Source organism: Meles meles, chromosome 5 (assembly GCF_922984935.1).
Source record: "Meles meles chromosome 5, mMelMel3.1 paternal haplotype, whole genome shotgun sequence".
Taxonomy (NCBI): Eukaryota; Metazoa; Chordata; class Mammalia; order Carnivora; family Mustelidae; genus Meles; species Meles meles.
The window spans coordinates 14,178,064-14,322,242 of NC_060070.1; the positions used below are offsets into that span (position 1 = coordinate 14,178,064).

Consider the following 144,179-nt stretch of genomic DNA (forward strand, 5'->3'; position numbering starts at 1 on the left):
TCACAGTGTTTGTCATAGACTCTCCTTATCACATTGAGGAAGTACTTTACTTTTCTGCTAAGTGTTTTTGTCATGAACAGGTGTTACATTTTGCAAAATACTTTTTCCCAACTTATTTACATATTATTTGTTTTATTCTTCTTTATTCTGATAATATGGTGAATTATGTTTCTTTTTCTGACGCTAAACCAAACTTGCATTTCTGAAATAAACCTAGTATTTGTGATATACACAATCCTTTTATGTATTGATGGATTAGCTATATCAGTTACATTGTTAAGAATTTTAGTTATGCTTATATTAGTGCTATTGGTATATACTTGTCTTTTTTAACATAATTTTCCTAGTGGGTCAGAAATAGTGTTATTCTAGCCTCATAATATTAGTTAGGAAGTGTTGTCTTCCTCTATTTTCTGATAGCACTCATACACGTTCAGAATAATTTCTTTATAAAATTCACCAATGAAATACCTGGGCAGGGTTTTTCTTGTAGAGAATAATTTAATTACAAATTAAATTTCTTCATATAACATAGGAAGATTCAGATGTTCTATTTCTTCTTATGTATGATTAGATATTTTGTGTCTTTCAATGATTTTGTCCATTTCATCTAAGCTATCAATTTTACTGGAAAAAAATCATCCATAATATCCCCTCATTATCCTTTTAATTGCTGTAGGATCTTAAATGGTGCCCCTGCTGTCCCTCTTAATTTTTGTTATGATGTTTTTTCTCACTTTTCGTTGTTAAGACTTGGTAGTAGAGGTTTATTGATATTACTGATGATTTCAGAACACTTATTCTTGCCTTTGTAGGTCTTTCCTATCTGTTTCCTTTTTCTTAGATTTCCTCACTAAACTTTATTATTCCTTTTCGTCATACTTTTGGTTAATTTTACTCTTCTTTTTCTAGCTTTTAAGGTAGAAGCTTATTTCATTGATTTGACATTATTTTCTTTTTCTTAATGATTTTCTTAACCTGACAATTCTTCCTGACCCTAATTACTAATTTTGTGGAGAAAAGAGAAGGAAAGCTAGGCCTGAAATGCAGAAAGAACACATGCAACTTGCCACTCTCAGAAGGCCTGGGATCTTGAGCCCTGGAGCACAAGAGCATGGCCCAAATGATGCTAGACTAGGACAAAACCAGCGAGGTTGGCCCCTTAATGGAGCTAGAGTTTGGGCTAACTGGGAGATAATCCCATTGTCATTAAAGTCAGCTCTGCCCTCATTTTAGCTGCCAGACATAGGAAACAACTCTCACTGTCTGGAAAAATAATATCCAAAAAAGGTACAGCTTCACCTCCACTATTATTTTATACACTTCTGATATGAAATTAAACATTATGAAAGATACAAATACGCAAAGCAAAAGAACCCGTAATAGAAAGATACTGTATCTAAGAGACAAGGACCTTGAAAATGCTAATACATATAAATTACAGTAAAAGACAAAGAATGGGTAAGCAAATGGTAAATCTCAGCAAACAAATGAAAACTACAAGATAAGATACAATGCAAATTCTGGAGCTGAAAAATACACCAACTGACATCAAAAGTACGTTAAATAGGCTTACTAGCCTAATGAACACTGCAGAAAGAAGTATCTGTGAATTCACAGACATGACAGGCTAACTGATGTAAATTATCCCAAATGATGATAGAGGAAATAAAGGATCAAAGAAACTGAATAGAAAATGTAAGCAATGTTCACTAACTTTTCATATGTGAAATTGAGTTTCCAGGAGACGTGGGGGGAAAAAAATGAAGGGAGAAAAAGTTAAAGAAATAACAGCAGAAATTAATTTGTGTGGCTCAATTGGTTAAGCGTCTGACTTGATTTCTGCTCAGGTCATGAGCTCAGGGTCATGAGATCTAGCCTGGATGAGGGCTCCATGCTGAGCTGAGCAGAGCGTGGAGGCTGCTTGAGTTTCACTCACTCCTCTGCCCCTCACACCTCCCCTCCCCTACCCCACTCCTGTGTGTGTGTGTGTGTGTCCACGCGCACAGAACGTGGGCACTCTCTCTCTCTCTTAAAAAACAAATAAGTAATCTTTTGTGATTTGTTTTGATGTTTCTTTCCTCGTTATTCCTTATTTTGAATATTTGCAGCACTTTTTTCATTTTTATTTATTAATTTTACAGATGGTTTATTGATTTTTATCTGTTGTTCTATTTATCTGTTCTACATTTTTGTTTATTCTGGTTCGATGGATGTGTTCTGCTTACACCTTTAGTAATTTCTTCCTCTGCTTATCTTCAGATTATCTTGTCACTTTTTTCCCCTAACTTTTTGGAGTAAATAATTAACATAATTGATTTTAGTCTTTCTCAATTTCAACAATCCAACAAATTTCAAGCTTGTAAATAAAAAGAAATCACCAACAAAAAGAAGGGCTTAGAAGAATTCAAAGAGAAAAATAGGTAACATAAAAGAAAAATGATTAGCAGAGTGACAATTGACTTCTCAGGAGAAAATATGGAAAATGAAATATATGAAATGCCTTCAATTTCACATCTCAATATAACCTTAAAGAAACATGTGCTCACAAAAATCAGGGGAAATATTTATAAGAATGTTCTTATCAGCAATGTTCTTAATAGCCCAAAACTTGAAACTACTGAAATGTCTATTAACAGATATATAAATGGTACATTTTTCATTATATCCTGGTAGAGTGTATTCACACAATAGAATACTGTGTAGTAATAAAAATAAATACAGCTCATGCAGCAACATAGATAAACCCAAAATCTAATATTAAGTGAAAAAATAAGCCAAAGAAAGAATACATACTATTTAATTCTGTTTATGTAAACTGTGTAAACAAGTAAAACTATACAAAATATTTTTTTAGTAATACATATATGTGGTAGGTAAAATAATGCCCCTTCAAAGATGTTTACCTGTCAATCCTTGGACCCTGAGAATATGTTATCTTAGATGGCAAACACACACACACACACACACACACACACACACACACACACACACACACTTTGAAGACTTGATTAAAGATCTTGAGATGGTAAGATTATCCAGGCGGGTCCAATCTAATTACATGGATCCTTAAAGGCAGAGAGTCTCTTCTAGCTGTGGCCAGAGGGAAATTAATAAAGTCAACTAAAAAGAAACAAAGCGTGATTTTTAAAGGTCAGAGAAATGCACCATCATTGGCTTTAAAGACGGAAGATCAGGAGTGGTGGAATGTGAGTAGCCTCTAGAAACTAGAAAGGCAAGAAATGGGTTCTCTCCTAAAACATCTAGAAAGGAATGCAGCCCTGTCAAGGCCTTGATTTTATAGCCCGGTGAGACCCAAATCGGACTCCACACCCACAAAATTATAAGAGCATTCATTTGTATTATTTTAAGCCACAAGACTGTGGTAATTGATTATGTCAGTAATAGAAAATGAATACAATATACATGTACTAAAATTACGTTTTTTTTAAAAATATGAATGAATTAACACAACATCCAAAGTAAGAGTATACTCAGGGAATTCTGAGGTCCTAGGAAATGCTTTAATTTTCAAAATGATAAGTACATGGTTGTTAGTTTTTAGTGTTTATTAAACTTTTATAATGAATGAAATATGTATTTATAAAATATTTTTAAGACAAAAGCAATAGACTAGGCGTGCTTGCCACAAAAACAGCATTTCCTTCAGCACGCTGAATAGGCATCTGCTTGGGTTGTGAATTTGCCCATCAGCGCAATGACTCGGATGGAGAGACGGATGGCCTGGCAGTGAGGTACCAGGGACAGGATAGTTTCTTGCGTTTTCTACCCTCTAGAATAGCGTGGTTGTATGTATCTCTCATGGCTGTGTGGACATCATGAAATCTGACCTGTTTTTGAACCAGTTTGCTGGAGTCCCAGCCAAGAGGGCTGCCCACTTGGTGAGAAGACTTTAGCAACGAAGTCTATGGGGAGACCGCCAGTGACGGGAACAGTGTGGCCACGGTGCAGGGGCGGCAGCTGGCTCTCAGGTTTAGGGGTGCAGAGCGGGAGCCCCAGCATGGCCCTCCTAAGAACCCGCACACTGTGCTCACAGAGAGCCAGCCTCTGAACACGTGCCATACAAATGAAAACACCAGTAGTCCATTAGTGTTTGTTTCCAAAGCACACACAGCCGACAAGGAGAGAGCCGTGGCCAAGACCAGTTAAATAAAGACACATTTGCCCTTTTCTCTACATCTCTTCTGCCTGGCTCCCTCCGACCCAGTGGAGCTGGGGCCTGGCTAGAGGACGTGGGGGGAAGGAATAAGAGAGCAGAGTGTGCCCAATCTTCATTCCAGCTCCCTTGTGCCAAGAGCCTGTCTCGCAATGGAAAGAAAAAGAGTTTGAAAAAAAACTTCAAATTTTAAACTGGGCTAAAGTGAGTTTAATCATGGAAAGTGACCAGATAATTATGGAATCTGCCCAAGATATCATCAAGGAATAGGAAAAAGACATTTGACACAGAAAGGTTTAAAACTGTAACTGTAAAATGGAAACTATGTAACTTAATGTGCTATCCAATTGATACTGCTAAAAAAAGTTACAGAGATGTGGAAGGGTCACATGACCCTGTTTAAACAGTTAAGGGTAATGCTCAAGTTCAAAGATACTGGGGATTATAGCCCCTATATCAAGTGGCTTAGCTCAGCCAGTCTTTAACCCGAGATAATTTAAGCTTTGGTTTGTATTGAAAAATAACAAAGGAAATCAGTTTGCTCAATTTAAAAAAATGATAATATTACCAATTTTATAGGATTGCTGTAAGAACTATTTCAAATCATAGGTACAAAGTGAACAGGGTGCTTGACCCATCGTGAGCGCTCATTGGATGTGAACTTTAATGACTGGGTGAGCGTTCCAAAATTCAGGTGACTTTCTGGAGCTTGTGACTCTTGGACTACAGAATGAATAATCATTAGGAGACAGAGGCCCAGTGAGGAGTTGTTGGTAATAAGGAGGGATGGGGACATTCCAGGCAGTGAAACAGCATAAGCAAAGAAACAAAGCAAGAACACAGAAGTGCTGGGATGTTGGAGGGGTAGGGGGAGGAGGAGGCACAAATATTCTGGGGCTGCCGGAGTAGACATTGATAGTCAAGGAGAGGAGTCTGGAAAAGGAAGGTAAAGACCAGATCATGAGACGCCTCCAGTGACCTACCTCCTAGCATACTGTCCTCTGCCTCCCAGAGAAAGGTCCGGACTCTTTCATTATTTCGTTATTATACATACAGTGTCCTTTTTGATCTAGCTCCTGCTCACCTTTCAAAATTCAAGTCTCATGCACTGCATAGACAGGGAGGTAGGTGACTCCCACGTGATCTGAGGTTTCCTGAATACATTCAAGGTCTCAGGTCTCGGCACTGCTCACGCTCTCCTAAATGCTGGGAACACTCTTACTCCACCTTAATGTGATGAATTCCTCCTTTCAAATTTTAATTTAATAGGCACCACCACGGGGAAGCCTCGTCATTTTTTCTCATATTTATTGGGCATTTTTTCCTACGTGGCACTGTGGAAGATGCTGGGGCTACAGTGTGAGCAACACCCTATCCTGCCCGCAAGAAGCAAGCCTTAGGAGGGAGATGATCCAATGCACAGGCAATTCCTAAAGAATGCTATGACTCAAATCCTTGCAGGGCTCTCCGAGAGCCCTGGACTCCTGACCTCCCAGGCCCTGGGACTCAGCGAAGGTTCCCCTTGTGCCAAGGATTCTCCTCCCGTGTTCCTGTCACACCCACTTAGACTGCCAGGGAAGAAAGAGGAGGAAGAGAAGAAAATGAAGATGTGCTAAAACATTATGCTTTGGTATGTGTCAGCAGCAATGATAAAGCACTTTGGATGACTATCTTATGTAATCCTCACAACAGCCCTATAAGACATCTTGTTATTATTCCCATTTCAAAGACGAAGAAACGGAAGTAACAGAGGCGAATTAACTTGCCAGTGTCACTCAGCTAGGGAGTGGGAGAGCTGAAACTCCAGCCTCGATCAGATTAGTTCTAATTCCAGTCTGTAAAACACTGTACCAGGCTTTCTGTAGAGCCTTAAAGAGTCTACATTTTTAAAACATGATTAGAGATTGAGAGCAATTATCACAATTCACTGTAAATATTGTTTATGTGTCTGTCTCCCTCATTAGCCTATGCCCTTCTAGATTCCAGGTGCTTCTCTGAGACATAGAGAATAGAGCCTACTTTCACCTTTCTTCTCCAGTCTCAGGCAGACGACTCAAAATTAGCACTCAGTAAATGTTCCTCTGAATGCATTAATGCAGATATGAATGAATGAATCCTTAAGTGAATGAATTCTCTTAAGAACTGGGAAGAACTGCACACATGAGAAAAGCCACAGAGCTATAGGAGGTGATGAGAGCAGGTAAAGGCCAGGATGGCAAGTTGTTAGCATTCGAGAGGTCCAACCTAAGGCAACAGTCGGATGTCCTGGCAGCCAGGCAGATCTCTGTGGCAGGGGATTTGGCCACTAGAAATAGACGGAAGACCCGACGGGCAGGTGGTTGGCATGGAGGATTTGGAAAGCAGGTATCACGTGGTGTGGTACTCAAGCAGGACCCCACTGCACTCAAACACTCGAGTGATAGAGTGACACTCCTATCCCGGACAAGAAAGCGGTTATTCAGAGGCAAAGGGAGCAAAACAAAAGAAAGATGGGAAGTTCAGTTTTCAAGATTCAAAGTTAGAGCTGCATCAGTGAATGAGGCTGGTAGAGCTCTCCGCACTGCCCCTTTCTGGAATCCTCTTGCTTGTTGGACCAAGAGGTCCTACCAAACCTGTCGGTTGAGTCTGTTTATAGTAATTTCTTGGTCTCAGCTGTGGATAGGGCTCTGGAAACAGGAAGTCAAGCACATCATTATTAAAGGAAAGTTTCTGTGATCAGGCCAAAGCCAGTGGAGTCATCCTTGATTTCTCAAATTCTTTCATACCGCACGTCCAAACAGTCAGCAAAGCCTGTAAACTCTCCTTTGAAAATGTATCAAACATTTGCCTTTCTCCTTAATACTCCCAGTGCTGTGACTTCCATCCATACCTCCACCATCCTGCCCCCTGGTCGGCTGCAAGAACGGCCCAGGTGCCCTCCTGGCTTCTGGTCCACCCCTCTCTGTGTGTCCTCAGCCTGGTAGTCAGAGTGATCCTATTCCCATTTTCTCCATTTCTTATTGGAATGTTGTCTTTTCCTTATTGTCCTTGAGCAGTTCTTTATAAGGCTGTGTTATACTCACATTGCAAATAATCTTCTCAAAGGCTGTGGCTTGTTTTCCGTGGAAGTCCATTAGCAACCTTCCAATGGCTCTACAATTTCCTAGAGCGTGTGCCAACATCCTGAGCTACAAGGTGGTGTGTGATTACCTTCTCTTCTCTCTCTAACATCAAGTCTTACAACCCCTCCATTTGCTCACTGTTGTCCTGGGACTATGGTTGACGTCCTCACCTAAAGGCCTTTGCAATAGCTGTTTCCTCTGCTGGAATATTTTTTCCGGAGAGCCACTAACTTAATCTCTTGCTTCGTTCACATCTATTATTATTATTATTATTATTATTATTATTATTATTTTAAGATTCTCTTTATTTGACGGAGTGAGCAGAGAAGTAGGGGAAGGAGCAGAGAGAGAGAGTGACAAGCAGACTCCTCGTTGAGTGGGGAGCCCAACATGGGGCTCAATCCCCACATCTTGACTCATACGTTCCCTGTGAGATCTTCTTTCCTAGACTATGCATAATTTCAGAAGACCTTCCGGCTCACAAGTACATATACTATCCTCTTTTCCTGATCTAGTTTTTCCCCTTCACTCTTAGAATTATCTAGCTTACTATATACTTAATTTACCTCGATTTTTATCTCCATCACTAGAATATAGGCCCCAAGTGGGCAGTATTTTTGTTCATTTTGTTTCTTGATGAATCTCCACTACCTGGAACAGTACCTGCCACATAACCACATAATAGATGTCCGGGATACATTGCCCAAATGAGTTTAAAAAAATAGAATTAGGCGCATTTATGTGTGAAGAAATCCTGTTTATGACTTTATAACCAAATAGAACTAAAGCTAAAGTTAACTTTATTTAAATTTTAGATCACAGAATCAATAAAATTGAGATTCTTGATACCACATATATATGTGCAAATATGTAAATAACATGTGTGTTAGTTCTGCACGTGCGTATGCATGTGTGTGTGTGGTGTGTGTATGGGTGTGTGAAAAAGAAAGAGAATCTTGGGGTACCTGGGTGGCTCAGTGGGCTAAGACGCTGCCTTCAGCTTAGGTCATGATCCCAGGGTTCTGGGATCAAGACCCACATCCGGCTCCTTGCTCAGTGGGGAACCTGCTTCTCTCTGCCTCTCCCTGCCACTCTGCCTGCTTGTGCATGCTCTCTCTCTCTGACAAATAAATAAATAAAATGTTAAAAAAAAAAGAAAGAAAGAAAGAAAGAGAATCTTCTCATGCGTTTAGTAGCCATCTTGGCTTTTTATAATCAAGGAACTTTTCAGAGCCTTTAATATGCTAGTATATTTATCAAACCCCAAGAAAGAAATTTACAGATCAATTTCCATTATCCCAGCTTATTTACCAAGTGAATTCATTGTTCTCAGAATATCAATTTTGGAGAAAAAAAATGAGAGTTTGAGAGTTTCTCAAGAACTATCATCCTGAATATATACAACTCCCCTTTTTCAAAATCATTTGACTCCCTATTGACTAGAATAAAGATTTCAAATACTAGACAAATGTAGAAACAGCATATCAGACATTGTTAATAATCATAGTCATCTTTCTTGCTTACTCTCAGATTTGGCCTCAGAATCCTTTACAACACAGTAGTAGAACATGATGAGACTTGGTATGGAGATGAAACCAATTTGACATACCCAAGACTTTCCCCACATATACACACCACAATGTCGCCTCAGTCTACATTTAGAACTTAAGAACTTTATGTAACTAAACCATACTAATCAGGTTTTACCACACATATCCTGTTTTCTGAACCTACACACCATCAGGATACCACATTGTGATTTCCAACCCAAATGCCCTTTCACACATCTCAGCATGTGCAAATGGTTCCCATTCTTTGTAGACCATCCCAAGGGCCATAGTCAGTTATAACCAATGAGCTGAGTGTGATCTCTCTAGACTACACTATTCGCTACTATATCCCTTATGTTATGACTCATTTTGCAATCTTCCCAGAGTCCTGAACAATGCCTTCCATATTGAAGGTGCTTCATATTTCCTAAGTGGCTGTCAACTTAAAGTTTAACAAATAACTTCCTATTTGAATGTTACATTTTAAATCCCTCCTTCCTTGGATTCCTATTACAAATCTGCAAAGCCATTCAAAACCAGTTCCCTGGAATACAAAGACAGTTCCCAATGTGTACTTCAATGGGGTACTTTTATCATTTGCAATTTCTATGCTGTGCAGTTGAGAGTTCTGATTATAAAACACGCAATTTCCTTTTTCATCATTCTCTGCCCTACCTCCTGGAAGGAAAAAATAATACCACATTATCTCAAGTGTTCTCATTGAGTTCTTCTGGTTACTTCATGTATGTAGAGCCTATCTCAGTTCAATTATAAATTCATGTCAAGGATAGGAACATTATTTTCCATGGTATATCTATTTCCCACAATACCAGGACAGATGCTTCTTAAGAGCTCTTTGAGTGAGTGGGTGAATGAATTAACGGACAGATAAGACTGGATGGGCAATAATGCACAGTATTAGATAAATTCTACTAAAATTCAGATGTGAAGACAGGTGAGACTGTGAAAGACTTGAGGATGCTACTTTAACATAGTCACACTGTGAAACCAGTTCTCAAGAAATCAAGAAACCACAGGACTTTTAGAAAACTTTGACAATGTGGATATAGATTTTCTGATTTGCAAATTAAGTATATTACAACTTTGAACTCAAACATTAGTCGCCAGGCCCTTCTAGATCATATACACAGTACACATAGACATGAAGAGAGTTACTAACTTTATGCATCTCTGAATTTGCTCTGCCATAAACCAAAACATAGTAAAGATGTGAGAAACTACCGTGAAATCAAATCCCTGCTTCTCTCCACCTTCCTTCCATCAAACCTGGGAGGTAGGTCATACAAAGCAAATGTTTCCTCCACCATCCAGCTACTATCATCTAGAAGCCTTCAAAAAGGGCACTTGGGTGGCTCAGTGGGTTAGGCCTCTGCCTTCAGCTCAGGTCATGATCTCAGGGTCCTGGGATCGAGTCCCGCATCGGGCTCTCTGCTCAGCAGGGAGCCTGCTTTCCCCTCTCTCTCTGCCTGCCTCTCTGCCTGCTTGTGATCTCTGTCTGTCTGTCAAATAAAAAAAAAAATTGAAGCCTTCAAAAATCTCAAGATAATATCACATAGACCACTAAATTCTGAAATTTTTCTCCATCCACAAAGAATCTGACTGTAATAATTGAACATCATCATGTTCTCTAGTTGAGATAAACATTTTGCTATTTTTCCATGGAGGAGCAGAGTATTGCCATCCAACCTTACTGACCAAACAGAATGTGAATATGCATAGCCCATCAGAGGAGCACTTTTATAAAGTGCTTGGGGTGACTGAGACTCTAGTTGGTCTTGTCAAGCCACTGCAGGAATTTATGTACAAAACTGAGTATAACTGATAAAAAATCACATAAAGGTCTTTATGTCTGCTTCCATGGACTCATCCAATTATGTTGAAGTATAAATGTACTAATGCCATTCTAATAGAATAATATTGAGCCTTTTAAGTTTAATATCGGTAAGTTAAACAATTAAAGAAACATTAATAACTCATGATTTATAAAAACATACATATAAAATATGAAACTCTAATTATATTTCATTTTATCTGGGAATCAGACTGTTTCCATCTAAATCAGTTCCCTGAGAAGAATCTGTCTCTATGGTTTGATTAAAACCAATTGAAGAAACAATGAAAGTTCTGTTTACCAAGAGTAAAGAAAAATGTGTGTTTAAGCAGTCATATTTTAACTATCTTTCTGGCTCCAGTCCAGAGAAGTTGCCTAGACAGAGGAGTCAGGATTTCTTAGATTGAAAATTTTCTCTTTTTCCCTCTTTTTTTTTCTTTTCTTTTTTTAAGATTTTATTTATTTATTTGAGGGTGATAGAGCACAAGTAAGCAGAGCAGCAGGCAGAGGGAGAGGGAGAATCAGGTTCTCCGCTGAGGAGGGAGCCCAGTGTGGGGCTCAATCCCAGGACCCTGAGTTCATGACCTGAGCCAAAGGCAGACGCTAAGCTGACTGAGCCACCCAGGTGCCCCCCTCTGCTTTTCAAAGGTAAAATAATTGCTTTCATAAAAAAGAGCATGTTGGAAAAGAGAAAATGAAAAGATGCTACATAATTTCTTCCACATAATTTCTTCCTGAAATAACCTTCCAACGTTACCAGACTCACTGAGGTAGACTTCGAGCCTCCTAATGATGAAAAAGACCCCTAATTATGAGTAAATGTACTGTAAACATTTTGATGTTCTGTCCTTTTCCAATATTTTCTGTCTGTAAATATCTTGCTTACAAATCTCCTGTCTGCCTTACTATGAAGTCATTATGCCAAAATCTGCTGTTGTATCCAGATTCTACTTGAAAAATGCATTCGTAATGGTATGGAAATGATCACGATCAAACACTGATTTTCATAGTTACCACACAGCTGCTTGATAATGATAAGCCGAAGGAGCTCCAAAATTCTGTGCAAAGAGAAGGCATCTCCATGGCTAAAATGAACTGAAATCCATTTGTGACTCATATATAATAATTTTGTATAACATTTACATTTTTTGCAAAAAACTTGAAGACATAATTCCAGGCATATGGTAGACATTAATAAAGTTTATTGAATTGACTTATTCACCAAGCCACTATTTGATGGATTGCTGTTGTAAATATTTCTTAAGACCCAGATGTACACATAGATCGCAAGTAATCAAACTCTATGAGGTGACGGTCATTATAACTGTGGTCACTCCCACCCATCTCTTCAATACTCAGTGCAGGCAATACATCCAGTTCCGGCAACATTGCTAATGAAGATTCTAGTTAATGCACAAAGGATTTCACAACAAATTATAACTGTGAAAGAAAGTCACCAGGAAGTTGCATTTGACTTCAGCAAGTAAATCATGGATAGAATATCCAAACGGTCATAGGTGCAAAACACTGCCCATGTATCTGTTATTGCAGTTTAGAGAAGTTCATGGAAGTAAAAGATCTCTTTTTTGCTCATGATGCTTGTCATAAAGTTAGTTCAGGAACAGAACCCTGGAATCTAGTTTAAATGTGTGACATTGCTGGGCACCTGGGTGGCTCAGTCAGTTAAGTGTCTGCCTTCTGTTCAGGTCATGATCCCAGTGTCCTGGGATGGGATTCTGTATTCAACTCCCTGTTCAGTGGGAAGTCTGCTTCTCCCTCTACCCTTCCTCCCTGGTCATGGGCTCTCGGTCACTGTCTCTCACTCTCTTTTTTTTTTTTTTTAAGATTTTTATATTTATTTATTTGACAGAGATCACAAGCAGGCAAAGAGGCAGGCAGAGAGAGAGGAAGGGAAGCAGGCTCCCTGCTGAGCAGAGATCCCATATGGGGCTTGCTCCCAGGACCCTGGGATCATGACCTGAGCTGAAGGTAGAGGCTTTATCCCACTGAGCCACCCAAGTGCCCCTATTGTCTTTCTTTCTTTCAAATAAATAAATAAAATCTTTTTTAAAAATTTAAAAATTAAAAAATCAATGTGTGACATTGCAAGGAGCCATCTTTGAGAGAATGGGCAGAGGAAACAATGTAGTCTATTTGCATTCTTCTGGGAAACAACAGATTCTGATATGCAGCAATGAGGAGCCAGGAAAAAGAAGAAGCATCAGAAAAAATAAAGAATGCTTAAAAAAATAATGTTTTTTCTCATTGTCTTATTTATTCATTCAATCGCAAATTCATCCGCTAAATCCTGAGTGTAGACGGAGTGCCGAATCTTGTTCTGAGCACTAGAGATAAGACAGTGTAAAGTCCAGGCAAAGCTCTCAAGAGACTTTATTCAAGATGGGGAGAAGGAGATAATAAACAAGTAAACAAATGCAAGCTGACTCAGATAGGGAAAAGTATATGGAAGAAAATAAAGCAAGGTGATGCGAGACAGAAGAACTCTGAGGAAGATTACATGGAGGGGTTAGGTAAAGCCTAAGTGGGTGATGCCCTAACAGAGACCTGTAAGATATGAAGGAGCCTCCTCGAAAGATCTGGGGGCAGAAGACTCCAGGCAGAGGACTCAAGTACTGTACGCTAGACTTATTCAGGAAAGTAAAACATATAGGCTGATATGGCAACACTACACATAGCTATGGTCTATGGGAGCATAGTATAAGAGAAGTGGGCTGGGACAAGATTATGGAGAACCTTCTGGGCAGTGGTAAGGATTGGAGGTTGCATTTAAAGTAGAATGAAAACTTGGGGTGCCTGGGTGACTCGGGGGTTAAGCACCTGCCTTCGGCTCAGGTCATGATCCCAGCATCCCGGCTTCAAGCCCTGCATCGAGCTCCACAGGAAGCCTGCTTCTCCCTCTCCCACTTCCCCTGCTTGTATTCCCTCTCTCACTGTCTCTCTCTGTCAAATAACTAAATAAGATCTTTAAAAAAAAGTACAATGAAAACTCATTGGAGAGTTTTAAGTAGGCACATGACATGATGTGATTGTATTTTTAATTTTTTTTTTTTAAGTATGTTCTACACTCAGCATGGAGCCCGACACAGGGCTTGATCTCACAACCCTGAGATGGACACCTGAGCTGAAATCAAGAGTCTGATACCCAATGACTGAGACACCCAGGCCCGCTGATGAAATTATGTTTTTAAAAGATCACTCACCTGTCATTTAGAGAATGTGTTGTTTTGGGGTTGTGGAAGAGAGACTGATTGGTAGCTCTTGTGATAGTTCTTATGAGAGGAGATAGAAGCTTAGGCTATGGTTATAGCAGTGGAGAGGGAAAGATGTGGATGAACTGGGGATACATTGTGGAGGTTGAGACAGGGTGACTTGCTAATTAATTAGATGTAGAGTTAAAAAAAGAGAGACAAAACAAAGATAACTTCTAAATTTCGACTAGAGTAACTGGATGGAACAATTGAAAGAGGAACAGGTTTGGAGGGGGTGGATACCTGCAGTTCTCTTTTGAGATGTCTGTTAAACATAATAATAGCATATACCTTGTAGAGAAAATAAGAAACATATGTAAAACATTTAGATTAGGACCTAACACTCAGTAATGGCTCAATAAATATTAACCAGTATCATTATTCTTCAAATGGAGCCATTAAGGTTGTAGAGAACATAAAAGTGTTCCGTGAGATCAGAACTGAAGATATAAATCCAGGAATGACACACAGTTTGAGGTTGGCCAAACCATAAGACCTAATTTCTTCAACATTTGTTTGCTTTAAAAAAAATTTTTTTTTGTAACATGGACCAATACTTCTATAAAATCCAACAAAAATCAATTACTTTACAAATAAAATAAGACATACAAGTGCAACTGACTAATGTGCTTGGATAGCAAGGCATGCTAGGGAAGTTTCTAAATGTTACTCTCAATTTCTGTCCTTATCTCTCATTACAGACCGGGAGGAAACAATTTACAGACCAACACCAGAGGATAGGCATTGAAGAACACTGGTACCCAAAGCCACGCTGCAGCTAGAGAAAGAAGGCCCTGGAGCAAATCCTGAAACATACATTTAACTGAAATAAATAGAGAGGGGCGGGGGGGGGGGGAGGCCAGGAGTGTGTTCAGTAAGGGAGCCTGACATAAGGGTAACACTTTGAAAGTAGGGGCGCACACAAGCTATGGGAAATCATATATATTTACGAGTAAACAGTTTTAAGTAGGTATAAGAAAAAAGCCTAATCATTCCAGCCAGGAACTCGCTCCTCTTCCCACAGATGTCACATCTGAAGAAGACACCAGCTCCCCTAATTCGCCCTCACAAACACTTCAATTTAATCACGGGAGATGCAATCTAGCGCTCATGATGCATTAAGCATCCAAAGCTTCTTCACCATCAAGCTGGGCTCCGCTAGCGAATGGAACAATTATCAGTCCTGAGAGCTACCGAGCTGTCCCCAAAGGATGCTCCAGGCCCCCAGCATCAACAGCTCTGTTAGTAATTCACGGCTCTTGCCTTGTCATCGACTTTTCTCGCTCGGAACTCTGGTTCCAGCGGTCCAGACACCTGGGACGGAATATACGCCCCCAGACCTGATCTGAAATAATTCTTTAGGGTAAAGGGTCAGATTTCTGGGTGAGGACGTCAATAAAGTTAAGAACTCCTCATACGGTCGAGTCCTTCGGGGAGCAAAACTTGCTCGACTCCACAGTTTCTCGAAGCCGCACGCAGGGACGGCTTCCCCGGGGACCGCGCTTCTGCAGCTCCTCCCTCGAAAGACGAGCTCCGGGTTCCCAGCGGTCTCCTACGGAGCACGAGAAACAGCGCGGACTGCGGGCGGACGGGAAGTTGACGGCGCCCAGGAGCCAGAGCCTCTCCGATCCAGGAAGGCTCCCGGGTGCCCGAAGCTCCCGTGGAGCCGCGGCCAGACCCCCGCTCCGTGGGCGCGGAGCCGAGGCGAGCGCGCGGGGGCCCGGCCGCCGGGAGGGGCGGGGCCGTGACTCACGCGGCCGCGCGCCGGGGGAAGAAGCGGCACCTCGGGCTGAGCCGGGCGAGGGGCTGCGCCCGCCGCGGGGCGCATGCGCGCTGCCAAGCGGCTCCGGCTCGCTCCCCGCCCACCCTCCCTCCTCCCCTTCCCCTCTCCCCTCCATCCTCGCCTCTCTCCCTCTCTTCTCGCCCGCTGGGTGCTGAAGTTGGGCGGATGGCAGCAAACCCGCTCCGCTAGAGGACCGAGCAGCCGAGCCTCGCGCCCCCGGACCCATCGGTGCGCTGCCCACACCTCCAGGCACTGGGTAAGATGCTGCCTCCGAAACCGAGCGGTGCTAAGTAAATGACATCAAAATGTCTGCTTTGCACCGATGCATGAATTTTGAAAAGGTGGTGGCTGGGGGAGGTGAAGGAAAGAGGGGGCGGAGAGTGCAACTGCCGGAGCCCAAGCGGGGGCGGCTGCGGGCGCGGGGGGCTCGGCGCCGGCCGCGGCGCCGCGGGAGGGAGCGGGGTCCGCGCCGCAGGTTTGGGAAGTTGAATCCCGCGTTGCTGCCACCGCGCGGTCCTCTCGCCTCCCTCCAGCTGCCGCGGAGGGGCTGGGCGAGTGTCCTGCCCGCCCGGGGAGCCGTCGGTCGGGTCCGCAGCGGCGAGCTGGGCGCCCTCGCGGAACCCGCAGAGAGGGCCGGGGGCAGCGGGGACCCCGCGGGGGCGCGAGGTCCTGCGGGATTTTCGTGGTGGTTTGTTAGAAAACCGAATGTGAAATTAACGGTGACCCATCGGCAGATCACCTCGGGGTGGTGTTTTTTTCCTTCTTTATCTTCAGGTGAATGCACTGAGCAGGTGGGGAAGGTGTAAGCCACTGGGGTTGCAGAAATGCACACCTAGAGCGTCGGTGAGCTGAGTGTGCGCGCGTGTGCGTGTGTGTGTGTGTGTATGTAGGGCGTGCGGGTCTCTTTTGTTCCTCCCCTCCCGTTAGTCGTAGGAAAGGGAGTTCTCGTGTGCTCGGTTTAGGGTAGATTTCCCAGCCACGGGGGCACCAGGAGGAGGAACGCCCACCAACCCCCGAGCCGCTGCCCGGGTGGGTGTATCCGAGCCTCCCCTGCCCGGGGGGGGGGGGGGGGGGGGATGAGGATTCTTCTTATTGTCGACGGATTCGGTTTAATCGCCGCCTCTTCGCTAGCCTCCTTCCTCCTCTTCTTGTGCTGCGGCAGAGTCTGCCTGCAGACGTTCGGCCGTTTCCCCTTCTCCCTACCTCCCTGTCTCCGCGAAAAATGTCGGAGGACCTGAGGATGGCGGAGGGACCGAGCTGGCCTCGGAAGCCGCCGGCTGGGGAGATGCTTCTCGCGAGCGGGAGGCTGTTGGCAGCGCGTCCCGGGCAGCCCGCGCCAGCCTCGGGTGTCGCGGGGCTTCTGGAGACCGAGAGGAGGTCGCCCGGCCAAAAAGATGCCCGCCGTTCGGGGACCCGCCCTGCGTCCGCAGCCTCCATCCGGAGCCCGGGGCACTGCTCACCTGGGACAATCTGGGTCGCTCCGGGGAAGACTGACCCTGGCTCCTGGCATAGTTTTCCTAACCTCCCTGACCCTTCGATAAATGCCTCCTTCTTTAAAAGAGTCTCTGGAAGGTTTGTCCAGAGAACTTTGCAAGCTTCCCATAGTTTGTTTCTTTCTTCCTTGTTAGATTATTTTACAGGGAGATTATTTCCATCATGGGAAGGCTACCACAAATAATAGGGAGAAATCTTATAGTTTGGTTCCCATTTAGAATAAACATTTCTAAGCTGGATGTCATCTGAATTTCCGGCGTTCATACATACCGGTTTTCCGGGTAATGAATCCTTCTGAAGTCATTTAATTGGAGATATAAGAAACAGTTTTTAATTGTTGTAGAGGAAAATAAAGTTTTCCTGCTACTCACATATCTCCTAGACACTGTGTATATTAAATAATTTTGAAAATCAAAACACTCTGAATTGTATCTGTTTCTAAACCTTTTGTACAAAGTAACAGTAGCAGGTACCCGTGAAATATACATTATAGCCCCTAATATCAAGTGCAAAGGTGATTTGTACTCAGTAGTTTAAATGAATGAGCAGTTTGATCTCCTCCAGTTAAGTTACTGTTATTAAGCCATTTCTTCTGTTAGCATGAACTAAAACAGTAATTAGCACACTCATAGGAGAGTAGATTTACTGAGTATTTTTATAATCTTAAAAAACTATTTAGAGAAACCATGGGAGGGTAATATATGATTTTTGAAGATGACAAAACAAGTGTTCATTACTATTAAAAGATTGGATGGTATCATTTATTAAATAAGACGAATCTCCATGGCAGTGACAGCTGATCCCAGAACTAAGGGCACTCATCCTTCCTCCTAGATTTGTAGTCTGAAAGATAAAGAAAACCACCTAGTTTACAAACAACTTAAGTTGTACATACTTAGATCTTTTCTGCTCTGGTTTCTCAGTGATTCCTTGGTGTTTAGTCCCCCTGGAAGCGAATTAACAAGGAGAGTTAATTTGCTGTCCATGTCCAATTCTAAGGCATCTCAGCTTTTCCTTCTCAAATAGATAACTCTTTGCTTTTTGGGATCTCCCTGAGATCCAAATTTATTTGAACTCAATATTGAAAGTCTAAGTCATTGTCATTCATATGGACTTCTTATAATTTTTCTTAATAATAATATTCTTAACATTTTCTGTCACTAGGGCCTGGGACTTTGTAGACAAGGAAAAATATACACTTATTTATAATATATGTATTCTGACTTCTTTGATCTTATTAAAACAGCCAAGTAAAAGTAAATGATCTAGGTCTAAATTGATAAAAATTTTGGTTGACTCGTAAATTAAAAAGTAAAAAAGCATTTACCTGTTAATCTACAGCTGTGAAGACAATAGCCTTCATGTTAGAAGACATTTGCTGAAAGACATGAGGTTTTCTAGAAAAGTGGAAGGTGGGCACAGACAAAGAGGTATGGAGTCAAGAGGAATGGAATTCCCTCCAACTGCACTTCTGCTAAGAATCCTTCTTCTGATAGTCCAGTTCTGCTTACTTAACAATAAAAATATTGTACCACCCAGGAAAGCAAACATATAGCCTGTGCAGGAGAGTAATACTATATGATGTGTTGAGTTCATCTGACTAGTATAATTAGAGTAAAATATGAATGCATTGTAGAGGCTTCAAATTGTATGACATTTGCAGAGGGGTGTCCTGGATCCTCAGAAATATTATAAGTTTTTATGGAAATTAAAAAAAAAAAATCATTCCTTAGATGTATGTAGCCAGGACTTTCAGTGTTAGTCTGACAGTCTCATCTTCCCTATCTCTTTTCCCTCTCTCCTTATCCCCCAAAGACTTTCCTCATATCCAAAGAAAGTATTTTAGACTGGTTGTCCTGCTGTTGTACCAACACCTAGTACAATATCTGGCAAAAGGCAGTGTTAAATAAGTATTTCCTAGATGAATAAATGTTGCAGAATTGACGTGGCTCATGAAAGCCTTTGGGATTACATTTATTAAAAGGAGTGCTCATGATCATTACTAAGTACACTAGTTTGAGATCATAAAGATCCGTTCGTGGTCCAACATCTTTGAAGGAAGCAATTTTTAGAATTGTCACTTTGTGAATATGCCTACTTTAATATAACATTTATATTCTTGATTTGTTTACAAATTATAAAGGCACTAAATGTTTATTTTAGAACCTCTAGAGCCCATAAAAATATGTGAAACGGAAAATTTTAAATTGCATGGGCAGACATGGATATGATGAATAGAAACTTTAGGTCAAGCTGACCTTAGCTTTTCCATGTAAGAGCTTTCTCAGCGTGATCAAGTTATTTACCTGTTCTGTGTCTCAGTTTCTTCAACAGGGATAAAGACCCACATTCTAAGATATTTATAAGCATAAATGTAATGCAGTGTATATAAGGTGCTGAACATGTGCTTGGCATATACTAAGAATTATCTCAGTGCCTAAGGAATTGCTATTGAAGTTACAGGGTAGTTTATCATTACACATAACACATACTATTTTTTAAAGAATTAGAATTATATTGTAGAATTTCATACTTTTTAAAAAATTAACATTACTTTCTTGGTGTTTCCCAAAAAATTAAAACTGGTATTTAATGCCAGTTTTGGTATTTTTAATACAATTAGTGACTGGAAAATAATTCAATGTATGGACGTCTTAATTTATGCAGCCATTGTTTTATTTTTAGATTTTTATGTTATTCCCCATATTTTACTATTGTAACTGATGTACATCCTTATGCCTGGCTTTTGTCTGCCTATCTGTTTAGCGTGTGTGTGTGTGTGTGTGTGTGTGTGTGTGTGTGTGTATGCTTGATGCTTGGCCAGAACCCCTGCTTCTCACCAACATAATATCACCTTTTGAAAAATCTTTGCTAACTTGATAGACGAAAATAGTATTTTTCAAACTTTTATTTCTTTTGTTACTAAAAATGCTAGTAACTTTTTTGACATGTACATTTTTTTTTCTTTTTTCCTCTTTAAGGATGGATTGTTCAAGTCTCTTGCCTATTTTTTCTATTGGTATTCTGGTGTATTTTTCTTATTTATTTAAGGGCTAATGTGAATTTTTAAAAATGGCAGGAGCAAACAAAGAAAGGAAATGCTTAGTGACAGAGAGGACATGTGGCAGAGACTTCAGAGATCCTTGTGGCTGAACCAGACTCCAACTCAGCTGGAGAGGAGCAAACAGCAAAGTCTGGAGATGGATCAGCCACAGGATTAGGGCCGCTGTGCTGTCCAGAACATAGTCCCACCTCCTAGTGTACCTGGGCTTTCCAAAGTGTCCATTTCCTTTCAGAAGCCCAGGGTCACTTCGTAGTTAGGGTCTGCTGTTTTTTTCTTTCCACACTGTGCACACACACGTCACACCTTACTATATGATCAGTTCCTGGATTTTCATGGATGATTTCTGTCCTTGCCAGTGCTGTAGGAGAAACTTTGGGTTTTCCTGAGATTTAAAAGGAAATACAGGAGTAGCTGGAGGACCTGCAGGGCCTTCATTGAAGTTTCTCATCCGAATGCAGTCAGTTAAGTCGAATTATAAAACCGTATCAGATTGGAATTGTGTCTTATCTGAAATTTTTAGCTGGACGTAAAATTAAATGGTAAAAATTGAATCTAATCTCTTAATGAATTCTGTATCTATAGTGTTTCATGGGATTCAGCATTCTTATAAGCGCCTGGCTTTAACTTTTTAAATTCTATAACTTTTGACAAATTTGGTTTCAAAAGTTTGAATACTTAGCTGAAAAAAAATCTGCAGTCTCTTAGATAAGAAGCTGCCTAGAAAGGGTAAATTGTTATATGACTGCTGGTTCTGGTTTATCAAATATAGTAAAACCTCAGTTATTCAGCATCAGTGAATTTGGAATTTATAATGAATGGGAGACCCCAGTAGGAAAAGCAGTAAGTTGTAATGGAACAGGAAATCTTGTTTCAAAGAGAATCGGACTTGAATTCTTGCTCTACTCTTTACTAGATATGCAGGCTTTTTCTTTAAATTATATAAGTGTTTCATACTTGAAATTCTGGCTTAAGTAATAAATATCTAAAAGCTCTCTGAATTTCATAAACTTTGTGTTTGAGATTGTTTTAAATCTGTGTCAATAAATATAATTTTATTATAGACAATGAATGTGGTTCGCAAAGCAAATATTTACTTCCTTGTATTAGGTCACAGGCTTTTCATGTACTGCTGATTGTCTATTGAAATACAGAGGTTATAATTCAAGAGCTATGACATTACAATAAAACAAACACAACCCAAGGGAAATTATGACATAAATGAAATGAGCAGGTAAGTGTTTATTTCATTTCTTCAATTATCTCAGGTCTTCCCAATGGTATAGTGAGCTAAATCCAGTGGAAATTCTTTGTTAAAGTTGATAACACCATTTCTATTTACTTCTAGTCTCAGTGAAAGGCAGGGGCTCATTTTAGTGTATTATGAAAGGTATCTAATCTAGAGATTTTCTGAGTCAGTTTTGGTTCTAGGAAGACAAACACATGTTTCCATGTCTCCACCCTGTTTCTCTCACCTCCTCTACTTATTCAGGATTCAGCTAATCAAAATCAACAAATATTTGAAAGTCCACTATATAAAAAGTGGCAGTCTGTGTGATTTAATTAGAAAATGTGAAAGAAGCGTGTGGAAAATCACCCTGGAAAGAAAGATGCTTTTTTAGGAGAACGAAAAAAATAAATCAATAAATCCTTTTAAAAATATGTTAAAATAAAAGGACAGCTGGACCATCAATTTACAGCTGATATATAAGGGTGAAGTATCTAGAGAACTTAATTAAATAAATATTGTAGAAAAGTAAAATTCAGATTTACTTTCCACTTTTTCATGACAAAATATGTAAAGAAATCAGTAACTATTGTTTTGAGCAAGTAAGTAAATGGAAATCTTGGGTAGCTGAGAAAAATGGGTGATGAGACATTTCTCTGTGGACTGTGGACATTTCTAAATAATTTTTCATAAAATAAATATTTTGGCTCTGTGGGAAAAAATAATTGTACGGTAGCATTGGAAATCATGTACTTTGCTTCTTAGCCTAAAAAGTCTCCACCTAAAAAAAAAAAAAAAAAGAAAAAGAAAAAAAAGGAAGAAAGAAAGACACTTTTTTAAAGCAAAGCTCATTCCATAGAATGAGCCCAGATTTGGAATTCAAATAACCGGAGATTTAACCTTAACTTTGTTGAGACTTGGTATCATCATCTAGCGAACTGAAGACTTGATAGTGTATACCTCAAAAATATATAAGGATTAAATGAAATTATGTCTGCAAAAATGCTTCAAATACTGACAGTCACTATGCAAGTGTTAGATACTGTATTAGGGTTAAGTAATTTAAATTAATCCAAGAAACATCATGCAGATGGTAGGTGCTTGAAGGGATTTTAATTTCTTGCCAGTATTTGTCTTCAGTAGTGGTCCTTATTAATGTTGAAGTTATTCTCTGCGTGTTTGCTATCTTACCCTTTCCTGACCAGTTTGTTGAACCCACCAGTGAACCAAATATCCATTCACTCATAAACACTCCTGAGCGCCTACTACATGCCATACTCTATGATAAGATTTTGGAATGCAAGAATTCATTCACCATGGCCCCTTTGTGCAAGGACTTCACATATAAAATTCTTCAATTTATGGTTTTGTTTCCATCTAGTGAGCACTGTTCATTCTGTTTACAAATCGTAACTAAATACGAGGTGAACGTCATGAGTAACGATCTCCTTAGGAATCAGCAGTTTTAGGCAGATTGACCTCAAAGTGTAGACTTCACTCCCCCAAATGAGAGCCGCTAAGCAGAGACTCAGATAAGGGGGAAGGGAAAGCAGGAAGTGGTTCTCCCTGGCAGATGATTTAACCACCCACCTCCACATGCAGACGACAAAAGACAGGAGGCTTACTGTTCTTTGTGAATCCACCTCAGCTCCCATTTCTCTCATTAAAGGAAAGAAAATGCCTGTACATATCTGTCCGTGCCCTTCCCCCCCTCACTTAAAAATTACCCTGGCTGATCATTAAAATATACTTTAAGGTCTATTAAAGTGTTGGGGGAGGAGTGAGCACGGGGAATCCAAGAGAGTGATACGCCCACCTTCCTTAGGAGTCACATTTCCTGTAGAACAAAAATACAAAATTGTCTCCTGATTCTATTATAGTTCCTTCTTTGATAATACTTTTTTGGTAATGTAGTACATTGGCCAGAAATCCAGAATGCCCTTTTCAGATCTAAAAAAATAAAATTACGTTTGATTTTGGAGAAAGAAAACCTTCTTCAGTACCTACTTGTTGAAATCAATCATTCGGCTGTTCTCTTAACCTCCCAACTCGATGTATCCTGATCTAGGAAGATTTGATATCATTTATAAAATCAGGGTAAAGACTTCAAATCCTCCCTAGAAAAATCGAATGGATAGTTAATTTACCTATATGTAGTAATGAAAGACATCGACATGATGAATGAAGTAACTTGAAGGTGAGCTACACCCTCATTTCAGCTACTAAATTTAACTTGCTTGTCATTAAGCCTTTAACTGGGCTGTTAATAAGTAACCATAGGTGATAATCTGAGATTTGAACCTATTTCTTTCTCAGTTTATTTCTACTCACCACTACCAGACCATCCAGCATTTTCCTATGCCTTGTGAGTTTAGTATGATCAAGACTTACATGAAAACAAAGAAGAAAGCAATATCTTTTTATGGGGGCACTAAGGCATAGACGTGCTATAAAGCAATATAGTGACCTAGATAACTTACTTATGACTAACTGAATGCTGTAATTTGGAGTATTAAAAACTCTAAACTAGAGTATTAAATATTCCATTGTGAATTGGAGTCTTCACCTACTGTGTGGGTGAAACTTGATATTTGACTGACCTTTTATCTCTTTTTATCAGTAGTAGTATGATTGGTAATATAAGTATTATTTCTAAATAGATAAATTGAAAAGAAAGGAGTAGCAATTCTTTTTGTATATCTAACGTTTTACAGAAAATAGGTGTTTGTTATTTTATATAATTTTTAGAGTAGTTACATAATTTTTGCCTGAAAATTAAAACATATCGAGACCTCAAATATTAAATCTACCAGGAAAAGAAAATAAAACAAAACAACCCAGCTGTTTTATTCTCTTCTGGTAGTTAGGAATAAACTGACTTGATTTTCATATCTCTATTTGTTCATGAGTAAATAATATTGGCCATTTTGATTCAAGCTATCAGAGCCCGTATTTCCCTAATTTGCTTATGTCCAGTCATCGGTTTTTGCTGTTCAAGAAATATTTTAGACTTAATTATCTTTAGTAAGATCATGCCTGTGCTTAACGACCCACCCATATTTATATAAATGCTGGATTTAGTGGAAGGATATACTTATTTATCATGTTTAATGCTAAAAACCAAAAGATAGAGAATCCTTATTCACTGGTATTGTCTTCGAAGTTTAATATTTTGAACAGGTAATTTTATGTGTCAGTGTCTGAGAGTATGGGTGCATTTCCCCTTTTTGTTCATTGGTTGATAGTGAGAAACAGACCTGGTCCCTGTGTAATCATAGCCAAGTGTTTAGGAGGAAAAATGCATGCATTAGAGTACAAGAAGAAGAACCAATGAGATGAGAAGGAAAGTAAGTAAAAGGAAGACGGGGGTCAGCAAACAAGACCATTAGCTAAAAACTCATTATATCTTCAAGTATAATATCATTCAATACATTATTATGTAATTCTGCTATATTATGTAACCACATCCAATTTCATGAATTCATGTGACCTAATCTTAAGAAGGTAATTTTTTTTCATTAATTCAGTAATTTCATTGACTGAACATCTGAGTAATGCAAGTGGTGTTTTATGATGTAGAATTTCATTAAAGAAATGTTAATTCCAGGAAGCAAAAAACGTGAAGCACTTTTCTTGACCTGGCATAGGTTAAGTTGAATAGTTAAAAATACTTATAGGTAATACCAAAATTTACTCACATCTATTAAAAATCGGCTCCAAATTTTTCTTTTTAAATGTAACTACTCCAAAGTCCATCTTACCTCAAATCAGTGTTATTTTCATGATATAAAGAGACCTTTACATTTTGACTTAAAATACCAGCAATGAATAAATACACATGCTAAGATTTGTTTATTGAGCAGTGGGCAGTGCAGTGGCTTAATGGTGAAACTGTTAAGATTTCAGTTGGGGGTCGGGGGACTGACAAGTGTGCTTGGAGAAGATTATCTGCTCATTGCCATTGAGCTTATTTTTAAGGAAATGTGCATTTATGGCTTAGTAGGATCTCTGAACACAGTTACTCAGTGATGCTCTTGGTTACAACCAAAATCAACCTTGGCAGTTGGTGTGCTGACCTCTGACCCCTAGCCCTGGGAGTTCTAGCCTGGTGGATTTCAGGGAAAAAGAAAGAGTTCATGTGCTTGAGGTAGAGCCCACAATCCAAAACATGAAATCAGAGGCAGGCAGAAATAACAGAGAGAGTGATCTTCTGGTGCACCTATAAATATTTTCTGGTTTTCCAAGTATTTACATTATACTGCCAAGTTTTCTTCAGGTTTAGCTTGTCATCACTTTCACCTTGTTTCCTGGCTCCTTACTTGTAATTAATGCAACTAATTAGAGCCCTACTCTAGCTGGGAATAGTAAAATTAAATATGCCAAAGCTAAGATGTAAGGGCCTAGAGACCAGCTGAAGAAAGAAATACTATATACTGTAAATTGCTATCACTCTTCTGTTCTAGGAGGGAAACAAAGTGCTGTGAGAACTCAGGCACTTGTGATTAATTTTTGATGGCCAAACCCAGGATCTGGCAAAAGTCTCATAGAGGTTGTGACATTTTTCTCAAGTTATTGAAAGGTAGAATTTTGACAGGCAAACAGGCAAACAAAGGCCTTCTCGGCTCAAAGACAATGTAAATAAAGGTGCAGAACCAGGAGCATTCGAAAAGCGCTTTGTGGTACAGTTTTCCAGAAGTGCATAGTACATGCAGGGAGTCACAAGATGGTAAGGCCAGAAAGGAGGCAGGCACTGGGGAGCATTGAGATCGGTGTGCGGAGCCAGCCAGGCACAGAGCGCCGTTGTACCACACAAGGAGCAAGCGCAGCATAGGAACTGCCTTCATCAGGTCTGTCCACGGTGGGGAGCTGGAGGGAAGCAGGAACAGGATTTTAGCTGTCCAGGTGAGAGAAGCGGAGCCTGGACTGGGAAACGGAGAAGGGCTCAACCCACGGTCGCAGGCAATGACATTGTGAGAACACGTTCAACTCAGAGCCTGAGGACCTGGTCACCAGTGAGATGTAGAAGATGTGAAAGGCACCTCAGAGCCAAGCTGGAGGGTTTGAGCCTGTGTCTGGATAATTCAGACACCAACGAGATGTGAAAACAACCTGATGAAAAGGCTAGGGAGGACATAAGCTGAGTTTACTTCGAGGATAGTCTCATGTACGCATCAGAGTTAAAAGTCTCATTGATTGCGTAGGAAGCAACAGGTCCGGCCTTGGGCTGTGTCCACGGAGGCACATGGTGTCTAGAGTGAAGCTGAGGACAGATCTGTTCTGCATATTCAAACCACAGCTGGAATGTTGTTATTTTGAATTTCTTTCCTCCCGAACACCGTGGTTGAAGGTTTGCAATACACATGGTAGAATTAACAAAATCCAGTAGTTCATGGAAGAAGTGATTGGAGGACTTTGTCCTTTCTGAACCTGGGATAGAGCGGTTCCTCTTAGAGAACACGTGTATTTCACCATTTGGAGAAGAGTCATGTGAATAATTAGATCAATTAAAAATTGCCGCAATGATCGAAGGGGCATAATATAACCACCTGGAAGACTGGTAAAGAGATAGTGTGCGCGGAGGTCCTGGTACATGTCGGCATTCAGTGCATCTTAGCTCTTAATCTTAGTCTTTTTTTTTTTTTTTTTTTTAAAGATTTTTATTTATTTATTTATTTGACAGATAGAGATCACAAGTAGGGAGAGAGGCAGGCAGAGAGAGAGAGAGAGGAGGAAGCAGGCTCCCCGCCAAGCAGAGAGCCCGATGCGGGACTCGATCCCAGGACCCTGAGATCATGACCTGAGCCGAAGGCAGTAGCTTAAACCACTGAGCCACCCAGGTGCCCCTTAATCTTAGTCTTAAGAAAAGCATTGGGGGCGCCCGGGTGGCTCAGTTGATTAAGCGTCTGACTTGATTTCAGCTCAGGTCATGATCTCAGGAGCCTGAGACCTGCTTTGGGCTCCCTGCTCAGAGAGGTGTCTGCTGGAGATTCTATCCTGCTGCCCCCTCCTGTGCTCAAATAAATAAAGCTTTAAAAAAAAATAGCATTAGAGGGGCACCTGGGTGGCTCAGTGGGTTAAAGCCTCTGCCTTCTGCTCAGGTCATGATCCCAGGGTCCTAGGATTGATCCCGATCCCCGCATCGGGCTCTCTGCTCAGCGGGGAGCCTGCTTCCCTTCCTCTCTCTCTGCCTGCCTCTCTGCCTACTTGTGATCTCTGTCTGTCAAATAAATAAATAAAATCTTTTTAAAAAAATAGCATTAGAACTGGGAGGCCTGTGTCATAGAGACGGATTTTGCCATCCTATTGGAAATAACTTTTTTTAACAGTCAAAACCGGCTACTTAGATGGGCTGCTTTGAAAGGCGGTCAGTTTGCTATCGAATGCGTGGTGGACACGCACTTGGCAAAGACGTTACAGAGGAGATTTAAGGAATGGGCGAGGAAAAGAACTGCAGGACTTCATTCTGACTCTTGAGGTTCAGATGTTCCAGGGGATTTGGAACGTGAACTCGGGAGAGACACCGGGGCTGCAAGTACAGTTCAAAAATCCTTTACTTAAAAGTGACAGTAGTAGGTGATTGCCAAGAATAACAGTGTAGCGAGCAGTGAGAGCTGGGAGTAGAATCCTAAAGTCTGCATGCATTGAATGGGCTTGGGGGGAAAGAGGGAAACTGAAACACACACGTGTGCACACTCGCACACTCACATGTAAAATGGTCAGGATGAAAAAAATAATGTGTGAAAAGGAGAGCAAAGACACTGTAGTTTGCCACGAAGCCAAAGAAGTGGAGTTGCTTTTAACCAACTTGATTTGTATTTCGAGTAGTCTTCCCAAAAGGTTTGGAAAAGGGAGACAGGTTTATGAAGGAGGAGCCGCTGAGTTATGTCATGTGGCAGAGGGGGTAAGACTAGGACCCAGGCAGCACGTGGGACTTTGCATTGAGGAAGTTGCTTGTGATTGTGCGGAAGGCACTTGTGATTAATGATTTATACATCATCTATTTCCGAAAGGTCTGAGGCGGCTTAAATAAAAGCGCTTTCACACAGGGCAATGAAAGTGAAACAAAATAGAGATAAGAGGCTGCAAAGAGAAATAAATGGGGAGAGAAGGTGGACATACCATAAAACCTGGACAGGTTATTGTAACAGGAGCACTAGGTTTTAACTCTGGGGTTCCAGCAGCCAAAAATGAAAGGGTTGCAGGACAGGTTACCTATAACTCATTGTTTAATGAATGAAAACAGTTTTCCAGAAGTTTTATTTCCTGGCACTAAATTCCATGAAGAGTATATCCCATTGATTCTTTTTTTTTTTTTTTAAGATTTTATTTATTTACTTGACACAGAGAGAGAGAGAGAGAGAGAGCGAGCGCCTGCGCAGGAGAGCACAGCAGGGGAGATCAGCAGGCAGAGGGAGAAGCAGGCTCCCCACTGAGCAGGGAGCCCAGATGTAGGGCTTAATCCCAGGACCCTGGGATCATGACCTGAGCTGAAGGCAGTTGCTTAACCCACTGAGTCATCCAGGCGTCCCACATTGATTCTTAAGGAAGGAAAAGTGACATATTAGACAATGAGATCAACGACTCATTTCCGCTTGAAGATGCTTGAAGATGCAGACTTGATTTGAATTGCTGTTTCTTTTTTAAACCCTTGAAGGTCAAGTATGTGGCATTAAGTCTGTGAAAGACTAGCTGGGCATCTGAATACTCCTGAGTCTGAAAAATCAGCATTTAGGACAGCATTAAAGAGGAGCTCATCCTAGAAGGGAGAAAGCAGAGTAGTTCAGGGAACAGGAACATGAGGGAGGAAAGGCTCTAAGCGCCTTACAGCCTCCCTCCCCTCTGCATTTGCTACTTCCTCTGCTTAAGAAACTCCCCCCTGATCCTTATCATTCATATTTCAGTTCAAATGTCAACTTCTTCCAAGAGACCCTTTCTGGACTCTCTGCCCCCTGTTGTTCCTAACAGCAATCTGCTTTGTCAAATTCATAGCATTTACTGCTCTCTTAAATTCCGATCAGTCTCCTTCGTCCTGTAGGGCAGAATGTGCACTAGCACGCTGAGCAATGCCAAGAACAGGATAGGTGTGCAGTGCGTGGAAGGGATGACTGTTTTGTGGATGGGGAACAGCTCAGCTTGCATTGATGCGGTCGCTAATCGGAGGTAGTGCTGAGAACGGTAAGTTCTCCCTAAAACAGTAGCTGAGAAGCGAATAAGGATTATAATAATGACATAGTTGTACTGGGAATTTGAAGGACCCTGAGGTTTAAAAGAAGAGCACAGATGCTGTGTACATTTTCCTTTCTACTCACAAGGAGCCTTGGCACTAATAGTAATAGGAAGTTCATGAATATTCATTGATCATGTTTCTAAGGGGCAGAGTCTAAGTGGGAAAAGCACAAAGGACCCTACGTGGTGGCAAATTCCCTTTCTCTTTCGTTAAGATTATTTAATATCACCCATTTACATTTTGAAGACTATCTTTCAAAAGTATCTTCTACTATTTTAGCATAAATACTTTAGCAGGACTCTTTGTAAGACTGATTAGCTATGAGGTATAATTCCTTTTAGGATCCCTCCTGACAGCGAACAATAAAACCCCTACCGTGTTTAATGTGTGCGTGAGCACATGTGGGTAAGGAATGCATGGTGTGTGTGGCAGAAAATAATGCATCAAAACTGGGGCGCCTGGGTGGCTCAGTGGGTTAAGCCTCTGCCTTCGGCTCAGGTCATGATCTCAGGGTCCTGGGATCGAACCCCGGCATGGGGCTCTCTGCTCAGCAGGGAGCCTGCTTCCCCATCTTTCTCTGCCTGCCTACTTGCGATGTGTCAAATAAATAAATAATCTTTAAAAAAAAGAAAAAGGAATGCATCAAAATTGCCTAAAATGTAAATCAAGTCACCGACATACAAAGAGAAAAGCAGAGGTGCCAGGTGAGGGAAGACCCTTAGTAATGGGGAAATTGGGAAGCAGTTGAGAGACTGGAACCAGAATGGGAGGCCGGCAACAGAGATGAACTTTTTGAAAGAACTAAGGAGAGGACTTGAGTGGAGAAGGGGTAACAGCAGCCTCAGGTGGGGAGTAGAGCCGAGGAAGACCTTTTTCAAGCATTTATTTTGGGTGTAGAGAGGATGAAGTTTTTTGGCAGTGAGAAGCAAAATTATCAATGGAGAAGTTTTGGGGGAAATGCCATAGATTTATCCGGAGCACTCATTTTATTCATTCTTGAAAAATTTAAAATGTTTCCATATCTAAATCAAAACAAATATGTAATATTACTCATTCATTCATTCAAGGTCAGTCCCGGTACTCGGAAGAAATTTTGATTATTTAGCCCTATTTTGAGCTTTGCCTCCAGACTCTGGGGTAAAGTGAGCAGTTCCAAGGTAGTGGAATTTCCCCAAGGTTGTGGGCAGGCAAGGGATTTAGAACCACAGAGCATAATAAACTCAAAAGGCACCTTGAAACCATCTGAGTCCACAGAAATAATAGGTTCTCTTCCCCCTCATCTCCTCATCACTAATATTTTAACTCATAGCCAGAAGAAAGATGTTGTGGGACAACTATTACAAATTGGGTTTTCTCTAATGGCTTTACTGGAGGCATCCAAAATGACAAGAAGCATTTGCAGCTTAGAAGACAGAATAAAACGTTCTCATTCTAGTTTTCCTTGCATGCTGAATGAGAAGCTTTAATCATAATATTAACTGTATTGCTTAGTCAATTGATGAAGTGTTTGGTTGTTAAAACAAAGTAAACAGACTTTCCTAATTATAATTTGTTAAATCATTCCATATAGGGATGTCCGACCTAGTGTTGCCTGTGTTTAATGAGCAAAACTAAATTACCATAGAGTCAACTGAGTAAGAATGTAAGTTTTAAAAATGGAAATTAGTGTTAAAAAGAAAAATAGTCACCTCACAGACTCATTGGGAAGGCAGCTTTTTGAATGCAAAGTGAAGTAAGGAAGATTTTCATACTGTTCACTCTTCTATTTGAAGACAGTTCAGTGACCTGTCATTCAAACGTAGGGAAATAAAAAGGAAACTGAAGTTATATTCATAATCTGTGATATTTTGTTGTTTGTTTCTAACACTGCCCTGCATTTGGCTTTTATAGGGATAATCTGAGAATGAAGAATAAGTGATTTGGGGGAAAAGTTGTAAGTAAAATGGATAGTGAATGATTGAGAGACAGAATTTTTGTGCATCACTCGTCCAGTAAAGTTTCTCTTTTAACAAATTTGCAGGGTCCTGGGATGAGCGGGCTCCTGGCTCAGCGGGAAGCCTGCTTCTCCCTCTCCCACTCCCCCTTTTTGTGTTCCCTCTCTCACTGTGTCTCTCTGTCAAATAAATAAATAAAATCTTTTTTTTTTTTAAGTACTTATTGAGCATTTACTATGTTCCAGGCACTGTTCTGGGAGATTCTGATTTATTAGAGAACAAAATGCACAAAAATGCCTGCCTCCTTGAGCCATACATGTTAGATCTTTGATTTTTTTAGTAGATTCCTAGAGGGAATCATTTGTAAAGCACTTGGGATCCTTATAAAGCAGGACTATAAAATATATATATATGTATATTCTTTATATGTATATATATAATATGTTCCTTATATATGTATATATTCTTTATATATATGTTCTTTCACTCCTTTAATAGGTACAGATAAGTGATGCTGAGTAGGCCTGTACCAAAGACATGGTAGCTGTATCAGATTGGAATGTAATGGGAATTTTCTAGACCTTAATTCTTTTTTTAGAATTATATATTTATTTGACAGAGAGAGAGAGGTAGCAAGAGAGGGAACCCAAGAGGGTACACAAGGGGTGTGGGAGGGGGAGAAGCTGTCTCCCCATTGAGACCCTGGGATCATGGCCTGAGCCAAAGGCAGAGGCTTATTGACTGAGCCCCCCAGGCTCCCCTAGACCTTAATTATTTTAAAAATTGACATGACTGCATATCAGTTCATTTCAAACCAATATGTTGTACTACTAATGTATTAATTGCGAGTCAGAAAATACTGGAACGAGAGGTCAGAGGAAGGAGACTGCATTCCCCTACCTTCTTTCATTCAAAGAAATATAAAGTTTTGGGCACGAGGGGGAGAAGTGAGCTCATTTTTCTTAGGCTACAAATCTGACTTCCCTCCAGGATTTTCCCAGGAAGGAGCTTCCTGTTTTATCTTCATCCCTTAGCTGTTTCTTGCATTTGACTGCCAAACTTGGTTAATAGTGTTCTATGCGCTGAGGTACATTTCAGAGAATTTAGAGCATAATTAACTGAAGTAGAATAATTCCGAGGTATATCAGAAAATACAGATCACATTTAACAGAGGTAGAAAACCAAAAGGAATAAGTTCTTGAAATGCGTATTTAGACAGTAAGATAGGAATGTGGTTTTATCGTGTCTCAGCTCTTGGAAAAATTATGTATGGAAGTTGTATAATGTGCAGAGCCAGCATGGGAGTGAAATGAATAAAAATGAATAAAGCTATAAAAGAGAAGAAGCAGAGGCAGCTTAAAGTTACAAGGAAGGATATGGTGCTCCCCCCCGCCCTTTGGACAGGTGTTTAGCAAATTGCCTTGTAACTGACATGTACTCAGAGTTTCCAATTATATTACAGGAGAAGCAATATTTCCTGGAAGAACTGGTTTGGGGCAATCTGAGTGCCCCTTTTACCTGTGATTTGTCTCAGTTCATAATGGCACATACAGAATCACAGGATGGCTTTGTTTTCAGGGATGGCACTGAAGCAAGAAATGACGAGTTATCAAGAGCTGTTAGGGATTTGATTGTTGCCAAGGGGAAACGAAGGGAAGACATCTGAATGTAGTGATGCTTTGGTTGCTACTTTGTGTTTCAGTAATGGACTTAAGAACACATTACAAATATTCCATCACCACTTGCAATAATTTAAGGCTAAACAGAGCAAGTGTTATTTTTACAGCTGGGACTTTAACATACTTTTTTTTCAAGTGATGTGTTGCTCAGGTGGAATTAAAATTTGATTATTCCCGTGTGTGTTGATAGAAAAGATAGTATAGATTTTAAGAGGCTTATTTTGTAATTGTTGTATACAAATAGCATGAAAAATTCATCATGGAATTTATTTAGTTTAACTTTCAAGAACAATTAAAGCCTTCATGGTGAGATGAGATCAGCTCAAGTGAAGTGTTAAACTTGTTTTTGACACTTCAGACATAACTATAATATTAAGTATTGGGGGAAAACATGGCACCTGGGGCTAGGCATATTGAACGGCCAAAATGTCTGTTTAATCTTGACGGATTCAGGAGGGCCAAGTTCTCATTCTAGCTGCAAAGGGGCCCAGTGAGCTCGTGAATCTTAGCATGACAAAGAATTGTGATACTCAGATAGCATCATCATCAGTATCACTAGGATGTTTCTGGTGGCTTCCATTCATCATCTAGGATTGCTGATCCACAGTGGACCATGATGCCTCACCCAGTGGTGAATCCTCTCCCCGAGAAGGAAGATTCTGAACGCAGACTCCATGTCAGCTGAGGACCAACCTCTTCCTCCCTTTTCTTCCACCACTCTTCTTGCCTGCAAAGACCAATATTCTTGACCTGCAGAAAATGGTTTCTCTGCTGCCAGTTTCGAACCTTTGCTCAGACTTTTTTCTGTCTGGAATGCTCACTTTTCTAAATCCTGACCATCTTTTAAGGTCTAAGCTAAAGTTCTAAGACCTTCATGAATTCTTGTTTGGCCGCCTCAGAGAGACTGCCCCTCCACCGGAACTGCCTGCATCGCACAATGACACTTGTATTCTTGTCTTTTCCATGAGCAAACCCTTTTCCTTCCCACGTTCTTATGAGAGTGTGGTATCTATGCAGTCACTCATGCTGGAACACCAGGAGTTGACCTTGAACTCCCTCTCACTCACATCCGGCTCCTAACTAATCGATCCCTAACCTAGGCTTCATTTATCTCTCAAGTACTTCTTACCTCTGTCCCATTTCTCCATTTCTGTTCTCCCCATTCACCCTCATCATCTTGCCTGGACCACTGCAGTAGCCTCCTGCCCATGTTATCACTTCGTTCCACCTCTTCTGCACGCTGGTGCCAGCATGACCAACGTGTGACTTCTGTTGCTACTTTACACTCAGAAAACATACCATACCTCCCCATCACCAGATGAAATCCAAATGCTCTGCAGGGCTCTCTCCATGATTCCCCTCTGCCTAATTTTCTCCAGTTGCTGTTACTTCTCAGGCACCTTGTACCCCAGTCACACTGAATGAGTGAATGGGTAGACGGATGGATGAATGAATGAATCCTTAAGAAAATAGGCCTTGCTGTTATAAGCCTCCTTGTTTTTGCTCATGCCGTTGCCTCTGGATGAAAGGTTTTAACCTGCCTTTGTCCACTTAGAAAACCTCACCTTCCATTTTACTGTCAGTAAAACCGTCTCTGGCTACTTCCATGCTTGCTCTTTCACAAGTGAACACTCAGTACAGACTTTTGTGAACTCACCACTAAGTGATAAGCTTATCAGAAGTGGGGACTGATTTTTGTTGGGGTTGGGATGGCGGAGGTGAGGAGAACTTTTTTTTAAATGCCCAGCATGGATAATAGGAGTCTAATAAATATCTATGTATTAGTTATGTATTAGCTATCCATACAGCTGAAATCTTGCCTGTCAGCATTCTCTGGAATAGGTAGTGCTTTATAACATAAGGTAGATACAGAGTGCCCTCTGCTTGCCAAGTAACCCGAGATTAAGTTGGACCGATGGAGTAGAATACCTCAGACAGATTCACTGAGGTTGACCAGATTTCAAATTCCTTGAGGCTCCTCTGCCTAAGGTTAATAATCGGCTCTGAGTAGAACCCCGCGTCCTTAAAATGCCCTACAGGCCCTCTGTGATATGCCCACGACCTCCATTCCACCTCCTCTCCCCCATACCCTTCTGCAGTCCTCCCCTCCCCTCCCCCCTTGCCACTCTGCCCCAGCCACACAGCCTCTTAGCTGTTCGTGCAATGGGCCAGAACATTCCTAACTCAAACCCTTTGTTCCTCCTGCCTGGAATGGTCTTCCCACAGATATCCGTGTGGCTCACTTCCTTATCTCCTTTATCTTTGTTCAATGTCACCTTTTCTGGGACTCCTTCCTGGACCACTGTTTAAAATTGCAGGCTCGGGGCGCCTGGGTGGCTCAATGGGTTAAAGCCTCTGCCTTCGGCTCAGGTCATGATCTCAGGGTCCTGGGATGGAGCCCCGCATCGGGCTCTCTGCTCAGCGGGGAGCCTGCTTCCCCCTCTCTCTCTGCCTGCCTCTCTGCCTACTTGTGATCTCTGTCTGTCGAATAAATAAATAAAATCTTTAAAAAAAATAAATAAATAAAGTTGCAGTCTCCCCCTCCCTTCCTACCCTCCACCTCGCTTCTCTTCGTAGCACTTAGAAGTCCTGTGCGATTTTTATGTCTTTTATTCATTTCTGTATTCCAAGTCCTAAAACAGAGCCTAGCTCAAAGTAGCCATTCAGTAGATATTTGTTGAATAAATCAATACATCTATTTGATGTGTGTAACAACTCTTCTTGGATATTTCTCTTTGAATAATCTTTATGTCCATGAACTAATTTCAGGTCCGGTCATTGCTTAATGTCTGATCTTAGTCAAACATGTTCTGGCTTAAGAGTCATTTATCTTAGCTTGGCTAAGCCCCTTACTAATTATGTGACCTTGAGCGAGTCATTCCATCTTTCTGGGTCTGGTTTTTCTCATTTATAAAGCAGGGCTAATGATACCTGGTGAATTACCTAGTGAATTAGTATGACAAATACTTCAACAAGCAAACATGCTGGTTGGTAACTATTTTTATTTATTATCTGTGCGAAGAACCAGAGAGACAACATGGCATAATGAATAGTCAAACAGATGTGAATTTGATGTCTGTCTCCACCGCTTATTATTGTGATTCTGGGAAACTTTACTTCCTTTCCTTGCATAAAGACATTTTATCTCAGAATTGATTAAAATACCAAAACAAGTAATATACCATGTTTCAACAATTCTATATACAGGTAGGGTTTTTTTTTTTTTTCATATTTTAACGTTTTCAGAACTCAGTTTGTACTTTTACTTTACAATCAGTGATGTCTTAGGTTCAGTGAAATGTGGCATCTGCTTCAAAACTTATGTGTTAAACAGGATGGTAATTACAGTTTAGACTCTCTCAGGTCACTCTGACAATTGTAAAATATTTATCTCTCTTCCCTTATTGGGAAAAATTGGCTTTCAGTGAATAATGACAAAGAAGTGAATCTTATAATGTTTAATAGCCATTATTTTGCAGGTCTCCTGAAAATTTGTTACTTTTTTTTTTTATTTTACCCAAAAGAAGAAAAAATATATATTTATCTAACATATTAACCAGAAGGTACTTTGCTCAGCTTAGTTCCTGGTAATAAGAGGAGGGCTCTTTTTTTTTCTGGGTCCCTCTCCCTATATCTTCACCTCGAGTTTGGTTTACATTTTCTCCTCCCTTTGGTTTGGTCATGGAGAACAAGAATAGAAGAATATCCTGGCAACCTCAGCAACCGTACTTTAACATAATACGGTTGCTAGGAGAAGAGGGTAGTAGCCGCACTTGAGAGGACACGTGATTCTGCTGGCCTGGAGGAGCCAGTGGGCTGTGGCAGAAACCACCAGCCAGAGCAGCCCTTCTCCACCCTGCCTTCTGCAGGAAAGCATGGAAATAGAACTCTCTTGCTGTGCCCTGGTCAACGGGTGGTAATATTTTATGGCCTATTTTAAATAAAATATAAACACAAAGGAAATAAAAATGTGATTACTATTAATGATGTCATCATAAAGAAATGGCGTATTTCAGCCCAATAGTCCTAAAACCCTCTTCTGTTACACTGAAACTACTAATGCATTGTTATAATCGACCGTAGGCCGTTTACTCAAATTTTGTATCCTCTTGTATGTTTTGTGATTTGTCATAGTGCCCTGGTTTTTAGTTAACAGAATTGGAGAACACTAACTGATGAGGACTGTGTGTATGACTGCAAGAAATTCGACACTCATTAGCCATACTCTTTGCTCACTGGACTATAACCATTCTGAGATGGATGTATACTTCCATAATGATTTGCAGGGAGAAAGCTCATTGCACAGTTCATTTTATTCATTCGACAATTATGGCTGAGATTCTACCAAGGGCCAGCCGCGGAGTATCAGGGCCACGGCCAGAAATAAATATTTTAAGATAGCAAGCATAAAGCAAGACCCATGCACAATGAAAGTAGAATGCCTAATGTTTGCATTGTACTGTTCCTTTAGTTGAGGAGGGCACCAAAATGTTTCGGGCTTAGTCCTTATTAGCATTTGAAAGGAAGCAATATTCAGACACGTAAACATTTTTGGATCAGTCCACATAGGGCAGCCCTCAGTTGGCAACTGTGATTAGGATCCTCCCCATGCTCACGGGGCCTAAGGGAACCCTGAGTGACCACTGCTGTCTGTTGGATTATGTTACAGCCGTCGGAGTTAGATAGGCCCACAAAAGCCAATGAACGATCCCCTGAAATTTTAAGAAAACTCAAATAGTCATCTGATTCCTACCGGTTTTCATTATCTCCTTGATGGGCCCTGGACAAAGCCTGACTCCAGGATACACCTATTACATTCCGTAGCTGCATTTCTTAGACTGAGGAACGTGTGATTCCGTTCATCCGATTGCAAGGCCTGTATCGTTCAGCTACCCTCCGTTTTCCCTTCTCTGAAGAACTGATTAACCAGAGAGACACGGAAGACATTCTTCGAACTCGTGAGCCTGTGGCAACTAATGCTTTGATTCTTTTTTCCCTTTGATCTGAACATTAAAAAATGAGAATGTTAGCTTCCATTTGGGTATGCTTCAATCCAAAATAAAAATGGAAATAGGTTACAGAGCGATGAGGATATGACTTCAGTATAGAACTTAGAAATAGTTTTTTTTTCCCCTTTTGGAAAAACTAAAGATTTATATCCCAGAAAAAGTTCTAATATGGCGAAATTTATCTGCTCCTTTGTCCCCAGTCACATTTTTGGGAATGTAACAATCTAGAACTAATCTTCCTGTGTTCGCATGTTTTTGTACATGCACACATATTCATGATTTTACTTAACTTGAACGGTGTGTGTTTATACAAGTTGACCCCTCAGGGAAAAAATCAGAGACAAAGTATGGCTCTGGCAGGCTACATTTCCTCTCCTCCCTCCGGGTGTCTCATCTGACTGTCCCAGCGTCCTCTGGTGTCTGCTGGTAGGACTTCTGGAAGGAGCCAGGTGATAAGGCTTATCACGTCCCTTAACAGAAGGCTGTGAAGAAGCAAAAAGGCCTTCGAAGTACCAAAACAGGTCACTGAGTCTGATGGAATGCCAGGCAACGAGTCTGGTGTCTTGCTGGTAGGTAGCACTTCGTAATCATCTAACATAGTCAGTCACCTGGGGTCAACTCTGAGGCCACGCCTTCCAGCTTCCATTTCCCTTTAATGAAGAGATTCTGCCGTAGGTAGAAAAGATGTCTGCCCTCACTTCCAAATCACCAGCATATAATATGGTCACTGATAGATTATGCAGCAGGAGAGTGCACGTGGACCTTGAAGTCTGTCAGATTATGTTCAAATCTCAATTCCAGTGCTTAGAGCATAGGCTGTTGCTTAAATTATTTAAAACTGGGCTTTTCACTTGTAAAGTGGAGAGTATTTAGTCATCAGAATTATAAAGAATAAATTGGGTAAATTAAAACAGCTAGCAATCATGTCTAGAATCTCTTAGTACCTAAAATTCTATTCCCAGAGTTCAGCCATCCTTTGGCCACGCAGAGACCTAAACTCCATTAATGAACTGTCCTTCATCGCCTTGATGTCCTCTAACCCCTGGATGCTAAAACTTTTGTAAAAGTTTGTCTCTGGATTGCTATTGTCTAAATGCTGCTGGGCACATAATAGTAGTTCAATAAATGTTGGATTTAAAGAAGAAATGAATGTAATGAACGTTTGTCATTTTCCTTGCTTTTGCTCGTAAGAAATATTGGACCATTTTCTCAGGCAGTCACAATACATATTTTATCAAGAGTTACTAATAATAGCTGACTAGTTCACTGCTTTTCCATTATTTGTCAAGGAATAAATAAGTCAAGGTGCCCATTAAGCTATTGCATTTCATTCTTAAGTTACAGTCCAACAAGAATTGAAAGAATTGAAAGAACCGCAAAACAAACAGGTTCTGGATGGTTCTGCTAACACCAATGTTCTTGTTAGAGGAAGAGGCCCTGTGACAAAGAAGGGCTGTCTCTACCTTTAGCCATGTTTTTCACATGCTTCCTACCATCTCCCTAAATCCTTCAAAAAACTTCATTTATCTGAAATAAACATGAAAGTCAGAGATTTTCAGGTTTAAAGGAAACATTCAACCTAAAGACATGAAGGCCGGTGCTGTGACCGTTTTGTCCATCAAATTTGACTGCTCAGATTTTGAATTAGGACATTTCCCTCTAGACACACAAAATATCCTATATTGCAGAGGTTAATGGGAGCTATTATTTACATGGCCACGGCCACCATGGCCATAGAGCTATAATAGAATCATCTGTGAGCTGAAAGAGACTTGAGATCGTCATCTAGTTCGACCTTCCTCCTGTTAGGGGAAAGGCAGGGGAAACCCAGTGAGATGAGGTGGCTGACTTCCTATGATCAGGAAGTGAACCCAGCTTGACACCCACGATCTCTATTTTGCAGCTGCTCTTGCTTTGCTGGGCGTTTAAGCATGGAACAAACACTTCGCCAGGCGTTTTCACATGCATCACAAAATCCTCACGCTAAGGTAGTGCCATTTCTCTCATTTCTTTCTTCCTTTATTTATTTTCAAATGAGGAAACAGCTAGAGAGGCTAAGTAACATCTCTATATTACACAGCAAGTAAGGGAGCCTGTCTTCAGGCTCATTGAAGGCATTTTTCCCTCAACAATTTATTTCCTTTCCTACCCTGTGCTTTTGTGTGGGATGTCTCTCCTACCTGGCAGACCTGTTGCTCTCTTCCCTCATTCTTTTTTTTTTTTTTTTTTTAAAGATTGTATTTATTTATGAGACACAGAGAGAGAGAAAGAGAAAAAGGGCAAGGAGAGGAGCAGAGGAAGAGGGACAAGCAGACTCCAGCTGAGCGCCAAGCTGGCATGGGGTTGGATCCCAGGACCCTGAGATCATGACCTGAGCCCAGCCCAAGAGTTGGATGCTTAACCAACTGAGACACTCTGGCACCTCCCACCCCCAGCTTCCCTCATTCTTAAAGCCCAACTGAAACGTCACTACTGTGGGAAGTCACTCCAGCCCTCTCCTCTGGATTCCACTTTGGAAAACGCTTTGTTCATACCTCTATCAAAGCCCATATATTGTGGCCTTATGAATCCTCTGCTTGCGTCTTTCTTTCCCGCAAGATGATTACCTGCCTGAAGACTCTTACTTTTCCCTTACATTTCTTGGACTTAGCCTTCATCTAGGACATAGAAGATGCCTAACCAGTGTAGTTGGATGACTCTCTTATAAGACAAACTCTGTGTTTTCAAGAACTGAAGCTGATACATTCATATTTTCAGAGCTGAAAACAGTTTGGATCCCAAGTATTATTTGTAGTTATTTGCAAACCAATCTACAAATATTTCTTGTAGACTAAATAATCAAATGCCTTCCCATATGGAGAGTTATGCATCCCTTTTATGATTCAGCCAATATGAATAATATATAATTAGATCATTTTTTCATAATCTGCCAAAAATTGGAGAAATGGCATTCTGGTAACCAACTTGACATCCTTCCTCTTAAAATACTTATTTGGGAATCATTTGGAGTAGTTTTAGAAATTGAATTCTGTGTCTCTATAGAATAGCATATATAATTCAAAACCCTGCTGTACTACAGATTCAATTATTAAATGGATAGATTTTCCTAGAGTAAATACATCTGGTATTCAATTTCAGAATAATTTATCAAATTGCAGCATTTTACCAGAACACAAAGTAGAAATATTTAAAATCGTGAACATAACAATGCTGCTTCAGAAATGTTTCTCCTGTTTTATTCATGTTATTCTTTTTGTTGCTTTTGTTTTGTTTTTTTAAGATATCTATCACATGGTGGCCAAGATATACACCCCTTAAATTACTTTTAATAGACTCTCTTTAATATCAAAGTACTCATTATGGAACATACTGATTCTCTCTCTGCTACTCAGCATCTGAATGATTTGCCAGCAACTGAAAAAATCTGAATGTCGAAAATATTGTGCATGTGCCCTCAGAGGATAAGTCATTTACATTTGTATTTTCCACAAGTTATTTGAATTTTTTTCTCAAAAAAAAAAAAAAGAGGGTTACTAGTAGCCAGAATCACTGAGACAGAAGGTGGGATAGTGGTTGTCAGGGTCTAGGCAGAAGGCAAGAATGGGGAGTTGCTATTTAATGGGTTTACAAGGCAGATGTAGTTCTAGAGGTAGACAATGACGAGGGTAGCACATTCTGAATGTACTTAATACTACTGAACTGTATACCCCAAAAATGGTTTAGATGGTAAATTTTATGTTCCTATATTTTACACAATAAAATTTTAGGGAAAAAAGTTAAAATAGTCACTTCAGAGTCTTTTTACCCTGGAAAAAAGCGCTAATGAGAAATGAGCTGGTTAGTGATATTTTACCAAAATTTTTTCAGAGCTCCATTGAAAAGAATTTAAGAGCATGGTGCTCCGATTTTGACACTGGCATCATTAACTCAATATCTTTATTAAATAACTGATCCAGCTTTCTGCTTAGATATTCAGTGACGGTTTAATAAAAAATCATACTATTTATCTCATTATTTTCACACTCCGTGACAGGCATATTAATGCAAATGCAGGAATCCATACACAAAAATTAAAAGCCTATCCATGATGAATTAATAAAAATGATATGCATATTCTAGAAATACATAATGACTCTTTCAGAAATTCCCACAAAAACATACCAAACAAATATTAAACTCTTAGATGGACATGCCTGAGATTTCACATTATTATTAAAATTGTTTTTTTGGAGATAAATGTTTATCTTATTTAATTGATGAAGTTGATGTTAGCCACAACATTATATGTGAATGTGGTAACTATAAAAACTACCTGTTGAGGGGAGCGGGCTATGGACATTGGGGAGGGGAGGCGAACCATAAGAGACTATGGACTCTGAAAAACAACCTGAGGGTTTTGAAGGGTCAGGGGTGGGAGGTTGGGGGAACAGGTGGTGGGTGATGGGGAGGGCACGTTTTGCATGGAGCACTGGGTGTTGTGCAAAAAGAATGAATACTGTTACGCTGAAAAAATAAAAATAAATAAAAAGGGAAAAAAAATAAAAATAAAATGCTTTTCAGCAAAAAAAAAAAAACAAAAAAAAAAAACTACCTGTTGAATGTGGTAATTTAAAAAAATTATTTATTAGAGAGAGAACATGTATGCACATGCCAGAGGATATGGGGTACGGAGGAAAAGCGGGAAAGGGAGAGGGACAAGCAGACTCCATGCAGAATGTGGGGCTAGATCTCATATCGCTGAGATCATGACCTGAGCTGAAACCAAGAATCAGCTGTTTAACTGAGCTATCCGTGTGCCCTTGAATGTGGTAATTATAAAAATGATTGAAAATTTTTTAAACAGAACATCCTGACTCAAAAATGTTTTATGGAGATTTAGCTGACAACAATACTAGATATTCTATTTGGAAGAAGGTATAAACCCCCTGCACTGAAAATATATGCCTGGGGATGGATGCGAAGGGGGAGAAGAAAGAAAAGGGACCGGAAAATTATTTTGAGACTTTTGCCCTTTCCCCACTGATTGCTTGTGCAATTTTCAGTTTATCGATTCATTGAAAACATCTCAAAGAACTACAAAAGGAACAATCTGGTGAAGAATTTAAATTATTGGGGCGCTTGTGGGGGCTCAGTTAAGCGCCTGCCTTCAGCTCAGGTCATGATCTCAGAGTCCTGGAATCAAACCCTATATCAGGGTCTCTGCTCAGTGGGGAGACTTCTTTTCTCTCTAACTCTCCAGCTGTGCTCTCTCTCTCTCCTCCTCTCTCAAATAAATAAATAAAATCTTTAAAAAAATTAAAATTACTAAGTGAAAGCTCATCTGTTTCCTAGTGACACAGAACCAGACTTCCTAAAGTTGCTCAGTGTTCTGAATTTTCTATATTTGATTTTCAAAGAGTAAGCGTCATGATGAAAACATAGAATTTAGGTGGAGACAAGCAGAGGGCTAGAACTTGTTTTCAAGTAAAGGGGATTTTTTTCCTCCAGTCACCAATTTTAAATGCATAGCAGTTGAGGGGCGCCTGGGTGGCTCAGTGGGTTAAATGCTTATCACTTGAATATTACAGTCAGCCTACTTTGAATCATGTAACATAGTGTAGAAGACCACATACAGAAAACCTCATCCCTTGATGATATCAAATAGAACATAAGCGTATGTATATAATGCACTTTCATACTCACTCCAGTATTTGGGCTTGAGGACAGCCCTATAAGTATTAGAAGACTTTATCCCTATTTCACAGAGAAACAGGCTCAGTGAATTTAAGTCACTTGTTAACGTTTACCCGGTGATTCAGTATAGGGAGGGCTGAGGCACAAGTCTTCTGGCTACAAGATCAGTGATCCTTTTCCTGGATTACTTTAAGTTTCTCTCCAGGAAGATAAATGGAAATGTATTATATATTTATCCACTTATCTACTCAGCCAAGATTGTGTTGAGTTGGGCCTCTCTCTGTTCTCCCTACCTCTGTGTCCTCTGTAAAGTATATGTACCATTTATCCTACCCTTTAGTTATCTTACCCAGACATGTCACCGTATCCCCACTTGTCCCCTTGTTTACTCCTCATCCTTGAAGAAAGGTGAGGAATGGTCATAATTAGGAGTTGGGTTCTTTGCACGGTAGTTAAGGGGTTTCTGGAAAATAAAGTGAGATTTTTCCTGGCGGAACAAAGAAAGATGAACCAAACCAATACTGAGGTCACATGTGTGTCATTGCCTTAAAAAATGGTCACCATATTGGGTGACTCACAATAGTGAGTTTCAGCGATACAGAAAGAATCAGGTCAGATTACCCTAATAGTCCAAAATGGAGTTCTTCTCCCTGTAGATAGCAGGAATGTACCATGAACAATATCCGTGTTGAACAGCACCAACCTAAAATCTGGAATCAAAGGAGACACCACATATATGATATGTATTTTTTTATTTCAAATCCATAGTACCTGGTTGTAAGATGAATTAATTACTATTGATAATAGCATTTCCTAAGTAACATCTTAATATTTCTTGGTTTCCTCAAGTTATCTGTAGACTTTGGTAGGACTCTCTGCTATACGAGAGTGAAAATTTAGTATTCTGAAGCTCTGATAATGTCAGGAGTTAGTCAGTCCATGTCCCCCCTTTTACTGGTTTCTAAATGAAAGCAAATCATAGAAGGAAATTGAAACCATAACTGCTTCTGTAACACTTTGTTCCTCAGGGGGTACTTGGACTAAAAGGAATGCACAACAGCAAAACACATTTAAGGTACAAGTTATATGAGTCATCAGATGCTGTTTGTATAATTCCAAAACATTCATAAGCTAAATTGTACTGGGATAATTTGTGAGCAATGTTCTGACCTCTAGCATTTCCAACTTTCCCTTGACTTTGTAGCTTGGAGGTATTTTTTTTTTAAAGTGGACTGTGTCAGTTTAATTTTGTGATTCCCAAGCTCATTCTGCTCCAAGCCATGTATAATTGTACATTCTTTATTCAAAAGGCAGAATGAATAAGGATGGAGTTGGAGGTGCGTGAAGACTAAGAAATACTCTATGACAAAACAACCAAATTAATGTATATTAATTTTTAGAATACTGATACCAAAATACTGTGGGTTCTTAGGGAGATCTTAATAAAACATATTGGTAAAACTTTAGCGTTAAAAACCAAACAAGAACACTTTTGACTGTCCTAAAGAAACAAAGACCTAAGTCTTCAACTGTTGCCATGAAAATCATGAAGTTAAAGTTGCACTTTAGTATGTATGTATGTGATCATTTATTTGAGAGGGGAGGGAGAGAGAGAGAGTGCGCGCGCGCTCGCACACACACACACACACACACACACACACACACACACACATGTGGTGGGGGAGGGGCAGAGGAAAAGAGAGAATCTTAAGCAGGCTCCATGATGCCCAGCATGGAGCCCATAGCAGGGCTGATCTCATAATCCTGAGATCATGACCTGAGCCAAAATCAAGAACGGACACAAACCAACTGAGCCACCAGGGTGCCCCATGCACCTCAGTACTTAGATAGATCAACAGATGAGAATTTTTTTCAGACAAAGAAGACTTTACCCAAAGTAGACAGTCATATACTTGTAAAATTTTAACATAGCCCTTAATCTAAGTGGGTTAAAAGATGAATTATATCTACATTTTTTTAAAAGAAAAGAATACAAAACAGTTCAGTAATGTTTTGAAAATTTTTAAATGATTTTTTTAAACAATTGGCTTAAATCGAGATTTCTTGTAGTTGTGAACATCAGTCTTAGGATATTTCCAGCCAAATCTGGACATCATATTTCCATCAGTTTCCCTAATGCACTCTTTCTTTTTCATGTAAGAAACTCATGGTTTGATCTAAATATGTGTTTGCCAAATACTGATTGAAAACTGATATTCCTTTTTTTAAATCTCGCAAATTTACAGATTATTATTCAATGAAAAAAGTATTTTGAACTCAGCTGTTGGCACTAGAATCTTTATGCTTAAATTATGGATTTTAAATGTTGTATTTTTGAATACTACATACCTCTGGGAACATTAGCTCAACAATCATTAATGACAGTATTTCTTTAAAAATATTCAAGGGCTTACACTTGAGAAAATTATGAGACATTCTCCAAAATAACTATTTTTCAAGAGTGAAATTGAGTATCTCAGGACACCAATGGAAGACATTTTTACAATCAATTGTGCTTTTGGACAATTGTATTGCTAGGCAGCCTCAACCTGTGAATGCCATTTTCTAGTGAGATTAATTAATAGGAATCCATTCTAGATTCATGCTTTTTATAAACCAAACTTCTTTTTCCATGTAACTTCCTGAACTATAGAATTAAGTAATTGTAAATACTCAAATTTCTTTAAAATACCTAAAAATGTTTAAATTATTTAGTCTTCATAAATATGTTCATCCTTACCTAAATCTTGTATTTATTATTGTATTGATGCTTGTTAAATGATGTTATTATAGGCGTTAGCAGTTAGGGGATGAAATGTATATTTTTACCTCAGTTTGTTGTAGAATATCCTTAATAATGAAGTGATCCACATCCCAACAGTTCCTTTTTCATAAGTTGACAATTTTTCTTTAACTAAATTGGTTTCTCTAACACTGTAGAGCAAATAACATTTGTGAAAAGGAAAATTTAAACTGGAAATAATAAATGATTATTCTGGAAGCTTCGTATACTGTTCGGTCCTTAAGTCAATCAAAGAAAAGTAGGTCAACAGTAAGATGGTACTGCCAAGAGATTCCTCGGTTAAAGATTATGTGGCCTGTATGTTGATGTCTGGAAAAGATTTATTAACACTTTATATTTTATCTGGAAAAAAGGTTTCATTACACATTTAATAAACGAAGCCTAGAGCAAAATATAAAAATTATAAAATTATGTAATTATAAGTTCTCTATATTTATATTACATGTATAAAATACTAGGAGATTTTCTTTCTTTAGCAGACTGTAAAATGAGTGGATAAGTGAAAGAAAAGCCAAATTTAAACAGATCATCATTGTGGGTAATTGCCTTGAAAAAAAGATTGTGTAATCATCTGTATCAATTTTTAGAATCACGCTTTTTTGTATACATCTACACAAATTTTCTTAATATGGCTTTTTTTTTTTTTTTTTTACACAAAAGTGCCATACCTCTTTAATGTGTTGATGGCAGAAGCAGCATTCACCAAATGACTGGACCACTTCCAGACTGTTCCTTTCAACCACTTAATCACCAACATTACAGTTAGTTTAGAACCATGGTTTTCGGTTTTATTAAAAATGGACTTTCTGTTTCTAGTTGAAACATTTTTTTAGAATTCTAATTTCAAGAATATAAATGTTTTTACTAATTGGATTCAGTTGGCAAGATGAGCACATATATCTATTTCTGCTTGCCCAAATCACTTAAGAAATATACGTATATATAAATATAAATAAGTGTTTTGTGATATATCCTTAACAATAATGAAGGAGGAAAAAAGAGTACCATTGGCCGAATCCCTGATTTTGAGGCATTCCTGAAAGAAACAAGACAAGGGGAAACCATAGTTCAAAAAATGCTGAACAAAACTTTTTTAGAGGTGGAAATAGTTCTAGAGCTTCTGCAAAACATAGTCAGAGTACACCTGGTAGGATATGTTTCTGGGAAAATCATTAGATGAGCAATTGGAACTACATGTGGAACAGCTGAATTGCTACTCATTCTTTTTCCCCTTATAATAATCTGTGGGCAGCTGCAGTATTTATCGCAGGCTAAAGCAGCAAGTATGGCTTAAAAATCCATGGTATTATCCCAGATGGTTTATAATCTGAAATATAAGTGAGTAAACCACATACTCCAAAGATAAGCTACCTGCATTCTCCTTACCCCCAGCATGGCACACTGTGCACCCCACAGTCAAGAGAAGCACTTGCAGATGGGCAAACAGATGGGAGTCTCCCATACCACGATGAGGAGACAGCCAAGGAAGACCAAGAACACAAATACCATGAAGGAAATGAAGTAATGCCAACAAATGGAGAGACTCACGCCTGAGAAAACAAAAACTTTGAGAATAATGGCGTCCTCAGAGTTCATATAAAACATGAAATACCTCATTCATAAAAATAAAGTTCTAAAAAGGAAACACTTAGACATTGGAAATAAAAAAATACATTTATTTGTAAACTTAACAAGGATAATAGGTCAGGTTTAATGGATATGAAATGTTTAATGAAAATAATAAAGCATGGGTTCAGTTTGATATTATACTCAGCATCTGTATTAGTTATGTACTGTTACATAACGCTTGTCATCCCAAAACGTGGTAAATAGTGAAACCAACAAATATTATCTCACAGTTTCTGTGGGTCAGGAAGTGTTTCTGTGGGTTTATCTGAGTGCTTCTGACATAAATTCTCTCACAAGGCTGCAAAGAGGGTGTCCCCTGGGGCTCCAGTTATCTCAAGGCTCAGCAGGGGACAGATCTTCCAAACTCAGTCACAGGTGCAAGAGAAGTCTTCCAGTCCTCTCTGGCTGTTGGCTGGACACCTCAGTTCCTTACCACATGGGCTCTGCCACAAAATGGCAGAGTGAGGGATGAGAGAGAGGGGCCAAGACAAGCCACAGTCTTTTTCAGAAGTGACATCTCCTCACTTTTGCCTTATTCCTAATTCCAGAAGAGAGAATTACGCATTTGTGTGACTACAAGGAGGCAGGGATCACTGGGAGCCATTTCAGGGTTCTCAAAAGTACCCTCTCACTATATCATTAGCTCAAAACTCAGATGCTCCTTTAAGTCAGATTCAGAGGTGGTGCCACTTGGGCTTAGTTCCTTCATTCGAGCTTGCTGAGCACTCTGTAAGATGAAGAGACAGCCTACCTGTCTCCTGCACATCCAACATCCAATGGTGTGAAGGCAAGGGAGAACCACTATAGACGTTTCTCTTCAAAAATTGGGGGGGGGGGGATGGGAAACTCAAAAAAATTACTGTTCCATGGAAATTCTAGAAAATGTTAGGGAAGCTGGGAAAATGTTGGAAGTTGGCTAGGACTAATTCCTTGTGCCTCTCAGCTCTGCATCTGAGGCATCTTTCCTTTTCTTTGAAAGGTACAATGTGTCTGCAGTGGAGTAGTGTGTGCAGATATTTGCATTGTGAAAGACCAGAGGCTATGTATATGTGTGGACACACACACACACACACACACACACACACACACACAGTGAAGAGTTGTTTCTAGGCTATAGAATAGTTTTCATCATTGTGAGTATCTGTGTTTCCTAAATTGCCTACAATAAACAACTTCGACTTTTGTACAAGACACATAAAAAAGTTTTTCTTTAAGAATGGAGGGAAATACACTTAATTCAATATCCAAAGGTAGTCTAATGAACCAATTTTTATTACCAGATCACAAGACATAAAATGTATACATCATATTGCCAGGTTGTTTATATTAAGAAATATTATTGCTAGCATTCTTTCCCTATAGCATTAATTATGTGAGAACTAAGTAAAAATGAGAAGATTGCTTGGTAAACACCAAATTCGAGCAAGAGATACAATGAGTAGCTACGTCCTCACCATGTAAGTTGATCAGTGTTTCCGCTGTGGGACAAACGGTTCTACTGAATCAGCCTGTTCAGTGATACGGAGCCTTGAGCTGAGCTGACTTTGCCTTCCAAATCTGTGTCTGCTCTGTGAAGAGATCCTGTCTCCTTGGTTATTACAGTTTTCCTCACAGTAGCTCAGATTTTACAATTCAGTAGCTTAGAGTTCAGTCTTAAAATACACTTGCCTTTGTATCGTGTCTTCCAAACCACTTAATCCCAGCATTTACAAAAAAAATCGGGAGGGTCACTCTTGCAAGTGACAAACACCTTTATATTTGAATTCTCACTGATTTTATCACAGAGTTCTGTTACGTCTTTGTAAGATGCAACATACTAACAACATACTAAGTTTCACATACTAAGAACACTTCAGATACACTTCCTAAATTACTTTTTATTTTATTTATATATATATATATATTTTTTTTAAAGATCTTATTTATTTGACAGAGAGATCAGAAGTAGGCAGAGCAGCAGGCAGAGAGAGGGGGGAAGCAGGCTTCCCGCTGAGCAGAGAGCCCAATGCGGGGCTCGATCCCAGGACCCTGGGATCATGACCTGAGCCGAAGGCAGAGGCTTAACCCACTGAGCCACCCAGGTGCCCCCTAGATTACTTTGTAAAGATTTAGTGTCTTCGACATTGTTAGACTTTTCTTCCTCTAGAAACCTACCTACACCTCAGTAATAGTGCCTGCCTCTCAATTAAATGGATGTAATATATTGAGTGTGTTTAGAATATTGCCTGCTGGCATTAACCATGGTAATAATAATGCTTAAGCATTCTAAACTATCCTGGAAGGGACATTGTAGGAGTTTGCATTTCCTTCAGGGCAGCTCTAAATATGTTATTCATCACAGTGAATGTGGCATTGCTTCTTCCCCCAGAGATCCTTAAAAACAGGATTTATAATTCCAGTATAATTGATGTGCTGGCTGATTTTTATAAAATGAGAAAGGAAATCAGTGACCACCGGTGTTCTATTTTACCCTGGTGGTCCAAAGGTAATTTTTCTCATACTTAGAATTAACTTTCAGATAGCCTATGAGTTATAGAATTTTTTTCATTTTATTTTATATCTTTTCAGTGTTCCAGAATTCATTGTTTATGCACCACACCCAGTGCTCCAAGCACTATATCCAAATTTGTCATTAATTCTGAAAATCAATTCTCATTGAATATGATGATTCATGGCATCATGCTGTCATATATAGATAGTCATTTTTCTCCTGTGGGGCAATCGCCATGATGCATTTTGTGATTTGATCCATAAAAGAATTATTGAAACCATTATTTTAGTGTAATGGTCAGGAATGACTAAAGGCTGTGAGTTAGCAGGGATGGTTGAAAGTGGTTTCTCATAGACCAAGACAGGAGAACATGGATCTCAAGAACTCTGCTGGATTATCAAACAGTACAACTGGCCAGGCCAAAAGGACATCCCATCTCCTTTACAACTCCATCTTCATACATGAATCCCTCTACATAAAACCATGTAAACCTGCACAGTAAATATATTATGCTCATAATTGCAGATTTCAAAAGGTCAATGTCTTGGGGACTTATTTGATTTTTGTTAAGGAAGAAAATGTAAGAACAATGAATAAATGTGGCTATGAAACTCCAACATATTATTTACTAATGCCATTGATAGCTACAGAGAGAACCAGACATTCTGTGAGTCATTTTCCTTTCAATTAGAGCTGTGCTACTCCAAGCATAATCTGGGGACTGATGCTGGTATGTGAGCTGATTGCTACTGACCAGTCCCAGAATTTAAAGCAGGGCACTGTTTTCCTTGCTCATTTGCAAACACCCGATCTCAGTGTGGACCAGTAATACACATTTTAGACTAGAATTTTGAGAGGCACTGAGCCAGAGGATTATAGTTCCAATCAGTTCTGCTAGCCTGCTGTCCATGTTATGGCCTCAGGGTCTGGTCTTGACCTTGCTGCTCATCTGCTATGTGACCCTGATGAGATTTCCTCAGCCGTTTTGCATCTTGGTTTTCTCCCCTGTATGAAGGATGTGGCACCGATAATCCCTGAGCCCCTTTGCAGAGCTGTAATTCAAATGGATGCAATGACTGGCTTTAGGTATAGACAAAAGGCTGGGTAAATTATGGCAATTAAAAATGATACTATTAACAGATGCCTATGAATACTGTGTGAGATGGAAACATGATTTTAAGTGAAACAAACAGTATGCCCTATACCATCTGCAGAGACTGTATTTCAACTATGTAAAAATACATACACAAAGAAGACTGAGCATACATTTAAAAAACAATTTTACAAGCACTGTGAAACTCTGAAGACTGTGCATTGATTCTTTTCTTTCTCTGTTGCCTAAATTTTTATAACACGGTTACGTCCTTCACAAATAGAAATGAGGAAATGGCATACAGAGGTGTTCCGTTAAATGTAATACCCCTACGATTTTGACTCTTTTTCTATATTCCTTAATGAATGTAACTGCTCTGTTTTCACTATTTGGAATATCCTGTGGCATTTCTCTGTTCCTTCTTCCTGTACCAAGTAAGGCTCTTCCAGAGCAAATACTGGTATTCTTCCAGTGTCTCTGGAGTCAAAGAAACTGTTCAGTGCCCACTAAATACCTGTGTAACCTTCTATTACGTTAAAGGACACACAGCTTCCAGCCAAGCCAGGCTGCACCTGTCCTTTGTATCAACGTCCACTCTTCTCAGAAACCTTAACTCTTTTCCATCTTTAAAAATAAAAAATTTGCTGGGGCGCCTGGGTGGCTCAGTGGGTTAAAGCCTCTGCCTTTGGCTCAGGTCATGATCCCAGGGTCCTGGGATCGAGCCCCGCATCGGGCTCCCTCCTCTGCAGAGAACCTGCTTCCTCCTCTCTCTCTCTCTGCCTTCCTCCCTGCCTACTTGTGATCTCTGTCAAGTAAATAAATAAAATCTTTTTAAAAATAAATAAATAAATAAAAAATAAAAAATAAAAAATTAGGGGCGCCTGGGTGGCTCAGTGGGTTAAAGCGTTTGCCTTCAGCTCAGGTCATGATCCCAGGGTCCTGGGATCGAGCCTCGCATCGGGTTCTGTACTCGACAGGGAGCCTGCTTCCTCCTTTCTCTCTCTCTTCTTGCCTCTCTGCCCACTTGTGATCTCTATCAAATAAATAAATAAAATCTTGAAAATAAAATTAAATTAAATTTAAAAAAAAAACTAAAAAATTTCCTGGGACACCTAGGTGTCTCGGTTGGGCATCTGCCTTTGGCTCAGGTCATGGTCTTGGGGTCCTGGAATCCAGGTCCCCCCCAGTGTGTCAGGCTCCCTGCTCAGCGGGTAACCTGCTTCTCCCTCTTCCTCTGCTCCTCCTCTTCTACACTTGTGCTCTCTCTCTCGAAATAAATAAAAAATTAAAATAAAATAAAATAGTAAATTTTCTCCCTTGACTCTGCATCCTTTTCCAACTATTCTCCATCATTCCTTTCCCCTTCGCAACCAAACTTTGGAAAGAGATGTTGAAGCCGCTTGCCTCCCTTGCCTTGCCTCGCCTTTGTACCTCAGCCCTTCCAGTCAGTCTGATGCCTTAGACCATATACATGACCATTTTCTGATTGGCATTGACCCCCCGTACTTAAATCCAATAAATTTTCTTGATTTCATTGTCCATCAGATATAGACACCGCGCTACAATAAAACAGAAACACTCTGCTAAGGGCTTTTAAGTAGTTCACAGATTTCTAAGAGGGCCAGTGAGAAGCTCTGTAGTTAAGTGTCCAGGGGCAAGGCCCAGCTGGAGCATCTGCAGAGAAAGTACCTTTGCTACTTCTGTTCAGCATTGAGAAAGCTCAGGCTGGATGACAGGACCTTGCTACACCCATCCTTGAATAGCCAGACCCTTCTACCGCTTTACACCCCAGAAGACCAATTCTCTGCAAGTGGCCATCTCTACCCTCTTATAAATAAACAAATCAGTCATTCTTCTAAATTCCAATGAGTTATTCATCACTACATTTTCACAACCCAAGATCATACATCAATGCCTAAATGTTCTACATCAATACTGTCAACGTTCCTATTTTATTATAATGAGGTTTGCAATGATATTCTCAGTATTCGCTTGTGTGTGTGTGTATGTGTCTAAAAATAACCACTTAATCTGAAAACTATCTTACAGTTTCTGAGAGGGTAAAACTAACATTGTCTCCTCAAGAAAAGCATGCCATTTGGTAGTGTGCAGCATTAACAAATTCAAGCAATTTTAACTTCTGACCTGACAATTTTAGCTTAAAAATCTTTAGGTTTTTCTTTGTTAAAATGTGGCTCTTTGGATTTAAATTTATGTTGTAGCAGTTCTTACAGTTCCAAGATCTAGCCCTGGAGTAATATTTACTGGTTTTGTTTCTTGTTTGTTTCTCCTTCTGTCCTCCCCCATCGGTATTGTCCAAGAATTAATGAGTTGCGTCCATCAAAGATTAGTACTAATGACCTTATTTCCATAAAAACAGACTCACCATTCTGCCAGCTTTCTCTTCTGCGAGCTTGCCTGTAGGAATGATCCATTAGTTAAAAGTTTAAAAGAAACTAGAAGATGTTTGTCTCCCATAAATCTGACTATGCCATTGACCTTAACCTGTTTCAGCATTTTAAAAAAAGACACTTTTTAAAAATCTGTGATCAAAGTTATAATAACTACTCTTTAATCTATGCCCTAAAAACTGAAGAAGAAAACTAGCCTTCTTAGCTTCATGAGATATTCATTGATTTGTTGTAAATAAGACAAAATATTTCCTCACTACCAGAATTCAGATAAAACATCTAATTAGTGATACAGTCTTGCCTTGGAGGAGGTGGAGACTGGAATTTGTAGGGAAGAGTCTAGAGAGGAGGGAGGTTTTCAGATTAAAAAAACTGCAGAAACCTGCATAGGGTCTTCTTGAGTTTTTGCTGGGTACTAGGCCATGAATGCATAAGGTAAAATTCCACAAAATCAAGCTAAGAAGGAGGCAAGAGTAGCAAGAAACAGCTCCCAAGACTTAACAGTTGGACAGGAGGCCACTCTGGCTCCAACTAGCCGGAGTAGATGGACAGTCCACAGTAATCCGCTGGTGCATCTGGTGGGGACCCTGGCGGGGTCAGGCCTTAGTAGGAGAGCTGAACTGTGTTTGGAGTCAGGGCTATTCTAGACTCACTAGCAAAGCTTGCAAAGGGGCCTTCAATAGATCATGCCTATCTGCAAGGAGCTTACTGGCCTGCCAGAACAAAGTCAAACTACCATTAAGAAAACAAAATTTCTTTTTTAAATATGTGAGTGGATTAAGCAACTATTTGAGCCTTATTTGGGGGAAAAGATTTAAAGTTATGAATTTTCTGCTTTCATAATTACAGGAACATTTAGATTTTCTGTTTCTTGTTTTATGTCTGTCAAGGAAATAGTGCATTTGACCTAAGCTGTCCGTCATTGGCAAAAAGTTGTTGATGGAATTCCCTTATTTTAATATTTATAGGATCTGTCATGATATCCTTTTTTCAATCTTGATATTGGCAATTTGTCTTCTCTCTTTCTTCATTGACTGGAATTATTTTAGTTAGCTAGCCCCCACATTTAGGGACATTTTGGTCATTTCCCATCTTTTATTACTGTAAATTACATTTTAATGTATAGCCATGTGTATGTGCAATTTCATATTTACAGAGATGAATCTTTTTGGTAGATTCTTGGATGTTAGCTTGGCTAGATCAAAGGGCAAATACATAAGTACTTTTCTTCGATGTTGCCAGATTTCCCTCCATAATGATTGAACCATTTTGTTTTCCCTCCAGTGGGAGGGAGTGGAAGTGTAAATAGAGGAAAGTAACTCTTTACAGCTTTTCTGACAGGATATGTGTCAAGCTTTTGATTTATAAACCTGATATTTGAATAGTAGTATGCACGTGTAATATAATTCGTATTTATTCATTTTCTTACATTAAAGAGCAATTATATACTTCTTTTCTAGTGAACCATCTATATACATCTTTTGTCCACTTTTTAGTAGGTTTTTGGTCTTTTCTTCTGTTTAAAAGAGCTCTTTAGATCGGCAAATTGTAACCATGCCCAGACCAAATTATCTCTGATAGTCCTCACACCTCTTGGTATTTGTTCCCTACGTATCCCATTGTCCTAGTTGCTTCTTCCTGTGGAATTAACCCTCTAAGCTATAAATTTAAAAAAAACAACAAAAAACAACAAAAAAAAAACTTCTTCTAGTTTAGCATTTGTCTATTGATTATGTTTATGGTTGTCTTTGTTTTGTTTCTTGCCATGCAAAGTCTCTTATTTCTTCTAAAATTTGATCATGACTTGAAAGATTTTCCCTTCTCCCAGATTATAAAGGAATTCACCCATGTTGTCTTGTAATACTTGTATATTTTCAATGTTTGCATCTATGTCTGTAATATATTTAGATTATATTCTGTTATATAGTTGGAAGATTCAATGAACATTACCTCTTTCTAAATAACGATGCATTTCTTATAATGCCACTTAATTCTTTCACTTTTATTCTGTACTAAATTTCTTTTTTTTGGTTATAAATAGTAGTATCAATATTGAACTAGGTTTACCTGTGAATGACAAAGAAGGATGGAATTTTGCAAAACAAGGAATCAAATTATTTCTGGTTATTTAAAGCTGGGTTACCTACTTTGAGCTATGTAAATGGTTTTTGGTTTTGTTTTCTTGACCTATGCAAATAATTTTAAAATACAGCACAGAATAAAATGTATGAATTAATTTATTTATATTGTTACTTATTCACCATTTTGTAAATTCATGTTGTTGACGTAATCAGCCCAGTTTTGCTCTCTATTCTGATCAGCAACCAGGGCAGGACCGCTCATGGTTTCACGCTGAATCGCACTAACAAGAGTGGATGATGGCCCTGCCTCCTCAGACTTCTTCCCTCTTAACAGTGTAGCTCAAAAGGAAAACTCAAAGAATGGATTTTAGTTCCTTGCCCAAACTGAGGTTTCCATATGAAAGTCAAGCAATCAATCAACCAATAAACAGTCTATCTTGGATAGCAACCGTCAACTGTTGTACATACCAAATCCTTTTTAAAATATCACCAACCCGGGGCACCTGGGTGGCTCAGCGGGTTAAAGCCTCTGCATTCGGCTCAGGTCATGATCCCAGGGTCCTGGGATCAAGCCCCGCATCAGGCTCTCTGCTTGGCTGGGAGCCTGCTTCCTCCTCTCTCTCTCTCTGCCTGCCTCTCTGCCTACTTGTAATCTCTATCTGTCAAAAAAATAAATCTTAAAAAAAAATAAATAAATAAAATAAAAAATAAAATATCACCAACCCAATTAATGGTGAGACCATAGATTGTAGACAACATCCAGTTTACTAAGGCTAAGGAGGAATTTCTGACAAACTGTATTCTCTTTGTAATGTCTGTATACCTGGCAACTGGGAAGGCAGCCTTTTTCCTGCCAATTTTTATATAAGGATATGCTTTTTTTTTTTTTTTTTCATTTTACTCTATAGTCATTTCAATCTGTTAACTAGAGAATTTCGGATATTTCTGACATCCATTATGCTTTGACAGGGACTTTGGTAGTGAGGAAGCTGTTGAGAGTGAATAGTGTTCTACATAACCTATTTTAGGTGACTAGTTAAAACAAGAGATGCAGAGCCAAACAAAATGAAGGGCATGGATTATGAGGAGGAATACCACTCAGGTGGAATTGAATTTGTCTGCCTGTTAAAACTGAGAAACCCTGACTTGGGATCAACAGACCACTGCTGAGTTCGAGTTGTGCTGACTTGTGTGTAAATGAACTGCCGTCAGTCGTTATCCAACGAGCCACAGAAAACACTCTTCGATCTGGAAATGGAAGACGGTGTAAATTTGTATTCTAAATTAGGGATAGCTCTTTTCTTAGGAATAGTAAGGTTCAATTCCTCCTCAAGAATGTTTTTAAATGTTGGGGAACAATTCCTCCTTTTTGTATTTTAAGAGTTACGAGAAATACTACCTTAATAGTCTTAAGAGACATCTGAATTCTAACTCACCTCTTGAGGTAGGTCTGAGTTTCATTTCTGCCTTATTTTAGGTCTGGATGACATGCTTAACAGCATTCAGTAAGGATCATTGAGCTGAACGCCTTGTGATACATTTCATCATCAATCAGTGAAAACACAGACCACACATGAGCATGGACCAACAGAGCAGCCATCAATGGTGGATTGCCACCATGGTCCCTCTAAAGTATTCTCCTCCCTTCTCTAGCCTCCTGTGTCCCGGGAGACTTATCAATATGGCCTCAGTTGAAGAGTTTGGCTGATATGGAGCATGGCAAGAGGTTAAAGGGAAGGCAGAGATAATGGTTGGGATATTTACTATCTGCAAAGTCACCTTAACTGCCTGTTTCTCTTGATCTACCTTAGATCACAGCTTTGGTCAGAAGGCCTCTTCCCACATAACCCTTTTTGTCCCTCCTCATAACCATTTTCTTTCCTTGCACCTATCTGAAGGAACCATAACATAACCTATATTAGTTATACCTCTCACCTGTTCTCCAGAGTACTACCTTGTCCCTTAGGATCTCCCTACTATTTTTCCCCACACCCTTTTTAAACAACCCGTTATTAAACAGTTTTTAAACCTGACTGTGCCATCAGTTACCTCCTGGGACACTGACTGCTAAACCGTCTCTGAAAATTTCACAGGATACCCTCAGACTGTCACAGGCATGCCTGTGGCACTCAAGATAAGGCTGGAAAAGTAGCAGATGCTAATAACACTTTCTCAAGTGGAACAAGCCTGTTTGGATAAAGAGCCAGGAACTGTCTCTTCTGGACAGGACTTAAAAGAGGAAGAGAACTGGAAGAGAGGGTTGAGCAGAATCAATGGTTGCACAGGAAATGAGTGACACCTTTCTTTATGGTAATTGTTGTGAAATAACATTTATGTTGTTTTCTGAAACATTTTCTTCTTACTATTTTTTAAAGATTTTATTTATTTATTTGACAGAGACATAGCGAGAGAGGGAACACAACAAAGGGGGAATGGGAGAGGGAAAAGCAGGCATCCCTCCGAACAGGGAGCCTGATGGGGGCTCAATCCCAGGACTCTGGGATCATGACCTGAGCCGAAGGCAGACATTTAATGACTGAGCCACTCAGGCGCCCCTATTTTGACTTTTTTAAAGATTTTACTTATTTATTTGAGAGAGAGAGAGCTTAAGCGGGGTGAGGAGAAGAGCTAGGGAGGGAAGCAGGCTCCCCTCCTGAGCAGGGAGCCAGATGCTGGGCTGAGTCCTGGGACTCCAGGATCAAGACATTAGTCAGAGGCAGAAACTTTATGGACTGAGCCACCCAGTTGCCCTCAGAAATATTTTAGAAGCCCCTTGGGAGATGTATTTATGTTGAAGGGGATACCCTCTTATTGCAAACCAACCTACAAACTTCCACGGCAAACCAACTTAATGAAAAATGATGGGTCGTTAAATGAAGAACATGAAACTATCTTGAGACGACATGAGCTGTACACATGCATGTTCATTGATTTTCTGGATTTGTAAACCTTCAATTGCAAATCATGATCTTTACATTTTTAATTTTGTATCAGATATTTCACAGTTCATATGAAATCAAAACCAAGTATTATAAATTTATTTCTATAAGGAACAAGTATCTCCAACAGGTATTTAAATAAATGCTGACTTTTAGAGGCCTCTTCACTGAATAAAATAATTTAACTCTGATAATTTCAAGTTACTGTGGAAAAAAAAAAGTAGTGTAGACAATCACAAAAGATTGACAAAATCATGCATCGTGGATGGACTGAGCTATCTAGTCTTCTGGAGCATCTGGGATATGCCCGTTGCCCAGCAGAGAGATTTACATGAGGGCTGTTACCTCAGGTTCCGATCCCTTCTTGGATCCTATCAGAGCTTTGCCCTAGAAATCTGTGCTAGAGCACATTGCTTAGGAATTATTAACAAAGAAAGAAGAATCATAGACTTTGGAGATAGGCAGGCTTAAGTTTAAACCTGTACTGGGCATTAGCTGGATACCAGGGACTAATCTCTCTGGTCTCAGTTGCCATATATATAAAGTGGTAATACCTACCTCACAGGTTTGTTTTGAAGGCTGCATGAGAACCTATGTAAAAACTGCTCAAAAAAAAAAAAAAAGTGTGACAGTGTGTAATGGCTCAGACACTTTGGAAGACAGTTCGACCAAACTAAACATATTCTTACCATATGATTCAGCAGTCACACTCCTTGGTATCTACCCAAAAGAGCTGAAGATTTATATTGACATAAAAACCTACATACGATGTTTATAGTAGCTTTATTCATAGCTGTCAAAACTTGGAAGCAACTGAGATGTCCTTCAGTAGATGAATGTATAACTAAACCGTGATACATCCAGACAATGGAATATTATTCAGCTCTAAAAAGAATTGAGTTCTCGAGCCATGCAAAGACATGGAGGAACCTCAGATGCGTATCACTAAGTGAAAGAAGCCTGTATGGTTTGCACTATAAAACATTCTGCAAGAGGCAGAAGTATGGGGACAATGAGAAGATGAGCGGTTGCCAGACGTGGGGAGCAAGGGGAGGGATGAATGGGCAAAGCACAGAGGATTTCTAGGGTCATGAAATTCTCTTACAATATTACGACGGCTATATGTCATTACCCATTGTCCAAACCCATGAAATGGTCAACGCTGAGCGTGAACGCTAAGGTAAACAGTGGACTTTGGTGATTATGATGTGTCAGTGTAAGCTCACCGTTCTGCTGAATGATGGTAGTGGGGAAGAGATGCACGTGTGGAGGGTATATGGGAAATCTCCGTACCTCCCTTTCCATTCTGTTGTAAACCTAAAACTGCTCTCAAAAAAAAAAAGTCTAAATTTTTTAAAATAATTATCTGCATCCCACTTCTGTTTAATTATATGATCCGTTTCTCTGTAACTCCGTAACACAATGTCAGAAGCCCTATTTCATGAGGCTGACTTTTGCTGAGACCATAATAATTGCAGTGTTTTATTTTATTTTTTTGTATTTTAATGGTTTATGACCTATGTGGAATAGAGCAATGTAGTAGCGTTTTTTCCAACAACAGCATGTGAATTGTTTATACTTTCTCACTCTCCAAGTATACTAATATTTCCGTTCCTACACGACAAATCATTACCATCAGCATTAACTGGGCAGCTAATGACAGTGAGGCACGGCCTTAGATACTGAAAATACATATAGTAACTCGACAGTACCTTTCTCTTCAAAATATTCATATAGAAAGGACAAAAGCATACAAATCAGTGTAATTACCATAAATTGAGAACTCACCCTGTGCCCAGTGCTATGCTTATTACAGGGATCTTTTCACTTAATCTCACACATTTTGGCGAATTATTAGGTAATGTTACTATCCTGACTTCATAGTTGCATGCACTGGAGCTCAAAACGGTTAGGTAACTTGCTCACAGAGTAAGAGAGAGAGCTTTAATTTGAATTTTCAACGACTGCAATAGAGTATATATTCTCCCTAACAGTGCTCGTTCTGACATCAGGTACAGACAATTAAAAGTTAGGACATTGTTGCTCAGTGTGTGATTGCGTGTGAATCCTGTGCTGATGTGCAAAACATTTGTTATTGGTCCATGGCAAAGTAAATGACGCAGTCGAGAGTAAGCTTTTAGAAATGTTTAGAGCAAATTTGACAGAGTAATTATATGTCTATTAAATCTAATAGTAAAAACTAATCGGTGCTTTATATTGCATTTTCCCCATTTTATTATTTGTTTTTATTGTATCTGACCAAAATATTGCTCCATGGCTGATTGGAAATTTAAAAACAAAAAACAGATCAGGGGCGCCTGGCTGGCTCAGTTGGTAGAGCATGCAGCTGTTGGTCTTGGGGTTGTCAGCTGAAGCCCCACATGGAGCCTAGAGCTTACTTAATAGAAAAGAAAGAAAGAGGGAAGAAAGAAGGGAAGGAGGGAGAGAGGGAGGAAAGAGTAACCGCTGTTAAGATTAAAAAGAACAAAACAAAACAGAAAACACCCGAGTCTTTCACTATGGATAAGTGAGAGTTACTCTGCTATTCCAGAGGGTTAGTGGGATGGCAGTGGGTCGGAGGTGAAGTAGGAATTATGACAGTGTGCATAACTAATGATGATTGAGCACTTACTATATGCTCCAGACTGTGCTTCGTTTCTCTCTCTCTACATACACACACACACACACACACACCATATAAACCACATGTATACCGTACAATGTGTATATATACATACATGCATAAGTATATACATGCGGTACCATATATATGTATATACACATATTTCTTTGTAGAGAGTTATCATTTGATATCTTTCCGACAACCCTAGAACTTTGAAATCGATATCTACCGTGTCCGTTTTACCTGATCCTGTTCTGGATATTACTGCCAATATCCGCTTCTTCCCCCAGAGCTACTCTTTGCTAAAAACCCAACCAATGAAGTCCCTTTCATTACCAGGGCTCTTTTGTGGATATATGAGGATGGAGAATAATTGTGCTTCTCCACCACCCTCTCCACCAAAAAATAAAATAAAACCTGTCACTTTACTACTCTTTTCTGCTTTTCAGAGGGCAGTTAGTGGGAGGCTGGGAACAGCTGTGTCAGGGGCTTCTGGGAGAGCCTTTCTTCCCTCATCCTGCTTAGTTTTTCTAGAAACTGCTGCCCACTCTTCCTGGAATGAGTAAACATGTTTTGCTGTGTGAGGGAAGGGTGCTGACTGAATTGATTCCATCGCTTATGTACTTCCTGGAGTTCGGTGAATTCATTAAAAAAACAAAACAAGGAAACTGAGGTGAGGTGGTATGAATTTTCTAACAGGACCGGTTTGCTGAACATGCCTATGTTGAAGGCAGAGTAAAGGGAAGTAACTGTCTTGATGAAAAAGTCCTAAGAAAGTGCTATAGGGAAAGGGGACCATGAATCCTCTTCAAGGGATTTTTACCTTGAGTAGAACACACGCGGGTTTTTGAAAAAGTTTCCTGGTTACAGGATCGTATCGTTAAATGTTCTTCTGTTTTTTAATAAATGTCTATTAGTGTGAGACAATATATATGGGACGCAGCTTTGGAAAGAATAGATAGTAGATTACCTCATTTGCTGAGTGCATCTGAGGATGGGCCTAGTGAAGCTGCTCTTCAATGTGGGAAGTTTCAGGAAGTCCCACGGAGAATCAGAGATGACTTATATTGGCTTGGTTGTAGAGAATGGAATTGTATATAGGGATATTATGTGAAACAGAAACATAAATGGGATATAGTTTGTGTTTTAGTTTTCTTCTGGCGATGCTTCCACATAGTATTAATCTCTTTATTCCCATTTAGTGTGTTTAGACAGACATTGATTGAATTTCCATAACAATTATCCCTGTTTGTGTTACCATCTTAATTATATGAATAATTACTATTAGGAGAAACAGCCTCTGGCATACCCTTTTCAAATGTGATTTTGTTTACTGATTTTTTTTTCTGTTTACAGTGTTTGTTTGTTTTTTCTTTCCTTCTGTTATCTTGCTTATCTTTTTTTTTTTTTTAAGATTCTATTTATTCATCTGAACAAGAGAGAGAGCATGAGCACCCTAGCGGGGGGAGGAGCCAAGGGAGAGGGAGGAGCCGATTTCTGGATGAGCAGGAAGGAAGCTCAACACGCGGGCTCCATCCCAGGACCCGGAGATCAAGACCTGAGCCCAAAGCAGAAGCTCAACCAGCTAAACTACCCAGGCGCCCCTTTAACTGATCTTTTTCACGTGAATTGAAGTAATAAGCATGTCCGCTCTCTGAAGAGCAATTCAATGATTCCCAAAATGAGTCTGTCACATAGAGGAAAGTGCTGTCAATACTTCCCTAAGTCAACACGTGATGATTCCGTATTAATCAGTAGTGTTGTCTAGAATGGCACAAGGAAAGTAACGGCCATGCTAAGGATTCTCATTGTCACCGTGCAGTGTTTATGGCAAAGATTGTGTCCCATTTCTAAAACACTCACCTTAAGCTAATGCTGCCATTCTAAACTAAAGCCAAGCCTGAATAAGTCAGGTAAAGAGTAGGGTTTTTTGTTTTTTTGTTTTGTTTTGTTTTCGTAAAGCTCTACTTCATCTGTATTGGTATTTTAGACCTTCTGCTATTGCCAAGTAATTGAATGACCTTCCTCTTCATATAAACTGAGATTTAACTTCTGTGGGGGAACCTGTCTACCCACCTATGCTAGAAAGACACCTTCTCTTTATCTTGTTTCACTCCTTTAACACACATTGTCAGAGCTCGCTGGTTCTCAAGCTTATTCATATGTGATGAAGTTCCTGGAACATACGGTGCTTTTCACCACGATCATGTAGATGATTTAACACTGAGATCACTGATTTTTAAATGTATGTGTAAAATTAAATACTGGCTTATATTAGAGTCCAGAATATACAGACAACAGTAGATACCAACATTTTAAGAAGAAAAAACATGGGATAAAGTTTATGAGAGACATTTCTCCTCATTAAATTAATTTTTTTTTTTTTTCTGACCAAAACAGAGAGAGAGATGGTTCTAGGTGGAATGAAATACTTGCTCCATCTCACAAAATTTCAGTTCTTGGTGGGAGCTTGATTGAGACACATAATTACTTTTTTCTGTGTATCAAAATGACCAAGATGAATGACCCAACCTCTGCCCTCAAAGATCCCATGCTCCTGTAGGAAAAGCTCACACATGGCAAAACTATAAAACAATATGAAATTGGAGATCAAGGTCAAGCATTGCTAGGTGCTTTCCCATAGGCTGGTCTGGCCGAGACTGCCTGGAGAAAGAACCTCTGTGAGGTGCTAGTGATACCACGAAAGAAAGTCTTTAGGATGTCAGAGTCCAGTAATGTTAACAGGCTTGTGCACACATTACAACTCACTTGCGAGGTGCACAATACTGAGTCAACACTGCAAGGGCAGTACTTTCTTTTGCCCAAATGGCTAGAAGGTAGAGGGTATGGTAAGTGAGATGAGCATGAAGGGGTAGTATTTCAACAAGCTCTTTGTGATTTTTCTTCCCACTTTGTGTTTAATTAGAACATACCATGTCTTTCCAACTCATGGATCTATCACCTTTACACACCAATCACAATGCCCCAAGTTCACAACTTAGCGTGGCCTGATCCAGAGCTTTTCGGGCCTTACTGGTTACAAGGATCATCAGGGAATCTTGTTAAAATGTAAAATCAAATCTAGTAAATCTGAGATTGGGCTTGAGATCCTCATTTCGAACAACCTTCCGTGGGGAGGAGGGGTGTGATGCTGCTGATCCAGGGACCACAGTGTGAATGGCAAAGGCCTGGTTTTTAACTCTGCATACGGGAACCTTGGCAATTACAAGCCCACCCGTCACCCTTGCAGTTATATTTAAAAACCCATCGTAAAATTTTGAAGAAAAATGTTCATGTAAACACGAAGACAAGTTGTCTAGGAGTAATAAGAACAAGTATTGTGGTTATGATTACAGATGAGTGAGTGCTGTTCCCTTGGCACACTGCTAAGGTTAGTGATCATAATAGCAATAAATATGCTTTCCCTTCTTTACAACTACTGAGTAAAGTGAATACCATTCCCCCATTTTACAAACAACGGCAGAAGTTAAATAAAACATACTCACTGCCACCCGGCCAGGACAAGGCAGACCCCTGGGATTCTAGTCCGGATCTCACCTCCTCCAAGCCACTACACTCCAGAAAGCGTAGTCAACCGAGGAAAGTGGAAAGTTGATAGAAGAGCAGAATCATCAGAGTAGAAATTGTGATGTTCTGTGGAATAAAAATGGCTGAATGTTCTGAGCCCAGAAACTAGCATCAACACTGTACGAGAGCCCTTACCAAATCGTCCTGTCAAATAACACTTTCAAATGTGTCCCATAGATGCATACGAGCAAGAAGAGGAGGGACGGACACCGATCTGACTCTGTTCTTTAAGGGTTAAGGAGGACACAGCAGTGATTATATTTAATCTTATATATATTTATATACTTATAAATACATATGAAAATATTATTATCATGGAGAGAGAATTGCAGACTCAACATAATGTGACATTTTAGTAAGCTTTGTATATATCACCTAAGGAAAGAGACACAGGGACATATTTATTGATGGAGCCAGAACTAACCCCCCGAAGTATTGACCAGAATCACATCCTGAGGTGTATTCACTCTGAGTACACAGAGATGACTTCTCAAATTCCTCGTAGTTTTAATGTAATCCTAAAATGGTATTTTTGAAAACGGCACACACACACACACACACACACACACGTCCCTTAACCCCCCAAAAAGCAAAAACTAGTTGGGATACAAATCTTTCAGATCAACATGTCATGAGATGGGAAATGACATTGAAACCTCGCTCCGTCACGTAGATAAATGCTGGCTTAGGTGAAGCAAAGTAGTTACGAGAAATTTTTAATCGAGGAGTTAAGTTGTTTTCCTTCATAGGGAAAACACATCACAACCAGGAATAAAAATCCGTACATAGTGAATTGCTTCCTTGTCCACCCTTGTCCACATTTAGCACTTGTCCAAGTGCTAAAGAAGGCCTCACAAATTTGGCTTATTTAGCAAATACCTTTTTGGGGCTAAACACTAAATCAACAACTATATGGCAAAACCGAATGCTTTCACTAAACGTGAGAAGATGCTGCAATTATAATGAAGTTTGATTGTTGGATAAGGAGTTGATTGTGGGTACCATGAGTCACTTGAGACTCAGTTCATTTACATGCGATAAAAATTACAGTGTTAGGGATGAAATGAAAAACCAAACTATTAGTCTTCTTTCTTCACTGAGTAAGCCTTTGTGTGGAGTCCTGAGATGGGAAGATTCTACCCAACAGATACAAAAACTTGACACCCCTGGGAGAAATGATCTCTCAGCAAGAAGACAGGGATGGAAATCTTCAACATCTGTAGCCTCAAAACATTGTACCACACCAGTTTTCTGGGAACGTGAAGAACAGTTCTCACCGGTGTTTTCCTGAGAGGGCTGCCACTTACTGAGTACTTACTCCATGTATAAAAATTTGTTCCAAGCATTTTACATATTCAATCCATTTGACCTTTACAGTAATAATGATGTACTGAGGGGCGCCTGGGTGGCTCAGTGGGTTAAGCCTCTGCGTTCGGCTCAGGTCGTGATCTCAGGGTCCTGGGATCGAGCCCTGCATCGGGCTCTCTGCTCAGCAGGGAGCCTGCTTCCCCCCTCTCTCTGCCTGCCTCTCTGCCTGCTTGTGACCTCTGTCTGTCAAATAAATAAAAAAAATTTTTTTTAAATGATGTACTGAGGTGTTCTGTTGTTATCAATCCCAAAGGGACACTTTGGGAAAGGATAAAGAGCAATGTTCAAATTTGACAGTATGTCCTAGAGCTGTAAGAGTTGTATGTAAAAATTTGAAGTCTCTGCCTTGGGAACGTAGATTTTTTTTTTTTTAATAATCTGAGGAATCTGCCATATTTGCTGTCACAATACTCCACATTTGTTATGCATCTACTGTTGGCAGAAATTACTGCTAGATTCCAGGAAAGCCAATAGATATGAGATATATTTGTTTCTTTCTCTGCTTCTTCTTAAGAGTTTTACAGTTCTATTGGGAAACAATATATAAACAAAAAGAGATGAAGAATCATACTAGTCAATGCTCGAGAACTGGCAATATGATCAATAAAAGTGCAGAAACTGATAAAAACAGGGGATCTCCTCTCTCTCCCAACTGTATTTTGAAGAGAGTGCTTAGCTTGGGTAGCCCATTTCTAGAACAGTAACCTCAGAACTAAGATATTTTCTCATTCTCAGGTGCCCAAGTGGTTCAGTCGGTTAAGTGCCTTGACCCGTGATCTCAGCTCAGGTCTTGCTCTCAAGACCGTGAGTTCAAGCCCCATGTTGGGCTCCATGCTGGACATGGAGCCTCCTTTAAAAAAAAAAAAAAGAAAGAAAGAAAGAAAGAAAAAGATATTTTCTCAGTCTAACCACCCATGTAAAATGGAGGCCTCTGTACATCAACCTCTTTCAAAGTGTTGCCAGGCCTCCATTTGAACACTCTAGAATACTTGTCTTGACACCAACCTCAAAGGTAAGTGAAGGTCTCATCTAAGTTTCAGACAGACTTTCCATATATGGAAGGAAGAGTCTTCATTGCTTCTATTTGTCAATCCATCTTCTAACATTTGGGATCTTACAAAGCAGATCTGTAGTCTCTCCTACGTGACATCATTTCAAATATTAGAAAAGTATGATTTGGATTGTCTGTTTTTTCTTCGTAGTATTCTTATGAGATAATTTTGAGGTTTTTTTTTTTTAATTCCTCTCCTAATCTTCTGAACATATTTCAATGTCTTTCTTAACTTGTGGTGACCAGAATTAACCAACCATTTAACCAGCCAAGAGAAGACCCATCACCAGCTTTAGAAAACATGCTTCTATTAATGTGTTCTAAGTTTTCATTAACTGTTTTGTTTACACTGTACTATTGATTGATACTGAATTTATTGTCCAGTAAATCACCTAGAACTTTTCATATGCTCCTTGTATGCCATGTTTCTCCCATCCTCATCTTACAAAGTTTTTTCTTTTATCCAAGCTCATATCCCTATATTCATCTTTTTAAATTTCATCTTTTTTTTTGTTCATTGCTCAAACTGTAAAGATATTTTTCCAGTTGAGATATAAATGACATATAACACTGTGTAAGTGTAAAGTGTACAGGTGTTGGTTTGATACATTTATATATTGCAGTATGATTGTAGCATTACTTAACACCTCCATCATGTCACATAATTATCATTTCTTCCGTGCGGTGAGAATATTTAAGGTCTAGTCTCTTAGCAACTTTGAAGTATATAATATAGTATTGTTAACTATAAGCACAATGCTATGATCTCTAGAACTTACTCATGTTCTACTGCAAGTTTGTACCCTTTGACCAGCATCTCCCCAGTTCCTCCACCAGCAGCTCCTGAACCGCTGTTTGTACAAGGTCTGCTTTTTTAGATTCCACATAAAAGTGGCAGCAAGCAATATTTGTCTTTCTCTGTCTGCCTTATCTCACTTAGCATGTTGCTCTTAAGGTCGATCCATGTTGTCACAAATGGCAAGATTTCCTTCTTTCTCATGGCTGGATAATATTTCATTTTACATACATATTTACATATATGTATGGAATATATATGAGTGGAATATCATTATATTCTTTTTTACATACACACACACACACACACACACACACACACACACACACCCTACATCTTTATCCATCATCCACTGACAAACCCTTGGTTTGGTTTCTGTATCTTGGGTAGCATGAATAATGCAACTGCAGAGAACATGGAAGTTCAGGTGTCTTTTCTATATCCTGTTTTTATGTTATTTGGACATATACCCAGAAGTGCGATTGCTGGATCAGATGGCAATTCTATTTTTAATTTTTTGAAGAACACCCATACTTCAAAAACTTCCATAGTGGCTAAATCAATTTATATTCCCACCAAGAGTGTATGACTATTCCCTTTTCTCCATATGCTCAACAATACTGGTTATTTCTTGACTTTTTGTTAATAGAGCATCTAACAGGTGTGAGGTGTTATCTCCTTGTGGTTTAGATTTGCAATTTCCTGATAATGTTAAGTATCTTTCCATGTACCTGCCCATTTGAGTGTCTTCTTTGGAAAAATGCCTATTCAGTGCCTCTGTCCATTTTGTTTTGTTTTGTTTTGTTTTACTGGATTTTGTTGCTGCTGTTGTTGTTGAGCCGCATGAGATCTTTATATATTTTGCAAATTAAGCCCTTTACCAGACACACGGTTGCAAATATTTTCTCCCATTCTGTAGGTTGCCTTTTCATTTTGGTGATGATTTCTGTAGCTATGCAGAAGCTTTTATAGTTGGATATAGTCCCACTTGTTGATTTTTACTTTTGTTGTGCAAAGATGATTTTGATGATTGTATGTGACCCTTGAAAGGAGGAAAAAGCAACATGGAGTGAAACTGTGATCGGGTGGAAATGAGATCAAACATCCTCCTTACTTCTTGGAAGAGACAAATAATGCCCCAAAACAACAAATAAGCCCTCCCTCATCACTACCTCAGATTTATGGTTTTATCTTGCTAATAAATTTACCAAAGCTTTGAGGGGGGAAATGGTGATGCTCGAGCATTAATCTTTATTCATAAGAGCTTTCCCAACACCTCACTAGAGGAGCTAAATGACATGTTTTCCAAGGTGGCCAGTGTGAGAAGAGCAGTCTGGGATGCCACTATACATTCTCCCAGCCCTGCTGTGTCCCTGGGTCGTGGGCCCTTCCAAGGCCACAGAGCTCAGAGTCTGAAGTCCTAATTTCATGCACAGCTATGTACTTCTCTGCACAGGAGAAACCAATTTCCCCTGCCTCATTCCTCTTTACCCTGTGAAATTAAATAGTTTCTTGACAGTCTGTCTCGCTAGGGAGTTTGACTGGAGGAAAGAAAAAGCTGGCCTTCACTTTTAGTCCTTGGTTATACACCTTTTTTGCAAAACTTATTTTTTCCTTTGTGACATTAACAAAATCTGTTTTGCTTAAAACTAGAATCAGTTACCACTAGAAAAAAAAAACTAGAAGAGTTATGCAGATTTTCCCTTCTGTATTGACAGGTAAACCCCAGTGAATTTAGTGAATTATCATGAGCCCCTGTGCTTAGAGGGACACACAAGCAATAGATGCAAGTAAGGATTCCAATAGGTGAATAGTCACTATTCCCCATGCTTGTTCGCCCCCAGAGAGGGTGGTCACTAAGTAGCTCTCTAGATAGCTTTTCCTCCCCTCTGTGTGTGTAATTCTTTGGACAGTGCAACTATGTAGCAAAATATGACAACAGACTGTTTTTCTTAAATATAGTTGTATGTCAGGCAGCCCAGGAGAAGTGTAGACTCCAGACACACTTGATATAATACCAAATACAAATACTGAACTGCTCGTATTCAGAGACACACACAGATCAGTCAGAAAAACAGAGGCAACCTGCTCCAAATGGTATGGGTACTTACACAAGAAAAATCAGTGAGTAGTATTTTTTTTTTTTTTTTGACAGAAGGAAAATGTTTATGGCACAGCATACACAGTTACCTCAGAAAAACACAAGGTATTTGCCTGTGATTTTTTTTTCTAATGAGCCAAAGGATTTAAAAAACAGTGAAAAGTCCTGCAAATCTCATATAGTATTTGAACTCCTTTTCAATGGGTTTAAACCACAACATTGCAAGCAGCATGGCATTTCTCTATGCATTTTCCAAAATTGGATAGTTAGCATTGAGAAAATGAAGGTCTTCAATTCTCAAGAAGGTGATTGAATCATTCTGCAAACTTCTAGGATAAGATATAGATAAGGACCTCTGTCTGGTATAAAGCTTTTTGTATTTATGTATGTGTATTTATGTATGTGTGTGGGGGGGGAGGCTCTGAAGAAAAAATATAGATAAGTACAAAAGATAATCAAATAAATACTCCTTTGTGCAATACTCCAATTAAAAAAATATTAATATTTTATTATTGTTGCAGGTCTTTGTAAAAGAAATAATCAGATAAAGTTAAAAATCCCTTCTTTTCCAGTCACATTCCCATCATTATCCCCCAGAAGCATCGAAGGTCATGGATCAAGTTCATGTTTTTATCACTTTACTATACATATTATCTGGAAATTAATAAGAGATATTGTTTTGTGTACTTATGAAGATTATGTTAATAATACAAGTTATATTTAATATTATACAGCTATTTTCCCACTCAATGTTATTTTACGATCTCCTCTTTGAATCCTATAGATAAGTCATTCATTTTAGGTGTTGTTTGTGTGTATTATCATATAATGAGATCCCCATTTTTATTCATTCCTGAGAAGAGGAAAATATGGATTGTTTTCCAGTAAAGTTATTAAAAATACTGTCATTAATGTCTCCTCATACATTAGTGTATGTGTATGTGAAATTTCTCCAGTGTACAAATATGAGAGTGAAATATGTTAGCTACATTGTTATGTAGCCAATAGTATTCTTCAAAATGATGGTATGAGAACTTTTTGTTTACCCACATCCTCTCTCAAAATTGGTGCCCTGTGACTTTTTTTTTTCTCAGAACTTAATTCTGCTATAGACTTAATTGTGCCCCCATTCATATGTTGAAGCTCTAAACTTTTTTTTTTTTACAGACTTCTATGTTATTATTTTTTTGTTTCTTATAAACATATAATGTATTTTTAATCCCCAGGGGTAAATGTCTGTGAATCGCCAGGTTTACACACTTCACAGCACTCACCATAGCACATACCCTCCCCAATGGCCATAGCCCCCCTCCCCCTCTTCCAACCCCACCTCCCCCCAGCAACCCCCAGTTTGTTTTGTGAGATTAAGAGTCATTTATGGTTTGTCTCCCTCCCAATCCCATCTTATTTCATTTATTCTTCTCCTATCCCCCTAACCCCCCATGTTGCATCTCCACGTCCTCATATCAGGGAGATCATATGATAGTTGTCTTTCTCCGATTGACTTATTTCACTAAGCATGAAACCCTCTAGTTCCATCCACGTTGTCGCAAATGGCAAGATTTCATTTCTTTTGATGGCTGCATAGTATTCCATTGTGTATATATATACCACATCTTCTTTATCCATTCATCTGTTGATGGACATCTAGGTTCTTTCCATAGTTTGGCTATTGTAGACATTGCTGCTATAAACATTCGGGTGCACGTGCCCCCTTCAGATCACTATGTTTGTATCTTTAGGGTAAATACCCAATAGTGCAATTGCTGGGTCATAGGGTAGTTCTATTTTCAACATTTTGAGGAACCTCCATGCTGTTTTCCAGAGTGGTTGCACCAGCTTGCATTCCCACCAACAGTGTAGGAGGGTTCCCCTTTCTCCGCATCCTCGCCAGCATCTGTCCTTTCCTGACTTGTTAATTTTAGCCATTCTGACTGGTGTGAGGTGATATCTCATTGTGGTTTTGATTTGTATTTCCCTGATGCCAAGTGACCTGGAGCACTTTTGCATGTGTCTGTTGGCCATCTGGATGTCTTCTTTGCAGAAATGTCTGCTCATGTCCTCTGCTCATTTCTTGATTGGATTGTTTGTTCTTTGGGTGTTGAGTTTGCTAAGTTCCTTATAGATTTTGGATACTAGCCCTTTATCTGATATTTCGTTTGCAAATATCTTCTCCCATTCTGTCAGTTGTCTTTTGGTGTTGTTAACTGTTTCCTTTGCTGTGCAAAAGCTTTTGATCTTGATGAAATCTCAATAGTTCATTTTTGCCCTTGCTTCCCTTGCCTTTGGTGATTTTCCTAGGAAGATATTGCTGTGGCTGAGGTCGAAGTGGTTGCTGCCTGTGTTCTCCTCAAGGATTTTGATGGATTCCTTTCTAAATTGAGGTCCTTTATCCATTTTGAGTCTATTTTCGTGTGTGGTGTAAGGAAGTGGTCCAATTTCATTTTTCTGCATGTGGCTGTCCAATTTTCCCAGCACCATTTATTGAAGAGGCTGTCTTTTTTCCATTGGACATTCTTTCCTGCTTTGTCAAAGATTAGTTGACCATAGAGTTGAGGGTCTATTTCTGGGTCTCTATTCTGTTCCATTGATCTATGTGTCTGCTTTTGTGCCAGGACCATGCTGTCTTGATGATCACAGCTTTGTAATAGAGCTTGAAGTCCGGAATTGTGATGCCACAGACTTTGGCTTTCTTTTTCAATATTCCTTTGGCTATTGGAGGTCTTTTCTGGTTCCATATAAATTTGAGGATTATTTGTTCCATTTCTTTGAAAAAAATGGATGGTATTTTGATAGGGATTGCATTAAATGTGTAGATTGCTTTAGGTAGCATAGACATTTTCACAATATTTATTCTTCCAATCTGGGAGCATGGAACATTTTTCCATTTCTTTGTGTCTTCCTCAGTTTCTTTCATGAGTACTGCCCTGTGACTTTAAACTGGGGGAAATTGGTTATGGAATAATTGTTTTATTCAGATTTTTCTGAGTACAAGTTTTGGGCATTTATTAACCTGACTTGGGGCATTTATGTTTTCTCTTCTGTAAACTGCCCGCCCATCTCCTTTGCCCGCTTATCTATTAGGTACTTTGCATTTTTCAGTTGTGATATGTTACTTCTATCTTACAGATAATAATCCTTTGTATCTTCTAATCTGGTTTTCATTTTTCACTTTATTTTATTATTATTTAATAATATTTTCCTTTTTGACTTACTCTCATAAGAAATCCTTTTCCTGCCCTGAAACTGTAAAAGCATTTTTCTATATTTTCTTGCCAGAGTTATAGAATTGTTTGTAACATCTACCCCTAATTTCTCTGAAGTTTATTTATTTGTGTGTTACAGCTTAGAGGTATAATTTTTTTCATGTATAAATCTAATTGTATCAACACTATGTATTGAATTTTTTTCCTAAGCGATAATGGAAGTGTCCTCTAATTTAATCCATGATTGCATATATGCCTGAGTCTGTGTCTCAGCTCAATACAAATTCCTTCTACTGATCTATTTATGTATTCCCATGACAATGACATACTGTCATAATTATTATTGTTTCATATTATTGATAAGATATCCCCACCTGTTCTTGTTTCCAGAAATATCTTGGTTTATTTCTGTCCTTTTAGTTCTCCACATAAACTTTAGAATCCCTTTATAGATTTCCATGAATGATTCAATTAGCATTTTTATTGCCGTCATATTGAATTTATAGAATAATTTGGGACAATTAACATTTTGAAGATAACCCATTTTCCCGCTTGAGAAAATAACCTATCTCTATCCGGGTTTATTTTGTGTTTTTGACAAAGTTTTATAATATTTTCCAAAAGTTGGAAAGTTTTTAAGATAGTCTCCTAAAAATTTTTTCTTGAGAACTTTTCATTTGCCTACTACTATTTCTTTTTTTTTTTTTACCTTCATTTATCTCCCATCCCAATTAAACTGTGCTCCCTTCAGCAGAGGCAATGTATCTTTCTTTTCATTTTTTCATACCTTCTGTTTTCTCTTTTCTTTCAGCCAGTTGGGTCCGAAAGTAGCTGAAATGCGAAAAAGACAGCAGACACAAAATGAAGGAACACCTGCTATATCGCAAGGGCCCGGAAACCAGAGACCCAACAACACGTGTTGTTTCTGCTGGTGCTGTTGCTGTAGTTGCTCCTGGTATGTGGCTCTCTGGGTAGGACCCCACCCCTGCACTAGCCGGGGACTAACTAGAATGAATTTGCAGCTTTGTTCTTGGGATCCTGGAAACTTCTCAGTCTGTCTTCCTTTCCTCCCTTACAAGTAGGAATTATTGGAGACCATCCCTGGAAATAGAATATTTCCCCAGAATCTACATTTAAATTGAGAGTAAGACAAACAGTGAAAACTTATTTTTTATCCTGTTTTTCTCCATCCACATTTCTTAGAGAGATGGGTAAAAATAAGATTATGGTTAGAGACTTGTTTAACCCTAAACAAAATTCTCCAATGTTCCAGAAGGTACAAGAACATTAAGATAACATCTAGCAGTCCTGTACATCATAGTCGATGTTGTGTTTTAGCCACGTGCTGTTTCTCAGGATGCTGATCATTCTGTCACAGAGTCACAAAACTGTGAACCAGAGTGGCATGCTCAGCCACAGACGCCTGATAGAGGACAGAGAAAAGTGCCACAAACCCATGTCCACAGGTCTAAAAGGCCAGGGGCTTTGACCGGTATGAAGGCCAAGTCAGTTAACTAAAATCTCCAGATTTTAAGAGCGAGAGAGCCTGTTTTCCTTTGTAATTTTATCCCTGACAGGTTCTGTGACATCATCCAAAGTTTTAAACTCTGCTTTTTGGCAAAATGATGAAGTTAGACAACCTGACTCCTGTCTAGTACTAAATGTCCAGGATTCTGGCACCTCAGAAAACCTGCTCCAGTTCCAAATTCCCCAAGTGCCTTCCAATAAGAAAATCAGCAAGACCAAGAGTCCTAAGATGAGATCTCCCAGGGAGATGCTAGACTTAATGGAACTTTCCATAGAACCGTAAGTTTTGGGGTCCTTGAAGATCCAGTTCACAAGTGGATCTTCTGGATTAGTCACGGTCTTCTGGATCTCCCTGACTTAGGTCAAAGCTCTGAAGAAAGGCCCAAATGCCTGAATTGTCTTCTTGTATATGACCTTCACACTCTCCTGAGGTTATTGGTATGAGATGGTGGCATAATATTCTATCACTGTGGCCAATATAGAGGAGACTTGTCATGCTCTGGTGGTAACCTTGGTGTTGAACAAGCTCTGTCCCTTCTAGGAAACTTCGTTTCCAGAAAACCATCATACATGTTAGTAATTTGGAAGGTTTAGTTTTTATACATATCAAAATTGCCTCTTAGATGATGATTTTTTGTTAAGGAAAATCATAAGGGACTCTTTTTCTTTCCTTTTTAAGCCTTAACTATTTCAAATGGATGAAATATGTCAATACAATTGTATATATTTTTTTCACTTATCTCTGCTAAAGAGATCATCTACCTCTGGTCTGAATCCATGGAGTGAAGTGTAGCGACTTAATATGGTGGGTTGGAAGTCAGACTGCCTGAGCTCGTCTTGTCCTCATCATCACTGTCTGACTTTCAACAAGTTACTTAATGTCCTCAAATTCCTCATATGTCAAAATACAGTAATAAGAATCCCTACTTCATAAGGTTGTTGTAAAAAATGAAATAAAACACATCCAAGCTGAAAACAGTGCCTGACATATAGTATGCATTTAAGAATTAGGTCACTGGGGGGTACCTGGGTGGCATGGTCGGTTAAGTGTCTTACTCTTGGTTTCAGCTCAGGTCGTGATCTCAGGGTGGTGAGACTGAGCCCTGCATCAGACTCTGCACTCAGCATAGAGTCCACTTGGACTCTATCCCTGTCCCTCTCTATCGCTGTCCCTCTGCATCCCCTCCTTCCCATGCTCGCTCTCTCGCTCGCTCTCTCTCGCATTATCTCACTGGGTTATGGAACACTTCATATTAGAAAAAATGTAATCTCCTTAAAGAGGAGCTGGCTTGAAATTTTATATATATATATATATATATGTATTTTTTAAAGATCTGCTTAGGGATATAATATAAAAACTAATCTTAGAAAGGAAAGCTATTTTATTTTAGATTTTTTGTAAGACATCGCAAATATATTATTACACAGTGTTGAAGATTTTATTTCTATTTCTCATTTGCACTATGCCATGTTTCCGAAATCAGTATATGATTTTATTTACCTGCCCAAATTTATTTCTGAATTGCTTCGGGATTATAACACCAGAACAGATAAGAGTACTGAAGTTTTGTTGCACTACATTCATTTGCTGTCAAACAGCTATTTGGTGAATTTTGTTTTGTTTTTTTTTTCCTCTCCTACATATATTTAGTGAGACTTGCTTTTATAAAGTGTACACTGAAAAACAAAACATTCAACATGAGCTCAAGAGCATCAAACGGTCCCAGAACACAGACTATGGATGGAGAACAAAACAGTCTTTGGAAGCTGCATTAACTCTCTATACCTCTAAGTGACCCCAGTTTGAGCTCAAACATTCGGTGCATTGGATGAGGGCTCCACTAGATCCAAGTGTCATTGTCAAGAACTGTGTTTATTAGCAATGATTCATGGATGCCTGAGTCTAAGCCATAAAACATACAGCCTATAAATTTATAAGTCTTCCATAAATGATAAATCACAGGTAATTTCAAACATAAACAACTTGAAAAAAAGTGAAAGCTCAGTTGCCTTGAATTCTAATTGTGTTATCTCGTTGCAGATGAGAATCTCAGTACATGCACTTTGAAAATATCATTGTTTTTATATTTTGAGTTTAAGAAAAATATTTTAAAGCCTTATGAGAGTGGAAAAACAAAAGAAATAAATGTTCTTCAAATTTTCCAGGCTAGGTCAGAGGAGCAGAACGGAAAGAAACTCTAAAAAATGTTAATTGGGGGACCAAAATAAAGCTAGAAATCAAAATATGAAGTCACTGTCACTTGTGAAAATGAACAGTTGTCACGTAGCTGATTTCTCCTCCTTTTAAGGAAATAGAATGCTGAGAAAGTAAATTTCTATATCTAGTAATAAATACAAATGCCTCACCTAGCCTTACATGTTATAGATTTTTTCAGCAACATAGTATTTCCCTCAAATTTACATTTCACTTTCATATTTCAGCATCAGCTTCTCTCCCATATTTAAACTTATTCCTGTCTTAATAAAATTACCACTGTGCTTTTTTCAGCGGGGGGTGGGGGGGGATGATACAGAGATTATGAAACTGCTAAATATTTCCACAGTTTCCTTCCAACATCTTTATCCATAATGACTTGTTAAGCCCATCTGTTCTCTGTCCCTTTCAAGGAACCACTTCTGTCCCCAAATCAGTGTCTTTCCCTTCTCTCCCTACAGTCTTCCATTTCAACAGGAGAAAACAAGGGAATGCGGTTTAGAGCATGTGAGCTGTGTAACAGAAATGAATCACAGAGGTCTGAGTTTGGGCCATAAAATGAACCATGTATAAATCTGCAAGTCCTTCTGTACGTGGGACTAAGCTGTTCCTGATCAGGAGGACAGAGAATTTTGTCAAGACAACTTGTCTATGGGTCCGGCATTGACACTATGAAAATTTATCCCTTTCATATGAAGATTCAAACAGAGGTAGTTAACTCACTTCTCTTTTCTTGATGAGAATGAAATCCTTGAACGATGTGGGCTCCCCACCAAACTCCATCTCCAGGATAGTAGGGGGCAGTGAGACCATTCATACATGCTCACTTGAGATGACACAGGGGATGGGGCATTGCAAAGTAGAAACTGCTGTGGGCTCCTGACAGCAAGGTGCCTCAAGAAGGAGATGGAAAGGTAGAGATTTCAAGATTTATGTCAAGCTTAGAGCTAGTTTCCAAATTGTCCCCCAAACCACCTTCTAATATCAGAGTTTATGTTAAAATAACCCAGATTGTTTTCTTTCTCAAAGAAGTCTCTAGGTGCTAACCCACCCCTGTTTTAATTCCTTGTTGTTCCTGGTGATCAAGCAAGACAGAGTTCCATGTTCAACCATAAAAAATTAGAACTCAAGAGACTTCAGTTCTCATCTCTCCAGAATGTTCCTATTGACGGGACAGACCTGACTAAGTAAAGGTTCAGCACTTCATAAACTTGCTTTCGGCTGCTCCCTCCCGGCATTCTTAACAAGTACCCCAGTTTCAGTAATTCAAAACAGTGCAAAAATCATGTCCTGTTTTATCCTCTAATGCGGCCACACTTTGGCTATCTGCCAGTGAAAATACTACGATGCGTGCTTTAAACGCCAGAGGTTATTTTTCAAAAGGGAAAACAAAATCCATGTCTGCCCCATGGTGAAGAAACCAGCCCCTGGAAATAAATCCGCTACCACACGCAAGGTGAATCATTAGTTTTTTTTTTAAGTTTTTATTTATTTATTTGACAGACACAACGAGAGAGGGAACAGAAGCAGGGGGAGTGGGAGAGGGGGAAGCAGGCTTCCTGCAAGGAACCTGATGCGGAGTTTGAACCCAGGATCCTGGTATCATGACCTGAGCCAAAGGCAGATGCTTAATGATTGGGCCACCCAGGCACCCCAAGGAGGCACCAGTGATAAACACTTTACCTGTCATGCTCAGAGACTTGATCATCTCACACGAGAGAGAGTAAGTTATGTGCCTAGGACTTCCGAAGTACTTGCAAACAGATCCTCATAGGTATCTCCTACAAACAAGTCTGTGGTTTTGAAGCTCATCTCACCATGGCATAGGTGAATTTCCTCAATAGTTTCTATGACTTACGTAAACCTAAAACTCAGACAATAAAAACCCATCTACTAAAATGAACCTTAGTTTCCCAGGGCATAGCCACAAGATCAGAAAGTGGACATGAGGACCACAGACCTTCTGTAATGCCACACGTTTGTAAATTCTCTCATTTACAGTTTACTGAATGCCCCCTGTTGCCTGGTACAGTTGTACTTCGTTGGCTTTCACCAAGTGAAATTCCTGGTGTACATTCTCCCTGCCTCTGCATCGACACAGTAAATTCTCAATAAACAGCTGAATCCAGAGAGGTCACCCTCTAGAAAGCTTGGTATTCGCTCTGTCTCTGCCAAGTCCGTGTTATGTATGACCAGAGGGCTATCTACTGGAAACTGCCGGAATTAGAATGTCTTGATCCTTTTCCACCGAAGGCATGCCATTGGCACTCTTTTTGACTCTGTGTTTTCTTTAAAGTTTTTTGAGTACCCCATGGTGGGTATTTAGATCATCAATGGAAAGATGGAAGGATACAGAACAAAATAATATATGAAAATGTTATGCTCAGACTCATTTAGAAGAATGGAAAGAATGAGCCAGAGAAGGGCTGGAGAAAGAAAGTTAAAATTAATTCGAGTCAGAAGGAGACAAGGGGCAGTTTAGAAGGAACGGCAGCTCACAGCCAGCTGATTCGTTAAGGAACCAAGAAAGTGTCCTGCTGGGTGCTGGGGGACCTGTGACATGATTCCTCTGAGGTGGGGGGTAAGAAGGAGGGTCTGGGTGTGAGGAGGCTGTTAAGGAATCCCAAAGCTGTAAGAGGATGCAGAGAGGCAGAAAAGGGGAGAGTCACATGACGTTAGCCTCACAGAATGTGAAAGAGGAATGCCAGCCCCGACCTTGCCCTGCCTGAGAGACGCCGTCAGAGAGCTGGGTGCCAGGTAGGGCCAGAGCGGGAATGTGGGCTACAGAAGGCTGAGAACACAGGAAGTGTGTTTGCCATGCAAAGGGAGTTCCAAAGAAATAAGGAGTATCCTCAGAGTGGGAGCCTCACTCTGGCAAAGAAGCCCAGAGGCTGATAGGAGGAAGGGAACTGTAGGTACAAGGGTTGGGAGTGTGTTCTGGGACAAGACTCTGGATGGGCCAGGGTGTGGCAGATGGCTAAGACGACCTTGGCATTGAGCTAGTGCTGTTCATGGGCACTGCCATGCTTCCCGCTGCCCTGAATAAAGCTGAAACAAGGGGGCCAGTTTGACACCCCAGTTCACTCTACTGGTTTTCATATTAGTGATTCTCTTTCTGTGTAACATGTATTTTTTAAAGGGTTAATACCTTTAAAATTTATTACATGGATTTTATTGTTGAATTCATAAAAGTTCATATTGGTCACCTGGCACTGAACATTTCTGTAAACATATACTAAAGTTTTATACTTGAAAAGAGCCAAAAATCAGTTGGCGTGTGACATATAATTCGGCAAATAGTAGGTGTCTAATCAATACTGTGGTGTTGAATGGATGACTGAATTTGGATTTTCGATTTGAGTCCACTTTATAAAATACGAAAATTCATGTCACAGAAATTACTTAAAAACACAACAGGCATATTCTCTCAGGCGTTTGTATAATTATGTTGCAGGTGATGTTAGTAGACACCAGATTTCTTCTTCCGCGCCGTCTTCCTTCATTGCCCCGTGTGTCTGTGTGTGTGTGTGTGTGTGTGTGTGTGTGTGTGTGTGTGTGTCTGTGTGTGTGTCTGTGTTGGCAGGAACAGTAGTATACCGGTAGCACTCGCAGTGCTTAGTCGTAGAGAGGGGCAAGTGTTCTGGAGAGAGCCCTAAAGTCTAGTGTTACTGGGATATAAGAAGGACCGCATAGAAGGCTGGAGAGCTAAGTAAGCAGTGACGGGCAATAAAATGGCTTTACTGCCATAGTAAGGAGTTAGGGCTTCACACTGCTTTGGATATACGAAGGGATTGAAGATTATTTTATAAGGAGGCAGAGCCCATTGTATGTTTAAGTCTATCCTGGTGGAGGCAGTGGAAAGTATGTGAGAGGACAAGGCAAAAAACATTTTAGGCCTGGCTCACATTTTCAAGGTCAAGGTGCAATAGACCTATTGAAATATGCCTGCTATTTTAGGCTATCGCTCAGGTAGTACTTGTTCCTTGTCAGATACAACAATGAAATCCACTTCTTCCAAATATGAAGTTTATTATGATATTATTAAGTCTGATACGTCTGCTTCCTTGGGTTGTGGAAATATTATAATTTCCAATTTTAAAAAGATAAAATTTGTATCTTTGTCTCAGATGCCAATGTACCATGTATCAGCCTACATCTGGGGTCATGGATTCCTAAGTAGAAAGCAAATTCCTGCTCTTGCTACTTTTTCCTATAAAGCAACATAGATTATTTAAAAGTACAGGATCATTTTAATCAACTCATTCTGAGTAATAGCAGAACAATAATTCCATGTGTTTTATTCTAAACCGGTCTTGTTTTGCCGTATTTAAAGACTATATACAAATTCTAACACATCTTCCTCATCTAAATAACCTACTTACAAGAGACAGCATGGGATAGGGAAGAAACAAACAGCAACCCTGGAATTAGGCCTGAGTGAGTCCTTGCTCCATGACCTCCAACTGTGAAACATTCGCAAGTGACTTAATCTTTCTGAGCCTCAGTTTCTCCATCTGTAAGACGTAATAAATAATATACATAAGTCAGTGAGTTTAGGTTTCAGTACATCCTAGGGGTCCCGAATAATCCTTTCTTGATGCTTATTACTTCTGCCCCACAACCCTCCACAAGGCTCAGGCTAAAAGGAAATTACCAGATTTTGTACGATTTGACCACTGTCGGCTTCCATGTTGTCAGTGAATGTAACAGAACCCATTCCTACATTCTCTGTCCCTGGCACTCTCTCCCCAGTTGTCCCGTTCATCAGCACGGGGACAACTCAGCATTCCTGGAGCACGGACCACACCGCCTCAGGATTCCCAGAGGGCTGTACATTCACTCTCTTCTGGGGCTCAATTTCTCCACAAATCTGGATTATTGCTTTCATCCTAATTGTTCTCAGGGATGCTTCCTGCCTCATCCCATACATAGTCACACAGCCAGGAACTAGAACATATAGATATGGGGGGAAGGATGAGTGACCCTACCAACTTCCAGATGTCTTTCTGAGTACCAGCTGCTTGCGCTCCGACTTAACAGATGCATTTAAAGACTTAGATGACTACTTGCCATTTTAATAACAGTGTCTAGGGGCGCCTGGGTGCCTCAGTGGTTTAAGCCGCTGCCTTCGGCTCAGGTCATGATCTCAGGGTCCTGGGATCGAGTCCCGCATCGGGCTCTCTGCTCGGCGGGGAGCCTGCTTCCCTCTCACTCTCTTGCCTCTCTGCCTACTTGTGATCTCTCTCTGTCAAATAAATAAAATCTTAAAAAAAAAATTCCTTAATAACAGTGTCTACTAACTAAATAGAAGTCCATTTGGACTTTTCACATCCAAGATATTTGCTTTCCCACAAAAGCATCAACTAACTTAGTTATGGCTTACAGGAAAAATTACAGTGGGTTGAAGGAAGAGCTTAAAATAGGATTTCAGTCAACCTGAGAACTGAAATAGAAGAGTCTGATGATTGGTGTATATTATATAAAGTACATCTAAATATTCAATCTTGTACTTAACTTTAAGGGCGGGGTCCCCAAGAAACCTTGTTTATGCCAAATAAAAAACTTTGGTTATTGAACTAAAAATAAGCTTTACATAATGGATCCAGATTTTAACTATGTAATAACTTGTCAGCAGTTGGCCTTCTAAATCAAATTAAATGTGTCGATGAACTAAAATACATGGCTTGGAGTTTGAAATAAAAATGTTATACCAATGGAAAAAGGGAATCTTTGAAACTCATCTTTTCAAACAGAAGAATGTGTAGAAAGAAATTGGTAACAAAGAGAGGATGAATAGATAACGAGATTAGTCTTAGGTTTCCATGCATCAGAAGACAAAATGATTGCTTATATATAACCCAAACGGAAATGAAAGTCTTTTGGAGAATCTGTTCTTGAAATGGCTCCTTTAAAGAATTCTCACTTTAAAAAAAATTTTTTTTCTTGTCTGTTGCTAGATAGAAACCTTGTCAAATTAATTTGTTTTAAGAACGTATGACTTATGGGGCACCTGGGTGGCTCAATCAGTTAAGCCTCTGCCTTTGGCTCAGGTCATGATCCCAGGGTCCTGGGATTGAGCCCATCCTTGGGCTCTCTGCTCGGTGGGGAGCCTGCTTCTCCCTCTCTCCCTGACTACTGATAACCCTCCTTGCGCCCCCTCTGTCTTTGCCAAATAAATAAATAAAATCTTTAAAAAAAAAAAAAAGGAGAAGGGACACCAGGGTGGCTCAGTGGGTTAAGCCTCTGCCTTCGGCTCAGGTCATGGTCTCAGGTCTCAGGGTCCTGGGATGGAGCCTGGCTTTAGGCGCTCTGCTTGGCAGGGAGCCTGCTTCCCCCTCACCCTCTGCTGCCTCTCTGCCTACTTGTGATCTCTCTCTCTCTCTGTCAAATAAATAAATAAAATAATAAAAAAAAAAGAAAGAAAAAGAAGAAGAACGTATGACTTAAGTTCCATATTATCTCAGCAAGAGACATCAGAGTTTCAAACAACTTATTGGAAAGGATAACTGAAATGTTAATAGGATAATGTTTGTCTTTTTTTAAAGATTAAATTATTCCTAAGTGAAATGACTTAGGGCTGGGGACTACCAGAACATTCTTTCAATACCAAAAAGGAAAAATGGGGGCAATTGTGTGCACCTCCCGAGATGAAAAGTATCCCCTTCAAGTTTATTTCACTCACAGAAAAACTGAATGACTCTTCTCCAAATCCTTAGAAAGACATAATTATCAAACCGCCACACACATAAGAATAGATATTTTCCCAAAAAGGGTGATTACTCCCAGAAACTTTTTCAGTGTTCTTTTATTCAGTTGATTAAAAAGGATAAACACAAGGATAAAGGCAACACAGCCATCTAGTGGACAGATTTTTAACAGCGGATTACTTTACTTTGCAGAGGTTTTAAGTTGATGAAATAAAAACTTAGGCCAAATAAAATACTTGTTTTATGACACATGATTTTATTTCTCACATGTCATATGATTCTTACACATGATTATCAAAAGCAGGGGGAATATTATTAGGGACTTTTTTTTTTTTTAGACAAGCATTGTAGAACATTTCCAGACACAAATTTTTAGCCACCATTCCCATCCCCACATACACTATTCAAAACCAAGCCCTTTTACCAAAATGTATACATAAAACTGATGCTGTTGAAGTTAAAAGCTTGACTATAACTGATTTGTTTATGTGAGAAATTATGGATGGCATATGGTTACTGCCCCACCTTCTGGCGTCCCTTCTCTTCCATTTGTCACCTTTTCTAAGCAAAGCATCGGTGCTGTCCTCCTCTCTGCCCTCCCTTCTCAAAGTTACTCTGCTGATGGGAGCAAGCTGTCCTTCCCGGGAGGCGTTTGGCAGCAGGAACACCTGATCCATAGTCATGAGTGGTATCTCCTCTTTTCTTCTTCATTTAGGCTTTGCAGTCAAAACCATCTGTTACAACTCTTTCCTAGTCATCTCAAATTCCAGGAAATTGAGAAATTGTTTCTTGCCAGTATCTATCCTATATTCAGCCCTCTGGGCAATAACTCCTATAGCCTGACAGCCATGGGACAATGCTGAGAGAGAAGGTAGTTGCGTTCTGGTTTGCCTTGCAGCTGGTTCGTCCTAAGAGGTTTCCCTTTTCCAAACATTGAAGAGCAGCCAATCTTTGTAAATAACTAAAAAGGTTAAAGAAAAACCAATTCTTTTATATAAAGAGAAGTGGCATTGAGTAGTGAAGATGAACATGAGACCGGAAGCCAGAAGATGTGAGTTCAAGGCCAGCCCTGATGCGGTTTAGTTGTGGAAACCTTGTACATCAACCTCGGGGACCATTTCCTCTGAAATAAAATGGGAATGATGGATAACAAATCCCCTGCTTACCTTACAGGACGGCTGTGAGAAAGAAGTAGTGAGGTAATGTCTGAGGAAGGGTTTTACAATAATGGCAGAGTGTAAGGCTTTATTTCCTCAAGATGAAATGAAAAGGTCTTTGGTAAATTTGGGATTGTCATTTCAATATGCAACTAATTTGCCCTTATATTTAATTAAGCATGTGTAAAAATTTACCTTTTTGTCTCGAGTTTTTAGCCTTGCAACCTTGTGGAGTGGGTCTTAACATTATTCCCAGTAAGAGTGGAGGAAAATAAGGCAATGAAAGAAAAGTCATCTTCGAGGAGGTATATTCTATGTTTGGAGAGCACCTCGCTGTCTTCTTGGCCCGTTACATAAGCACACCCCACTGCCTATTCTAATGTATCTCTCCCACCCTGAAACATCTGATTTACCCATTTTGACCTACATTTATATCATGCCTTTTTACTACTCCAAGCCTCTTAATGTGACTTTCCCTCCTCTGCTTGGAATTCCCTTTGTCCTGGTCTCATCTGAAACACCTGCTCTCATTGTTCAGCTCAGTTTCATCATTACCTCCTCTGCAAAGCCTCTCTCAATTCTCTCGTGCAAAAGTGTAGACACTACGGGGCACCTGGGTGGCTCAGTGGGTTAAGCCGCTGCTTGCGGCTCAGGTCATGATCTCAGGGTCCTGGGATCGAGTCCCGCATCGGGCTCTCTGCTCAGCAGGGAGCCTGCTTCCCTCTCTCTCTCTCTGCCTGCCTCTCTGTCTACTTGTGATCTCTCTCTGTCAAATAAATAAATAAAATCTTTTAAAAAAAAAAGTGTAGACACTACAACCACCTGAGAAGCACCATATGCATACCACGGTTTCAGCCCTCATGGCAGTGCCGTGTGATGCTTACTGACCTGTCAGAGCTTTCCAGTTCTGGAAGCTCTGTCGTGTTCATCTTGACTTTCCAACCCAGGCAACGTCTCATGGGCCAGGTGTCTCATACATATTTATAAATTGCTGTTGACTCCTAAATAAAGCTGTAATATTATTTTACCATGGTATTTTTACTGGGGGAAGAAATGAAACATTTAAAGAATAATGTACCAATTTTTTTTTTTCAGAGCCTGAGGGATGTTGATTCCATTTTTGCACTGGAAAATTTGAGGTAGAAGCTGTTAAATAAAAAAAAAGAAATAAATAAAAAAGAAATGAAACGCTGATATACTGTGAGAATTTTAAAATATTGAATAATATCTGTCTTTGAGGTAGAAGCTGTTAAATAAAAAAAAAGAAATAAAAAAGAAATGAAACGCTGATATACTGTGAGAATTTTAAAATATTGAATAATATCTGTCTTTACCAATGATAGCGGATCTTTCTTGAGCCTTGATGTCACAGTGAATTGAATTCAAGCATCATATTGATTCTTTAGCTGAGATTTTGTGTAAATTTATGTGATTTTGTGACCATCCTAGAGTTACCATGGCTACTGCAAAGTTTTCATCTTATTTGCAACCATTTCTAGGGCTCTCCCTAAAAACCAGTTGTTTTTCCTACAAACGTAGACTGTCTTCCAAAATAGGCCCCGCACACATCCACAAAGATGAATCGTAGGTGAGATCTGTCATGGGCAGCAGGTAATATTTTCCCCATCCCACTCGCCCAGCTGTCCTGTAAGCAAACAAAAAATTCACCCACACACAAAGAAGGCGTATTTCCTTATTTTCTGTATTTTCAAATGTATTTCTCCCTTCTCAAAGTCACCATTCTAGAAAATTTCTAATGGGATTTAAATGCTTATTTTAGTAGACTTATCCTAGATTATTGGCACTGTCTTCTATAAAATACTCAAGCTTTGACCAGGACTCCCACAGTGAGCATTGTACATGCATTCTGTTCTCTTTATGGCTTCAGTTGCTTAAAAAGCAGAAATGTTAGTTAAGAATGTTACAAACATTGTAAAAGTAAAAAAGCAAAACAACAACAACAACAAAAAACGTGTCTCTACATGACCCCTCACGACTGTTAAAGTTTGATTTACTTTTAGAGCTTTTCTCAACCACATGAACTATGTATATGTTGATTTAGAGCAAATATTTCCTGTTGTTTATTACCTTAAAAAAAAAAAAAACTCCTCTGTATTACTTAGAGCAAGACAAGGTGAAACTGGAGACAGACATTAGTCATTCCTAAAACATAGATGGCAAGCAGTTTAGTACCATTTCCTCTATCATTTCATCCATTTCTCTTCATCTTAAAGTGGAGTTATTAGCAGTTCTTGATAACTGGAACTTTGAAACCAATTTTTTTTTTCAGAATGGTAGTTAAGGGAAGTTAATCAAAAGGACACTTGACAATTGCTGAAGTCAATTTCTTTCTACAGGGCAGTATTGAATCCAGTATTACATGGAGAAATGGAGTAAACACTGATATTAAGCAGTTATTGAGTATCTATTATAAGCAGTTTTAGTACAAATGTGTGTCCATATTTTGCCATCTGTAGAAATGAAAGATATAAACACAGTCCAGTATTTCATGATGATCTCTCTAATATGGTGGCCTTTGGGATGTTTGTAAATATCGCAGAAACAGATACAAGAGCCAGAATTCATGTTCAGAAACTTGTGAATCATGCATGTGGATTCCAGATTTGTTACTCTACATCAAGGACACAATGGAGAACAATTTTTTTCCCTAAGATATTGCATAAAGTGGAATATAGCTGCGTTTGTGTGCACACTCTGTGGGACACTGTGGAAATGTAACAGAAATAAATTCTCAAGGGGGTTATTATTTAATCAGTGAAAACAAGCTCATTGGCCTTTTTATGGTACCTTACTATGTGTGTGCACACACACACACAAGCTCTGTAAAGCGTGGCAGAATGAGTATTAATTTCCTATTTAAATACAGTCTTTCCAGAATTTACAAAAATGTTGCGTATTTTATAGATTTGGCATCATGAATTTCTCCCAGGAAATTCACAGGATGTTGTCAATATGTATTCTTACCTCCTCCCACCCACTTTCCCATAATTACTGGAAGGATATCAAATTCCAGAGAAGCACTCCTACTCAAAGATACTTTGAGAAAGTAATGGATCTCCTCTTAAACACATCCCTGACCGAAGTGTGTTGCTACATGGAGGGCTGAGGGTTCTAGACTATCTCAAACTGCTGATGTATTCACAGTATCCTCACGCAGAGACATAAACAACTGTGCTGCCCTCTCTGAATCCCACCTCCCTGTTTTCCTCATGGCTGGCCCACCCTGAAGGCTTTGAGGGTTCCAATCCTGGAACTGCCGGCTCTCTGCAGAGCACTGGTCAGTTTGCTGGGTGTTTAACACTCAGCTCTCGTTTCTGCTTCCCAGAATCCTTTGAGGCACACCACTTTGGCAATTCCCATAGAGTTCTCTTTCTGGAGACAGTTCACTTTCCCAAGGAGAGTTTCGTGTCTAATCTCGGTTGCAGGTCGGCCGCTCTTCCTTAGATGCTTCCAGCATTCTCTCTATCCTCCCCTTGCCCATGAGAATCAAAGAATGAATTCATGTTTGGATGCCTGGATGGCTCAGTTGCTTACGTGTCCAACTCGATTTGGGCTCAGGTCATGATCTCATGGGTTGTGAGATTGAGCTCGGTGTTGGGCTCTGCACTCTGCACAGAGCCTGCCTGAGGATTCTCTCCCTCTGCTCCTCCCCCAATTCATTCTCTCTCTCTCAAATAAATAAATCTTAAAAAAAAAAAAAGAATTAATGAGCCAATGTCTCTGCTTTTCAGATTATGAACAATGGCTTGTTGTAACCCTTGTCCTGCTAATCCCCTTCCTTCTCCACAACCTTTCTTAGTGTCCCTTTTCTGAATTCACGCAAGTAGTCTATTACCTTGACGCCTATCCGAGAACATGGTTTTATTAGATACTCAATAAAGATTACAGATTTGTGTGACAACTGGATTCACATTTCAACCATACGACATATTTAGTGTGTGACGTTGGGCCAAACTGCTAGAAGCTCTGTGGCTCACTTTGCTCAACTATAAAATGGGGATAACAAAATTAAAGAGAAAAGGGCACATAATAGGCACTAGGAAATAATGGTTCCGTTTCCCCTTGTTGAATAAATGAACGTCTGACAAATGAAAGACATGTTGTCTGGACTTTTGCTCTCTGACAGGCTCCCATGAATCTTCTTGATTTCTAGACAGAGGGGTCAGTTTGCTAATTCAGTAGCTTGACTTTTCAAGGCTGCTGAGTCATCCCAACCACCCTGCTTCTTCTTTTTTTTTTTTTTTTTAAGATTTTATGTATTTATTTGACAGACAGAGATCACAAGTAGGCAGAGAGGCAGGCAGAGAGAGAGGAGGAAGCAGGCTCCCCACTGAACAGAGAGACCGATGTGGGACTCGATCCTAGGACCTTGAGATCATGACCTGAGCCGAAGGCTGAGGCTTAACCCACTGAGCCACCCAGGCGCCCCAACCAACCTGCTTAGTATCACCCATGACCTCCCTCGTTACGTCTTGTTTATACCTAGAGCCTTGAGTGTTTCACTCTGTAGTGCTGCTCGGGGGCAGTTTCTCTGAATCAGACAATTCTTGTTCTGGGTTACTAAAGCCCATGGGATTATCCTAGCTTCTATAGTCCTGCAGAACTTTACATCCTAGAGACAGACACTCCTCTGGCCCAGTACTTCTACCCAGACCCTCACAGTGGCCGGTCTGTCTCTTCCAAGACATTGAAGACAGACTAAATGGGAGGAAATGGCAAAGACAAAGTCAAATACAAATCTAGTAGTTCAAACTTGAGTGGATGGAGGAGCGATGGTATCAGGGACAGAACACCTTGGATGTAGAAAATGATGATGTGGATTTAGCAAATTTTGTTTCAGATTCTGAAACATGTTACCTTTTTAGCTCTCAGTGGGAGAAAATAAATGGAAAGCAAACTGAATAGAACTAACCAAAATTCAAGATGACATTACTCCAAGGAGCAGTATAATGGCGCATATCAAATATTAAACCACATAATCATGTGAAGTATCTTGGGAGATTTTAAGTAATTCAAATTATGTAAGGATGAAGTCAGAATGTGTAACAGGATCCATTTTTGAGATTATTTACTTCATTATTTCATTAAGTAATTATTTTCATTTCTTTAGTGAACATAGGCTTCACCATTTTTAAATGGTGTCACTCTTCGTGTACTTTGTATATTCTCACATAGTTGAGAATAAAATTCTTCTGTGAAATAGTTTCCTGCAAACTTTTTCACACTTTCAAACTTTTTCTTTTCTTTAAATAATTCATTTTCCCTAGACAAAATAAAATGTTATACTGCCTTGCAGCCTCACTGTTAGGAATGAAGAAAGAGGGGGAAATGCAGGAAGACCCACGCATACCACAAAAATGGAGAGCATCCAGGTCTTAGAGGAATGGTAAGTGTACTTCCCCTTGTAATTGTGTCTTGTACTCGTACACCGCTTACATCTACTCAGTGCTGGAGCATTAGCCCTCGTGTCCCAGTGCTCCTCAGCATGGTTTTGTGAAATGAATGTCTTCTCGGTCTGGGAGATCTTATTTTGTGACGGCAACTGCTTTTCATCAATTTTTCTATTAGCTGTGTTAAGCTATCAGCTAAAACACTGCCTGAGTTTATCTCTCTCTTTCAAAAAGTAACGACTGTTAAGATGAATTAGGCCCTGATTGCCCTAATTGTTCTCTTTCCGTGAATATTTTTTCTAAGCTTTTCTCTTCCTCAGGGAAGAGTCTGAAACACGCAGAAAAAGATATGTAATTACCTCAGTTAGTTAAAAAGGGCACCCAGCTGGTCCCTGATCCCATTTCCATCAGAACAGATTCTACCCAGGTATTTTCTCCAGAATGAGAACCAAGTTCTCATTGCAGTATCTACAGAATAAAATTAAAATACAAGTCGATTAGTTGTATGATGATAGGTGCTTCCTTGAAAAGATTTTAATGTTGGTGCCTCATCGTAATTTTTCTACCTTTAAACTTTTTTAAGTGGAAGAAGAAGTTCAGACATTTTGGATGAGTAACAAATCTATTTAATATACTTGGTCAAAAAATAAGAAAAAATAAAATATAAATACTTCTTAGACCAAATGTATTTTGGGTTGGAAAATTCTTTTTTTCTTTCCCCTTTTAAATTTTTTTTTTAAATTCCAGCTAACATACAGTATAATGTTAGTTTTAGGTGTATAATGCAGTGATTCAGTGCTTCCATACAACACCCCGTGCTCATCACGACAATCACATTCCTTCATCCCCATCATTTATTTCTCCCATCCTTCCACCCACCTCCCTCCTGGTAACCGTTAGTTTGTTTTCTATAGTTAAGAGTCTGTTTCTTGCTTTGCTCCCCCCCCCTTTTTTCCTGCTTTGTTCATTTGTTTTGTTTTTTTAATTCCCTATATAAGTAAAATCATATAGTGTTTCTTTCTCAGACTTATTTCACTTAGCGTACTCTCTAATTCTCTATCTTATCTTATCTAACTCTCTAATCTCTAATGGAACTCTCTAGTTCCATCCATGTCATTGCTGAGTAATATTCCATTGTATATATACACCATGTCTTCGTTACCCATTCATCAAGGGATGGACACTTGTGTTTTTTCCATCATTTGGCTATTGTAGATAATGCTGCTGTAAACCTTGGGCTGCATGTACCCCTTGAATTAATTAGTGCTTTTGTATTCTTTGGGTAAATACCGAGTAGTGCCATTGCTGGATCATAGGGTAGTCCTTTTTTTAACTTTTGGAGGAGGTTGGAAAATTCTTAAATAAACCGATGAATAGGAAAGCAAGATCGGGATCAATGTAACCCTAAGAATCTCTAAGCTTCTCTTTCCATTTCTTTGAAGTATAACCAAAGGAAGTTAACAACTGGTGGTTTCTGCATGAACATAGTCACTGAAAACCTAAATATGAGTATCTAGAAAGTCTCAGTGTCATTATAAAGGCCTTGAGATTTTTAACTCTAATAATTCCATTCATGGGTAATACTTTATTCATAATACTTTAATGGAGTAATACTAGAGCTTGGGAAAACCTGCGACAAGTGCGTACAATGTATTCTTATTTTAGAACCAGTGACAAATGAAAAAGTACCTGTCAGAGAGGAAAAGAGAAGCAGTACCTTATGGCTTTAAAGTTAAAATATACATCAAAAAATATAAATTCATAAATTAAAAGACGCAAACAAAAAATTCAGTTTGCCTTCAAATTAATGCAGAGGGTGTCTGTCAATTTGCAATATATTGTTAAGGGTTGAACATTTCCAGGCTTCATGGCTTCATTATGAATTATGATGACCGTGCGAAATAGTGTGTATAGCCCTTTGCTGTTTGAATGCTTTGCTCCCTAACACACATTTGTGCCTAAACGAATTTTTTTTCAATGCCCAGAAATAACTAGCGGATTCCTCACAGATTACTTGTCGGATCAGAGCAAACTAATTGTCAATGACCACTAGATGGCAGCAAATGAACAGCAGTTTCTGTCTTCTCCTCTCAGCGGACCAAGGATTCTTTGGTCAGAGTTGCCTTTGATAATGGCCCAATTCTGTCTTTGCAGCCAAAACCCAACTTCAGATGAAGTCTTGTCCTGGTCTCAAAATTTTGACAAGATGATGAAGGCCCCAGCAGGAAGAAACCTTTTCAGAGAGTTTCTCCGAACAGAATACAGTGAAGAGAACCTACTTTTCTGGCTTGCCTGTGAAGACTTAAAGAAAGAGCAGAACAAAAAAGTAATTGAAGAAAAGGCCAGAATGATCTATGAAGATTACATTTCTATACTATCACCAAAAGAGGTAAAAATCTGGAAAATATTTATGGGCTTCCTAAGACCAAGGATGAACCCAAAGGGACCTCTGTCCACGTTGGGTAATGCATGGGGTGTGGACAGGCTAGAAGGCTTCCCTGGGGAGATAATTTAGATTTTACTCTGAGAACCTACCTGAACATACGTTTGAAGGCTAGGTTTCCCCACTATGCTTTGATCATTTATCTCTCTCTGAACCGTGGGGCTGGCTACTTGCTTTTCAGAACTAACACTGCAAAGCCTCTTAAATACAATTTGCTTAATACAGTGACTTACGCTAAAGAGGAAAAGAAGAATTTACTGTGGGGCAGTTTTTCTCTAAGTGTGGTCCCCAGATCTCCTGTCTAAGGATCACCTGGAGCATTTGTTTGAAAAGCAAATTCTAGAGGCCTACCCAGGACTTCTGAATCTGAATTTTTGGAAATAGAGCCCAGGAATCTGGACTTTTAACAAGCTTTCCACGTACACACTAGTTTGAAAACCCCTAATAGGAGCTTTAAAAAAAAAAAAAAAAGCTACTATGTTTATTGATGCTCATGGTAGAATTTTTACAGGATTATAGAATGGGCCTTTATGACCCATTAATATTCTTAGGAGAGAGATGGGTAACAGCAATTCTTTTATTTATTTCGGTTATCCTGTTACTGAAAGTGCAAGCTTTTTTTTTTTTTTTTTTTTTTTTTTTGCCATTGCTGAAACATGCCTAATTAATAAGGAACATTTCAAGCAAACAAAGTAACACTTTTCCATTAACTTAAAAAAAATAATTTGATCCTGAGTAATGCTCCAGCTGCCAGAGTGAAAAGGATTTATGAGGGAGGAATTAGTAGGGTAGCCAGGCCTCTGCAGTGCTGAGGGACAGAGTTCCAGACATGCTTTAAGGCATTTGAATTTAGAGGTTCCTGAATGCCTTCTGTTCTCCACACCACACTCTTTTTGTCTTTCCTATCTCTGTGCACTGAAATGTCCTGACCTGGCGCCTTCGGCTCCACGCTCCTCTCCTGTGTGCCCCTCTACAACATTGCCTAGAAATTCCCTAGAAATATTCTCTGCTCATTGGGGCTTCCGCCAGTCCGTGATGTGGCCCCAACCTGCCCTACACCCCTCACCCTGAAATCTATAAAACAAATCCACCACGTCTATGTTTGGAAGGCTATATAAACTATTTCACTTCTAATAAGGTGTACCTTAGTTAAGTTTTAAAAATTTGTTAGTTAAGTTATAATCGCCATTGGTATTCCAGAGGACCCCAAGAGTATTGTCTCCACAAGATGAGAGACCTGGAATTGGATATACAAAGATTGTTTTATTTTTTTATGTCCCTTATTAATGTAGAGAAAGTATTCCTGCAAACAGGTGCGCAGAATTTTTTCTGTAGCCTCAGTGCATTTCTTAGAGATGCTACTTTGTGGTTCTAACCTCAGAACTACACACTTCAGGTTTGTAGTCTATCTGGAAGCTCAGCACCTAGCCACTTCTTCTTGGATTTCATTAGCAGATACCTTTCATTCTCATTTTTATTTTAAGTTTGCATTGCGTGGCAAAGATATCCAACGCTCCACATGTGCCCAGTGATGTGCTTCTGTTGCACATAATTGTTGTTTGGGAAGATTATCTAGCCCGTTTCTCTCCCCAAAATATATATTATGTATCACGTGAAAATGGTAATTGCCTCGATTATCTAGTCCATTCTTTGTACTATCTATGATGGGTCTTCTACTTTAAAAGAGTGTGGGTAGAAAAAATATTCTCCATATCAAGTACATAGAATTCCTTTATTTCACAGTCTTCATTTACTAGTTTTTAGTTTTTATGGGAAACACTTTCCCGTTGTCTTCATACTCCTGATTTTTAGGTGTCACTGATTGTTGGAGCTTTGTAAAATAAACAGTTTTCATAAAATTACTTCTTTGGGCCACAGTTTCAAGCTATCTTAGTTATTGATTACTGAACTATAAACTATTGGATTTTCATTGTTTTTGCAAAAGTAATGGAGTTTTGTTTTAGCCTAATTTATTTTGAATATGAGTTTCACCAAAAAGTCATTAAAATATTATTTTCTGATCAAAAGCACTACCTTTCCTAAGTTAAATGAACTAATATTTAGTGTAACAGAAATATATCTTTTCTCTTTTGTGTATCTATATTTGGGCCATTACCCACTCTTTAATATCTTCAAAATACCACACACACAGAGAGAGGGAAGCAAAATGCGCATTCTTATCATTTTGCTACTTGTGTACTGACTTGTAAATAACTCTTGACATAGAATCTAAATGATTGGACTGTATGAAGTGCCTTTTTTCCTTTCTAATTTAATTTTATTTTGTGTGTGTTCCAAAATTCACTGTTTATGCACCACACCCAGTGCTCTATGCAATATGTACCCTCCTTAATACACACCACCAGGCTCACCCAACCCCCCATCCCCCTCCCTTCCAAAACCCTCAGTTTGTTTCTCAGAGTCCACAGTCTCTCAGGTTTGTTTCCCCCCTCCAGTTTCCCCCAACTCACTACAAAGTAAGTGCCTTTGTTTAGCCAAAGGATTGTTCTCTTGTCAACATAGTAATTACATTTGATCATTTGATCATTATTTTTTAGCAAAAACAAATAAACCAAAAGTAGGTATTTGCAATTATAAAAGAAAATTGTTCATAAGTTATATTTTAAGCCATGATATAAATATATTTGCTCTTGAACCATGACCTGACTCACTGAGACACTTACAAAATGGCATGCACTTTCTGGCCACCCCAGAGTCCTTTCTAAACTGTTACATCTCACTGACCTTTCTGTGCAAAAAATTTCTGATCAGCCACAATACATTAATAACTGTCTGAGGATACCGAGTTTTCACCCTTCCAAGGCTGTTTTCCAACACTGGAGAGAAAACATGTCACATCAAGACAGCCCTGACTGTATAGTAGTAAGAGCACTGAACTCATCATTCAGGGGCATAGGATTCTGGTGCTGGTTTGGCTTCAAGCTGATCGTGTGGCCTGGGAAAAATTAGTTCACTTCTCTGATTTATTGTTCAGTTGCTTTGTTTACCAAAACAAAGATAAAACGGGACACAGAGACTAGTAAACCAAATCTAGAATGACAACTGTAAGGCTCTTGTGCTACTCCATTCTCTCCACCAAGTGACGTGGCTAATCAATCATGGTTCTTACATACCCTTCTTACATGGTTCTTATTACTATACCCAGATTCAACCAGAGAATTTCTCTCGACGCAATATTCAAAGCAGCCAGACTACACACTGTTAGAGTTGGGATCGATTTCCCATTTGAGGACTAGATAATCTGGCCTTTCTACCTCTGAAATTCTGTAACTCTTTCTGTTTACTTTGAATATTTTTAAAGAACATGAAAATTTGAATCATTTAAAAATAAGGACTAAATAAAAATTGTCAGGATTCCTTTCTTAACTAGAACCTCATTTTTCTTCACTAGACTCATTTTATCTTAATTTGAAAGAGTTATCATGTTCCTCTTGGTTAAATGTAGAGAAAGTCTACATTCTTAAAATTATTTATATTTAGATAACTTTTTTTCATGAAGCCAGTGTGTTTGAAATTATATTTCATTACTTGAAGAGCATGTTTTATGCATTTTAAATAATTTGAGCATTGTATTATAAAATAGATGTTTGTAATCTGGAGACAGTATAGCCTTTATTTTTTGGTATAGTGTATATTTCGAGAGGGAAAGGACAAATTTTCAATTTAAAAAAAAAGCAAAACACGTAAAGAACAGCATGTTTTTTTTTAAAGCTTTTACTTATTTATTTGTCAGAGAGAGAGAGAGCGAGAGTGAGCACAGGCAGACAGAGTGGCAGGCAGAGACAGAGAGAGAAGCAGGCTCCCCGCCGAGCACGGAGCCCGATGTGGGACTCGATCCCAAGATGCTGGGATCATGACCTGAGCCGAAGGCAGCCACTTAACCAACTGAGCCACCCAGGCATCCCAGAACAGCATGTTTTAAAAGTAAATTTTTTTATGTGATGTTCTCAAAGAGAGTATCAGTGGGGGTAGTAAAGAGGAATTTAAGATTGACAGTACTCTTACTGCAAATCGTAGATGCTGATGGCAGCTTATATTTATTAAGTATTGAAAAGACAAACCCAGAAAGATGAATAACTTCAGTAAAAAGTCTGTTTGGGTTTCCTGGGCTGGCTCATGCAACTCTTGAACTGTAAGTCTAAGCGCCACACTGAGTGTAAAGATTAATTAAAAAATAAAATCTCAAAAAAGTCTATTTAAAAGCTATTACCTATCATAAACAGCATTGAGCTGTTGAATGAGTAATTACAAATCTTGCAACAAATGTAAGACATACCTGAAATGGAGAAAACTGCTCAGTTTTCTACAGATCTCTTTAGTGATGGCATTTTCTTTAACATGAGCTGTAATTCAGGGGCGCCTGGGTGGCTCAGTGGTTTAAGCCTCTGCCTTCGGCTCAGGTCATGATCTCAGGGTCCTGGGATTGAGTCCCACATCGGGCTCTCTGCTCAGCGGGGAGCCTGCTTCCCTCTCACTCTCTCTGCCTACTTGTGATCTCTCTCTGTCAAATAAATAAATAAAATCTTAAAAAAAAAAAAAAAAGAACATGAGCTGTAATTCAGCCCTCCTCATGCTTACCATCCTTATGACACTGAGCAACTAACTCACTTTAGGGGTCTCTGGCCTCAGTTTCCTCATTTTGCAGAATAATGGCATGGAGAAAGCTCAAAAACTCACTAAATCTCTAACTTTATGGCTCTCTTCCATGGTGATTTGAATACTGGTAGGGGTTGTTTGCTTCTTTGATTTCATCTGAATTTCCAGTTGTTATCTGGGGGGGAGGGGAGCAGTAAACCTATTTAAATTCCAAAATTCTCTAAAAATAATGCATATGTGATAGACATGTGGATTCTGTGTTTGCAAGTATGTACCCCTTTGAGCAAAATTATGTGAATTTAGCATTTTTGATGACATAAATTGTTTTTTCTAAGCAGGACTCATTAGACTGTATTTTCCTAGATTCATTTCTTTGTGCCTCCATATTTTCATTCAAAAAATATTTGACTATTTCCTATGAGCCACATACTGGGTTAGGTGTTGGGAATATGTTGGTGAACAAGAAAAACACTGGCCTATCATTTACAGATTTTACATTTCAGGAAGACAGAAAAATCATCTCAAAAGCAAGTAACTAGCAGAATACCCTCTAGTTCCATTCATGTTGTGGCAAATGGCAAGATTTCGTTTCTTTTGATGGCTGCATACTATCCTATTGTGTGTGTGTGTATTATACACACACACCATGTCCTCTTTATCCATTCATCTGTTGAAGGGCATCTAGGTTCTTTCTATAGCTTGGCTATTGTGGACATTGCTGCTATAAACAGCCAATCAGAGAAAGACAATTATCATACGATATCTCTGATATGAGGAATTTGAGAGGGAAAGTGGGGGGTTGTGGGGGGTAGGGAGGGAAAAAATGAAACGAGGGAGGAAGACAAACCCTAAGAGACTCTTAATCTCATGAGACAAACTGAGGGTTGCTAGGGGGTGGGGGGAAGAACAGGGTGGCTGGGTTATGGACATGGGGGAGGGTATGTGCTATGGTGAGTGCTGTGAATTGCGTAAGCCTGATGATTCACAGACCTGTACCCCTGGGACAAATAATACATTATATGTTAATAAAAATAAAATAAAAAATAAAATAAAAAAGCAAGTAACTAAAAATTGTGATGAACATAACGGGGATGGAGGTCAGTGGTGGTGTTTAGATGAGGAGAAGTCAGGTAGGGTCATTTTGAGAAGGGAAAATTCAGGTTGATAGAAAGTCTGAAGACACTGTGTTTATCAAAAAGGTGTCATGATACTTAAGGCCTATTATTATTATTATTATTATTATTATTATTATCACCTTACATTGGGCTTAAACTTTGTTATTGACAAAATGGTCTCACATATATTATCACAATATAAGTCTCACAAGAATCCTTTAGCCATTGGGAGACAGGGAACCATTTTACAGCAAAGGAAATACATGGATTCTCAGAGAGGCAGAACAACAATTGTAGGACATCCTAACTATATACCTGGTAAAGAGAGAACAGAAGCCCAAGGTCTTCTGGTTCCAAATGTGGTGCCCTTTCAGTGTAATATGCTGACTAGTAATCCCATTGTCTAGTATTTTCTTCACGACACTTCTATAGATTTCTATAAACCCAACCTTAGAACTTGAGACAAAATGAGAAATAATGATCATAACCACATGCCTGAATTCTCCCTAGACAAGCAAGATAAACTTCCCCATCATTTGGGCCCTACGAGGAATATGGCTACTGCATTTTATCCAGTGATCTTTGTTCCAAGAAATCAATTCCAATAGTCTTATTTGCAATTTATAATTATTTTCAGCAGAAATAATTAACACAGAATATGACTAAAAGTACACATGATATAAATTTATTATAACCAGTGGGGGAATCAGATATTCTTCACAAAATTTAACATGAGAAAACCAAGTTTAGTTAAAATTAAAAAGAATATCACTGGTAAAATTGAATATGAACTTATAAAGGAAAAAGGAACAAAAATCAGAATTTTACTACAAAAAGAATCCTAAATAAAGCAACTTCGGTAAAATTAAAGATAAAATGGGAAAAAATGGAGGAGAAAAACATAATCATCAATGATACCTAATCAATGATACCTAAAAATTGTTTAAGGAATTCACCTAATTAATTTGAGGAGGATCTCCACAAGGGAAAAAGACTTTCAGTGAAAATTCATCATTTTCAGCATAATTCTGCCCCAAATGTCCACAAAGTCAAAATTTTCATTGCATCTTGATGATTAGAACAGAAAGGCAGGGTCAACACACAGCATGCAGCCCTCTGGCGACATTCACTCATCTCCATGTTCTCCTGCACTGGGTAGGGAATGTAGCAAATTTCAGCGGGTGTATCACTCAGTTTGAGCCGGGTTTTCCCCAGCCACACTAGAAAGACCTGTGTCTTCGTTGCCTCCACTTTCGTTCCACACTCTCGCTGAACCTTCAGCTCTCATGCCGTTTTTATCCCAACTAGTTTGTGGTTACAGGTGGAACATATTTGTATGTTTGCAAGCCACTTGCCTTTCTTCTCCCTCTGTCTCCTGCTCCTTGTGGGAGGGAAGAGCTTCCAAGCTCCTCCCACAAAGTCCCGTAAACCTTCTAAACCCCACTTGCCACCTCTCAACACTGCCAGCGTTCCCAGCACTGCTACAGCTGCTGGGTGAATGCTGCCGAACTCATAGGAGCCTACCTAGATGTGAGTCTGTGAGGACTGAGCAGCACCAGAGCCCTGTTGCGCAACCGTAGCTCGTCTTGTGCTTCTCAACTTTCTCTTCCCTTGGGATGACTTCTTTATGGGAAACTCCTCAGACCCGTAGGAACTGGACCCCAGATTAGATGGGATCATGAGCCATCCAGTTGTGCCTGAATCCTATGGTGACTATGGCTCAGGCCCGTGCTGGGATCCCCCCACCCCCACTAACTTGTATTATAGATGTTCCACAGTCTGAAGCATAAAGATACCACCAGATGAAACTATAGATTTTTACACCCATGGGGTTTATCCTTGTTATTTGACCTCTCTACACTGCTTTTGACTGACAGCCTTTCCAAACAAGCAGAACTTAAGGTAAATATTTTCTTTTTTAAATAGAAATAGCAAACGAGTTTTTGTTACAGGTTACTAAATGTCGGATGACTTTCTCTGTGATCTTTCACTATGGTTTTTAACTTGCACAAAAATGAAATAAAATTTATACAGTGAGAACTTAAGACATTTAATAATTCAAGGTATTTTATTTCTGTCTTAAGATAATATGGTTCTAACCACAAGCAATTATACTGTATTTAATTATGCTGTTATTTAAGAGAGAAATGATCTTCTTTATCACTCATCTAACATTTCCTACTCCGTTGAAATAAGAAGTTTCTTAAGTTTGAAAGTAGGAGCAAAAACATTTACAAAAACAGTTGAGTGTATTTGGTAAGATTTCACCTTCCCATAACACCACTTTGCAGTGTGAGATCAGCTTGAACACATTCCTATTGGATAGAAAGATAAATAATATTTTAAAATAAAAAACCTCTATTTTTTATTACTTTGTATGTGATGACTTCAGATGGCTCAGATAACACAGAGAATAAAACCTTAAATGATCCATTTCCAGAACTTTTTTTAAAAGAATTAATATATAGTTCAGCCAAGAGACATTTAATTTTTTCCATAATGTTGGTCTAGCTAAGCCATAGACATTTAGTCCGGATCACCATTTCCCCATCACAGGACCCATCTCTGGGGTATAGCAAACAATCCAATTCTACATGGGCCACAGAGCTTGGGAAGCTGGGGACCCCGAGATGGAAACATGAGCCACTTCAGTCATTAGGACCGTCTCAGACCCCAGGCTCAATCCGAACAAGAGGTGGGAAAAGAAGTCATAACCAAAAAAGCTTCTGCAAAATGCTTTTGACAAAACATTTAGCTCTAAAAATAAAACGTTTGTATAGATGGAGTACATCATAAGACAGAAAATATGATCACAGTGCTCCAGTCCAGGCTCAACAATGAGGAGTGAGGAAACCAACGAGGACAAGTTTGTGATGGCTGGCCTCTTCGGTTTTGCCAACATGTCACTTGAGAGCAGAGCTCATTTCTGTTCCCGGAGTATGTCCTTATTGCTATGTATTTTTCCCCAGCTCCCTTTCTAGCAGTCCTGCCAGCTCCAACAGGACCAGCATTTAGTGAAGGAAAACAAAAGACAACAAAAAACTATCATTTGCAGAATTTATTTACGCTTTTCTTTGTTTTTAAAGATTTTATTTATTTGACACAGAGAGAGAGAGATCATGGGTAGGCAGAGCAGCAGAGAGAGAGAGGAAGCAGGTTCCCTCCTGAGCAGAAAGCCCAATGCAGGGTTCGATCCCACAACACTGAGATCAGAATCCAAGCTGAAGGCAGAGGCTTAGCCCACCGAGCCACCCGGGCACCCCTTTATTTACGCTTTCTAATAACACTGTCCTGATTCCTTGTACAGGTATTCTGAATTCCTACTCACATTTCTCCTTTAAGCAATTGTTCTCCTTAATCTCTCATATGGAGATCTTCAGATATATCTCTGTATAAGGACTATATAGTTCTCTGTGCCTTGCCAAGTACCCCCAAGACATGGAGAATGCCTGCTCTGGTTTTGCTCTACTACACCCTTCCAGAGTCCTGGTTTCTTACTTACTTTGACGCTATAGGATTTGTTGGGATATAAAACTATCAGGAATCAGCACTCGATATCATGCTGACTTTTGCCAGAGAACTACTCCCTGCCAGATTTTTACCTTGTCCCGTCAAGAGAGTCACCTCAGCAGTCACCTAATAGGAGAAGATAAATTTGTCTTCTGGCTAGGGTTGACTCCAGTGCGTCAACGATGAATAGAAATGGTAAAAAAAACTCCTGAGTAAGTGCATAGAAAAGATAAATCCCAGTAAGCCTGGATATCTGTGAACTAAACTTCTGGTTTAAAAGACAAGTTGTTTTTTGTTTGTTTTAGTTCAACTTTTAAGGTAGACAAGTATGCAAGGTTATATAGTCTTGGAAAAGGTAACCTCCAAAAAAAAAAAAAAAAGGTAACCTCAAGATTTTAGGTAGTTGGATTTAACTCCTTGAAGTTTCTCTGAAATGTCACAAAACTATATATACTTGAGATCTTTTGAAAAAAAATTTATTTAATGTATCTGCTCTTATTTCTTTTTAGGTCAGTCTCGATTCTCGAGTTAGAGAGGTCATCAACAGAAATCTGTTGGATCCTAATCCTCACATGTATGAAGATGCCCAACTTCAGATTTATACCTTAATGCACAGAGATTCTTTCCCAAGGTTTTTGAACTCTCAAATTTATAAGTCCTTTGTTGAAAGTACTGCCAGCTCGACTTCTGAATCTTAATTTTCGTTAAAAAAAAAAAAATCATTTTGGAGGGCTGGGATGGGAAATAAAAGTAGTTAAATTACACCAGAAACTGAGTTCCTGGAGAACTACAGTTTAGCATTCCTCAGGCTACTGTGAAAAATACAACCATATGGTCTTTGTCTCCATTTTTATCAAGGTTATCCTGGTTAAGTTTGGAGAAACCACCACGCAAAAATAATGGATTGCCAAATTAAGTTTGTTTTATTCAACACTCATTCTTCTTGCAAGCAAATTGTATTTGTAGTCCTATGAACAGTCTCCTAGCGCATCCCCAGAGACTGCATGTGCAAAGTAAGAGTGCTTCATTTGCCACATAGCTGTTGTAATCTTGAATCCAATGGCATAACTTATATCTGTATTTAAGGACTTTTGTGCAATATGGTCTTATAGAAATAATTGCCAAAAAATTGGCTGTGGTTTGCATTTTTAAATATAATCTAAGAGAGAAAAAGCCAATTTTTAAGTTGTAACAATGGTATTCAACATGTTATATACTGTGTTCAGTATACTCATTTTGAAGCCGATATTTCTGTACATGGAAAAAGAGCTATTTATCTCTGCTTGTTGGGAGATCCTAATGGGGGATTCCTCTGGTTGTTCACTGCCAAAACTGTGGCATTTTCTTTACAGAATAGTTTGTTATGTAAAAAAAAGTCAAAACAAACAATAAGAAGAAGAAAAGAGAAAAAAAGCACAAAACAATTTGAAGATATTCTATCTCAATGACAAATCAAAGAGTGATAATTGTTTTTAATTGTAATAGAGGAAAATCTATGTATATATCAGATGTCCAATACTGTAATTAATTTATTAAAGACTGGCTCTCCAGTTCTAAAACGGTTGTGTAAAGTATGTACTTTAGCAAGAAAAAAATACTAAGCTCAATAACTTAGTTTCTGGAATATATATTTAAAAAAAGGATTTAATAAAGGAATGCCTAAATGTAGCATCATAAAACATTTTGATGAATAGCATCTGTCCTGTGGCATATTTTCCTTGAAAGCAAAATCCAATGAAAAGCTAAGTTTTTAACCAAGAGAAGTTTTGTAAGGGTTATGAAGAAGATAATTCTCTACTTCAGACCTTAACTGTTTTCATAGTATCTTCAGAATGACTTATTTTAAAAATGTTAAAACCAAACTATTAATACTCATCCATAATTGAAAGGCAGTACAGTGCTCAAATCTTCTAGCTGCCATATTATTTTTTATAAGTACCACTAAATCTTTAAGACAGAATACTTGCCTGATATTGGCATGTACTTTTGACACTCAAGAAAACAGTATCCTATCATGTGCACACACAGAAAAGTCAGTGTCATATTTATATCAAGGTGTTGCATTTGAATATTAATATCCCCTGGAGGCTATTTTTTTAACTTAAACTTAATAAATATAGTAGTGAGTCACCTAAAGTGAAAGTTTTAAAAATATTTATATCCACTGATAATACTGGCCTTATATTAAGGATGATATTAAAATTATAGGTTTTGTCATTTTTTAACTACCTCTCATTTTTTAATTTATTAAACATTTTTAAAATAAACAAGTTTGGGGTTTTCTTTTTAAAATTTATTTTACTTGAAAGGTTGGCATCGTAAGTTTTTTTTTCCATAAAACTTAAGACATTTCAAGGATTGTTTTTTTAAGTGAATTTGATTTTCTAATTTATATTGGAATTCAGGAGATATGGTTAAAAGGGCTATTATCTATTCCCTATGCAAATATTTTAACTGTTGCAGTGTTTGACAAAATGGGATTAAAAAGTTTGCAGAGTAGAAAACAAAATGTTCTGTTTACACTGGCGTTGCTGACTATCCTACCATATTCAGCACTTTTAAATACATTATTTATGAAAATGTAGTTAGAATAGAAGATAGAAAATATTTATAATAATCATTTCTTTTAACAAATGCCTGTTTTTGTCTGAAAGTGTTGGTGTGTTAAAACCTACCTTATCCACGTCAATTAGATATTTACTATTTGAATAGTAGTTTTCCGTAATACGTTGGAAAAAAGATAGCTAAGAAGATGTTTACAAAAAGTCCTATTTTTTTTTTCTGAAAGAGTGAAGAAAAACCTATAAGAATCATCACTTCTATTGTGAAGTTCTATTGTTCCTAAATTATTTAATTTTTTCTTGAGTAGAATTGAGTTTATAATGCTTCTATGATGTATTCACATATATGTTGTAATATCATATTTGTTGCTATCTTTGAGGCACAATAAATTGGTGCACATGACCAGAAAATATGTAATATACTATGATACACCGCATGCATCCATCTTTTTACATGTAGACTTTATATTCTTGTTGTTACTATATATGATGGTGACCTGCTAGCCATAAGTTATCTTTATAAGATACTTTGGACTATTAGATGAATTGTCTGTTTGACAATACCTTTAACATTTTACCAAATGTAAAAGATAAGGGCCCTTCTAAAGAGTCCTAATCTCTAACCTGGGCATTTGTAGAATACAGACTTTGAAATTAGTATATCCTTTTAAAACCTGATTAGGAAGTTGGGTTGAGAATGATTCGAGAGCAGATTTACACATCAGATGTTGGTAGCCATGTTATGTGAGCATTTCTGCACTAAATTCCTGTTTGGGGGGGAGGGGAGGTTTCTCATTTGATTTCAAAATGTTTGAAGTTTCTATCTACGAGTATATCTGTATATTTGCAACTCTACCAATTTTTAAAGTGTGGTATAACTCCTTCTCTTTTAATTACAGAGCTATAATAAACAAAAAGCCCTCAACTGGTGTCTATGCTACCATTCCAAGAGCACAATATTTGTTATGGTAGAATTTGATTTTTCCTAGTGAATATATTCCTCCCTGGGGACAAATTAGCACTTTAGAAGGTACATTTTGTGTTTTAGATTGTCAGGATTTCTTTGTGTATTGTTAGCATCTGCTAACGCACATGCTCTTTCTATAGTGCCTAAATTCAGATGTGTCTATCATGGAAAGAAAAGTGGAGGGTATAGATTATATATAAATACATATAACTAAATTGGAGAGCCAGATTTCTTCAGAGATGGATCTTGTACATAGATCACACTAATAATGGATGGCTGATGCTTCTTCTTCTTCACTCTGGATAATTGTTATTATGTTACCCAAAGGTAAAACAGATGTTCCAATAGTGTTATAGGGCAGCTCTAAGCACAATGGGTGCAGTGGCATAGAACAACAATAGCAAAACACAATTTTGATATCAATGTTATGGAGTGCAAAAATCAAGACCATAATGTGGTCTTTTTAAAAAAAAAAATCTTAAAAAATGTACATAGGATGACCAGTTCTGATATTTGGTCATGGTGCATGGGGTGTTTATTAGTATCCTTTAATGCTGCCTAGGTTCTTACTTACAGAATGAAATGCGTATCATATATTTACCTGATAGTTCAGTTTTACAAAGGACTATAGAAATAGGTAAATAATGTCTATATATTAGGGGCAAAAATACATTTTCACCCATTAAACTGACTTAAAATACCTGATTCTTAATATTGAATGATCCATTTTTTTCTATACACTTTTAACATATTGAAAAAATGTCATTATCAGAACTGTGACAAGTTACATTTGCAAAAAATATACAAAATATCAGATGTCTTGAGGAATAAATATAGAAGGAAGAAATTTTAAATACAATCAGAAAATAGGAAAATAAGAACTCTTTCAAAACCCACCTGAAACTTCTTAGGTCTAAATGTCCATAGATAGAACCCTATCAAACATAAATTTTTAAAACTTTGCTCTGGATACAATGGCATATTATTTTGAAAGGTGATAGTTCCAGAAAACTTTCTTGCCTGTGTATTTATATTTACAGCTTCTGACCCTAATTTTCAAAATATATTTTGCAAACATTTATATTTGCATGCTCTTTTCAGTTCTTTTTAAATTTCTGACCAATATAAAATGCTTGTTCTCCTAAGAAAACAGTATTAAATCTGTAAAAGTTTGAGTTATTCTTCACTTGTTACAACTGCAAGTATTTATCAATAAAACTGATACCAAAAACTTGGCTTCTGATCTTCCCTGCAACGTTCTTAATAGTATCCTCACGACACATGATAGCGCATAGATTGATACTATTGTTCCCAGATACCAGGCTTTAATTACAAATTTGAATTCAAGTTACATTTCTGTCTCAAGGAACTTTGGGCAAATATTATATTGAACCTCTCTAAGCAAGCTTCCTCATCCTCAAATGGGGAATACTCTATTTACAGGGTGGCCATGAGAATTAAAAGAAGTCAATATAGAAAGAATAAAGTATTACATATATTATTATTACTTTATAAAAGTTCTCCAGCTCCGTAATTATTCCCATTTCAAGAATGTAAGAATTAAATGCCACTTTAATGTACTTTTTCCCCTATTCTTTAGAAAACCATACTTTAAAAATCTGATTTATTTATCAAACAAATACAACCATGCTTATGTGAAGATGGAGGACGGTATGAATCTGTTACTGCTTTGTTCAGGATGATTGAAATTCAGTTTTCAGTTCAAGAACATCACACTGACATACAACCAAGAAGTATGTTTCTTTCGATGACACACGTACACAGATATATGTATATAGATGTGTGTACGCATATGTGTGCATAATATTGTAGGCTTAAAATAAATGTTTAAATAAGATAAATGAAATCATTTGAAAATTTTATTTCCAATGGAAATAAAACAACATTCCCAAGGACAGGAAGCATAGAAACATCAAATAATTTGCCAAATAAGTATGTGGAAATAAAGCTAAAACTAAGTTATGAGAGACTGGCCATCAGAAAACACTGAAATTGGCACGGAATAGAAAGTATTCTGGTATGCTCTTTTAAAAAATTTTACCACGAAAATACGAAAATAAAAGAATAAAAGGTGGTTGTATGTTCATAAAATTTTTCATTAAGTGTTAGAAAAGTTTTAGATGCACAGAAAAATTGCAAAGACACTAGAGAGGTTCAATATACTGCACACCCATTGTGACATTTGTCACACTAATGACCCAATATTGATACATTAAGTCTGTGCTTTATTCAGATTTCCACAGCTTTTATCTAGTGTCTTTTTTCTGTTTCAGGATTTCATTCAAGATACACATAACATTTAGATATCCTGTCTTCTTAAGTTCCTCTTAGTTGCAAGTTTCTCAAACATTTTTTGGTTTTGATGACCTTGACAGTATTGAAGAGTACTGGCCTAGTACTTTGTAAAATGTCCCTTAGTTGGAATTTGTCTGATTGTTTTCCCTATGATTAGACAGGTGTTACCAGTTTTGGGAAGACCACAGAAGTAAAGTGCCATTTATATCACATCTTATCAGAGGTACATACTACCATTATGACTCATCACTGTTAATACTGACCTTGATCATGTGGTTGAGGTAGTGTTTATTAGGTTTGACCACTGCAAAGCAATGCATTATTAAGAGATCATATTAGAGATAAAGGTACTGGACATTTTAATGCTAAGGTAAAAAAATTCTGAGCAGATTCCTCAGCATGCTATTAGGTTCCATTAAATGACTGCTAACAAATACCATGAAAATACAATAAACTGGAAAGTGCAATGGGAAAATAAACTCCAAAACAGTTAGCTTGAATATTCACTTAATGGAGGTACCCTTGAAGTATCTTTACTTTATCCACTACATCGCTTGGATAGTAAAGACTTCAGTTTGTCATAAGAGGTAATTTTAATCAATAATCATTTTGCTGAGTGCTTTTCCATATTGCCCTCAACAGAACAACGAACAATGATTATTGAAATAATGTGAAAGACTTGATTTTCCCCCTTTGCTTTAACCTATTTGTCATAAATACAGCTTCTTGTCTATGATTTTAGGGTGTTTGATTCTGTAAAATTTATACCGAATGTGTGCAATTTTTTGCTACCATGTTCATTGTACTTAATGATTTCTATTTTGTAGTCCACTAATAATGGTGGACCATAAAGGAGTTTTGGATGCATGAATGCAGCTTGAAACACATGCTTGGTTATTCTGCGATGTCAGAATAACTGTGGGTACTTATAAATTGAATAGATAATCTAGATGATTTTTCCTCCAATTTAAGTTGTTTTGGGTTTTTATTTCCCCGTCCTTGAATCTATTTTATCATTTTACCTATGTACAAATAATAGACTTCCTGAAAATGCTAGAATCTTCAATATGTAATAATAGAATTTGAGCATGACAATAATGTAAGGAAATTCAGAAGTCTCAAACTATTTTTTTTGTTTGTTTGTTTTCAAAGTAAATCAAACTACAGTTGTTTTCATTTAACTATATTGTGGAAACCTATGGATATTATTGTAAAATGCACATGCATTACACTTTTAAAAAATGTTTTGAATTAGTAAAGAATTCACCAATGTATCCTTAGACAAGTTACTGTTTCCTCATTGGTGTAATACTATAGGAGTAAAAGGTACACTTATTTATATTACTTAAATTGCTTATGCATCTTAGGGAATATAATTGCTGGCTGGATTCTTCATAGCATTCCATAAAGTTCTTGCTTCTCACATTTTTTCACCTTTTATAAATAATTAAACTATATTCCTGAGTTGACTTGGGAATTCAGCTGAGAGATTGATCATACTGAATTTACGTGACTTCCCCCCATTTCTATGGTTAAGAAAAAATTAAGAGTTAAGACTTGGCAAACAGCTGATTCTAATAAAGATAAAAACGACCTATCCGTCCTGTTCTATACTCGGATCAAAATTAAAATGGGGGGGGGGCGCCTGGGTGGCTCAGTGGGTTAAAGCCTCTGCTTTCAGCTCAGGTCATGATCCCAGGGTCCTGGGATCAAGCCCCGCATCGGGCTCTGTGCTTGGCAGGGAGCCTGCTTCCCTTCCTCTCTCGTCTGCCTGCCTCTCTGTCTACTTGTAATCTCTGTCTGTCAAATAAATAAATAAAAATTAAAATGGATTTCAACCACTATCTTAAAGAAAAAACAATTTCATAAAGTAGTGTGGCTTGAATACACAAAGTGAAACGAATAGTTGAAGTGATCAGTTGGAGCTTTTTAAGTTGCAAAACCTATTTTTTGCTCTATATAATTTGGTGAGTCAACTCATTCCTCCACTTCACTTTTCATTTGTAAGGAATGGAGACAATGTAAGCTCATCTTACAAGAATTTCATACCTAACCTCAGTTTTGATTAGAGGACTCAAGGATGATTTAACCTTGCCAAGGGCTCCCGTAATTATCCCTTGATTTTTGAAATTAGAAGTTTTCAGCTCTCTCAACAGTGAAAATATTTAGTACACTCTGCGCAAACTAGTTAAGTAGTGGGAGTTCCCCGACTGAGTCAACCCTTGCCAAGGACTGGTTATACTTACACCCTCCTAGCCATCCCTCTGGTGGGCTGCGAAAAGCTCTTTTGAAAATGCAAAGCATTATACCAATAATCTTCAATATCCCTGGCACCAATCCGCTATTTCAAGATTTTTGGAGGGAGATGGAGGTTGGGCTACCGAAGGCAGGACTCTGTGACGGTTTTGCTGCGCTCTGGTTCATCGGAACTTGGAATCACTCGATGTTTTAAAAGTACTAACGGTAACTCGGAGCGAGGAGGGACGGGCAGGAGACTCTGTGAGGAACGAAGTCGTTTGAAAGCCAGTAAATTTCGCGACACACAAAGGCTGGAAAGATTTGGGGAACTCACTCTCCTCGTTGCCTTCGAGCACCCTAGTCCCGTCCTCATGAACACGAGTCTTACCGTCGAAAAGAGAAGGAAAAAAAGGCTGTCCTCAGCCCCGCTAGCGGACTACACGGCCCTCCACTGCAGTGCTCGAGATCCTCATTCAGTGCTTGGGATGTAAAACCTCGACGTCAGAAAACCAAGCGACAACCTTCAGCGTCCCCGCCCTCCCGCCCAACACACCGCCCCTGCACGTTCGAAGAGGCGTTTCCGACCCAGCTTCTAAATGTGGATCACTTCCCGCTCCGCCCCCTTCCGGCCTCCGCGAATAATAGGGCGTTTAAATGCTTGCCGGAAGTTCCCACCGAGGCTTTCGGGAGGCCCTTTAAAATTGGCGCGTGCGCCGGGCTGGGACCGGTCAGTTCTCGCCGGTTTCGAAACTCCGCGCGGTGTCGCGAGATTCGCTGTACGAAACTTCCGGCTCTGGTTGACGGCGGTGGTTGCAGTTTAGCTATGCGGTCCCAGTACCTGCGGGGTGCTGCTCGGTGTTTGTGGGCCCGCAAGATTGTCAGCCCGGCCCGCCGGCACCTCAACTGTGGTAGCCTGCCGCTGGAGGAGCTGTTCGCCCGCGGCGGGCCCTTGCGGACCTTTCTGGAGCGCCAGGCAGGGTCTGAGCTGCTGGCGACGGCCAAACTGCTGAGCGAGAAGGAGCGGGAGCTGCAGGAGACCGAGCACTTGCTACACGGTGAGGGTCGGGCCCGGGGGGAACGGGATTCAAAGCAAATTCTTGACTCTATTTGCTTTTCCTACTATGCCGCTGGTCAGATGTTCACACCTCCCTTAGTTAGAAGTTGTTTACTCAGTTGCAGCCCTGTTTGGTTTGGATCAGAGGTCAAGATATAGTTGTGTGCATTCTCATCCCACTCTTTCGTGTTTGAGCCCTTATGCTCCCTTGACACAATGCTTTGCCCCCTTTTACAGAATTTAAGTGTATTGATTGCCTGCTCTCTGGTGGACGATCTTCAGCTCACCAAGGACAAGCTGTTATGGGCTTGAGAGCAGGGTTTCTCAAAGAGTGGTAGAGACCACCTGTGACAGTGCCAGGAGAGATGAATGCTAAAGCCAGACTTTGTACTCAGAATCTGAGACCTAGAAATTGGCGTTTTAACAAGTTTCCTTAGTGATTTAGTGTGCATTTAAACATGGATGGGTCCTAAGTTTCTGCATTTCTACAAGCTTCCATGGACCGCACTTTGGCTATCATGGCTCTAGAAAGGGTCACAGTGTATTCAGGGAGAGAAAATTAATAGTACAGCTGAAAGTGAGAACAGATTTCTGAACAGACACCTAGGGAAAGCAAGGAGAACTTGTTGGGAAGGCCTTGTGCAAAGATAAAGGTCCCTTCTTAGAGGATATTCAGAATAGTTTAACCTCTACTGATCTTTTACCGTACTCTAGGCTTTGCTTAAATATTTTTGTGTATTAGCTCATCCAGTTGACATATAGAACTATGAAGTAGGTACTATTAGTTTCATGCATCAGAAGAGGAACATGAGGAATAAACCTAAAATAACTCCTCAGGCTAAACAGCTTCTAAGGAAAGGAGTTTGGATTGGACTCACTCCAAATCTTAGGCTTTTAATCACTGTACTCTTTGTTAACCAGGGAAGGGAAGAGGTTATGGAGAGTGGCGGGTTGAGACATTTTATAAGGGTGGGGGTGTGAAATACTAATCTGAAAAGGTTGATTTTATCCTGTCGGCAGAAGGGAGCCTGCGGAAGCTTTTAGACTGCGGGAGTGAATGACAGAAATGGCTTTCTTGCTTGATTTGTGGTAGTTTCGAAGTCAACCTGGAACGGGATTGCAGATGCCATGGAAAACAGAGGATTAATGCAATAGTCTGGGTGGGAGTTAAGGAACATCTAAATTAAGTGATTTAAGAGAAAAAGTAGATGCCCCGAAGTGTGTGTTGGCGGGGGGGGATTCATTTACCATATTGGGAAAAAATACTTTTGGGGGAAAATTAACTTGGTTTCATAGGTTAAGCAAAGCTTAAAAATCAAATGGATCTAAGGTTTTAGTATATTAAAAATTAAGCTGTAGAGAAGAGAATGTTAGAAAATTGTTACTGGCAAAACACAACTCACCTTTATATAACGATAGAAAATATCATTCAGCAACTCCTGAGTTTATGTCAGACACCACTAATTACCAAAAAAAATATGGAACTACTTTTTAGCTTATAGCCTAGTGAAGAAGAGCAGTGTTTAAGAAGTAAAAATACGGGGCGCCTGGGTGGCTCAGTGGTTTAAGCCTCTGCCTTCGGCTCAGGTCATGATCTCAGGGTCCTGGGATCGAGCCCCGCATCGGGCTCTCGGTTCAGTGACGAGCCTGTTTCTCCCTCTCTCTCTGCCTGCCTCTCTGACTACTTGTGACTTCTCTCTCTCTGTCAAATAAATAAAATATTAAAAAAAAAAAAAGAAGTAAAAATACAAGTGGGTTTTAATTTAATTTATAAATTGTTTTAATTTCTGCAATAAACAGCAATGTTATAAAAAGCAAAAGGTGGCATCTAAATGGGTCTTGAAGAGAATAGAGGAGGTTGCCAGACAGTGCAAGAGGAGACTGAAGGCAGAGATGACTTGCAAGAAGAAGGTACCAAATTGGAAGATTAGGATATAGCAGGAGCACAGAGTAGGTATGGGTGTCAACAATGTAACAGAAACTTGAAACCAGACAGACACATGGTAACCCTGCCTGACAAAGAAAATGGATTGGTTCTTACAGACTGTGGGGAGTTAGCATATGTTTTTAAGCAGAGAAGTGACGTCTTTTTAAAGATTAATGTTGACCTCAGTGTTGAGAACGGATTGGGAATATTCTCCAGGGACCCTAGTGGCTGACAGGCCAGTGAGGAGGCTGTTAAAACAGTCCAAGAAGAGGTGGTGGTAGGCAGGGACCTCAACAAGACAGATCTGGTGGCTTATGTCCTGAGAAGAGTGAAGAACAGCCAGAATTCTAAGGAAAATGTTGAGCTTCTGGGTTTAGAACATGAGTGATACTATTAATTAGGGTGAGAATATAAAAGTTGGGTAAATTTTAGGAAAAAGATGTTTTGTGCTGAACGGGCTGCCATATTTAACTAAGAGACCTGTAAGCGCATTCAGATAAAGATCATAATCTAGGTGAAAAAAAAAACAACAACAACTGGCATACAAGAAAAACGGATTCTGAATATTCATGAGAACTCTGCATACCTTGATAAAGTAAAGTTCTGAAGCAGATGAGAGTACTCAGGAAGAATTTGTAGGGTAGAAATAAGATGCTAACAAAGACAGAAATACATAGCATTTGAGGAGCAGGCAGAGGAGGAAGCTATAAAAGATCAAGAAAGAACAGGCAATTGGGTTATGCACATTGGGGAAGCTGTGTGCTATGGTGAAGTGTGTAAACCTGGCGATTCACAGACCTATACCCCTGAGGTTAATAATACATTACACGTTAATAAAAAATAAAAAATTTAAAGAATAAAAAAAAGAATAGGCAGACCTTTGGGACCTTGAATAAGATAAATGAAGCTTAAAAAAAACAAAAACAATTAAAATTTCAAGTAAGGGATTGTTGATACCCGATTTAAAAAGGGCTCAGCTTTTCAGCTCACACTGAAATAGGCCTTTAGAATTGGCAGTTTTGTCATGGGTGGTTTTAATAAAAATGGTGTTATTAATATGATTATGAAATCCAGTGTAAGAACTTGAGAAGTAAATGAGAATTAACAAGAGAAGTAATAAACATGGTATTTAATCTCCTGAAGTTTGGGTAGGAAAAGAGGGGGTGACAACAAGTGGGTACTTGAAAGGTTGAAGAGGAAAAGGCCCTTAAACTTGTTGATTAGTAATACTGAGAAAGAACTAGTATGTTTCCATTGCCTAGGAATAACTATTCAGTTTAAACCCTCTAGAGCCAGTAGCCGCATTTGGCTGATGAGCACCTGTAATGTAGTCTGAATTGAGATGTACTATAAGGATAAAATAATAGATTTCAAAGAGCTACTTTAAAAAAATAATTTGTAATATTTTTAAAGTACATGTTGAAATGATAATGTCTTGGGTATACTGGGTTAATTAAAAAAAAAAGTCATATTAAAATTAAAATTACTTGTAGACCTTAATTCCAGTCTCCTTAGCCTTACAGAAGAACTGCATTTCAGAACTGAAAGGGACCTTGGAGGTCAACCAGCCCAGCTCCTTCATTTTTCTCAAGATAATGGAGACTCAGAGAAATTGTATATGTTGGCCTAAGAGAACTTAGTGGACTTAGAATGCATTTTTCCTTTTTCTGCTTCAACACATTTGGCATTTTACCAAATTTCTTCCATGCCAAATTCTTGCCACAATTTCCTGCCTTCCCACCAACACTTCTCATCATTCCTTACTTCACTGGTTGTGGTGTTGTTACCTTTCCTTGAGTTAATGCTTCCCTTTTTCTGCCCATCCCCCAAATAAACACAGAAACAATCTTTTAGTGTGCTACCATTTTAATATTTAATCACCTAGTGTTTTGGGTTGTTACTCTGTGAGTTTTTCCGCCCTAGAAAAATATGAAGAAACTAAAATTATCTAAAACCTTGCCTTGAGAGTACATATTACATATTATTATCTCTAATTCCCAGCATAGTTAGATCTTCATTAATGAACAGACATACAAACTGATACTCTGGACCAGTCCGATCTTTCACCAAAGTGAGTTCAACAAAGAGAGTTATGTGTAAGAGCTAAAAAAAATTCCTCTTCTCTCCTTTCTGTAGGTTGCATGTTGTCCATAGGATAGAGAGATGAGAAGGTATATTTTGTTTTTTTTTTTTTTGTTGTTGTTGTTGTTGTTGTTTTTTGAGAAGGTATATTTTGTAAGGTAAAATGAAAACTCAAAGATGAAGTAAGAGAGTAAAGCGAGTTGGGCAGGGAGTACTTCATGTAAATATTATGTGAACATGAGGCAGGATCTGAATAATTGGGTGGATATTTATTTTATATTAATGAAATATTTGCTAAAGGGACAATAAATAACTTTCTATTTTTTAATTCAGTTGTGATTTAACTGATGGAATTTTCTGTTCCCCTTCTGTTAGTGTATAGTCTAAGTTGGAAAACTAAAAGCATATTTGGATCTTTGGATATATCATATTTGGATATGAAGTTTCATAGAATTTCATAGAATAGTTTAATAGCTTCTTTATTTTTTTGTAGATTCTTTTTTATTTTACTTATACTTCTGTCATCGGGAAAAATGTTTAAGTTACATACTAATAAAAATGAATGCATAAGATGCTACTTTTAATTAATGCAGTTATTAAAAGGACAAGATGGACATTTATTTTTCCTTCAGCTACAATAATAATAAAACGACGACCTTGAATTCTGTTGGCAATTTGACATTAAGGAAAACTTAACCTACTGCTTTATTTTTGCAGATGAAAATGAAGACTTAAGGAAACTTGCAGAGAATGAAATATCCTCCTGCCAAAAAGAAATAACTCAGTTGAAGCATAAGGTAGGGGATCCTGCAGAGAATAAGCATTTGTACTATTACTTCTAATGAATTTTATTAGAAGTTTATAAAAACAACTCAGGAACCGAGTAGCTTATTAATATTTAGAATTATAAATTTTTTTAAAGCAGGAAAAGCATATTCCGTGTGGTCCTATTTTTATTATACCAAAAGGATTGGAGACGTGGGGGAAAAAGGTGACTTACATCGATAGGATTTTTCAGAAAAGCAATGAAATAAGTATCAGTATTATATTCCCCCCCACCTTTAGGTTTTTTAAGAGAGGTGAGAGTAGGGATAGATGATGGGTAGAAGAGGTTATGAAGCAGTGGTATATGGTGAGCTCCTTGGCAGCAGGAATATTTCTTTACTGTTTTGTCTCTGGCACTATTGGAGTGCCGGACCTAGAGTGGGCCCTTGGGCTTTTAGAACTAAACTAGAGTGCTTCAGTCTTTTATCTAGGAGAATCTGTAGGCATTAGATGAAGAGTAATCATTATATTGAATTAGAGCCACTCTTTGCTCATTCTGGAAACTAGAGCTTAAAGATTTACAGTAGTGGGACACCTGAGTGGCTAAGTCAGTTAAGCGCCTGCCTTGGGCTTGGGTCATGATCCCAAAATCCTGGGATCAAGTCCCTCACTGGGCTCCCTTCTTAGTGGGAAGTCTGCTTCTCCCTCTCCCTCTGCTGCTCTCCCTGCTTGTGTTCTCTGACAAATAAAATCCTTAAAAAAAAAAAAAAAAGATTTACAGTAGTTACCTCTGAGGATATAAGTAAAAGGACATGGCAAGGTGAGGAAGGAGCCCAGAAAAGGGGCAGCTTAATTTAAAGATTCTTTCTTTTATCTAAACAAATATGGACTCATCAAAAGTTAATGTCTTTACTACCCATTCCAGAGACCACTTCTGTTATGAAGTGGAAAGCCTCATGTAACTTGCCTTCTACCCATTTTCTAATTTTTTTGTGAAATAAAAGGACCTATGTATTAAAGGTTTCTGTTCATTGACTAGTAATGAACAAACATTAATTCAATCATTTACTCAAGATGTGAATGATCATGTTGTATTGGCATAGGCTAGAGAGATGGAGAAGTAGTAACAACTATAAGTCCAAACCAACACGAAGTGTGATATTTCAAAATTCAGGCAGATCTGGGCTCAAGTTCTAGTTCTTCCACTTTCTAGTTGTATGTTTTTGTTCAACTGTATTACTCAACTAAACTAAGCTTAGTTAAACTTAGTTTTCACATCTTAGGTAGATCTGTTAATGCTATCTTCCTAGGATTGATTTAAGAATTAAAGTATTTAAAGTGCTTAGCAGAGTACCTGTTCATTTATTAGGGGACCAATAAAATGTTGGTAGCTTTTCTTATTCAATTCACCTAACCTAAGAAGCTTTTATTCTGTATTAGTACTTATTGAAGGGTGAAAGGCATCCTAGCAGAAGGAGGAATGATCAAGGCAGGAGCATTTGAGTTCTCATGTCTGCTCTGCCAACACTTTTCTCTTTACCAAGTCATTTAGTCTCTGGTAACCTCACTTTACATTGAAAATAAGGGAAGTGGACCAGATCATACATCATTTCTTATGGCCTTTTTAGTCCCAGTATTACAAATTTCTCTTCCAAATTAAAGAAGCTTAAAAAGATACAGTTTCAACTTTTTTTTTTTCTTTTCTGCTGTACTAGGCTATAGATTTCAAAAAGATAGAGTCAGAATCTTCTTTTGCATTCTGCACACAATATAGTGCCCTACTCATAACAAATTCTTGCTTATTAACTGAATAGAGGACCCACATAAATTATACATGAACACCAAAAACAAACAAAACAATGCAGGGCTGCAACTTTCAGCTGAATTTTACAGCATTTTTAATATAGCTGTTACACTAATATTTTATAGAAGTTATACATTACTATATGGTTTTCATTGGCAAGATAGTTGAAGATCAATCAGCAGTACTGTTTGCCTAGAGAAACTTTAAGTAAATTGAATATTTAGCATCCTGCATCTAATGATTTAGTTTTATTTTTTAAGTTTTAAATAATTACTAATTATAGGAGGGGTGATATTTTTGTATTTACAGATTATTTTACTTTTGGTTCCCTCAGAAGAAACAGATGAAAATGATTTGATCCTGGAGGTAACTGCAGGAGTTGGGGGTCAGGAGGCAATGTTGTTTACGTCAGAGATGTTTGATATGTATCAGCAATATGCTGCATTTAAAAGATGGCATTTTGAAACCCTGGAATATTTTCCAAGTGAAATAGGTCAGTAAACTGTTTAATTCATTTTGGGAAGAGTACAGATTTAGTTTATCTATGTGTGTCCTCGGATAAGGGTTGGAAAGACCATGACTAAGCTTTAGAATTTTTTGATAAGGAAGCTTACCTGATTTTATGCTCATCATTTACTTAATAATTTTGAATGCAAATATACCAATTTTGAAGTGGCCTATAAAATGTTAATCATTCACTATTCACCGCTGAATGATTAATGGTCTTTTAAAGGTGGTCTTTTAGGTATGTCATTGAATCAGTTCATTAATACATAAATGCTTTATGTTTAGTGGTTATTAGCAGTCGAGGTATTAAGTATTAAAACACTGAGTTTCATGGGCTTGCTAAAGTTTTTCAATATGCTTTACATTCTGTATGCTTATATGGTTTTATAGCACTTTTAAATACATTTCAAGATGGTGGAAGTGATGGACAATTGCTTACAAATAGCAAGAATAATAATTCTGTTTTCCCAATATTTTCAAGGTGGCCTTAGACATGCATCTGCCAGCATTGGGGGTTTAGAAGCCTATAAGCACATGAAATTTGAAGGAGGTGTGCACAGAGTACAAAGAGTGCCGAAGACAGAGAAGCAGGGCCGCATCCATACTAGCACCATGACTGTAGCAATCTTACCCCAACCGACTGAGGTAAGGCGTCACAGTCTCCCCTTGGAATCGTGGGCCCAGCACGGTGCTTTGCCCCCAGAGTTATAACTCACTTTACTGAAGTGATATTCAGTACTAAATTCCTTTTCTTATCATTTGGCCTTCATCACATATTTTTTGGGGGGAGAATCTCTTACCTCCATCCAAAAAGTATAATTTCACAATAGATGGTAACAATAAAGATGTATAAAGGAAGGATGTAATCTTGTACTATTTATTAATTTTTCTCCACCACTAAGCTTAAAGGAGTTATTCTGAGATCATCTTTATAGGAGAAACATTATTAACCTACTTTAAAAAGGACTTAATACTGATTACTTTCATAACGATTTTTGCTTTATCTGATTTTTCCAGAGTAGCAAGAATCGTGTTTTAACAAGGGTAACTACTTAACAGAATTGCTGCTTCATAACCCAGTCACACTAAAATGTAAATCTCTTGTTACAGTGTTCATGCAGGGCTTTTGTCCTGTGCCAGTTTCCATATACCTCTCTTCTACCTTGAAATACGTTTAAGCCCTTCTTTACTTAAAATTAAAGTAAGCCTTCTCATAGTTCTTAAGCTAGCATTTTTTGTTGTTTTTTAAACTCAGAAAGAATCCACAAAAGCTCACATTATTAGTTCCTATATTCCCATTTCGAATATTAACTAAGTTCTTCTGTTCATGTGGTAAGAAGAGGGTAATTTACAGAGAAGTCTGGTTTTTGAGGATTTGGAGGGTTTTTGTTTTGTATTATATTTTGATCCACCACTCTTAGATGTTTTAAAAATGGTATCCTTCCAACTACTTTACGTTCTTAAAATTAAACTTTCTTAATATCAATTCCGTATGTGACGTATATTTATTTATAAATGGACAGTTCTTGCCTTTGAACAATTCATATACATGTGATATTTTTAAATCCTAATATTTCCTCTTGTGTATAGATTAATCTGGTAATTAACCCAAAAGATTTGCGAATTGATACTAAGCGAGCCAGTGGAGCTGGAGGACAGCATGTAAATACCACAGACAGTGCTGTCCGGATAGTTCATCTTCCAACAGGTACGCACTTATCCCTGCAACATAAAACTTGGAAGAAAGAAATCAAATTCTGAATAACTTGACTAATTTTCCACTGTAATAAATCCTTAATTACCAGAATATATACTACTAAGGATTATTATTAAATACTTTATTTAGAATCCTTAGATGCAACTCTGCAAAGCCAGGAAGATGGAAGGATCTAAGCCCATACTGGTGACCATGAAGAAAAGGTGTGGATAGTCCTTCCAGGTAGCTTCTTGAAGCTTACACTTTGTAAATATCACTATTGAAAGCAAATCCGGGCACCTGGCTGGCTCTGTCAGGTAGAGCATGTGAGTTTTGATCTTAGGGTCATGAGTTCAATACCCAGGCTGGTGTGGAGCCTGCTTAAAATAATAAATAAAAGGAAATCCTCAGAATGAAGTCATTGTCATGGGTAGTTCTTTGTCAGAAAATGCTCTACATCACTGGTTCTTAGCCTTCTTTGAAAGGAGGGGGACATGGACTCCTTTGAGAAAATGAACTCTTGAACTCGCTACCCAGAAACATGCTCACCTGCAAATTATTACACTTAACTCCAGGCCTGCTTCTCCATGAAGTCCACTCACAAACTTCCAGCAGTTCTGACTGTAGATAGGCAATGGAGATATAGCTAAACGTTTCTTAAGTCTTCAGTCTACTATCAGGGAGAACCAAATGTGCTTTACAGTCATTACTGCAGTGATTTACATGTGATAAAGCACATGGATAGCAAACCTCAGTTACCTAGAAAGAATACAAGAAGCTGTTGCAGTGCTCAGTCTCAAATAGGCATAATTCTCATGGATCAGCAGTGGTTTACAGGGATGGACTAATAGGTTTTTGATTTTTATGTTTATGGTTATGAGGAACTCCTCAAGTTATACTTTAAGATGATGTCTATGTAATACATAGTATGTAAACAGGAATAGGAAAAAAAGTGGATAAAAATCCTCATAAAAATATGAATAGTGACTATCTTTGGTAGGATTATTTTTGTTCTTATTACTTTAAAAAAATTATGGTGGCTAGCTAAGGATATGGGAAAATAATCCATATTAAATGATAAGTGCTTATTGTTCCATATGCCTGCTTTCAATATGAATATATTTTGCAGTTTAGCTTAAGCTTAAATTTTCATTTTCTGAGAACTCTATAAAAGTTATTTGTTAATAGTCTTCTTTTTTATTAGAGTTCTGTTTTCTCTCCTCATAAAGGAAGAAGAAAAGGAAAAAGTATTCCTTGATAAAAAATGAAGAAGATTTTCCTACTAAAACTCTTTAATAATTCTCATAACACTATTCAGGTGTTGTTTCTGAATGCCAACAAGAGAGATCTCAACTGAAAAACAGAGAGATGGCTATGAAAAAGCTACGTGCAAAACTGTACAGCATGTATCTAGAGGAAGAAACAAGGAAAAGATACAGTGCTAGAAAGATTCAGGTAAAACTGGACTTAAAAGATGCTCTGAAAGATAAAAATATTTTTAGATAACCCAGTTTTTATATATGTTAAAACTGTTTCAATGTATTTCTTAAAATAAGGAAATAATTCAAGTAGCTCAACCTAGGGGGTGTTATTTGTTTTATAGTAATTTTAAATCTCTGCCCTAGTTTCTATATTCAAAGGCTTGTTTTTTCAGACTTTTAATCAAAGTTACTAAAAAAAGGTATATGGAATCCCCACTTTTTTTTAATCCCCATTTTTTAATACTTTGAAAATTATGGAAGAAAGTTGGAAAGCAAGCTGACCTTTCTTCCTATTTGGTATTTAATTTTATAATTACAGAGCCCTTGGGGCGCCTGGGTGGCTCAGTGGGTTAAAGCCTCTGCCTTTCGCTCAGGTCATGATCCCAGGGTCCTGGGATCGAGCCCCGCATCAGGCTCTCTGCTTGGCAGGGAGCCTGCTTCCTCCTCCTCTCTCTCTCTGCCTGCCTCTCTCCCTACTTGTGATGTCTATCTGTCAAATAAATAAATAAAATCTTTAAAAAAAAAAAAAATCTTATAATTACAGAGCCCTTTATTAATTTCTTTCTAAGGGAATTCACTACTGCATCATCACTGAAAATGATCAGATTAATTCACAGAAGTTTTAGATATATATATATATATATATATATATATATATATACTTAACTACCATTTGAATACCATCTCTGCTCAGCTGAATGTATACATCATCATGGTGTAGTAGGTATTACTTGTTTGTATTTTATGGATAGGGAAGCTAAAGTTGAAAGTTGAAATAAATGAAGTCATAGAGCACTGAAATGGCAGAGAGAAGGTCAAATGCTATAAATGTGTTGGCCTTTAAAGCCAGTATTTTGTTTTTCTATTATGTTCCTGTGTTATTTGAGGATTCAAAATGTTTAAAACTTGGTTCTTACATTGTGTTTTAAATTATAAATCAAGAGCTTAATCTCCAGGTAAGTTAAATTTACAGGTTTAGTTGCCTGAATCTAACTGTATCTCATATCTTTTTATATAGGTTGGAACTAAAGGAAGGTCAGAGAAAATAAGAACATATAATTTTTCACAGAACCGGGTCACAGATCACAGAATAAACAAGTCACTTCATGATCTTGAAACTTTTATGCAAGGGGGGCATCTACTGGATGAACTTGTACAGTCCTTGAAGGACTATGCTGATTATGAATCTTTAGTAGAAATTATTTCCAAAAAAGCCTGACTTATTATTAAAGACTTTTATAGCTTGTGAAAATTCACAGCAGATTACATTGTGTGTTAAGTACTCACTAGTATCCTCTTTAAAAACATGAGTTAACTTAGATAAACACACAGAAGTAATGTGTGTATTTTTAAAACCGATAATTTATATAAATCTTCTCTTAGTGTATTAGTAAAAAATATACAATACAAACATGATTCTGGTTATATATTTTGGACTCTTCCTATGAGAAGTACACAGACAAAAACTACTTTATTTTATGTAAAATGTTTAATAAATGATCACAAATTTAACTAATGAAAAACTTCAAACATAAAATAATATGATAAATACTGTATTAGTCAAAGTCCAATTCAGAGGCAGAAACCATACCATGAATTTGAACAGGAATAATTTTGATAACAAGGACTTTTTAACTTGTAATAGGATAAGCTATTAGGAGATAAGAGCAACTCGTATACTAGGACTGAGAAAGAGAACCCAAGGAAAGAACACCTTTCGAAGGGGCTCCCCAGAGGTAGAGTCAGACCTACTTGAGAGACCGTGGCTTTGGCCCACTTAACAGGAAAGTTCCCTGGGCCAGAGCTGGTCTGCAGGTGGTAATGGATCAGGCCTTGCAGACAGAACCTCAAACCCTCGGAAGGGTAAGCAAGCAGCTTCCCACCAGGGTGTCCGCAAAACGGTTAAGCATCTGTTTGTATCTGCGTTAGTCAGGATTCTTCAGAGAAACCGAACCAATAGGATACATGAGACTTATTAGGAGGAATTGGCAGGTATGACTTGTGAAGGCTGAGTTCAAAATCTGCAGTGTGAGCAAGCAGGCTGGAGAGAGTCAGGGGAACTGATGCTGCAGTTCCAGTCCCAAAGCAACCTGCTTGAAGAACTCTCTCTCACTCAGGGGAGGCCAGTCTTTTTTCAGGCCTTCAACTGTTTGGATGAAGCCATCCACATTATGAAGGGCATTCTGCTTTACTCAGAGGTCATGATTTAAATGTTAATTTCATCCAAAAACACCTTACAGAAACATCCAGAGTAATGTGGACTAAGTATCTTGGCACCCTGTTAACACATGGTCCTAGAGCACCCTGGGCAGCTGTGCCCCCAGATCAGAAACAAGAAAAGAAACCCCTTCCTCCTGCATGTCCTCCTACCACCCCCTACTGACAAAGGACGCAGGTCCAGCTGCAGCATCACAGAGTAGGGCAATGACAGGTAATTTGTTGCCAAGGGGCAACAATTGGGTAACTGGCACAAACACCCATGTGTTACCTAATTTCAATAATGCTTCCGTATTTTCTTGGTGTTAGAAGTTACAAATATCATTAAAATATTTCCACTTGCATTGTTAAAAATAAGGATATTCTCCTTAACCATTTACTATCACACTAACAAAATTCACAGTTATTCCCTAATATCTTCAAGTACCCAATTGAAATGCCCTCAGTTCTCCCCAGATACCTTAATGGACTTCAGACCAGGATCCAACTAAGGATCACACATGAAATCTGGTGGTTACATTGCTTAAGTCTAGAACAGCCCTTCCAACTGCCACCCCTTTTTTTCATGACATTGCACAGATGGTCATTTCAGATTAGGCTACTATGGTGTCATTTAACTTGGTCCTCAAGCACAGTATTACCTACAAACTGGAAGTTAGAGCTTAAGACTCCGCTAGTTTTGCATACTCCCTTTCCTCATTGAAATGTACACTAAAGTCAGGTTTGAAGGCACTGATGTGCTGAGACAAAAAAGATTCTCTAAAATACGATGACAGATGAGACAAATGACTTCACCTTTGTGAAAGGAGAATTATTGTTTAAAGTGAGATTAAAGCTGAATCAGCATTTTTTTCCGGAAGATTGATAAGTTTAGTGGCTCTTATTTGCCATGGGATTCCTGGTTATGATTAGCTCTTTTGTGAGAAGTCAGCCCCAGAGAAGTAAGGCCTAAAGGGGAAGGAAGCCTGGGAATGTCTGATTGAGGCCGCACAGCTATAAAGGACCTCTTGGTATTGACGGGAACACTGAGTACTGTACTTGATATATCAACAGGAGACGGCCCATTATTCTCCCAGGGTAAGAACTACTACAGACAACAATGGGAGACACCCCATTTCTCCCAGTGTGAAAATCACTACTACAAGGAAGAGTAGTAAATTCAACTGGTTTACCTAGTGAAGAGGAGGGGATACCAAAGGAAGAAAGAAAAGAACTGTAGGAAAAGTCCGTTATTCCATAAAGAAGTGAGAGAAGTTGGAAATACTGACTCAAGTTTTTGAAAATGTGAGATACACAAAGGACTACAATTACAAGAAGAGCTCTACCTGGTAGATAAGTGTTAAATTTATAGTAGTTACAACAAGGTAGGATGCCCAGAGGGAAAAAAATGATTTAATTATTAGGGCTATATGACTGAAGTGTTAAAAGAATTACAAGAAATTTAGTTAACTTCCCCAGTTGCATGCCTTTCTCTATTTGCTGCAATCTATAGTAGAATGAATTTTTGTAAGCATATATATACACTACATAAATTTAAAACAGTTTTATTGTGGGCTAATGGGTTTCTTTTCATAAGTCAACCTGTATTGATTACCAAATTTCCTTTAGAGCCCTAACTTGTGCTAACTTTCAGAGTAATTTTCTCTTGCTAGTTTATTCTTAGGATTTTAAAGCTGGCCAAAGATTATCAAATACATCAGAGAATTTTATTTTGAGAAAAATCCCTCTCCCTTGTTAACACTCTGCTTATGAAAGGCACTCTACCTTCACCAGAACATTTGATGAAAATTGTTTTCGGTGACCTACACAACTTAAAAATACAACAAGTCCTGTTCATTAGACCATATTCTGTTCTGCAAAAAGCCCATGCAACCCTGTGTTTCTCAGTTTGTTTCTTTCGGTTTCCTTAGGACATATCTACATGTTACTAAATATTACAACATATTATTACTGAATTTCTCTTGACCTAATAGTTAATAATTAGAACAGTTGGATTGAGATTATGAAGGGTCTCAAATGTTAGATTTCATTTGTAAATAAGCTATTAAAAGTTTAGTTATTTCCCCCCTTACCTGTCTCCACTCCCCCATTCCCAACCCCATGGGAAGGTATGAGAGCTGAACATCTCATAATGAAGTCGGAAAAGACCTTTTCATCAATTTTTAAACTTCCTGTCCATTAGAACATCACAGCTGGTTAGAAATCATCACAGTACCTACATAATTCTAACAATAAGTTAATAGGTGTTTTATGAACGCATGCAGAGTAATTGGCAGATTCTGGTCTGTGAACTGACATTGGCTTCCACTTCACTCACTAATCTAAATTAGTTATTCCTAGGTTAACAAATGTAATTTTTGGAACCTAGGGAAAGATAAAAGTAGAGGAACACAGTCTTGGCATGAAGCCTACTGGAACACGAAGTCTAACGTTTTAAGGGCCTTGGAATTTGCAGCTGTCTGCACAGACAATACATCTATACGGTCATCTTCATTATAAGCCATGCCTTGTTGCTCCTATCTGCCTTTGCTTATGCTGCCCTCTCTGCCTAGAACAGACACTTGGCTTACCTCAGCAGACTTCAAGTTCCAACCTAAAGGGCATTTTAAGCCCTGGACAGAATTAACTGCCCTTCTTTGGTATTCCACAGTACTTTACCATACCAGATGACAACATTACAGCAAGGTAATAACCTCAGTGGTTTACCCCTATCTCAGGACTGTGTCTAATAAGGAAATGGGAAAGAGTGGGTCAGGGAATAGAATAAGCATGTATTGCCAGACTTCTCACATTGTCTCATTAATGGACAAAAAGTCGTTTACTTCATTCTTGTTTCCTCAGGACCCAACATTATGCTACAATAGGCACTAACCAGATGTCTAAAAGGCAATTATATCTAAAGTATTTGTCTACAAAGCTGATGTTCAGAAAAAACAGAATTTAATTTCCAAGTGGCCTACAATAGCAGTTAATCAAAACTCATTCAGCTGGAATAGCAATTTTGAAGAAGCGTAAACAAAACAATCACTATACTTAAAATTTAACTTGTCATATTCCTCTATAACCTATTTCTCACTGCGTAATCTCCGTTTCTTTAATGGCACTACCATTCTCCCTCTCTCTCAAATTTAAAATGTCCTCTTTAAAAAAAAAAAAAAAAAGGTTCTCTTTTCCTCACATGCAGTTTATTGCTAAATCCTACTCTCTTAAACATTCTAATAATCCTCACTGATTCTATTATTACTATTCATCCAGAATTATTTCTCTCCTGGACTACTTTTATGGCCCCCTGACCTCTCCAAGCATCTTCTCTATCTGCTAATACAGGTTACACACATGTAACTGCCAGATTCATTTTCCTAAAGATTTTTTGTCAGTCTTTCAACAACTTAATAGGTTCCTACTATGTTCCAAATACAACTTCAACTTGTTAAGTGTGCATACAAAACACATCTATATCCATATCCAGCATCATTCTATATCAGCCCATTTTACTCACTACCCCTTTACATCACATCAAATTCATTTTTTCTGATAATTGCACTTACCTTTAAACTTTCCCCTGTAAGTTCCTTACATCATGCTATCTTCCTCCCCAGTCTCTCAAAAGCCATCCTCAACAGCACGGATTTTCATCTACGGGTTTGCCCCTAGAGGCATCTGGCAAAGTTTGGGAGGGACATATGGCAATATTTGGAGACAGTAGGAGTTGGAGGCCAAGAATGCTGTTAAACTCCCTAAATGCTGGGGCGCCTGGGTGGCTCAGTGGGTTAAAGCCTCTGCCTTCAGCTCAGGTCATGATCCCAGGGTCCTGGGATCGAGCCCCGCATCGGGCTCTCTGCTTGGCAGGGAGCCTGCTTCCTCCTCTCTCTCTCTCTCTCTGCCTGCCTCTCTCCCTACTTGTGATCTCTATCTGTCAAATAAATAAAATCTTTAAAAAAAAAAAAAACTCCCTAAATGCACAGGACATTCCCCCACAACAAAAAGTTATCTGACCCAAAATATCAACAGTGCTGAAATTAAGAAACCCTGTCCAACAGATTACACCCTTATCCTGGCATATAAAAGTTAACTCCTCTGTTCTCTAAAAACTCCCAATGTAACACGATGTATTTGACTTATCCAGTGTTGTGTTATTGCTATAGCCCTTAGCTTCTCCCTTCAAAGATTATTTACTGAGCATCTGCAGTCCCAGGTAGTAAGCACAAGGGCAGGTACCATCTCCCAATTATTTCCAAATTCTCCATGACGTCTTGCATGCTGTAGGTCTGCAATAAGAATCTGCTGGAAGAGGGCATCTCTCACTGTGCTTCATTTTGCACCTAAAAACGCAACAATTCTGATATTGATATGCAGGAAGAAAGAGATACATACATCTGTTGACATCTAGTAAAATTCAAAATAGGCCTAAGTTTCTCACTAAAAATGAAATTAACAGACGGTCATCACTCCACTGAACAAGTTGCCAATTAAAAATATTTCATAATAATCAATTAAATTTAATTGAGTAAATTGATTGATTGAATTTTAACTGTTAGAGCTTTAATTGATTAAAGCTCTAACAGTTAAAATCAACATTAAGTCAATACCCTGAAAAAGACTTCATAAACTATTCTAGTATGCAATAAACTATGCTTAACTATGTGTATTACCTTCAATTGCTACAATAATCTTAATTTTTCCAATAATGTATCTTAGCCTTTTCCTGAAAATAAATAACTGCCGGAGAATAACTTTTTTTTTTAATATTTTATTTATTTGACAGAGAGAAATCATAACTAGGCAGAGAGGCAGGCAGAGAAAGAGGAGGAAGCAGGCTCCCTGTGGAGCAGAGAGCCCGATGTGGATCATGACCTGAGCCGAAGGCAGAGGCTTTAACCCACTGAGCCACCCAGGCGCCCCCGGAGAATAGCTTTTCAACAGCAGTTAAGAGCCAATATAGTGCAGGTGCTCAATTAATTAAATGAAAACCGTTCTTCCCCTCAAATTTCATACATTTGTCTACATCTGAAAATAGGAGTAATGATCTCCAAGGTCAAATGGGGAAGTAATGTGAAAATGTACTTCCAGCTTCCAGCAAATACTATCATTCCTCAGTATAACACAGAGGAAAGTACACGGACTTATCAAGCAGAATGGGACTGGAATTTCTGCTTAGTAACTGTGTAGTTCTGCAAGAATCAAACTACACTTCTACAACCAAAAATGAAAATAATGCCAAGGTTATTGTGAGACTAACATTTACAAAATGCCTAGAAGACAAAAAGCTACTGTAGTTTTAACATTCATTCAACAAATCACTCCCTCCAATTACCACAGCAATCAGAAGAAACTCAAAACTCCACATGTAAACATACAAAATCCTACAGGATCTGGCTTCTATCTCTCTGACCTAATCTCCCAATCTTACACTTGCTCAATGCACTCTAGACATCCTTATAGCTCTGGAACAAACCAAGCACTTTGCCTCTCTGCCCTCTGCTTATTATATACAGATCTCTGCACCACTCACCCAATAGTCAGATCTTGATTCAAAGCTCTTGACCAATCGAAGTCATTACTCTATGCCCCTACTGCCCACTCTCTACCCCATTATTTTTATATTGCTCTTTTCTGCACTGAAATTGGTAACTGTCAGATTTCTTTTCCCATAGTATGTAAATCTGAAGGGTAGGACTTTTGTCTTTTCAACCCTCCACCTCCCAAGGCCTAGCTCCAAGGACAGGCTAAGGCAAGCGAATGGGACACTATCACTCAGGGGCAAAACTTAACGGGATGCCCAAATTTCAGTAATCCAGAAAAACACTAATTTAAAGCAACATCCTAAAAGACGAAAAGTAATGCTAAACACCACGATGGACTCATTATCACAATTCTGCACCAAGCGGATCCACCCAGCACTTGGCACAACTCACACCATATCTCAGCCCTGCCCCACCACACTTGCCGCCAATTTAACTGAACGCTTAGAGGTAAATCCAGTATTAAATCTCCCTAAGGCTGCAGAAAAGCAAGAGGGAGAGCCGCAAAAGACCGGAATTCGGAGTTTGGGGAGCTTACACCCCGTGGTTTCCCTGGGGTGTAGGCTGAGCGCATGGAATGCACTGTCACCACTTAGCGCACACTCTGAAAAAGTTCAGCATGACTAATAACATGGTGCCAGTCGTCCTCGAAGACCTAATAAATACTTCCACCCGTTCCCCTGACATCGCTAAAAAAATCATTCCTTTGCCCAGGGTGTGGGAACTGGAACCCTTAGGTCAGGACTTTATAAATTTATTTTGGAGCAGGACTACTGTCTCGTGCGCCTGGGCCCTGGAGTAAATAAAAACCGAAGAAAGCGTAGATACAAATTTAATAAACTTAACGTCCGTACAAAGCAGTGGTGGCTGGAGAACTGTGGTTGAAAATACAAATAAATACGCTTACAAGACAGAAGTGACTGACTGTCCCACCATCGCCCCCGCCGAAAGGCCCTTGGGAAGACGTGGCCCCACATCCCCAGCCATACCAGCGGATAGGCCAGCCGTGTGCGCCGGAAGCCACGCGCACCCACCCACCGCCGCCCGCTCTTCTGCCGGAGAGAAACGCGGGGGTCCCCAGCGCGCAAGCGCCACCCCGCCAACTCTGCAGCCACGGCCCGCCACAGAGCCTGCGCAAACTCACAGGGCAGAGGGTGGGGCGAAACTGAGGGGGAGAGAGAAGCGCGCCTAAATCCTAGAGAGGCGGGCTAAGTAGTGCTGGGGGGTGGGCTCGTCTTCCGGAAAGTCTGGATTCCCGGACGACCGGAGTCGCCGCTCACCAAACACCCGCTTGTGTGCTGATGGAAGAAAGTCGGCTACCCTTTGTACCCACTGGAGATCTTCAGACAGAAGCCGGAGCTGCCTTCAGGATGAAATTAGGACTTGCAAGAAACCTCTTCCCGAGACGGAAGGAAGCTTGGCGGGTTCACGCATGTGTGGTAGGCTATCTCCACGTGCGGCCTGGCCGCGGCCTCCGCGCGCTCGGAGGCCTCTCGCCTAGGCCCGCCCCCTGCAGTAGCATCTTTCCGGACGCGCGGAGCCGGGAAGGAGGAGGGAGGTTGGGCATCACAGCTGGGCCCCGCCTCAGCAGCCTCCAATTGGGCGTGGGTGAGGACACCCCCTCCCACCGCCTTCCTATTGGAGCGCGCGTGCGAGCAACGCACCCCATTGGGCCGTGTGGATTTGGGCACCAAATTCAAAGATTTTAAAAGTACCAGCTGGCGCCTTTTAGGAGATACAGCTCTGTGACGCGGACGGCCTGGTGTTCTGCGGTGGTAGCTGTTTCCTCACCTGAGGCCGACCCCACTTCCACTGGCATGAGCCAGCGCCCCTGCCGCTGCTCCCCACGGCCCCCTTCCAGCTCCTGCCGCTGCAGCGCCCTGACAGCCGCCGGGCGCCCTCGCTCCTCAGACGGTGAGTGAGGAGAGGGTGCGGGGGGCACGCGGTCCCGAAAGGGAGTACGGGGTTGGGGGGGCCGCAACCGAACCCGACCCCTTTCCGAGTCCGGATGTGCGCCCCACGGCGGGCCGGGCCGAGCGGGCGTCGGTGGCGGTTCCTGAGGCGGGGAAGGGGGGAAAGGCTGGGGGCTCAGGGAGGGGAGGCCCTAAGTGCCGAGGCGGGTGGCGGGCCCGGGTCTCTCCTTTCCAGGCCGAAGCTGGACGTCAGCTCCGAAGAAGGTGAAGGTCTCGGCCTTTCAGGGCGCCCTTTTCCCCTTGCAGGATCTACCTATCCTTGTCCCCACCCCGCTTGAAGAGGCGCCAAATGCCCCCACCCCTCCCCCACTCTGGGGCCTGGGCTCTGACAGGGCTCGCGAGCCCCCGGCCCCTGGGGTCTGACCAGGTGCTTAAGCCTTACTCCCTGCGCCCCTTTGCCATGTTTACCCCGCACCCTCGGGTCTGCGGGCAATTACCCCGGGTTTTCGCCGCCTCACTCCTGCTGGCGGGCGCGGGAGATCCCGCTCGCTTATCTCCCGCCTCCTCCACCCGGCCCGCGCCCTGAGGGGCCACCTCTTCGACCCCTCAGGATTTCCATGGTCTAACCCTACCCACTCCCGCCAAATGGAGGGACCCCCTCATCGGGCCAGGCTGTACAGGGATGTCCAAACAAAAAACGTTCTCCCCCCACCCTTTCCATTTTTCCCTTTGCCCAGTAACTCGTTTTCAACGCCTGGGGTGAAAGGTGGGGGGGAAGCATTTTTTAATATGAAACGGAGAATTTATCCTTAATGTAGCTGATTTTCTCAGAATGGAAGAGTTGTTTTGTTTTGTTTTTGCTGGTTTTTCCTGCTCTCCTGAAGAAGTAGATAGCCCTTTATTCCCGGTTAGAGTGGAAGGCACTCAAACGGTTATTTTTATCCTCTTTGTTGCTATCTGAAGAGATCCAAATGCATTTATTTTTCCTCAGAAAGAACCACATTTTTAAAAAATTATCGACTTTGTGATATTTTGCAGTCACTGAAAGGTGCTCCTTTCTCATTACAAAAGGAGTCTAGGAGACTCGAGGAAAAAGTAGTTTTAACAGGTTAAATCTATTTCTAGAAGATCCCCAATCCTTAAGTCTCCCTATGAAGTTCTAAAGCTTGATGGTTTTAAAAAGTGGTATTTTGATTACTTAATTCAGTTGAATGGTATTACCACCTTGCTCCTCAAAATATTTGCTATCTCTAAGAATTTTATTGTTTGTTTACAAATTTGAGAAAATGAGATTAAAAGTTTATTGCATCCAAGTATTTTTGAAGGCAGGCTTTCCTAAAATTTCTTGTGGAGATTGCTGATTTGCAGCAGATGGCTGCAAGCTTTAGAAGTCTCAAACTCTTAAGGAATAGCCATGCCTAATGTTGGGCACATGGTGATTATCTTATGGGTACTGCAGATTGTAGAACTTAATCATTTAACATTCAGATAGTTGTAAAAATTTTTAAGCATTGTAACCTATCTAGCTATGGTATTTTAATATGGAGTATTTGCTCTGACTTGGAAAGTTAAATGAAAGTCAAACTTTTGTACAGTTAACTGTTATACCACCTTTTCATGATTGGACAGTGTGTTGGTAGATGAGGTTTAAAAGCAGATTGTTGAATCTTCACCCAGTAACATGAGGTAGATATAAGTATCTCCATTTTAGAAAAAATGAAAGGAACTAATTGAATATTTTATGTCACAAAGCTAGTCAGAAGGCTGAGCAAATACTTTTACTTGAAGTTGGATCTGATTCCTAGAAAAAGTATATAATCTGTAATATAATGTGAAATGTATTTTGCTACTTTTAAAACATTTGTGATTTACAATAAGCATTATGAAAGATTTGGTTTTAAAATGTGATAAAAATGCCATATGTGATGGGACTGTGCCATACATTTAGTCCAGTTTTAGGTTCTTAAACCCCATTTTATCGGAGAGAAAACAAGCTTTAAAAGTTAACTGCCTCAGTTTTCCCTGATACAGCAAATAACGCTTTATACCTTAGTCAAGACTTAAACTCCAGGGTATTTTTTTACTTCACTTTCTGTCATTCAGCATCCAAAAAGGCATCAGCAAGTTCTGTTGACTCTCCTAAATAGACTTCAGATCCACCCAATTATTTTCAGTTCCACTGCAGTCATCCTAGTGTCAGTTACTCAGCTCTCTGGACACCTATGATATATACTACTAACCAGCCTTCCTCTTTCCACTTGTACCTTCCTACAGTCCATTCTATATAATTGCCAATGATCTTATTAAAAATGTAAACTGGATATCTCAACCCCTCAAGGTTTTTTATTACACAATGAATAAATCCAACATAACCTAAAATTCTACCTCTCCAACTTTAAAGTATATTACATAATTTCACATTTTAAAACTAAATCTACAACCAGGATCCAGATTTTGAAACCAATAAAAGGAACCCGAGTTCTTGGAGAAATGCTCCAAAAACGAAATAATGGAAGCATTTCAAGTGGACATGAACTTACAGTAGTGAAAGCTGAAACAATTTGAGCAGAGACATTAATAAGGCAATATTGGATTATAACCCACAGTCTGTGAACCTATACTTGCATACTTTTTTTAATATACTTTTATCTCACTTTGCAAGTGAGATAGTGGAATGCACACTGAATTTATAGTAAAGAAGGGTAGTCTGCCCCTCAACTACAATGTCAAAATGTGGGCAAGCTACTTACTGAACTTCAGTGTCCATTTGTAAAACATAAGGTAATACCTCTTCATTCTACATCAGAAGATTGTGAGGAGCAAGTGTTTGAAAGCAAATGGGAATTGTAAATTTCTAAAAAATATATAAGGTGTTTGAATCATCATTAAGTCTAAATTTTAAAGAACTGTTCCATATGCAAAGAGTGAATATGGTGTTGAATGAAAGGGTTCTACGACAAACATAGTTTCCCAGTAACTGGGTTCTAAAGATGAGAAGAGGAGGGATGCCTAGGTGGCTCAGTCAGTTAAGCGCCTGCCTTCAGATCAGGTCATTATCTTCCTCAGTTATTTAAAACAACTGAACAGTAATACAATCTTTCTTCCCAACCACTCCCACATTCTTATATCTAGTCTTACACTGATTATAGTGTTGTTCTTACTTATCAGATCTTCTGATTGATATCTGAACTATTAATTCATCTGGCTCTTTGGTTAATTAGTCATGAGAAATCTTAGTTCAGTAATTGGAAATTGCAGAGTTTCTATTTCTAGCACATACTAGATGAGATAAAGGGAGGTGTCCCTTTGCTTGAGTTTACTCTCCAGCAGAGTAGGCAACCACCTTAATTATATCAGACTCACTCATACCACTGATCCGAATAAAACTTAGAGATGAGAGTTGTGGGAGTTCAGGTAGATTTTAACTGAAGGGTGATTAAATTTACTTCGAGTTCTTTGTAAGGCTTAAAATAATAGCTAATGTCTAAATCTTATACAAATTTGTATTTAAGAATTTCTTGACTTCAGGGGCGCCTGGGTGGCTCAGTGGGTTAAGCCTTTGCCTTCGGCTCAGGTCATGATCTCAGGGTCCTGGGATTGAGCCCCACATGGGGCTCTCTGCTCAGCAGGGAGCCTGCTTCCCCCTCTCTCTGCCTGCCTCTCTGCCTACTTGTGATCTTTCTCTCAAATAAATAAAATCTTTAAAAAAAAAAAAAAGAATTTCTTGACTTCAGATGGCATTTGTTGCATCACATTTCCTTATTTGTTCCATAAGTACAGATATGTGTTAAATAATCCCTTTTTCCAATATTTTTTACTCAATCAAGCTGGAGACTCTAAAAGTCAAATTACGATTATACACTAAAAGCCATCTTTTTTTTTTTTTTGATAAAAGCCATCTTTTGAAGTCCCCTTTTAAGAATAAGATGTATGTACTTACTAAAAGAGTTAATTACTATTTCCTCATTGTCACATCTCATTAAATAAACTTGGATAATTTCATAGCTACATAGGCAAGACATAGTGCTGAGAGAATGCAAAGTAATTATACCTCTGTATATCCCAATTTAAGAAGTAGAAATGTATGAAAATTTTGTCATTAAACAATTTTTTTGTTTTTTTTTTTTTTGTAGGTTGTAAAGAAAGTTCTACTCTTTCTGTCAAAATGAAATGTGATTTTAACTATGACCATATTCATTCTGGACCTAATATGCTGCTAAAGCCTGATGACACTGGAAGACTAGGTTCTTATACTCCTGCATTTTTGGAAGGTTCTTGTAAAGACTGCATTGAAGACTATGTAAGGTTATCAGATATTGGGTCACCAATTGTGAGCCCCAAAGTTGTAGAACTTGAAACTGAAAATGAAAACAAGCTCTTTCACAACAAGGAAAATCAACATGTGCAACAAATACTTAATAGTTCAAATGAAATAGAAGAACTAGAGACCAGTAGACCTTATGAAGACAGTGGCTATTCTTCATTTTCCCAGCATAGTGGCTTCAATGAACATGAAGAGAGTAGCCTTCCCTTGGAAAATTTCAGTGACAGTCCACAGTCCTGCCTACAGATGCAAAGCCCAGACCAGTATCCCAGCAAAAACTTGCTGCCGGCTCTTCATTTTGCAAAAATGGTTTGTTCAACATTAAAAAAGAATGCCAAGCGAAATCCTAAAATAGATTGGGAGAAACTGAAGGAATTTATATCCAGTGAAAATTTTAAACTACAGAATATAATTGGCAGGAAAATGGGCCTGGAATGTGTAGATATTCTCAGTGAACTCTTTCGAAGAGGACTCAGACATCTTTTAGCAAATATTTTAACACAGCTCAATGATATGGACTTAATCAAGTAAGTATGATATACTTAAAGCAAAATAAAAGGGAGTATGGATTTTTATTGTTGGCTAGCTTCTTGAGGGATAATAGACATCTAGGTTGTACTTTTTTTTTTTAACAAAGTGGAATTTTTGAAATTGATGTCTACTGATAGCAGTGTCCTATAGTACTTTGAAATTTGTCTACAATTTTTATTAATATCAGCTAACATGGTGTCCTATATAAAATGGGGGCTACTTATTTGGTGTTTGCAGATGTGACAAAATGGAAGTACAAAGCAATGGTTCTTAAGCCTGAATGTACTTGGCTTGATGTGGCTTGATAAGGAGCTTTTAAAAACAACCCTAGTCCCCTTTTTAAGCCAATTAAACCCAAATGTCTAGGCCTGGGGCATCCTTACACCTTAAGTACCTCAGGCAGTTCTAATGTACAAACAGGTTTGAGAAGCACTGCTAATAGAAATTTCTTTTTCTTCGCACTGTTAATGTTTCTGTAGTATGTTTATTCCTCTTAGCTCTTTGTGATGCTAATTGTTTCCTTTATAATCTTTTATTTTTTCAGTGTATCTAAAGTGAGTACAACTTGGAAGAAGATTCTAGAAGATGATAAAGCAGCATTTCAGTTGTATAATAGAGCAATACAAAGAGTTACTGTAAGTCTTTGGCAGTTGATGTTTTCATTTTGAAGTATAACAGCTAGTGCTCTTTACCTTTACAAATAGAGAAAAATAGGACAGATAACACGTAATCTGGAAATCCTTTACATCCACAAAGCATTTCTGCTTTTCACTAGAACTCTTTAAACAAAATTCGAAGATAAAGGGAAAGAAATCCCACTTAAGTCATTTATTTCTTGAGTTCTTCCTAGAAATGTCATGTCTAGAAGGGAAAATTGGTCAGTTCTCCAATAATAAGAGTTGACCATGTTGCTAAGCTTCGTTGCCATTTTTATTTTTTCAGTTAAATTTTCAGCATATTGAAGACTTTCAGTGCAGAAGGGAATTCAGTTGCCTTCCAAAATGAACTTGGTAAATTTGGAGATGTTTCTGAGAGTATCAATACATGTTTGAAATTTCAGGCCTAGCAGTTGGCAGACTTGGGTCTAAATTTTGGTGCTACTAATTTGCTATATAACTTTAGTCAAGTATTGCTTAAGTTCTCCAAGTTCAGTTTCTTTATTGATAAGGTGGTATTAATGGAAAGTTTTCTAATCTAAAAGGTTATTTTGAATCCATTCATGACACCAATGTGACACTTAAACGTGATTTGCCATTTACTGGTGGTGAAAAGAATGACTTTATTTTGGCATTAGAGCATTATAAGTGATGTAATAAACACTATATAGGCTGAGTATGTAAAGTGCTTTCTCAAAATTTCTGGTTTGCAGTTTCTGTCAGTGTTGTCTATACGTATAGTGTGTGGCTATATTTAAAGCATGTGCAGGTAAATTGGATGTATGGAAAAATCTTTTACATCCTCATTTGCTCTTTTTTACATGTACAAACAATAAAAATGCCTGATTGTTGAAAATAAAGGAGAATATTTTTAAGTCCTATTAAAACATTTCTTCTAATTAGGAAAAGAACATTAAGTTTTCACCACATGCTTCAACAAGAGAATATACTATGTTCAGAACCGCATTAGCTCCTATTCAAAAATCTGAAGCTCGGACACACCCCCAAAAAGGTGCTCAAACCAAGTTATCCGATCCAGGTGATCAGAAAGGTTCTACTTACAGTCGACACAGTGAATTCTCTGAGGTAATTTTTTATTTGTCAATAAATTAGAAACTTATGGGGCACTTAATAGTTAAAAGGATTTAGAGTAAGAAACAGAGGACTTTAAATTTAATTATAGCATAATTAGAACTACTAGCGAATTATTAATGGAGATTTATCTTCTATCCCCTTCATTTTACTCTCAGAAATGTTGACCACCAAGAAAACATTTCAAGTAATTGAATTTCTAATTCAAGTAATCAAATTAGGAAAGTGCACAAAGATGTCTTCCTATGTAGAAAATAGATACCATTTGACATTGTTTATGTTAGTTCAGTGATGTTGAGATCTAATTTGGAAATACAAGGAAAACCTTGATTTTAAAATTTCTTAGCAAACTGTTCAGTGTACATTTTAAGATTGTTGCCTTTGATATCTGAGGAATAGAACTCAAAGAAAAAAGGCCAGCTTTCAGAAATCAAAACCCTCCTATTGCACCTTCAAATCACTGGGTAATGTATATTATAAGTTCAACTCAGCACATGGATAATTTGGCAAGCTTAATTTGAGAAACCATAATCTTACCTAAGTGCATATTTGAAATAAAATGTTGACTGCTAACTGCCTTCATGTTGGTCAGTAAGTGTGAATTATACATAGTGAAGTTTAATTTTCTGTCTTAAGTGTTGATGATGGAATTTCTAATACAACATTTAACTTTATTCAGAAAACATATATTGAATATCTGCTGTCAGGTAATTCATGGATAAGAAAACATGGCACACTTCATAGGCTTGTAATCTAGAATGGACAATGGCTACATAAAAATAAATGCCATATTATATGGTAAGGGCTTTTTTTAAAAAAAAGAACTAGAGGTGAAAGAGCAACCAACTCCCAAGTGACACTAGGAAGACTTCACAGTAAAGGCGACATTTAAGTTAGGGCATTTATGTGTAAGCATTCATGAAATAAAAGAACGTATTCAAAAGTAGCATTAGAAAATAGCCACTAGATCAGTTGACAAGTGATAATTATCTCACTCATTGAACAGTGAGTTCCAGAAGGGCAGGAGTTTTATGTGTGGCATGGATCCTTTATTCATGTATTGGGGAAGGTTCAGCGGTACCTTTCTTATTTATTTCTACCAAAATTACATTCAGTCCTCAATAAAATTGTTTATGGATTTTCTTCTTTCTAGGTTGCCAAGACTTTGAAAGAGAATGAAAGCCTTAAAGCCTGTATTCGCTGTAATTCACCAGCAAAATATGATTGCTATTTACAGCGGGCAATCTGTAATCGAGAAGGTTGTGGGTTTGATTATTGTACAAGGTGTTTATGTAATTATCATACCACTAAAGAATGTTCAAATGGCAAACCCCTAAAAGCCAATTATAAAATAGGTCCTCTGCCTGGTACTAAAAAAAGCAAGAAGAATTTACGCCGATTGTGATACCTTGTTAAATCAATTGTACCTGATCATGAAGGTTAGTTAGAAAGTGTTAGGTTTTAATTTAAAAAACATAAATGTATTTTGATTTCCAATTTTGTGTTGAAATCAATGTAGTACATGGGATTTTTCACCCTGGTGAGTAAAGAGAATATATAGCCTCTTAAAATATTTTACAATTTAATGTGAAAAAAGTTTAAAATTTAGTATAAGTCAGAAAATTTAAATATTTAAAAAACAAAAGGAAAACTAGTTATCTGATATTTGTGATTCAGGGATAAAATAAAACTGATTCAATTTTTATGCTAAAGGGAAGCCATGTAATTTTACCTAGATAATCTTAAATATATATCTCGTTTACCATCTATTAGCATTTGAGACATTTTATTTTCCTTACCAAATTAATACCTATCAAAATAACTTATAGAGTCTATTAATTCAAGTGTTTTGTCATCTTTCTTTCACCTCTTTTTCAGTGTGTATATTTCCCAAAAAGTACTCTTTGTGAAATCTTGCTTTTTCCTGGTTATAAAGTCTGTATGTTTTAATATTTTTGTACATATGTAAATATCTCTGTATTATTTTTTATGTCAAAAAAGAAAATAAAGATCTTTTGTGTATGTATATGTACACACGTGTAAATGTAAATTTTGTACCTGTTATGAATAAAATTGTTACAAGCTTACTAAGTCATGTGAACTTTTTACTTTGGTAAACATCTTAATCTTAAAAACAAATTAGGAAACTGAGAAACTGTATTTGTATGTATGAAGGCACTGAGTTGGTTCCACTTGTGTCTGCTCATCTGGGAAGTTTGTGACATTCCCAGGTTCCATTCTAATCCCAGTATTCTCCCCACTCCCAGTATTTTAGTTGTGAAGTTGGGTCTTGAAATAAGCATCCCAAGATGATTCAAGGCAAGACCAAGGAACATGTTGAGAAATCCTAATGTATTAATTCATCTGTTACTACTAAACTAATTAAAACTATGGCTTAAATAGCCACATAAAAATACTAGAAAGATTAAAAATATGTAATGTAAAATAGAATGTTATCTTTGACTGCATTCAGAACATTTGTGCTGATAAGAGCCCAAGACAAGGGTATGTACTTTTTTTATTCCTTAATTCTAGAGTTGAATATGTTTTAGTTTCAGTTATGAATATGGACAAATTCCGAGAGTTTGAGCTCAGACAAAAGTCCTAAAAGTTTAAGGGTGAGCCTCAGATCCTCTCCCTAAAGCTGCAAAGACTCCCAAGGCCTTTGCCTTTCATCTCAGTGGAAGCCTAAGGTAGAGTATTTATCTTAAATGGATTTATGGGTGTATCTTATCCAATAAAACTGCCCATGAAATTAGCTGTGACATAAGCAGCTTAACTGAGGTAAAATTGACAAAATAGATAATATTCAAAGTATAATTTGGCATTTTGATGTATGTATATACATGAAGCCATTGCTACAACTAAGGTAATGAACATCAGTATCGCCAAATTTCTTCCTGTCTATAATTCCTCCTGTCAGTTCACAGGTAATCACTGGTCTGCCACTGTTGATTGTTTTGCCTTTTCTAGGATTTTTTATATCAATGGATTAATGAGATTAGTCAGAGTACATGCTTTATTATTTTGAGATTCATCCATTTTATGTGTGTCAGTACGTAATTCCTTTTTCTTACTAAGTAGTATCCTGTTGGATATACCAGTTTGTTCATACATTCACCTCTTAATGAACATTTGCCTCCCAGCCCCCCACCCCAAGTTTTGCTATTAGAAATGAAAATGCTGTAAACCATATACAAGTCTTTGTAAGGTAAGTGGTATGCTTTCATTTCTCTTTAAATAGTAGTGGAATGTTTGGATTATATAGGTAAGTGTATGTTTAACTTTTTGAGAAAATATCAAAATGCTTCCCAAAGTAGTGATAACGTTTTACATTTACCAGCAATGATGGGAGTTGCATTCACTTACATATTTATTTATGCATTTACTTAGTCAGTCTTTGTAATTTTAGTCATTCTAAGAGGTGTGTAGTAGCATATCATTGTTTTAATATACATCTCCCTAATAACATGTTTAACATCTTTTCATGATATTTGCTATCCATAAATTTTCTTTGGTAAGAAATAGTCAAATGATGTGAGTTCTTTTATTATTGGTATTTGAGGATATATATTTTAGATAGCGGTATATCAGGGTGTGGCTTAGTTTTTATTTTTGATGAAATCAAATTATCCAGTTATTTGTCCTTTATGATCATGTTTTTGGTGCTATATCTAAAATGTGCCTAATTGTGACGCCTGGGTGGCTCAGTGGGTTAAAGCCTCTGCCTTCTGCGCAGGTCATGATGGATTGGCCCCCCCGCATTGGGTTCTCTGCTCAGCAGGGAGCCTACTTCCTCCTCTCTCTCTCTCTGCCTGCCTCTCTGCCTACTTGTAATCTCTGTCTCAAATAAATAAATAAAATATTTAAAATGTGCCTAATCTAGGCATACAGATCTATACTTTCTCTAGAAGTTTTATAGCTCTCAATTTCACATTTAGGTCTATGATGCACTTGTTAAATTTTGAATATAGTATAAGAGGTATGGGCCAAAATAAGTATCCCCCTGTTCAGCACCATTTGTTGGCAAGACTACCCTTTCTCTACTGAAATGACTGCATCTTGGTAAAAATCAGGACTCTATTCTGTTTAACTGATCTATTTGTCTCTCGAGCTCCAAATCCACACGACCTTGATAACTAGCTTTAAATAAGTCTTGAAGTCAGGCAGTGACGTTATTCTTTTTCTTTCAAAAAATTATTTTTAAGTTGTGTATCCTAGGTCCTATGCATTTCTACATATATTTTATAATTACCTTGTTAGTTCTTAGAAAAATACATGATGAAATTTGGGGATTGTAATTAATCTATTAATCTCTTAGATTAGGTTAGGAGAGGATTGACATCTTGACTTTTCAACCATGAACATAGTTATGTTTATTTACATCTAAAAATTTCTCTTAACAATATTTTATCTTTTAATTGTACATGCCCTCTACATCTTGTGTCAGATTTATCCCTAAGTAGTTTATATTTTAAGTGGCATTTTTTATTTCAATTGTTTATTGTTAGTATATTGAAATACAAATGGTTGATTTTGTATCCTAAAACCCTGCTAAACTCACTTTTATAATTGAGAGTCCTATCAGATTTTCAATGTAGATTGATTTTTGTCTTCTGGATGTAGTGAGTTTTTCTTCATTGTAGTCTATGTGTCTTTTATTCCTATTTCTTGCCACATTATACTGGCTAAGACCTCCAGTAAAATGTTCAATAGAAATAAAAAACATTTTTATCTTGTTCCAGATGTTAGGGGGAAAGCATTCAGAATGATAATGGCTGTCGGTTTTTTATATATCCTCCTTATCAAGTTGAGGAAGTTTCTATTCCTAGTTTGTTGAAAATTTTTATGATGATTGAATGTTGGGTTTTGTCAAATGTTTTTCCTCCATTGATTGGCATGCACATAGAGTTTCTTTTTTTGTTTTTTTAAATATGTATTTTGTTGATTGATTTTAAAATGTTAAAGCAACCCTGCATTCCTACAGTTAATTCCACTAGTTCATAATGTATTATCCTTTTCAGGTATTGTTGGAATCAATTTGTTACATACTAAGAATTTTTACATTATATTCATGAGGGATATTAAGCTATAGTTTTCTTACAGTGTCTTTGGGATATATTATCTGCTTTTCAATTTTCTGGATATTTGTTTCAAATTATATTTCTTCTTTGACTGTTTGTTAGAATTCTCCAAGGAAACCATCTGAGTCTGGAGGTATTTTTGGTTTTTTGTAGGGAGGTGTTTAAAATATACTTTTTTCAATAAATATAGGATTCAATTTATGTTTCTTCCAGGACGAGCTTTAGTAGTTTATTACTTTAAAGGTATGTTTCTATTAATGTAATTTACTTAATTTATTGGAATAAATTGGTCACAGTATTACCATATTATCCTTTTACTATTTGTAAAATCCTTAGTGATGTTCATTTCTCTCATTGCTGATATTGGTTGATTGAGTCTTACTCCTTTTACTGATCAGTCTGATGAGAGGTTTATCTCTTAGATTATTTTCATATAATCAGTTTTTTATTTCATAAGTTTTCTCTCTTCCATATCGTTTTTTGGTTTTGTTTACTTCTGTTTACTTTGGGTTTAATTCGCTCT

General features: G+C 38.7%; 3 protein-coding genes across 10 annotated transcripts; all 3 read left to right on the forward strand.

Annotated features, from left to right (window-relative positions):
- The first annotated feature begins 15,834 nt into the window (after window positions 1-15,834).
- On the forward strand, window positions 15,835-105,190 carry RGS17 (regulator of G protein signaling 17). 2 transcript variants are annotated; one of them, XM_046006610.1, is made up of 6 exons: window positions 15,835-15,988; window positions 18,568-18,656; window positions 75,029-75,172; window positions 91,141-91,230; window positions 93,389-93,623; window positions 103,429-105,190. In XM_046006610.1, the coding sequence occupies exons 3-6, from the start codon at window positions 75,054-75,056 to the stop codon at window positions 103,615-103,617; spliced, it is 633 nt and encodes a 210-aa protein (XP_045862566.1). In that variant the 5' UTR covers window positions 15,835-15,988; window positions 18,568-18,656; window positions 75,029-75,053; the 3' UTR covers window positions 103,618-105,190. The 2 variants fall into 2 exon arrangements, with proteins under 2 accessions (XP_045862566.1, XP_045862565.1); XM_046006609.1 differs by lacking the exon at window positions 18,568-18,656.
- A 6,485-nt stretch (window positions 105,191-111,675) lies between these two features.
- MTRF1L (mitochondrial translation release factor 1 like) lies at window positions 111,676-127,184 on the forward strand. Of its 7 annotated transcripts, none has more exons than XM_046006630.1 (7): window positions 111,703-112,056; window positions 116,782-116,861; window positions 118,943-119,126; window positions 119,622-119,785; window positions 120,731-120,848; window positions 120,987-121,079; window positions 122,066-122,176. In XM_046006630.1, exons 1-6 carry the CDS (start codon window positions 111,825-111,827, stop codon window positions 121,031-121,033), a joined length of 825 nt encoding a protein of 274 aa, XP_045862586.1. In that variant the 5' UTR covers window positions 111,703-111,824; the 3' UTR covers window positions 121,034-121,079; window positions 122,066-122,176. The 7 variants fall into 7 exon arrangements, 6 of the variants coding, with proteins under 6 accessions (XP_045862591.1, XP_045862590.1, XP_045862586.1 ...); XM_046006629.1 differs by lacking the exon at window positions 120,987-121,079 and adding an exon at window positions 123,336-127,176 and having other exon boundaries at window positions 111,708-112,056; window positions 122,155-122,291; XM_046006631.1 differs by lacking the exon at window positions 120,987-121,079 and having other exon boundaries at window positions 122,066-122,201.
- A 2,158-nt stretch (window positions 127,185-129,342) lies between these two features.
- On the forward strand, window positions 129,343-140,629 carry FBXO5 (F-box protein 5). Its single transcript, XM_046004159.1, has 5 exons — window positions 129,343-131,970; window positions 136,103-136,820; window positions 137,369-137,459; window positions 138,384-138,566; window positions 139,726-140,629. Exons 1-5 carry the CDS (start codon window positions 131,874-131,876, stop codon window positions 139,975-139,977), a joined length of 1,341 nt encoding a protein of 446 aa, XP_045860115.1. The 5' UTR covers window positions 129,343-131,873; the 3' UTR covers window positions 139,978-140,629.
- Window positions 140,630-144,179: the final 3,550 nt, after the last annotated feature.

What these genes read in the sequence shown, in the direction of transcription:
- RGS17 (XM_046006610.1), top strand. Translation starts at nt 75,054, where the DNA reads ATGCGAAAAAGACAGCAGACACAAAATGAAGGAACACCTGCTATATCG. An exon ending in ATCCAGGTCTTAGAGGAATG is followed by an intron (nt 91,231 to 93,388) that starts GTAAGTGTACTT and finishes CTGTCTTTGCAG; the next exon opens with CCAAAACCCAACTTCAGATG. An exon ending in CTATACTATCACCAAAAGAG is followed by an intron (nt 93,624 to 103,428) that starts GTAAAAATCTGG and finishes ATTTCTTTTTAG; the next exon opens with GTCAGTCTCGATTCTCGAGT.
- MTRF1L (XM_046006629.1), top strand. Translation starts at nt 111,825, where the DNA reads ATGCGGTCCCAGTACCTGCGGGGTGCTGCTCGGTGTTTGTGGGCCCGC. An exon ending in TAACTCAGTTGAAGCATAAG is followed by an intron (nt 116,862 to 118,942) that starts GTAGGGGATCCT and finishes TTGTATTTACAG; the next exon opens with ATTATTTTACTTTTGGTTCC. An exon ending in GATAGTTCATCTTCCAACAG is followed by an intron (nt 120,849 to 122,154) that starts GTACGCACTTAT and finishes AACACTATTCAG; the next exon opens with GTGTTGTTTCTGAATGCCAA.
- FBXO5 (XM_046004159.1), top strand. Translation starts at nt 131,874, where the DNA reads ATGAGCCAGCGCCCCTGCCGCTGCTCCCCACGGCCCCCTTCCAGCTCC. An exon ending in AATGATATGGACTTAATCAA is followed by an intron (nt 136,821 to 137,368) that starts GTAAGTATGATA and finishes TTATTTTTTCAG; the next exon opens with TGTATCTAAAGTGAGTACAA. An exon ending in GAGCAATACAAAGAGTTACT is followed by an intron (nt 137,460 to 138,383) that starts GTAAGTCTTTGG and finishes TCTTCTAATTAG; the next exon opens with GAAAAGAACATTAAGTTTTC.